Source organism: Rhopalosiphum padi, chromosome 2 (assembly GCF_020882245.1).
Source record: "Rhopalosiphum padi isolate XX-2018 chromosome 2, ASM2088224v1, whole genome shotgun sequence".
NCBI classification, from domain to species: Eukaryota; Metazoa; Arthropoda; class Insecta; order Hemiptera; family Aphididae; genus Rhopalosiphum; species Rhopalosiphum padi.
This window is the reverse complement of record NC_083598.1, coordinates 17,783,420-17,923,899: the sequence shown is the minus strand read 5'-3', so window position 1 is coordinate 17,923,899 and position 140,480 is coordinate 17,783,420. Positions and strand designations below refer to the sequence as shown.

Below are 140,480 nucleotides of genomic sequence, written 5' to 3'. Positions count from 1 at the left end.
TTTAATTACATTAAAAAGTGGCAAAAATCCATAAAATTCGTGAAAAATCATTAAAAATCGTCATTAACTACATTAAAAAGTGGCAAAAATCCATAAAATTCGTGAAAAAATCATTAAAAATCGTCATTAACTACATTAAAAAGTGGCAAAAATCCATAAAATTCGTGAAAAATCATTAAAAATCGTCATTAACTACATTAAAAAGTGGTAAAAATTCATAAAATTCGTGAAAAATCATTAAAAATCGTCATTAACTACATTAAAAAGAGGTAAAAATCCATAAAATTCTTGAAAAATCATTAAAAATCGTCATTAACTACATTAAAAAGTGGCAAAAATCCATAAAATTCGTGAAAAATCATTAAAAATCGTCATTAACTACATTAAAAAGTGGCAAAAATCCATAAAATTCGTGAAAAATCATTAAAAATCGTCATTAACTACATTAAAAAGTGGCAAAAATCCATAAAATTCGTGAAAAATCATTAAAAATCGTCATTAACTACATTAAAAAGAGGTAAAAATCCATAAAATTCTTGAAAAATCATTAAAAAATTGTCATTAACTACATTAAAAAGAGGTAAAAATCCATAAAATTCTTGAAAAATCATTAAAAATCGTCATTAACTACATTAAAAAGTGGCAAAAAATCCATAAAATTCTTAAAAAATCATTAAAAATCGTCATTAATTACATAAAAAAGTGGTAAAAATCCATAAAATTCGTGAAAAATCTTTAAAAATCGTTCTTAGCTACATTAATAATCGGTGAAAATTCATAAATTTCTTGAATAAATCCACAAAAAAGCGCTAAAAATCCATAAAATTCCTTAAAAAGTCCATAAATGACGTCACTACCTCCATAAAATACCCTCAAAAATCATTAAAAATACTCAATTAGTACATTAAAAAGTGTTAAAAATCCATAAAATTCGTGAAAAATCATTAAAAATCGTCATTAACTACATTAAAAAGAGGTAAAAATCCATAAAATTCTTGAAAAATCATTAAAAATCGTCATTAACTTCATTAAAAAGTGGCAAAAATCCATAAAATTCTTAAAAAATCATTAAAAATCGTCATTAACTACATAAAAAAGTGGTAAAAATCCATAAAATTCGTGAAAAATCTTAAAAATCGTCATTAGCTACATTAGTAATCGGTGAAAATTCATAAATTTCTTGAATAAATCCACAAAAAAGCGCTAAAAATCCATAAAATTCCTTAAAATGTCCATAAATGACGTCACTACCTCCATAAAATACCCTCAAAAATCATATAAAATACTCAATTAGTACATTAAAAAGTGTTAAAAATCCATAAAATTCGTGAAAAATCTTTAAAAATCGTCATTAACTACATTAAAAAGTGGTAAAAATCCATAAAATTCGTGAAAAATCATTAAAAATCGTCATTAACTACATTAAAAAGTGGTAAAAATCCATAAAATTCGTGAAAAATCTTTAAAAATCGTCATTAACTACATTAAAAACCGATGAAAATTCATAAATTTCTTGAATAAATCCACAAAAAAGCGCTAAAAATCCATAAAATTCCTTAAAAAGTCCATAAATGACGTCACTACCTCCATAAAATACCCTCAAAAATTATTAAAAATACTCAATTAGTACATTAAAAAGTGTTAAAAATCCATAAAATTCGTGAAAAATCTTTAAAAATCGTCATTAACTACATTAAAAAGTGGCAAAAATTCATAAATTTCTTCAATTAATCCACAAAAGAGCGCTAAAAATCCATAAAATTCCTTAAAAAAGTCCATAAATGACGTCACTACCTCCATAAAATACCCTCAAAAATTATTAAAAATACTCAATTAGTACATTAAAAAGTGTTAATAATCCATAAAATTCGTGAAAAATCATTAAAAATCGTCATTAACTACATTAAAAAGAGGTAAAAATCCATAAAATTCTTGAAAAATCATTAAAAATTGTCATTAACTACATTAAAAAGAGGTAAAAATCCATAAAATTCTTGAAAAATCATTAAAAATCGTCATTAACTACATTAAAAAGTGGCAAAAATCCATAAAATTCTTAAAAAATCATTAAAAATCGTCATTAACTACATAAAAAAGTGGTAAAAATCCATAAAATTCGTGAAAAAATCTTTAAAAATCGTCATTAGCTACATTAATAATCGGTGAAAATTTATAAATTTCTTGAATAAATCCACAAAAAAGCGCTAAAAATCCATAAAATTCCTTAAAAAGTCCATAAATGACGTCACTACCTCCATAAAATACCCTCAAAAATCATTAAAAATACTCAATTAGTACATTAAAAAGTGTTAAAAATCCATAAAATTCGTGAAAAATCTTTAAAAATCGTCATTAACTACATTAAAAAGTGGTAAAAATCCATAAAATTCGTGAAAAATCATTAAAAATCGTCATTAACTACATTAAAAAGTGGTAAAAATCCATAAAATTCGTGAAAAATCTTTAAAAATCGTCATTAACTACATTAAAAACCGATGAAAATTTATAAATTTCTTGAATAAATCCACAAAACAGCGCTAAAAATCCATAAAATTCCTTAAAAAGTCCATAAATGACGTCACTACCTCCATAAAATACCCTCAAAAATTATTAAAAAATACTCAATTAGTACATTAAAAAGTGTTAAAAATCCATAAAATTCGTGAAAAATCTTTAAAAATCGTCATTAAACTACATTAAAAAGTGGCAAAAATTCATAAATTTCTTCAATTAATCCACAAAAGAGCGCTAAAAATCCATAAAATTCCTTAAAAAGTCCATAAATGACGTCACTACCTCCATAAAATACCCTCAAAAATTATTAAAAATACTCAATTAGTACATTAAAAAAGTGTTAATAATCCATAAAATTCGTGAAAAATCATTAAAAATCGTCATTAACTACATTAAAAAGAGGTAAAAATCCATAAAATTCTTGAAAAATCATTAAAAATTGTCATTAACTACATTAAAAGAGGTAAAAATCCATAAAATTCTTGAAAAATCATTAAAAATCGTCATTAACTACATTAAAAAGTGGCAAAAATCCATAAAATTCTTAAAAAATCATTAAAAATCGTCATTAACTACATAAAAAAGTGGTAAAAATCCATAAAATTCGTGAAAAATCTTTAAAAATCGTCATTAGCTACATTAATTAATCGGTGAAAATTTATAATTTCTTGAATAAATCCACAAAAAAGCGCTAAAAATCCATAAAATTCCTTAAAAAGTCCATAAATGACGTCACTACCTCCATAAAATACCCTCAAAAATCATTAAAAATACTCAATTAGTACATTAAAAAGTGTTAAAAATCCATAAAATTCGTGAAAAATCTTTAAAAATCGTCATTAACTACATTAAAAAGTGGTAAAAATCCATAAAATTCGTGAAAAATCATTAAAAATCGTCATTAACTACATTAAAAAGTGGTAAAAATCCATAAAATTCGTGAAAAATCATTAAAAATCGTCATTAACTACATTAAAAAGAGGTAAAAATCCATAAAATTCTTGAAAAATCATTAAAAATCGTCATTAACTACATTAAAAAGTGGCAAAAATCCATAAAATTCGTGAAAAAATCATTAAAAATCGTCATTAACTACATTAAAAAGAGGTAAAAATCCATAAAATTCTTGAAAAATCATTAAAAATCGTCATTAACTACATTAAAAAGTGGCAAAAATCCATAAAATTCGTGAAAAATCATTAAAAATCGTCATTAACTACATTAAAAAGAGGTAAAAATCCATAAAAGTCTTGAAAAATCATTAAAAATTGTCATTAACTACATTAAAAAGAGGTAAAAATCCATAAAATTCTTGAAAAATCATTAAAAATCGTCATTAACTACATTAAAAAGTGGCAAAAATCCATAAAATTCTTAAAAAATCATTAAAAATCCGTCATTAATTACATAAAAAAGTGGTAAAAATCCATAAAATTCGTGAAAAATCTTTAAAAATCGTCATTAGCTTTATTAATAATCGGTGAAAATTCATAAATTTCTTGAATAAATCCACAAAAAAGCGCTAAAAATCCATAAAATTCCTTAAAAAGTCCATAAATGACGTCACTACCTCCATAAAATACCCTCAAAAATCATTAAAAATTACTCAATTAGTACATTAAAAAGTGTTAAAAATCCATAAAATTCGTGAAAAATCATTAAAAATCGTCATTAACTACATTAAAAAGAGGTAAAAATCCATAAAATTCTTGAAAAATCATTAAAAATCGTCATTAACTACATTAAAAAGAGGTAAAAATCCATAAAACTCTTGAAAAATCATTAAAAATTGTCATTAACTACATTAAAAAGAGGTAAAAATCCATAAAATTCTTGAAAAATCATTAAAAATCGTCATTAACTACATTAAAAAGTGGCAAAAATCCATAAAATTCTTAAAAAATCATTAAAAATCGTCATTAACTACATAAAAAAGTGGTAAAAATCCATAAAATTCGTGAAAAATCTTTAAAAATCGTCATTAGCTACATTAATAATCGGTGAAAATTTATAAATTTCTTGAATAAATCCACAAAAAAGCGCTAAAAATCCATAAAATTCCTTAAAAAGTCCATAAATGACGTCACTACCTCCATAAAATACCCTCAAAAATCATTAAAAAATACTCAAATTAGTACATTAAAAAGTGTTAAAAATCCATAAAATTCGTGAAAAATCTTTAAAAATCGTCATTAACTACATTAAAAAGTGGTAAAAATCCATAAAATTCGTGAAAAATCATTAAAAATCGTCATTAACTACATTAAAAAGTGGTAAAAATCCATAAAATTCGTGAAAAATCATTAAAAATCGTCATTAACTACATTAAAAAGAGGTAAAAATCCATAAAATTCTTGAAAAAATCATTAAAAATCGTCATTAACTACATTAAAAAGTGGCAAAAATCCATAAAATTCGTGAAAAATCATTAAAAATCGTCATTAACTACATTAAAAAGAGGTAAAAATCCATAAAATTCTTGAAAAAATCATTAAAAATCGTCATTAACTACATTAAAAAGTGGCAAAAATCCATAAAATCGTGAAAAATCATTAAAAATCGTCCATTAACTACATTAAAAAGAGGTAAAAATCCATAAAAGTCTTGAAAAATCATTAAAAATTGTCATTAACTACATTAAAAAGAGGTAAAAATCCATAAAATTCTTGAAAAATCATTAAAAATCGTCATTAACTACATTAAAAAGTGGCAAAAATCCATAAAATTCTTAAAAAATCATTAAAAATCGTCATTAATTACATAAAAAAGTGGTAAAAATCCATAAAATTCGTGAAAAATCTTTAAAAATCGTCATTAGCTTTATTAATAATCGGTGAAAATTCATAAATTTCTTGAATAAATCCACAAAAAAGCGCTAAAAAATCCATAAAATTCCTTAAAAAGTCCATAAATGACGTCACTACCTCCATAAAATACCCTCAAAAATCATTAAAAATACTCAATTAGTACATTAAAAAGTGTTAAAAATCCATAAAATTCGTGAAAAATCATTAAAAATCGTCATTAACTACATTAAAAAGAGGTAAAAATCCATAAAATTCTTGAAAAATCATTAAAAATCGTCATTAACTACATTAAAAAGAGGTAAAAATCCATAAAACTCTTGAAAAATCATTAAAAATTGTCATTAACTACATTAAAAAGAGGTAAAAATCCATAAAATTCTTGAAAAATCATTAAAAATCGTCATTAACTACATTAAAAAGTGGCAAAAATCCATAAAATTCTTAAAAAATCATTAAAAATCGTCATTAACTACATAAAAAAGTGGTAAAAATCCATAAAATTCGTGAAAAATCTTTAAAAATCGTCATTAGCTACATTAATAATCGGTGAAAATTCATAAATTTCTTGACTAAATCCACAAAAAAGCGCTAAAAATCCATAAAATTCCTTAAAATGTCCATAAATGACGTCACTACCTCATAAAATACCCTCAAAAATCATTTAAAATACTCAATTAGTACATTAAAAAGTGTTAAAAATCCATAAAATTCGTGAAAAATCTTTAAAAATCGTCATTAACTACATTAAAAAGTGTTAAAAATCCATAAAATTCGTGAAAAATCTTTAAAAATCGTCATTAACTACATTAAAAAGTGGTAAAAATCCATAAAATTCGTGAAAAATCATTAAAAATCGTCATTAACTACATTAAAAAGTGGTAAAAATCCATAAAATTCGTGAAAAATCTTTAAAAATCGTCATTAACTACATTAAAAACCGATGAAAATTCATAAATTTCTTGAATAAATCCACAAAAAAGCGCTAAAAATCCATAAAATTCCTTAAAAAGTCCATAAATGACGTCACTACCTCCATAAAATACCCTCAAAAATTATTAAAAATACTCAATTAGTACATTAAAAAGTGTTAAAAATCCATAAAATTCGTGAAAAATCTTTAAAAAATCGTCATTAACTACATTAAAAAGTGGCAAAAATTCATAAATTTCTTCAATTAATCCACAAAAGAGCGCTAAAAATCCATAAAATTCCTTAAAAAGTCCATAAATGACGTCACTACCTCCATAAAATACCCTCAAAAATTATTAAAAATACTCAATTAGTACATTAAAAAGTGTTAATAATCCATAAAATTCGTGAAAAATCATTAAAAATCGTCATTAACTACATTAAAAAGAGGTAAAAATCCATAAAATTCTTGAAAAATCATTAAAAATTGTCATTAACTACATTAAAAAGAGGTAAAAATCCATAAAATTCTTGAAAAATCATTAAAAATCGTCATTAACTACATTAAAAAGTGGCAAAATCCATAAAATTCTTAAAAAATCATTAAAAATCGTCATTAACTACATAAAAAAGTGGTAAAAATCCATAAAATTCGTGAAAAATCTTTAAAAATCGTCATTAGCTACATTAATAATCGGTGAAAATTTATAAATTTCTTGAATAAATCCACAAAAAAAGCGCTAAAAATCCATAAAATTCCTTAAAAAGTCCATAAATGACGTCACTACCTCCATAAAATACCCTCAAAAATCATTAAAAATACTCAATTAGTACATTAAAAAGTGTTAAAAATCCATAAAATTCGTGAAAAATCTTTAAAAATCGTCATTAACTACATTAAAAAGTGGTAAAAATCCATAAAATTCGTGAAAAAATCATTAAAAATCGTCATTAACTACATTAAAAAGTGGTAAAAATCCATAAAATTCGTGAAAAATCTTTAAAAATCGTCATTAACTACATTAAAAAACCGATGAAAATTCATAAATTTCTTGAATAAATCCACAAAAAAGCGCTAAAAATCCATAAAATTCCTTAAAAAGTCCATAAATGACGTCACTACCTCCATAAAATACCCTCAAAAATTATTAAAATACTCAATTAGTACATTAAAAAGTGTTAAAAATCCATAAAATTCGTGAAAAATCTTTAAAAATCGTCATTAACTACATTAAAAAGTGGCAAAAATTCATAAATTTCTTCAATTAATCCACAAAAGAGCGCTAAAAATCCATAAAATTCCTTAAAAAGTCCATAAATGACGTCACTACCTCCATAAAATACCCTCAAAAATTATTAAAAATACTCAATTAGTACATTAAAAAGTGTTAATAATCCATAAAATTCGTGAAAAATCATTAAAAAATCGTCATTAACTACATTAAAAAGAGGTAAAAATCCATAAAATTCTTGAAAAATCATTAAAAATTGTCATTAACTACATTAAAAAGAGGTAAAATCCATAAAATTCTTGAAAAATCATTAAAAATCGTCATTAACTACATTAAAAAGTGGCAAAAATCCATAAAATTCTTAAAAATCATTAAAAATCGTCATTAACTACATAAAAAGTGGTAAAAATCCATAAAATTCGTGAAAAATCTTTAAAAAATCGTCATTAGCTACATTAATAATCGGTGAAAATTTATAAATTTCTTGAATAAATCCACAAAAAAGCGCTAAAAATCCATAAAATTCCTTAAAAAGTCCATAAATGACGTCACTACCTCCATAAAATACCTCAAAAATCATTAAAAATACTCAATTAGTACATTAAAAAGTGTTAAAATCCATAAAATTCGTGAAAAATCTTTAAAAATCGTCATTAACTACATTAAAAAGTGGTAAAAATCCATAAAATTCGTGAAAAATCATTAAAAATCGTCATTAACTACATTAAAAAGTGGTAAAAATCCATAAAATTCGTGAAAAATCATTAAAAATCGTCATTAACTACATTAAAAAGAGGTAAAAATCCATAAAATTCTTGAAAAATCATTAAAAATCGTCATTAACTACATTAAAAAGTGGCAAAAAATCCATAAAATTCGTGAAAAATCATTAAAAAATCGTCATTAACTACATTAAAAAGAGGTAAAAATCCATAAAATTCTTGAAAAATCATTAAAAATCGTCATTAACTACATTAAAAAGTGGCAAAAATCCATAAAATTCGTGAAAAATCATTAAAAATCGTCATTAACTACATTAAAAAGAGGTAAAAAATCCATAAAATTCTTGAAAAATCATTAAAAATCGTCATTAACTACATTAAAAAGTGGCAAAAATCCATAAAATTCTTAAAAAATCATTAAAAATCGTCATTAACTACATAAAAAAGTGGTAAAAATCCATAAAATTCGTGAAAAATCTTTAAAATCGTCATTAGCTACATTAATAATCGGTGAAAATTTATAAATTTCTTGAATAAATCCACAAAAAAAGCGCTAAAAATCCATAAAATTCCTTAAAAAGTCCATAAATGACGTCACTACCTCCATAAAATACCCTCAAAAATCATTAAAAATACTCAATTAGTACATTAAAAAAAGTTAAAAATCCATAAAATTCGTGAAAAATCTTTAAAAATCGTCATTAACTACATTAAAAAGTGGTAAAAATCCATAAAATTCGTGAAAAATCATTAAAAATCGTCATTAACTACATTAAAAAGTGGTAAAAATCCATAAAATTCGTGAAAAATCTTTAAAAATCGTCATTAACTACATTAAAAAACCGATGAAAATTCATAAATTTCTTGAATAAATCCACAAAAAAGCGCTAAAAATCCATAAAATTCCTTAAAAAGTCCATAAATGACGTCACTACCTCCATAAAATACCCTCACAAATTATTAAAAATACTCAATTAGTACATTAAAAAGTGTTAAAAATCCATAAAATTCGTGAAAAATCTTTAAAAATCGTCATTAACTACATTAAAAAGTGGCAAAAATTCATAAATTTCTTCAATTAATCCACAAAAGAGCGCTAAAAATCCATAAAATTCCTTAAAAAGTCCATAAATGACGTCACTACCTCCATAAAATACCCTCAAAAATTATTAAAAATACTCAATTAGTACATTAAAAAGTGTTAATAATCCATAAAATTCGTGAAAAATCATTAAAAATCGTCATTAACTACATTAAAAAGAGGTAAAAATCCATAAAATTCTTGAAAAATCATTAAAAATTGTCATTAACTACATTAAAAAGAGGTAAAAATCCATAAAATTCTTGAAAAATCATTAAAAATCGTCATTAACTACATTAAAAAGTGGCAAAAATCCATAAAATTCTTAAAAAATCATTAAAAATCGTCATTAACTACATAAAAAAGTGGTAAAAATCCATAAAATTCGTGAAAAATCTTTAAAAATCGTCATTAGCTACATTAATAATCGGTGAAAATTTATAAATTTCTTGAATAAATCCACAAAAAAGCGCTAAAAATCCATAAAATTCCTTAAAAAGTCCATAAATGACGTCACTACCTCCATAAAATACCCTCAAAAATCATTAAAAATACTCAATTAGTACATTAAAAAGTGTTAAAAAATCCATAAAATTCGTGAAAAATCTTTAAAAATCGTCATTAACTACATTAAAAAGTGGTAAAAATCCATAAAATTCGTGAAAAATCATTAAAAATCGTCATTAACTACATTAAAAAGTGGTAAAAATCCATAAAATTCGTGAAAAATCATTAAAAATCGTCATTAACTACATTAAAAAGAGGTAAAAATCCATAAAATTCTTGAAAAATCATTAAAAATCGTCATTAACTACATTAAAAAGTGGCAAAAATCCATAAAATTCGTGAAAAATCATTAAAAATCGTCATTAACTACATTAAAAAGAGGTAAAAATCCATAAAATTCTTGAAAAATCATTAAAAATCGTCATTAACTACATTAAAAAGTGGCAAAAATCCATAAAATTCGTGAAAAATCATTAAAAATCGTCATTAACTACATTAAAAAGAGGTAAAAATCCATAAAAGTCTTGAAAAATCATTAAAAATTGTCATTAACTACATTAAAAAGAGGTAAAAATCCATAAAATTCTTGAAAAATCATTAAAATCGTCATTAACTACATTAAAAAGTGGCAAAAATCCATAAATTCTTAAAAAAATCATTAAAAATCGTCATTAATTACATAAAAAAGTGGTAAAAATCCATAAAATTCGTGAAAAATCTTTAAAAATCGTCATTAGCTTTATTAATAATCGGTGAAAATTCATAAATTTCTTGAATAAATCCACAAAAAAGCGCTAAAAATCCATAAAATTCCTTAAAAAGTCCATAAATGACGTCACTACCTCCATAAAATACCCTCAAAAATCATTAAAAATACTCAATTAGTACATTAAAAAGTGTTAAAAATCCATAAAATTAGTGAAAAATCATTAAAAATCGTCATTAACTACATTAAAAAGAGGTAAAAATCCATAAAATTCTTGAAAAATCATTAAAAATCGTCATTAACTACATTAAAAAGAGGTAAAAATCCATAAAACTCTTGAAAAATCATTAAAAATTGTCATTAACTACATTAAAAAGAGGTAAAAATCCATAAAATTCTTGAAAAATCATTAAAAATCGTCATTAACTACATTAAAAAGTGGCAAAAATCCATAAAATTCTTAAAAAATCATTAAAAAATCGTCATTAACTACATAAAAAAGTGGTAAAAATCCATAAAATTCGTGAAAAATCTTTAAAAAATCGTCATTAGCTACATTAATAATCGGTGAAAATTCATAAATTTCTTGACTAAATCCACAAAAAAGCGCTAAAAATCCATAAAATTCCTTAAAATGTCCATAAATGACGTCACTACCTCCATAAAATACCCTCAAAAATCATTTAAAATACTCAATTAGTACATTAAAAAGTGTTAAAAATCCATAAAATTCGTGAAAAATCTTTAAAAATCGTCATTAACTACATTAAAAAGTGTTAAAAATCCATAAAATTCGTGAAAAATCTTTAAAAATCGTCATTAACTACATTAAAAAGTGGTAAAAATCCATAAAAATTCGTGAAAAAATCATTAAAAATCGTCATTAACTACATTAAAAAGTGGTAAAAATCCATAAAATTCGTGAAAAATCTTTAAAAATCGTCATTAACTACATTAAAAACCGATGAAAATTCATAAATTTCTTGAATAAATCCACAAAAAAGCGCTAAAAATCCATAAAATTCCTTAAAAAGTCCATAAATGACGTCACTACCTCCATAAAATACCCTCAAAAATTATTAAAAATACTCAATTAGTACATTAAAAAGTGTTAAAAATCCATAAAATTCGTGAAAAATCTTTAAAAATCGTCATTAACTACATTAAAAAGTGGCAAAAATTCATAAATTTCTTCAATTAATCCACAAAAGAGCGCTAAAAATCCATAAAATTCCTTAAAAAGTCCATAAATGACGTCACTACCTCCATAAAATACCCTCAAAAATTATTAAAAATACTCAATTAGTACATTAAAAAGTGTTAATAATCCATAAAATTCGTGAAAAATCATTAAAAATCGTCATTAACTACATTAAAAAGAGGTAAAAATCCATAAAATTCTTGAAAAATCATTAAAAATTGTCATTAACTACATTAAAAAGAGGTAAAAATCCATAAAATTCTTGAAAAATCATTAAAAAATCGTCATTAACTACATTAAAAAGTGGCAAAAAATCCATAAAATTCTTAAAAAATCATTAAAAATCGTCATTAACTACATAAAAAAGTGGTAAAAATCCATAAAATTCGTGAAAAATCTTTAAAAAATCGTCATTAGCTACATTAATAATCGGTGAAAATTTATAAATTTCTTGAATAAATCCACAAAAAAGCGCTAAAAATCCATAAAATTCCTTAAAAAGTCCATAAATGACGTCACTACCTCCATAAAATACCCTCAAAAATCATTAAAAATACTCAATTAGTACATTAAAAAGTGTTAAAAATCCATAAAATTCGTGAAAAATCTTTAAAAATCGTCATTAACTACATTAAAAAGTGGTAAAAATCCATAAAATTCGTGAAAAATCATTAAAAATCGTCATTAACTACATTAAAAAGTGGTAAAAATCCATAAAATTCGTGAAAAATCATTAAAAATCGTCATTAACTACATTAAAAAGAGGTAAAAATCCATAAAATTCTTGAAAAATCATTAAAAATCGTCATTAACTACATTAAAAAGTGGCAAAAATCCATAAAATTCGTGAAAAATCATTAAAAATCGTCATTAACTACATTAAAAAAGAGGTAAAAATCCATAAAATTCTTGAAAAATCATTAAAAATCGTCATTAACTACATTAAAAAGTGGCAAAAATCCATAAAATTCGTGAAAAATCATTAAAAATCGTCATTAACTACATTAAAAAGAGGTAAAAATCCATAATAGTCTTGAAAAATCATTAAAAATTGTCATTAACTACATTAAAAAGAGGTAAAAATCCATAAAATTCTTGAAAAATCATTAAAAATCGTCATTAACTACATTAAAAAGTGGCAAAAATCCATAAAATTCTTAAAAAATCATTAAAAATCGTCATTAATTACATAAAAAAGTGGTAAAAATCCATAAAATTCGTGAAAAATCTTTAAAAAATCGTCATTAGCTTTATTAATAATCGGTGAAAATTCATAAATTTCTTGAATAAATCCACAAAAAAGCGCTAAAAATCCATAAAATTCCTTAAAAAGTCCATAAATGACGTCACTACCTCCATAAAATACCCTCAAAAATCATTAAAAATACTCAATTAGTACATTAAAAAGTGTTAAAAATCCATAAAATTCGTGAAAAATCATTAAAAATCGTCATTAACTACATTAAAAAGAGGTAAAAATCCATAAAATTCTTGAAAAATCATTAAAAATCGTCATTAACTACATTAAAAAGAGGTAAAAATCCATAAAATTCTTGAAAAATCATTAAAAATTGTCATTAACTACATTAAAAAGAGGTAAAAATCCATAAAATTCTTGAAAAATCATTAAGAATCGTCATTAACTACATTAAAAAGTGGCAAAAATCCATAAAATTCTTAAAAAATCATTAAAAATCGTCATTAACTACATAAAAAAGTGGTAAAAATCCATAAAATTCGTGAAAAATCTTTAAAAATCGTCATTAGCTACATTAATAATCGGTGAAAATTCATAAATTTCTTGACTAAATCCACAAAAAAGCGCTAAAAATCCATAAAATTCCTTAAAATGTCCATAAATGACGTCACTACCTCCATAAAATACCTTCAAAAATCATTAAAAATACTCAATTAGTACATTAAAAAGTGTTAAAAATCCATAAAATTCGTGAAAAATCATTAAAAATCAGTAAAAATCGTCATTAACTACATTAAAAAGTGGCAAAAATCCATAAAATTCTTGAAAAATCATTAAAAATCGTCATTAACTACATTAAAAAGAGGTAAAAATCCATAAAATTCTTGAAAAAATCATTAAAAATCGTCATTAACTACATAAAAAAGTGGTAAAATCCATAAAATTCGTGAAAAATCTTTAAAAATCCTCATTAACTACATTAAAAAAGTGGCAAAAATCCATAAAATTCTTGAAAAATCATTAAAAATGGTCATTAACTACATTAACAAGTGGTAAAAATCCATAAAATTCGTGAAAAATAATTAAAAATCGTCATTAACTACATTAAAAAGAGGTAAAAATCCATAAAATTCTTGAAAAATCATTAATAATCGTCATTAACGACATTAAAAAGGTGGCAAAAATCCATAAAATTCTTGAAAAATCATTAAAAATCGTCATTAACTACATTAAAAATCGGTGAAAATTCATAAATTTCTTGAATAAATCCACAAAAAAGCGCTAAAAATCCATAAAATTCCTTAAAAAGTCCATAAATGACGTCACTACCTCCATAAAATACCCTCAAAAATCATTAAAAATACTCAATTAGTACATTAAAAAGTGTTAAAAATCCATAAAATTCGTGAAAAATCATTAAAAATCGTCATTAACTACATTAAAAAGTGGCAAAAATCCATAAAATTCTTAAAAAATCATTAAAAATCGTCATAAACTACATTAAAAAGTGGCAAAAATCCATAAAATTCTTGAAAAATCATTAAAAAATCGTCATTAACTACATTAAAAAGTGGTAAAAATCCATAAAATTCGTGAAAAATCATTAAAAATCGTCATTAACTACATTAAAAAGAGGTAAAAATCCATAAAATTCTTGAAAAATCATTTAAAATCGTCATTAACTACATAAAAAAGTGGTAAAAATCCATAAAATTCGTGAAAAATCTTTAAAAATCGTCATTAACTACATTAATAATCGGTGAAAAATTCATAAATTTTCTTGAATAAATCCACAAAAAAGCGCTAAAAATCCATAAAATTCCTTAAAAAGTCCATAAATGACGTCACTACCTCCATAAAATACCCTCAAAAATCATTAAAAATACTCAATTAGTACATTAAAAAGTGTTAAAAATCCATAAAATTCGTGAAAAGTCTTTAAAAATCGTCATTAACTACATTAAAAATCGGTGAAAATTCATAAATTTCTTGAATAAATCCACAAAAAAGCGCTAAAAATCCATAAAATTCCTTAAAAAGTCCATAAATGACGTCACTACCTCCATAAAATACCCTCAAAAATCATTAAAAATACTCAATTAGTACATTAAAAAGTGTTAAAAATCCATAAAATTCGTGAAAAATCATTAAAAATCGTCATTAACTACATTAAAAAGAGGTAAAAATCCATAAAATTCTTGAAAAATCATTAAAAATCGTCATTAACTACATAAAAAAGTGGTAAAAATCCAGAAAATTCGTGAAAAATCTTTAAAAATCGTCATTAACTACATTAATAATCGGTGAAAATTCATAAATTTCTTGAATAAATCCACAAAAAAGCGCTAAAAATCCATAAAATTCCTTAAAAAGTCCATAAATGACGTCACTACCTCCATAAAAATACCCTCAAAAATCATTAAAAATACTCAATTAGTACATTAAAAAGTGTTAAAAATCCATAAAATTCGTGAAAAATCATTAAAAATCGTCATTAACTACATTAAAAAGTGGCAAAAATCCATAAAATTCTTGAAAAATCATTAAAAATCGTCATTAACTACATTAAAAAGAGGTAAAAATCCATAAAATTCTTGAAAAATCATTTAAAATCGTCATTAACTACATTAAAAAGTGGTAAAAATCCATAAAATTCTTGAAAAATCATTAAAAATCGTCATTAACTACATTAAAAACTGGTAAAAATCCATAAAATTCGTGAAAAATCATTAAAAATCGTCATTAACTACAATAAAAAGAGGTAAAAATCCATAAAATTCTTGAAAAAATCATTAAAAATCGTCATTAACGACATTAAAAAGTGGCAAAAATCCATAAAATTCTTGAAAAAATCATTAAAAATCGTCATTAACTACATTAAAAATCGGTGAAAATTCATAAATTTCTTGAATAAATCCACAAAAAAGCGCTAAAAATCCATAAAATTCCTTAAAAAGTCCATAAATGACGTCACTACCTCCATAAAATACCCTCAAAAATCATTAAAAATACTCAATTAGTACATTAAAAAGTGGTCAAAATCCATAAAATTCGTGAAAAATCATTAAAAATCGTCATTAACTACATTAAAAAGTGGCAAAAATCCATAAAATTCTTAAAAAATCATTAAAAATCGTCATTAACTACATTAAAAAGTGGCAAAAATCCATATAATTCGTGAAAAATCTTTAAAAATCGTCATTAACTACATTAAAAAGTGGTAAAAATCCATAAAATTCTTGAAAAATCATTAAAAATCGTCATTAACTACATTAAAAAGTGGTAAAAATCCATAAAATTCGTGAAAAATCATTAAAAATCGTCATTAACTACATTAAAAAGAGGTAAAAATCCATAAAATTCTTGAAAAATCATTAAAAATCGTCATTAACGACATTAAAAAGTGGCAAAAATCCATAAAATTCTTGAAAAATCATTAAAAATCGTCATTAACTACATTAAAAATCGGTGAAAATTCATAAATTTCTTGAATAAATCCACAAAAAAGCGCTAAAAATCCATAAAATTCCTTAAAAGTCCATAAATGACGTCACTACCTCCATAAAATACCCTCAAAAATCATTAAAAATACTCAATTAGTACATTAAAAAGTGGTCAAAATCCATAAAATTCGTGAAAAATCATTAAAAATCGTCATTAACTACATTAAAAAGTGGCAAAAATCCATAAAATTCTTAAAAAATCATTAAAAATCGTCATTAACTACATTAAAAAGAGGTAAAAATCCATAAAATTCTTGAAAAATCATTTAAAATCGTCATTAACTACATTAAAAAGTGGTAAAAATCCATAAAATTCTTGAAAAATCATTAAAAATCGTCATTAACTACATTAAAAAGTGGTAAAAATCCATAAAATTCGTGAAAAATCATTAAAAATCGTCATTAACTACATTAAAAAGAGGTAAAAATCCATAAAATTCTTGAAAAATCATTAAAAATCGTCATTAACGACATTAAAAAGTGGCAAAAATCCATAAAATTCTTGAAAAATCATTAAAAATCGTCATTAACTACATTAAAAATCGGTGAAAATTCATAAATTTCTTGAATAAATCCACAAAAAAGCGCTAAAAATCCATAAAATTCCTTAAAAAGTCCATAAATGACGTCACTACCTCCATAAAATACCCTCAAAAATCATTAAAAATACTCAATTAGTACATTAAAAAGTGGTCAAAATCCATAAAATTCGTGAAAAATCATTAAAAATCGTCATTAACTACATTAAAAAGTGGCAAAAATCCATAAAATTCTTAAAAAATCATTAAAAATCGTCATTAACTACATTAAAAAGTGGCAAAAATCCATAAAATTCTTGAAAAATCATTAAAAATCGTCATTAACTACATTAAAAAGTGGTAAAAATCCATAAAATTCGTGAAAAATCATTAAAAATCGTCATTAACTACATTAAAAATCGGTGAAAATTCATAAATTTCTTGAATAAATCCACAAAAAAGCGCTAAAAATCCATAAAATTCCTTAAAAAGTCCAAAAATGACGTCACTACCTCCATAAAATACCCTCAAAAATCATTAAAAATACTCAATTAGTACATTAAAAAGTGTTAAAAATCCATAAAATTCGTGAAAAATCATTAAAAATCGTCATTAACTACATTAAAAAGTGGCAAAAATCCATAAAATTCTTAAAAAATCATTAAAAATCGTCATTAACTACATTAAAAAGTGGCAAAAATCCCTAAAATTCTTGAAAAATCATTAAAAATCGTCATTAACTACATTAAAAAGTGGTAAAAATCCATAAAATTCGTGAAAAATCATTAAAAATCGTCATTAACTACATTAAAAAGAGGTAAAAATCCATAAAATTCTTGAAAAATCATTTAAAATCGTCATTAACTACATAAAAAAGTGGTAAAAATCCATAAAATTCTTGAAAAATCATTAAAAATCGTCATTAACTACATTAAAAAGTGGTAATAATCCATAAAATTCTTGAAAAATCATTAAAAATCTTCATTAACTACATTAAAAAGTGGCAAAAATCCATAAAATTCTTAAAAAAATCATTAAAAATCGTCATTAACTACATTAAAAAGTGGCAAAAATCCATAAAATTCTTAAAAAATCTCAAATTAGTACATTAAAAAGTGTTAAAAATCCATAAAAATCGTGAAAAATCATTAAAAATCATCATTAACTACATTAAAAAGAGGTAAAAATCCATAAAATTCGTGAAAAATCTTTAAAAATCCTCATTAACTACATTAATAATCGGTGAAAATTCATAAATTTCTTGAATAAATCCACAAAAAAGCGCTAAAAATCCATAAAATTCCTTAAAAAGTCCATAAATGACGTCATTACCTCCATAAAATACCCTCAATAATCATTAAAAATACTCAATTAGTACATTAAAAATTGTTAAAAATCCATAAAATTCTTAAAAAATCATTAAAAATCGTCATTAACTACATTAAAAAGTGGCAAAAATCCATAAAATTCTTGAAAAATCATTAAAAATCGTCATTAACTACATTAAAAAGTGGCAAAAATCCATAAAAATCGTGAAAAATCTTTAAAAATCGTCATTAACTACATTAAAAATCGGTGAAAATTCATAAATTTCTTGAATAAATCCATAAAATACACTCAAAAATCATTAAAAACACTCAATTAGTACATTAAAAAGTGGTAAAAATCCAAAAAATTCGTGAAAAATCTTTAAAAATCGTCATTAACTACATTAAAAAGTGGCAAAAATCCATAAAATTCTTAAAAAATCATTAAAAATCGTCATTAACTACATTAAAAAGTGGCAAAAATCCCTAAAATTCTTGAAAAATCATTAAAAATCGTCATTAACTACATTAAAAAGTGGTAAAAATCCATAAAATTCGTGAAAAATCATTAAAAATCGTCATTATCTACATTAAAAAGAGGTAAAAATCCATAAAATTCTTGAAAAATCATTTAAAATCGTCATTAACTACATAAAAAAGTGGTAAAAATCCATAAAATTCTTGAAAAATCATTAAAAATCGTCATTAACTACATTAAAAAGTGGTAATAATCCATAAAATTCTTGAAAAATCATTAAAAATCTTCATTAACTACATTAAAAAGTGGCAAAAATCCATAAAATTCTTAAAAAATCATTAAAAATCGTCATTAACTACATTAAAAAGTGGCAAAAATCCATAAAATTCTTAAAAAATCTCAAATTAGTACATTAAAAAGTGTTAAAAATCCATAAAAATCGTGAAAAATCATTAAAAATCGTCATTAACTACATTAAAAAGAGGTAAAAATCCATAAAATTCGTGAAAAATCTTTAAAAATCCTCATTAACTACATTAATAATCGGTGAAAATTCATAAATTTCTTGAATAAATCCACAAAAAAGCGCTAAAAATCCATAAAATTCCTTAAAAAGTCCATAAATGACGACATTACCTCCATAAAATACCCTCAATAATCATTAAAAATACTCAATTAGTACATTAAAAATTGTTAAAAATCCATAAAATTCTTAAAAAATCATTAAAAATCGTCATTAACTACATTAAAAAGTGGCAAAAATCCATAAAATTCTTGAAAAATCATTAAAAATCGTCATTAACTACATTAAAAAGTGGCAAAAATCCATAAAATTCTTGAAAAATCATTAAAAATCGTCATTAACTACATTAAAAAGAGGTAAAAATCCATAAAATTCTTGAAAAATCATTTAAAATCGTCATTAACTACATTAAAAAGTGGTAAAAATCCATAAAATTCTTGAAAAATCATTAAAAATCGTCATTAACTACATTAAAAAGTGGTAAAAATCCATAAAATTCGTGAAAAATCATTAAAAATCGTCATTAACTACATTAAAAAGAGGTAAAAATCCATAAAATTCTTGAAAAATCATTAAAAATCGTCATTAACGACATTAAAAAGTGGCAAAAATCCATAAAATTCTTGAAAAATCATTAAAAATCGTCATTAACTACATTAAAAATCGGTGAAAATTCATAAATTTCTTGAATAAATCCACAAAAAAGCGCTAAAAACCATAAAATTCCTTAAAAAGTCCATAAATGACGTCACTACCTCCATAAAATACCCTCAAAAATCATTAAAAATACTCAATTAGTACATTAAAAAGTGGTCAAAATCCATAAAATTCGTGAAAAATCATTAAAAATCGTCATTAACTACATTAAAAAGTGGCAAAAATCCATAAAATTCTTAAAAAATCATTAAAAATCGTCATTAACTACATTAAAAAGTGGCAAAAATCCATAAAATTCTTGAAAAATCATTAAAAATCGTCATTAACTACATTAAAAAGTGGTAAAAATCCATAAAATTCGTGAAAAATCATTAAAAATCGTCATTAACTACATTAAAAAGAGGTAAAAATCCATAAAATTCTTGAAAAATCATTTAAAATCGTCATTAACTACATAAAAAAGTGGTAAAAATCCATAAAATTCTTGAAAAATCATTAAAAATCGTCATTAACTACATTAAAAAGTGGTAATAATCCATAAAATTCTTGAAAAATCATTAAAAATCGTCATTAACTACATTAAAAAGTGGTAATAATCCATAAAATTCTTGAAAAATCATTAAAAATCGTCATTAACTACATTAAAAAGAGGTAAAAATCCATAAAATTCTTGAAAAATCATTAAAAATCGTCATTAACGACATTAAAAAGTGGCAAAAATCCATAAAATTCGTGAAAAATCTTTAAAAATCCTCATTAACTACATTAATAATCGGTGAAAATTCATAAATTTCTTGAATAAATCCACAAAAAAGCGCTAAAAATCCATAAAATTCCTTAAAAAGTCCATAAATGACGTCATTACCTCCATAAAATACCCTCAATAATCATTAAAAATACTCAATTAGTACATTAAAAATTGTTAAAAATCCATAAAATTCTTAAAAAATCATTAAAAATCGTCATTAACTACATTAAAAAGTGGCAAAAATCCATAAAATTCTTGAAAAATCATTAAAAATCGTCATTAACTACATTAAAAAGTGGCAAAAATCCATAAAAATCGTGAAAAATCTTTAAAAATCGTCATTAACTACATTAAAAATCGGTGAAAATTCATAAATTTCTTGAATAAATCCATAAAATACACTCAAAAATCATTAAAAACACTCAATTAGTACATTAAAAAGTGGTAAAAATCCAAAAAATTCGTGAAAAATCTTTAAAAATCGTCATTAACTACATTAAAAAGTAGTAAAAATCCATAAAATTCGTGAAAAATTATTAAAAATCGTCATTAACTACATTAAAAATCGATGAAAATTCATAAATTTCTTGAATAAATCCACAAAAAAGCGCTAAAAATCCATAAAATTCCTTAAAAAGTCCATAAATGACGTCACTACCTCCATAAAATACCCTCAAAAATCATTAAAAATACTCAATTAGTACATTAAAAAGTGTTAAAAATCCATAAAATACACTCAAAAATCATTAAAAACACTCAATTAGTACATTAAAAAGTGGTAAAAATCCAAAAAATTCTTGAAAAATCTTTAAAAATCGTCATTAACTATATTAAAAATCGGTGAAAATTCATAAATTTCTTCAATTAATCCACAAAAGAGCGCTAAAAATCCATAAAATTCCTTAAAAAGTCCATAAAAGATGTCACTACCTCCATAAAGTACCCTCAAAAATCATTAAAAATACTCAATTAGTACATTAAAAAGTGGTAAAAATCCATAAAATTCTTGAAAAATCATTAAAAATCGTCATTAACTACATTAAAAAGTGGCAAAAATCCATAAAATTCTTGAAAAATCATTAAAAATCGTCATTAACTACATTAAAAAGTGCTAAAAATCCATAAAATTCTTGAAAAATCATTAAAAATCGTCATTAACTACATTAAAAAGTGGCAAAAATCCATAAAATTCTTGAAAAATCATTAAAAATCGTCATTAACTACATTAAAAAGTGGTAAAAATCCATAAAATTCGTGAAAAATTATTAAAAATCGTCATTAACTACATTAAAAATCGGTGAAAATTCATTAAAAATACTCAATTAGTACATTAAAAAGTGGTAAAAATCCATAAAATACCCTCAAAAATCATTAAAAATACTCAATTAGTACATTAAAAAGTGGTAAAAATCCATAAAATTCGTGAAAAATCATTAAAAATCGTCATTAACTACATTAAAAAGTGCTAAAAATCCATAAAATTCTTGAAAAATCATTAAAAATCGCCATAAACTACATTAAAAATCAGTGAAAATTCATAAATTTCTTCAATTAATCCACAAAAGAGCGCTAAAAATCCATAAAATTCCTTAAAAAGTCCATAAATGACGTCACTACCTCCATAAAATACCCTCAAAAATCATTAAAAATACTCAATTAGTACATTAAAAAGTGGTAAAAATCCATTAAATTCCTTAAAAAGTCCATAAATGACGTCACTACCTCCATAAAATACCCTCAAAAATCATTAAAAATACTCAATTAGTACATTAAAAAGTGGTAAAAATCCATAAAAATCGTCATTAACTACATTAAAAAGTGGTAAAAATCCATAAAATTCGTGAAAAATCATTAAAAATCGTCATTAACTACATAAAAAAGTGGTAAAAATCCATAAAATTCGTGAAAAATCTTTAAAAATCGTCATTAACTACATTAAAAATCGGTGAAAATTCATAAATTTCTTGAATAAATCCACAAAAAAGCGCTAAAAATCCATAAAATTCTTAAAAAGTCCATAAATGACGTCACTACCTCCATAAAATACCCTCAAAAATCATTAAAAATACTCAATTAGTACATTAAAAAGTGTTAAAAATCCATAAAATTCGTGAAAAATCATTAAAAATCGTCAATAACTACATTAAAAAGAGGTAAAAATCCATAAAATTCTTGAAAAATCATTAAAAATCGTCATTAACTACATTAAAAAGTGGCAAAAATCCATAAACTTCCTTGGAAAATCCATAAACTACCTCTCTACCTCCATAAAATACCCTCAAAATCATTAAAAATACTCAATTAGTACATTAAAAAGTGGCAAAAATCCATAAAATTCGTGAAAAATCATTAAAAATCGTCATTAACTACATTAGTTCCAGAAATTCGTATTTTGGATAATGGGCGGGTGGCAGTATGATAAAAGCGATAACGGATTACACACACTAATGTTCATTTACTACTCACACATAGCCAAAGCCAAAATGTTCATGTCATACAAATTGCCTAAATATTACTCCTTAAAACATGATACGCTGGAGCCCCCTTAACTACTTTCAAAATCGGTGAAAATTCATAAATTAAATCTGAAATCTGAATATGCTCAAATATAATAATTTTCATCTGTTGTAAATATAAAATTTAAAATTTGTAGTGGCCCTAAAAAGGGCCTTTTTAAAAAGTGCAGAAGCAACAACAAGTAGAATTATTTAGAGCTGGTGTACTTATTAATATTTATTACTATAATAGTTTATTAACATTCAGACAATCATATATATATTTTTGTAATTAAATAATAATACTTGGATTTTTTTATTATTTAAAATACAAAATATTTATTTAATTAAAATCGTATTATTTATAAATAAATATAAATTTAATTAAAAAACGCATTGAACAAATTTAATTATTAATTGTTTTTATCATCCCAATAATTAATAAAATCTGAAAATTAAACACTATAAGGTTTTGTGGTATTGTGGACTGTATGATAAAATATGTAAAAAAGGTGTATCAATGGTCTTAAGAAAAACAAAACGGTGTCAAATCCAAATGCTGGCTGGCTAGCTACGGTATACCATAGATTAAAATATATACTATATAATATAGACCTAGTATAGCATATTGTTTAATCCATTGCTCTAAAGAAAGCTATTCGGTGTCGTCCTACAAGTAATCACGCACGTACTCCGAACACGGCTGTATACGCAACACGCGCGAGACGCTCATCCCCATGGCGTGTTTAAAAATGCGTTTTGGACGACTGCGGTATGACGGTTAGCAGTACAGGCAGTGGACAGTATCGATAAAACGATAAAAGTGATGGTGATTTAATTGTGTTAGAGATCGTACAAAGTGAATTGCATAAAAAAAAAATATGTCATGAAAACTTTTTTCTTTTTTTTTTCAGAACCGTCTAGTATTTTCCATCAAAGTTTTCTAGTTTTTTTTATTATGAGTCATGATTTATGACCATTCGGGCACCTTAGCTCAATTTTTTTTTCGAATTACCTTAGAAGTTATAACATAATTATTTGTGGTAAATATTTTGGTTATGGTCGATTTCGGTTCAACTGCACTTGGAAAATGCAGGTCTTCGCGACGAAATGATTTACAAAAAAATAAAACACAATACTAATAATATACACATATACACAAAATTACCACAATTTTTACATTTATTTTAAGTTTTGAGTGTCCTGCAAATCTAAATTTCTTGGTACTATTCCATTCAAATGTTTACCTACAATAATAGTATACCTATTCTATCTTTTGACAAAATAAAATACGTACTACTAGTATAAAATGTATCATGAATTTCATGATACAGGATACAAAATACAATATGTTATCGAATAATTTACACACGTTTTGTTTTATTATACAACTACATGCACGTGTGATGTACAATTAATGTAATATTGCATTAAAAAAACATTTAATTAATATTACAATAATATAGGTACCTGAGTACCAATGTTAATTGTTAATAACCCTGGGATGACTGAGCTTGTACTTACCTATTTTCAGTTATATCTAAAAACGCAGGTACTTACAGTGAAACATGAAATTAATTATAATATATTTCTTATTATAATGTATTTCACATGAGAAATTACTAACTAAAGGTTGGCTTTAAAAAAAATAAACACATGCAAATGCAACAAGTTCCGAGCACTAGTAATGACCTTGTAATTTGTATATTAAAATAAATGATATTATGTGATACACTACTACTTATTAACGTACTAGGCTTGGTATTAAATATAATCGGCGTAGACGATTTTATACTGCGCGGCGGCAACTATTGTTGGTACAAAATATGGTAGGGCCAACAAAATGATTCGCTGTAGATCAGTCACCAGTAAGATAGTACTGACTACTGACTTGTGTAAGTAAATATTACATTAAGTATTTTAAATTATGAATAATGAATTCAAATTGAGACTTGTGATTCTAAAGGATATAACTTCTAATCACCAAGTAAAAAGTAATTATTTAGGTGCATAAGAAAATTGGTGGTCCTGAAAAGGACCGTTTTAAGGGACGAGAGAAGTAGTGATCGTTCAGTTTACTTCTTCTTGGGAGCTGCTGTTTTCTTGGTTGGAGTCTTCTTCGCTTTGGGTTTGACAGCGCCAGTAGGTTTTTTCGCCTTGACCGGAGATTTCTTCGGTTTGGTAGCCTTCTTAGGTTTAGCAGCGACGGCCGCTTTCTTGGATTTTTTAGCCGCCGGTTCGCCAGAAGTTGGTTTCACTTTCATGGCAGACGTCGATTTCCTCTTCACGGCACCAGGGGCTTTGACTTTTTTGGCCACCGGTTTCTTCTTCTTGACTACGGCCGCCTTTTTTGGTTTAACCTCGGCAACCGGCAGTTTGAAATGTCCAGAAGCGCCGGTGCCCTTGGTCTGAACAACGGTACCGTTCGCTACGGCGGCTTTCAAAAACTTCCTGATGAACGGCGCCAGCTTGGCGGGATCGACTTTGTAGTTGGCAGCCAAGTATTTCTTGATAGCCGGCAAAGAAGATCCTTTCTTCTCCTTGAGTTCTTTGATGGCAGACTTCACCATCACGGAGGTGGTCGGGTGAGACGCAGCGGGCTTCTTTGCCATTGAAGCAGCAGCAGCAGTCTTCTTCTTGGCCGGAGACTTTTTCGCGGCTGGCGACGCAGTGACTGGTGCCTGAGAGGCGGGAACGACCGTTTCTGTCATGGTAGAGTTGATTTTGAACGTAGAAAACCGACTCGAAATTTACTGTTGAATGTAACGCTGAGCAACGAAACGGTTTGTAAATATATATACTGTACCGTACCGACTAGTAAACCGTCGTGATTCGCGTCATTGACACGGCTGCGGTTGTGCAAACGTTTTTCGCGATTTCTCGGCGAGAAATAGTTGTAAAAATCTGACTTTGATCTTTTCTAAAAGCCAGCTAAATTCCAAAAGATCTCATATAGTTATCCCGACGCTATCTAGTAACACAAAACCACCACGGATCGTTATTCTCACGGTTCCAACCGTGTTTTCGTAGTCCATGTTTAATGGTATACCGTATGACCGAAACCAATTTAAAATTTACAAAAACTTTTTAGACACATTCTATACGAGTTTCCCAAGCCTCGAGTGCTTGCAGTTTTCAAATCGACCGATATGTCGATGAACAGTGGCTTTTCAAAATTGACGGTTTTAGGTTACTGTTACGGCACGGCGTCATTAACGTTTATACCATTGACATGTTTACATCACGGACTTTACCAATAAATATAATCTTAATGGTACCTATTCACGTTAAATATTTTTTTTAAATAATCATAGTATTTCACTGTTAAGGGATTTTGGTCGAAACTCGATTTTAAATAAACAAAATTTGACTTATTTATACGTCATCATCGGTGATCTCGTGTCTGATACATTGTCGAGTTTGTACGCGTAATAAACCGACGCTGCAGATTACACTACTATACACCATTACCTATATTATTTGTCCGTGATTTTTTAGCATCTAACGTCTTGTTGCCCCGAACCTTGACGATGTCATACTGTTTTTCTATAAATAGAGTATTTTGTTATTTATTATTTAAGAAGACAAGAATTGATAGTACAAAACGTCGTCGAAACCCGCGGGGAACCTAAGGCACCTTCTAAAGTGGGCAAATGTCCTAATATAACGTAACATTTCAATAGTTGTACTATTAATAGTATAAGAACCGAAGAATTTCCTACAATGATAGATTTTAGTCTTTTGTTGATCCACCGCCAAAAATCTGTACCGTGTATTCGTCTAGCCGTGAGATTCGGTATATCATTATTTTAATATTATGTAATAAGTATAATATGGGTATGAATATGTTGTTTATTTTTAATTAAACGTAGCTATCGGACCTATCGAAATATTTTTATTATACATTTGCATTTTTTCTATCATATTAATGTGATTATTGAAGTAGGTCTGTAGATAATTACGTAATCTTTTGTATAACGTAGGAACAAAGTGAGTATTTTACAGGTTAAAACTTTTAAAAATAGGCACTTTTTAAAAGTTATATTTTTAACAGTGATAAAAAAATAACAAAAGCACTATCTCTAAATACTTATGTAAATTATAATGTATTTATAATTAAATATTATTAATTAACGGCACTGCACGCATTTTAAGTAGTGCTTAATTACTTGAAGATGAGAAAGGGTCGACTTAAGGTCTTAAATTTAATGTCACGAGTAGCGATGAGAATAATCGAGATATCTCAATTATTAAAACAATAATCGATCTTGTAAACGAGTGATTTTTATTCGAATTATAGTAACTCGGAACTCGACCACCTACTGGGGTTCACATCACTCGATTTATTTTAGAATCCTGTCCCACAAAACTCCTAACAACGTATAAAATATTGAATGAATAATAGTTATTAGTAAATTTATAAATGGCTATTATTATTTAAATGTATAAAATAATTTGCTAAGTAAAAGTTAGAATGAAATGTATAATATTATATTCATTGCGATCGAATAAAAATTATTTCAAAGATGTCCATGAAACGAGACGTGTTAGGAACTTAGGAGGGGGTTTAACAATTATGAAAATGTTTCGATTACTAATTCAATCGATGCCCATCACACTACTCCCGACACTAGGTATTTGATTGTAAAATAGTATTAAGTTACGTTAGACGAGTATTAGAGAATTAACATGTAACGACGGTTTGGTGGCCCTGAAAAGGGCCGTTTTAAGTGGTATATGAGCATCAAAAGACGATTAAGCGCGTTCACCGCGGATACGACGAGCCAGTTGGATATCCTTAGGCATGATCGTGACACGCTTGGCGTGGATGGCGCACAAGTTGGTGTCTTCGAACAAACCGACCAGATAGGCTTCGCTGGCTTCCTGCAATGCCATGACGGCGGAACTCTGGAAACGCAAGTCGGTCTTGAAATCCTGAGCGATCTCACGCACCAGCCGTTGGAACGGCAATTTGCGGATCAACAGCTCCGTGCTCTTTTGGTAACGACGGATTTCACGGAGAGCCACGGTTCCCGGACGATAACGATGCGGTTTCTTCACTCCTCCGGTGGCGGGTGCGCTCTTACGGGCGGCTTTGGTTGCCAGCTGCTTTCTGGGAGCCTTTCCTCCGGTAGATTTACGTGCGGTCTGCTTGGTACGGGCCATTGTTGATTTTGGTTATTACCAGTGATGTTAATGTACGAACAAATGTAAAACAGTGATAACCGTCGAATCGAATTTCACCAGTATTTATATACAAAACGGATTCGTATCTGCCGTTCTCATTGGTCGACGAGTTGTCGATAATCGGGGAGTGGGAGAAAACAAATGGAGCATTTCGATTGGCCGTGCGTGCTCCGTGAAACGCATAAATACATTGACGTTTGTTAACCGGGCATCAGTCAACGTTCAGCGTTCATCGCAGCAGCTCTTTAATCAATCAGCTAGAAACTACATAAAATCAACATGACCGGACGCGGTAAAGGAGGAAAAGGTCTTGGAAAAGGAGGCGCCAAACGTCATCGTAAAGTACTCCGTGATAACATCCAAGGAATAACCAAGCCTGCCATTCGTCGATTAGCTCGCCGTGGCGGAGTAAAACGTATCTCCGGTTTGATCTACGAAGAAACCCGCGGAGTGTTGAAAGTGTTCCTGGAAAACGTGATTCGTGATGCCGTAACATACACCGAACACGCCAAGAGGAAGACAGTGACCGCCATGGACGTTGTCTACGCTCTTAAACGCCAAGGACGTACCTTGTACGGTTTCGGAGGTTAAAATGTTTCGTCCGCGATTTGCTATGTAAAAATATAAGACACATATTAAAAAGGCCCTTTTCAGGGCCACCACTTATAATATAAACGTCTCTTAGACTATATGCTCAATTAGATTTGTTTACTTCAATGTATCAAATTGTTTTTGTATTGGTGTATTTTATGGGCACTTTAATATTCATCATTATACCTATTTAAAACAAAATTAAGTAACACATCGTTCTTTTCATAAGTGTAAATTAACTCGAATAGGTGTATGTTAAACAATACGAGATTGATTTCTGTGTAAAAACCAAATTGGTGTAAATACACCACGAATGTGTAATTGAAAATTTGAAAAAGAATTGCGCGGGTAGGTAAGTGTTAATATAAATATCACTGAAATATTTATCACATATTATGGATTGAGACTAAAAAAACAATATACGGAAGGCATTTTTTCTGTCTAATTGATGATGGTAATTTTATAATTTTGATGTATACACTACTTTGTTACAGCTAATAGGTAGATCACTTTGTTGATGTATAAGAATATAATAATACGTTATGTATGGATCTACCTTTTACTAAGTAAGCTTTTATTATATCGGGATTCCCGATGGAGAAAATATACCTTTCTTCATTTGCAGTCTTCTTTATCAATGTTTTTTTTTTCGTGTTACGTTATAATTTTTTATTTAAATTCTAAATCATTTGATAAATTTTTTTGACACATGGATATTTATACTCACAATATTAGAACATATTATGAAATATCAATTCAATCGTAATATTTATTTATTTTTGTAGATTGTAATGTTCAATTAATGGGTACGCAACACATAGATATGTATGTGCGTCATAATACTTATTAATCTGGACTTTATAATAGGTATGATTACTAAGCGCATGATAAACCTGACGACACAATATTACAAAAGTCATATATTATACAGTATACCACTGTACCACCTATTAGTATTTTATACAACTTGTCACGATGATGAACGTTCGAAACATTGTTCTGTACCAAAATAAAATTTAGCTCAACAACAATTTGAATACAATTACCACGTTTACACGCAGTAGTTAATGCGTGTATTGAGTTATTCTGATAGTTGGGAGCATATTATAAAGGCATTTATTATTTAATGCAAATCGAACAGCTCCTTATTCTGGGATTAAGCAATGCATGTAAATGCGAATTAATATTTTAACGGGAATTTTAAAATGTAAAATTTAAACTAATATAATTATTTTGGTCACAAATCACATCCAAAGTATACGTATTTAGCAGGACTAATAAAACCTATGGTATTAAATATCTAATTTTGGTATTTTAGGAACCATCTTTGTCGTCATGTCATAAAGTATAATGGAATTGAAAAGGGGATAAGAGGGTGGGTGATGTTTACAATAAATTGGTATTGGTGGCCCTGATAAGGGCCGTTTTATAAGTTGACTAGGTGGTTCTAGGGGATTAGACTTTTTTCTCGGTCTTTTTGGGCAAAAGAACGGCTTGGATGTTAGGCAACACACCGCCTTGAGCGATTGTAACACCGGACAACAGTTTGTTCAATTCTTCGTCGTTCCTGATTGCCAATTGCAAATGTCTGGGAATGATACGAGATTTCTTGTTGTCACGGGCAGCGTTACCGGCCAATTCCAACACTTCAGCTGCCAAATATTCCATGACGGCGGCCAAGTATACCGGTGCTCCGGCTCCGACACGTTCGGCGTAGTTTCCTTTTCTCAACAGACGATGGATACGACCGACTGGGAACTGGAGTCCGGCACGGGACGACCTGGTCTTGGATTTACCTCCCTTCGATTTTCCTGCTTTACCTCTTCCGCTCATGATTGTATTTGAATGCTTGACTGCTTTGTAACTGATTCGAACTCTGAATGGTGATAAATTCCACCGGGAGGGAAGCTTATATAGCCAAAATTTAGAAAACAGTACTGCGATTGGACAGTTTGAATTGTAATGACGATATTACTTGACTCCGTTTGATATGCAACTACTACTAAACGATGTTGTTTTTCATCATCATTCTGATAATGGTTTTTCGCGGAGAAGCTTCTATTTTAATGAACACTTAACCACTGTGGATCCTATTTGTTCTGTTATACCTATTAGAATTTGGCCAATGGCTGTTTGACGTGTCTCCTTGGGTTATTCATATATACAGTCGCTTTGTGTATTTCAACAACATTCGTATTTGAAGTGTTTCATCGTCAACAACCACAGTTTACAAAAAATTATCAGCCATGGCTCCAGGAGGTAAATCCGCAGGAAAGGCAATGAAGAAATCGTCCGGCAAGGCCCAAAAAAACATCGCCAAGTCCGACAAGAAACGCAAGCCAAAGAGGAAAGAATCCTATGCCATCTACATCTACAAAGTGCTGAAGCAAGTACATCCCGACACCGGAGTCTCCTCTAAGGCAATGAGCATCATGAACAGTTTCGTCAACGATTTGTTCGAACGTATCGCCGCCGAGTCCAGTCGTTTGGCCCACTACAACAAGCGGTCAACCATCACCAGTCGGGAGATCCAAACCGCCGTCCGATTGTTGTTGCCCGGTGAATTGGCCAAGCACGCCGTCAGTGAAGGAACAAAAGCTGTAACCAAGTACACAAGTTCCAAATAATTCAACTTATATTATAACACTCTTTAAAAAGGCCCTTTTTAGGGCCACCAATTTTTTCTATTGATCGATAATTATTTAAATTCATATATTTATCTCCCTACAGTCTATACTTAAACTCTATCAGTGGGTATCTTGCTATTTTAAAAGTGGCAATACTTACTCTACACACTTTTCTCGATTTTTTTTTATCATACACCAGTCAATATCTTGGTAAGTATAAGTCATTTTCAAATAACTTTTTTAAACTTTCTAGGTTTTACTGTGTTATAATTTTGATAATTTTAACTGCCCCTCTTATTAGATAAAACACTATCAACTTTTGATTTTCAAATGACGATACCTCTTTTCGATCATATTGAAAAAAATTATTTTAAGGTTTACAACACTTCGAGTAATCCGGTTGCGACTTACGAGCGTCATCCTCACGAATTATTTTATACTGTTTATATAAAAACAATAGACAATAATATAACTAAACAATTAAGGTATAATGTTCTTACCGATGCGAATAATATCAAGCTTCCAGGTACAATTTAGAAATATGTATATATTATTTCATATTAATCTATAGTTAGCAGATGTACTATGTGACTGTGTATGACCAATAATAACAATTTTCATTTGTTCAATGTATTTGAATTATAAGTTCATATTACTAACAGCAATTTCTACAAATATAAATTAATTGAAGAACAAAAAAAGATAATCTTTTAAGATGGAGGTGTACCAATAATAAATATTTAGCAATAATTTTCTCAGGTTTAGATTAACTTAAAGTGATTGAAACTTCTGGAAAACATAATCACGATCAAAATTCAATTGAGAAAATAGAAACACAAATGTTGAAAGAAAATTGCAAAAGAAAAGCTGATGAATCAATTTCATCACGACCAATTAAAATTATTCGTACCGAACTTTTAAATTCATCTTCAATATGATTCGCCGACAATTTTGCTAAATCGTGTCGCAAAAAAGGTATTTTATACGTTCACCTCCGCACGTATAATCCTAGTCTACCGCCACACGCCGCGTAACTGTTTGCAACATATTACGTGTGCCGATCCGTAATCGACGGCGGCCATTGTCTATAATCTACATCATTGAAGGCAATAGTCGGCGCCAATCACAGATCGTCGTATATTCTGAAATTTAGTTTCATACTAAAATGACATTTTTTTAATTTTGATTCATATGAAAAACGTTATTAATATTTATTGTTTTATAAAATAAATACATAATGATTCCTTATCAAACATGTAAAATATTTTTATAAAATAAACAAAAATAACTTTGTAACTTGTACATAAAAAAACAATAAAAATTTTAATAAACAATTTTTTTGCTTCATTAAATCGGCCTCACGTGCTAATCTTTTCTTGAGGTATTGTGAACCCGACAACCGCTCTAATAACCTTATAACTCTTGTAATTATAAAAACAAAAAAATAACAAATCTTCAGAACAGAAAATTAGTTCCCGTAACATAAGTTTTTTTTTGTAATAATTTTCGAGAAAGCTGAACACTTATAAAAATTGTCCATATATAATGAACGACCTTTGTGATATAACCCACTCATAAGATTATCGACAACAAATTCGGTTTGAGTCATACTCTCGGATATATCATTCCCTTGTCTAATTCGTGAGGATGACGCTCGTAAGTCGCAACCGGATTACTCGAAGTAAGTGTTGTAAACCTTAAAATAATTTTTTTCAATATGATCGAAAAGAGGTATCGTCATTTGAAAATCAAAAGTTGATAGTGTTTTATCTAATAAGAGGGGCAGTTAAAATTATCAAAATTATAACACAGTAAAACCTAGAAAGTTTAAAAAAGTTATTTGAAAATGACTTATACTTACCAAGATATTGACTGGTGTATGATAAAAAAAAATCGAGAAAAGTGTGTAGAGTAAGTATTGCCACTTTTAAAATAGCAAGATACCCACTGATAGAGTTTAAGTATAGACTGTAGGGAGATAAATATATGAATTTAAATAATTATCGATCAATAGAAAAAATTGGTGGCCCTAAAAAGGGCCTTTTTAAAGAGTGTTATAATATAAGTTGAATTATTTGGAACTTGTGTACTTGGTTACAGCTTTTGTTCCTTCACTGACGGCGTGCTTGGCCAATTCACCGGGCAACAACAATCGGACGGCGGTTTGGATCTCCCGACTGGTGATGGTTGACCGCTTGTTGTAGTGGGCCAAACGACTGGACTCGGCGGCGATACGTTCGAACAAATCGTTGACGAAACTGTTCATGATGCTCATTGCCTTAGAGGAGACTCCGGTGTCGGGATGTACTTGCTTCAGCACTTTGTAGATGTAGATGGCATAGGATTCTTTCCTCTTTGGCTTGCGTTTCTTGTCGGACTTGGCGATGTTTTTTTGGGCCTTGCCGGACGATTTCTTCATCGCCTTTCCTGCAGATTTACCTCCTGGAGCCATGGTAGATATTTGTTAAAACGATAGCTGTTTACGTCTAAATACTTCAAACACGAATGATGTTCAACGACATAAAACGACCGTATATATTACTAACTCAAGGATAACACGTCATACGGTTATTTGCTAAATTCTATTAGGTATGACGGAACAAAAAGGATTTACCAGCGGTACATGTCTGATAAAAATAATAGTTTCTTCATGAATAAAAATTGCTATTATGCTTATTGAAAACAACATCGTTTGGTTGCAGTTACATTGCCAACGGTGTGATTTAATATCGTCATAACGTTTCAATCTGTTCAATCACAGGATTGTCTCTCTGTTTTTGACTATAAAGGTGCATATTTCACAGACCTCAGACCATTCAGTGTTTGATATAGTTTAAAGCAGTCTACTAAAATCACAATCATGAGCGGAAGAGGCAAAGCAGGAAAATCGAAGGGAGGCAAATCCAAGACCAGGTCGTCCCGTGCCGGACTTCAGTTCCCGGTCGGTCGTATCCATCGTCTGTTGAGAAAAGGAAATTACGCCGAGCGTGTCGGAGCCGGAGCACCCGTATACCTGGCCGCCGTCATGGAATACTTGGCAGCAGAAGTTTTGGAGTTGGCCGGTAACGCTGCCCGTGATAACAAGAAATCCCGTATCATTCCTAGACATTTGCAATTGGCAATCAGGAACGACGAAGAATTGAACAAACTGTTGTCCGGTGTTACAATCGCTCAAGGCGGTGTGTTGCCTAACATCCAAGCCGTTCTTTTGCCCAAAAAGACCGAAAAAAAAGTCTAATTCAACTACTGAACATAATGTTCTACTAAAAAGGCCCTTTTCAGGGCCACTATCATTCATTCATATACGGGTCCCTTATTAGTAGTAACGTGCGCTCTGTAACATGTACATTGTGGTTTTATCATTTTTAAAGCTGACACCGATGATTTGACTATAAATCATGTGATTTTCAAAATTTATAACAGAATGAAATTTAGTTTTTAATGATCTTCCTAACACATTGTATTAATTCACAGTAAACGTCCATTGTTCATTTAACGGATTGTACATCGTACATAGTATGACTTGTAAAATTATATATGAATAGGTAGTACTGCTAGTTATACAGTGTTATAATATTTTGTTTCATATTGTAATAATCAATAATCATATATGAGCAAACCGGATTGGGCCGGTTTTGAGTGTTTGGTTGTAATTTTTTCCTATTATAAAATTTATAATAGAATATATATTATTATACAATAGAATACAATATATTATTTATATCAGTAATATTAAATATTAGTACAAACATTAGTAGCGAATTACTAGAGATTACAGCTACGGCAACTGTACTGTTTTATAATTCAACACAATTATATTGTCTGCTAATATTTGTACTAACTTATCATTACTATATAAAAAACAAAATTAATAAATAATTAAATCATAATGATATTATTAATATCTAATAAACCAAACAGTTGATGTAGCTGTATTCAAATGTTAGATGTTCTAAAACTCAGTAACATAGTGACAATCCGACGCTGTTAACGAGTTGTATAACAACGAAATTTTTCGTACACGAACAGTACAGAAGTACACAAATTGTTTGCTAATTAATTTAAAATCGATATTTTACACAAAATATCGATTTGAGTTATTAGTATAAAATATGTCCACATTATATTATTTGTTGAAATAAAATTCGATTTTATCAAACATTATTTATCGTATCTTCCTTTGACTGAGGGTCAAATACACCTTTTCGTAAATAATTTTCTGTGGAAAAAAAAGGTCCAATCCGATGGTTTACGCAAACAATGATGATGATATTCATATTTATTAGTAATAATAAACAATTAATTATAAAATACAACATACCTACTATACCACACACAGCACAATTAATTGGCGGCCCTGAAAAGGGCCTTTTTAAAAGATGTATGTATGTGGGTATGCACGCATGTACATTAACCTCCGAAACCGTACAAGGTGCGTCCTTGACGTTTCAGGGCATAGACGACGTCCATGGCGGTAACGGTTTTCCTCTTGGCGTGCTCGGTGTAGGTGACTGCATCACGGATTACGTTCTCCAAGAATACTTTCAACACACCGCGGGTCTCTTCGTAGATCAAACCGGAGATACGTTTCACTCCACCACGGCGAGCTAACCGACGAATGGCAGGCTTGGTGATTCCCTGGATGTTATCACGGAGTACCTTACGATGACGTTTGGCTCCTCCTTTTCCAAGACCTTTTCCTCCTTTACCGCGTCCGGTCATGTTGATTTTATGTAGTTTCTAGCTGAAAACTTTGAACAGTTTGAACGTTGAACGTCAACTGATGCCGGGTTACAGATGTCAATGTATTTATGTGTTTCACGGAGCACGCACGGCCAATCGAAATGCTCAATTTGATTTCTCCCACTCACCGATTATCAACAACGCCATCGACCAATGGGGACGACAGATACGAATCCGTTTTGTGTATAAATACTAGTGTGTTTCGTAACGGGGGACCATCATTCATTCAACGTCCAGCGTTTCAAGCAGACAGTCGTTCAACATCGTCATCCACAACGAAAGTCAAGCGCAAAGTAGAAGTCATCATGGGCGGCCGCAGAGCCGGTTCGAAAAGGAATCGGACCCCGCCACTCACGGAATCCAAAAAGCTCCGCAACCAGACCTCCTCTCCTCCACCCAAACAGCGACCAGAACCGCCATCGCCGGAACCATCCGACTCAGAATCGTTGTCAGGCGATTCTTACATCTCATCGGACAACTCCCATCCAGCCAGCGACATCTCGGACCTAGTTCCGCCACTCTCCACATCCGTACCAGGTAGGTCAAATACTGCTACTAATAATATAAACGAAGAAAATGCCGATAACTCTCCGAGTTCTGGCGTAAAACCTGCTTTCCGTATCCCCCCCATAATTGTGAAAAAATCGTCTGATTGGCGCAGAGCTGCTCCAATCATATTCGGCGAACTCTCACCTGAAGTTGTCTCCGCTCAAGCAACTTCCGACGGCTCAATTATTATTAAAACCCGAGAAATTAGCCACTACAGACTAATCCAGAAAATTTTATTAGAACAGAACATCCAATTCGTGACTTCAAAACTTCCGGATGAACGTACATTAAAAGTTGTACTAAAAGGTATTCCCACTGACATCTCTACAGACGAAATTCAATGTGAATTAGAGTCGTTAAATTTCGACGTTAAACTTGTTAAACGCTTTGGCCCAGTGAACAAACCAATGCCAATTTGCTTAGTTATCATTGGTAGTAGCCTTACATCCAAGCATATCTATGAAATTACTGATCTATTTTATGTCAAAGTTTCTGTCGAGACCTATAAGAAATCAGGGCCCTCACAGTGTTTCGCTTGTCAACGCATAGGCCACGGATCCTCCAATTGCACCCACCCGCTTAGATGTGTTAAATGCTCAGGCGAACACAAAGCTAGCCAATGTCCCAAAACTATCGAACAAGACCCAAAATGTTGCAATTGTGGTGGTAAACACACGGCAAATTACCGCGGTTGTTCATATCTCGCCCAAGCCGCTAATGCAAAGCTAGCCAAAAATCCACAACCAAACCCCTCACACCCTACAGATCAACCTATTCAATCCCAAAGTGCCGATACCACTAAAGTGGACTACGCCTCTGCAACTAAGTCCAAGAAGACTCTAAACAGCGAGCAGGTAATAGAACTTTTAACTGATCTCCTTTCAGTTCTGTCCACATCGGATGATCCCAAATCCATGCTTATATCCACTATAAAATCCTTTATTACCCTATTCGCAAACCAACAATGATATCTAGCTTAAAAATTGTACATTGGAACGCTAACGGCATTACTAATAGAATTAATGAACTCGGTGCATTCACTTTCACTAACAAACCTGATATTATACTACTAAACGAAACTCATCTCAAATCAAATCTAAGCATCAAGATCCCAAATTATATCACATACAGGAATGACCTTCCGCCAATCCGTGGTTCTCCAGCCCATGGAGGCACAGCTATCTTAGTTCATCGTAAAATAGTCCATCAACAAATCGACACAAATACAAAACTTCAATCTACATCTATATTAATAAAAATCAGTAATAAAACCACTCTCATCTCTTCGGTTTACAAACCCCCGTCGTCACCCTTACTTACATCTGACCTCGACCTTCTCATCAATAGTGCAGATAATTTCATTATTGCTGGTGACCTAAACTCCAAACATCCTCTCTGGAACAGCCGCAAGACAAATGCTGCTGGATCAATACTCTATAGCCACCTCCTACAAAATGACTACGCAATCTTCGCCCCTGACACCCCTACACACTTTCCAAGCTCCAATAAATGCAGACCTGACGTATTAGACATTGCTTTAATCCGCACTCATCTCCTAGTACACGTCACAAACCTAAATGAGTTATCATCCGATCACAATCCAATTCTACTTGAATTAACTGACTCACCTATCACAACCTCTCCCCCACTTCCAAACCTTCAAATCAATTGGGAAAAGTTTTATCACACACTCAATGCAGAAAAACCTAACACGGCTCTTCTTGCCAACTCCAAGCAAAACATTGACATCAGCATCCAAACATTCACAAATTCCATCCACTCAGCTCTTGACAACTGCTCATACACTCGCGGTAGGGGCAGCCGTCGCCTAGCTATTCCCGCGGAAATTCAACAAGAAATAAATGAAAAAAACCGAATCCGCCGAGAATGGCAGCTAAATCGTGACCCCCAAATTAAAAGATCGCTAAACTCCAAAATCAAAACCATTAGACTGATGCTAAAAACGCATAGGAAGGACGAATGGGACAAGTACATTGATTCCATGAACCAAAACGAAAACTCTATATACAAGCTAAACAGGAGTCTGCTAAAGAAAAAGCCAGCCGCACACCCAATACTAGGTCCAAACGGTTTGTCCTACTCTGCAAAAGAGAAATCTGAGATCATCGCGGATTCCCTTGAACATCAGTTTTCTACCTTTAAGGGCCATGACTTACCTGAAGTAAAGGAAAGCATCGCGACCCTCAGAGGCTCAGTGCTTACTGGTCCCAATATTTTCACCACTCCAGGGTCAATCCAAAAACTTATATCCAAGCTAGCAAAGAACAAAGCCCCTGGCAGAGACCAAATCACAAATACTGCCCTAAAGTTTCTTCCCAAAAATAAAATACTAGACTTAACTAAAATAATCAACGGGTGCTTCAACCTATGTTACTTTCCAAGCGTATGGAAACTCTCGTCCATAATTTCCATTCCGAAACCTGGCAAAAACCATCAACTACCAGAAAGTTACAGACCCATTGCTCTTCTTTCTTCACTCTCAAAAGTATACGAACGTTTAATCCTCCAATCTCTCCAAAAATCTTTAGCTGGAAAAATAAGAGATGAGCAATTCGCCTTCCGTCAAAACCACTCAACTGTCCTCCAACTGACCAAACTTATGGACCAACTAAGCGAAAATCTCAACCAAAACATTCAAACTGCTGCTATCTTCCTCGATGTTGAGAAAGCGTTTGATAGCGTGTGGCACGACGGGCTTCTCCACAAAATGATGTCCATGAATATCCCTTTACAACTTATCAAAATCACAGAATCTTTCCTTTCAGAACGAACCTTCTCTGTAAAAATTGAAAATCAAAATTCGTCACTGAGAAAGGCAAATGCGGGCGTGCCACAAGGTTCCTGTCTTTCCCCTACGCTATTTAATATTTATACGAATGACCTACCTACACTTCCTAAATCTCGTGTCTCCTTATTTGCGGACGACACAATGTTCTATTGTTCAAACCACAACGCGCGTTTTGCATCCTTGCAACTTCAAAATCAAACAAACTTGGCATTAGACTGGTTCAAAAAATGGCGACTTAAAATAAACGAATCCAAAACCACTGCAATCCTGTTTGGCCGTACAGGAACTGCAAAAATCAAAAATATCAATATAAATAACGTTCAAATCCCTTGGTCTAAGAGCGTCAAATATCTTGGAGTAACAATTGACCGCAACCTCAGTTTTTCCACCCACGCATCCAACATTATCAAAAAAGCTACTCAAATTCGAGGCTTACTATATCCAATTCTAAATAAAAAAAGCCCAATCCCCACTAGAACCAAATTAAACCTGTTCAAAATGTACATTATCCCTATTTTAACTTACGCAGGAGAAGCATGGGCACCCTTTATTAGCTCATCCACTTGGAAGAAATTTGAGGCGGTTCAGACTACAGGCATCAGGATAATTTTAGGCCAACCGACCTTTGTAAGGAACTCGGTGCTTCTGCACACAGTCGGATTCATTCCTATCCAACAAACCATTAAGAAAAATGCCTCAGCCACTTTTCATCGTATCGCTACTTCATGGTACAACCATATAAGAACTATTGGTAATTGTTCCCCCTCTCTATATACCTCGAGACATAGACAACGTCCGAGAACAAAACCTTGGGCAACCAGTTAAATTAAAATTATAAAAAAAAAAAAAAAAAAAAAAAAAAAAAAAAAAAAAAAAAAAAAAAAATAAAAAATAGCAAATCCATCTCCAACTACAGCTACTAGCAAAGGCAATAGCCTGGAATAGTATATAGGCGAAAGCCGTGCTACCAAGTAAGTAAGTAAGTAAGTAAAACGGGGGACCATCAGTATTTTACAGTTCGTCTAACACACAACCAAATTCAAAATGGCTCGTACCAAGCAAACGGCACGTAAATCTACCGGTGGAAAGGCTCCCAGGAAGCAGCTGGCAACCAAAGCCGCCCGCAAGAGCGCACCAGCCACCGGTGGAGTGAAAAAACCTCATCGTTACCGTCCGGGAACCGTCGCTCTTCGTGAGATCCGTCGTTACCAAAAGAGTACGGAACTATTGATCCGCAAATTGCCGTTCCAACGTCTTGTACGTGAAATCGCTCAAGACTTCAAAACCGACTTGCGGTTCCAGAGCTCTGCTGTTATGGCATTGCAAGAAGCTAGCGAGGCGTATTTAGTCGGTTTGTTTGAAGACACCAACTTGTGCGCCATCCACGCCAAGCGTGTCACAATCATGCCCAAGGACATCCAACTGGCTCGTCGTATCCGTGGAGAACGTGCATAATCAGTTTTGTTTATATCACCCTAAAACGGCCCTTTTCAGGGCCACCACATACATAAATCAACGATGAATATAATATCTCCTTATTATAAAAATAGAATATTTTTAAATCAAAATAGGCCCATGGAAATGAATTTAAATTAAATTAACTATTAACTACGTTTACGTTTACACGAACAATAATGTGTTGAAACAATTTTTAAAAATTGCGAGTGGCGAATGATTTTAAAACATTGTAATGTGTTTATGCGACCTTTTTTTAATATACTTAAATTGACTAAAAATATGGTTTTCAATTGAAATGCATCTTTTGTTTTGTATTAAAAGTATCATTAAATAATCAATTTTAATTTTTAAGATCCATATTTGACATAAACTCACTAACACTATAATACAACTTCCCGTTTTCAATGTTCAGGCAAACTGATATTTATTTTGAACTTATGATAAACTCTAGTTGCCCGACCTACATATAAGACTGTGCCATATTTTTAGATTGACCGAAATTCCCTATAGATTTTATATAATAATTTTTATCTTTTATATTGTCTCGCTCAAACACATAAGAAACTCGCCCAAAGACATTACTTCTATTATGCGGGTAAAAACGTCAGACCACCCCGTTTACATATCATTAATGCTATGTGTTTTTATCAAGTAAATAAGGACCTTTGTCGTTTTAATATTATCAATTTAAAGTTGTTTATAATCTTATTAGTCAGTAGACATAAGTATTCAAAAGTTAACTTTTCTGGTGGTTACATCCATAGGGGCGTAGATCCAAAATATTATGGCCTGTTTGGTCGGTATGAAAATGCGTATAACATACACTCCACTCAACAATTAATTAGATATTTAAATTTTCGATAATAGTGATTAATAATGAGATTAGCAACAATATCATCCCCCATCTGTCATCAGGTTTTTACCTCACATATAGGTAAAAATAATTTTATTCGCTTACATCAATCGCCCGCCAGACCTCAATTTCTATTTTTTTTTTTTTTTTTTTTTTTTTTTAATAGGTAGGCGTACTAACTTAAATTGAATTAAATTTAAAAATCTTGTATTTTATAATTATATATGTATTAACAAAAATTAAATAATTTCAAAAATTATTATTTACTATTTAAAAAATCGTCAACATTATTTTAAACAATAAATTCTAATAAATAAATAATTTACATCTTTTTTTTTTTTTAATAAGAATGTTCATGGCGATGATAATAATAATAATAATAAAAAAAAAACATTAATGTAGGTATGTAACTTATTGATGAATTTTGGAAAAAAACCACAGTATACAATATCTATCCCTTCATTACCCACAGTGAAATAACTTGGTCTAACGCTTGATAAACGTTTAACTTGGGCTCAACACATACGTGAAAAAAGACTATCCCTAAATAATAGGCTACGTATGCTTAAACATTTAATTGGTAATGAGGTCACTCCTGTCAATATTAAACTACTAATCTACAAATCCTTAATAAAACCCATAATGGACATACGGGCTCCAGCTATGGGGAAATGCTAAAAAGTCCAATCTAAATAAGATACAAGCTTTTCAAAACATGACATTAACAAAAATAGTAAATGCTCCTCCATATATATCAAACCTTACTCTACACAAAGACTGTAACCTAATAACCATTCATGACGAAGCCAAACGTTTCTATAGAAAATTTCATCACCGTCTTTCTACTCATTCAAATCCTCTCATCAAGAATTTATCATCCCTCACAATCACAGGTAGCTCTCCAAGGCGACTTAAACGTAATTGGTGCAGAGATTTATTACAATAAAAAATAAAATTAAAAAAAAAATAAAAATAAAACAATTATTAAACTAAATAAATCCCTTAGGATTTAATTCAAACTGAAAGTGTCATCAATGGGTGGCTTCTTTCCCCAAATTATGTAGGTACTTCATGCTCTATTATTTTTTTTTCTCTTTCTATCTTATAGCACATATACTTATTATGTCCACGTCATGATATAGATTGTATATTTTCTTGTAAAAAAAAAAAAAAAAGAATACAATATTACACTTGTACACAACCATATTGTGAAAATGTATTTAAATAAAAATGCTTACAGTACCGTTAACAATATTTAATTACAAATGCATTATAATTTATAAGTATAAAGGTAGTCTTTTTGTTATTTTTTATCGACTGTTAAAAATATAATTATTAAAATGTACCTATTTGTAAAAGTTTTACCCTGTAGAGTATTTACTTTGTTCCTACGTTATACAAAAGATTAATTACCTACCTACTTCATCGATTAGTTAGAAAAAATGCAAATATATAGTATAATATTTCAATTGGTCGATATAAAATTTAAAACCGTTCACATCAATAACATTTGTAGTTCTTAAATTACCTATCGTCAAAATATTAAGAACACGTATTATTTTATTTCGGTGATTATTTTCTTACAGGTTTTTATTCCGTTTACAATGTTTGGTATACATAAGTTATTCTCCGCGAAAATGTCCCGTTTGAAAAAAAATGCTCTATGTGGCATTGCAGTGTATCAAAAAATATTTGTATATTTACCTATTTCATTGTGATATTATAATAAATATAATATCAAAAGTATTAGAATACAATTTTATGAGTTGAATTGTCTTTAGAATTTACATAATACTTACGTTTGTTATTAAACATTGTCAACGCTGATTGTACAAAAACGAAGCTACACTTCAACCAAGAAGTCATCAAAACGATCCAGAAAGCAAGGCGCATCAGACCCCTAACCCCATACCTAATAATCATTATTCGTGTCCAATCCCACAACAATGAAGTATGAACACTTCCAAAATGTGTTTAAAATCATTAAATTAGGACAGTCACGAATTACATTGCCAAATAGTGGACTAAAATTAATATAACATTTTAATTAATACTGTTTATTAACGTAATAGTATAGGCTTTAGCTGAATTTCATCAAGCTATAATTAATTTGTCTACAACAGAAAGAAATATATTTTATAAATTAATTACGTACAAGTGTACAACCATTATAATGTATCAGCTACAAGACGATTGATGATGTAATTTGGGATATTAGCCTAATATTCTGCTCGTACAGCATATCTAGACCTATATTATAAATACATACAGAGTCTCGGCTGGACTGATACACGGTAGAGATTTTATGCGGTGCATCAAGAGAATACGAAAATCTGTCGTTGTAGAAAACCCTTTAGTTCTTATATTATTATTAATGGTACAACTATTCAAATGTTACGTTATTTGATATTTGCCCGCTTTAGATGGTGACTTAGGTTTTTTTATTAATGAGATTTTATCTCGACAATTATGTACATGAATCTGAAATAAATATAAGTTAGTAAAGCTCACACTCTTAAATTCGGAGGCCTGATTGTAGAATAAAATTTAGCGTATGATTGATTATATTAGCATTAAAATATTAAAATAAAATCCGGTTCCCCGATGGTTTCGGCAACGTTCTGTGCTGTCAATTCGTGTCTTAGATAATGAAGAATAAAATACTCTATTTATATAAAAACAGTATGACATCATCAAGGTACCTGCAACAACACGTTAAATGCTAAAAAATCGTAGAAATAAATAATAGTGTACAGTGTAAACTGCGACGTCGGTTTACTACGCGTACAAACTTTATGATATATATCCGATACGAGACAACCGATGATGTAAAACAAAGTTAAATTTTGTTTATTTAAACTTGAATTATGACCAAAATCCCTTAATGATGTAATAATGTGATTATTTTTAAAAAATATTTAAGGTGAATACGATTAAGATTAGATTTAGAGGTAAAGTCCGTCGTGTAAACATTTCAATGGTAAAAACGTTAATGACGCCGTGCCATAACAGTAACCTAAAATCGTCAATTTTGAAAAGCCACTGTTGGTCGCCATATCGTTCGATTTGCAATCTGCAAACATTCAGGTCTTGGGAAACTCGTATAGAATGTTTTTGAGAAGTTTTTGTAACTTTAAAATTATTTTCCATCATACGGTAGACCATTAAACGTGGTCTACGAAAACCAGGTTGGAAGCGTGGGAATAACGATCCGTGGTGGTTTTATCTTACCAGACAACGTCAGCAAAGCTATATGGGATCATTTGAAATTTAGTTGGCTTTCTGTTAAATTTAAAACCAGGCTCTTAAGATTATTTATTGTCGAGAAATCGCGGAAAATGTTTGCACAACCGCAGCCGTGTCGATGACGCGAATTACGACGGTTTACTAGTCGGTACGGTATGGTGTATATATTTACCAACCGTTTCGTTGCTCAGCATTACATTCGACTGCATTACTTCGAGTTAGTCTACTACAATCGACATCAACTCTACCATGACAGAAACCGTCGTTCTCGCCGCTCCGGCACCAGTAGCCGCATCGCCGGCCGCGAAAAAGTCTCCTGCCAAGAAGAAGGCTGCTGCTGCTGCTAAAGCAAAGAAGCCCGCTGCGTCCCATCCGACTACCTCCGTAATGGTCACGTCTGCCATCAAAGAACTGAAGGAGAAAAAAGGTTCGTCTTTGCCGGCTATCAAGAAATACTTGGCTGCCAACTACAAAGTCGATCCCGCCAAGCTGGCGCCGTTCATCAGGAAATTTTTGAAAGCCGCCGTCGCCAACGGAACAGTGGTTCAAACCAAAGGCACTGGAGCTTCTGGTCACTTCAAACTACCGGTTGCCGAAGTTAAACCGAAAAAGGCAGCTGTAGTCAAGAAGAAGAAACCAGTCGTCAAAAAAGTCAAAGCCCCTGGTGCCGTAAAGAGGAAGTCGACGTCTGCTAAGAAAGTGAAACCCACGTCCGGCGAACCGACAGCTAAGAAAGTCAAAAAGACTGTCACCGCTAAGCCTAAGGCTGCCAAACCAAAAAAATCCCCGGCCAAGGCAAAAAAACCTGCTGTCGCTGTCAAACCCAAAGCTAAGAAGACTCCAACCAAGAAAACAGCAGCTCCCAAAAAAAAGTAAATTGATCGATTGAATCATCCTCAACCCTTAAAACGGTCCTTTTCAGGACCACCAATTTTTTCTAAACTCACTTTGAAATTTTGAATCCAATATTTATTTATTTATGATTCTAGTCAATACGATACAATATAATAATATTCAACAACAATGTGGTTGGTAATGTTTTACTTTAAACGTATTATTAATAATTACTTACAGGTCAATACAAGGATAGTATTTGTGAATAATAACATCAATTTAAACCTTTCTTAGTAGCCCTATCATATTTTTTATCGACAGTAGTTGCCGACTTGCCGTGCAATATAAAATCAGGTCCCAATTATATTTTGTACCAAACTTAGTATGCTAAGTGTATAAAAATGTAATTTATTTTAACCTACATTCTTATATATCAACTAGTGCTCAGAAGTTGTTGCTTTTGCATGTTTATTTTTTTAAAGCCAAATTTAGCGTGATTTCTCTTGAAATTACTATAAAATACATTAAAATAAGGAATATATTAAGATAATACTATAATATAATATATTATATTATTATAATTCACCTATTGTAATTTGAATCAATCTGTTGAAAGGAAATTTGCTATGCCTTACGTTCGTAAGACAAATACAACACATGCGGGTATGTCGTCCTCTTAAGTCTAACTTATTCATATTTAAAATGTATATTGTTATGTAAATTATAGCTAGAACTTTGCTCCCAAAATGGTTTTACGATGAGGCAATCATTCAAATCCTTTTTTTTTTTTTATAATATAATGCACTATAATAAATGTTTAATTATTACATTTTAATTCCTAATTAAGAAATATTTTGAAAACCTCGCTATCAGTATTTTTAAAATTTGAATTTCAAATTTTGTGTAAATGTAAAATGTGTATATTTTATAAAATGTAATTTATTTTAACATACATTCTTATATATCATTACTAGTGCTCAGAAGTTGTTGCTTTTGCATATATTGTATATATCACCATAAATAGTATACATTTTCTAAGTGGTTTCAAATGGTTAATAATTTATAATTTTTTTAAAGAAATACCTAAGAAAAATGTCAATTCTAATGATTTAAATATTTATTTTTTAATAATATACCTACTGGTTTTGTAATAGTAATATAATGTTTATGTGTAATAATAATTAAATCCCATTCCTACGTCTGGTGTGCTTACCTAAGTACTTACCATGTCGTATGAAGGTGGACAGTATACTTGGAAAATCGTCACTATTCCGTGTTTTTCTAAGACTGTTTATTAACCTAACTGTTTTTGCCTAATCAAAAGAATCAAAAGTATTCTTGGAAAACTAAAAAAAATTTACTATTCTACAATTTATTTAGTATACAAATAGGTACGACTACTATACTAATAGAATTAGTATAATATTTAATTATCAAATTTATATTTATATATTATTTTTAACATTAATAATGTACAATTTTTATGACATGTTAGGATATCTTTGATATGGAAAGTGTTTGAGACCGAGTACCTACTTTATTGATAATATTTCAAAAAATGATGGTAAAAATATTTTATTTCAAAAATCATATTAGTTATTGCATAAAGTAGTGCATTGTTTTGGGTAAATGTTGGATAATTAATTGTTGCTTTTTATTCTTTTGTATAAATAAGTTAATTTTTTATAATGATTATGCTATGTTATGATTCATATTATTATTAATATAAATGATATGACACATTCATAAATTTGTATATTAACAGGAAGTAATAAATGTATTCTATTTAAACCTATTATAGTTTATTTGTTACATACTTACATAATATTATGACTGACCCCCTGCCAACAAGATAAACACTTATGGGTATGCTTCAATGCTTGTTTATAATATATACACAAATAAATAAATAAATAAATATTAAAAATTATTTTGTACTTTGTAGCTTAATCGCATTTTTGATTAAAAAATACAAAAATATATAAACTTTAAACATTTGAACTTCCTTGCATTTAGGTAGGATGTGTATTAATAATATATTCTATCTGGCAGAATTAACATGCGTTCGCCAACCATTAACTAAAATTAATTCTACAAACATATTAAACGGGTAATAATAAGTACTTGGTGGCCCTGAGAAGGGCCTTTTTAAACAGAGTGTACAAAACTTATAAGATAAGTTAAATTATTTGGAACTGGTGTATTTGGTCACGGCTTTTGTACCTTCACTGACAGCGTGCTTGGCCAATTCACCGGGCAACAAAAGTCGAACGGCGGTTTGGATCTCCCGACTGGTGATGGTCGATCGCTTGTTGTAGTGGGCCAGCCGACTGGACTCGGCGGCGATACGGTCGAATAAATCGTTGACGAAACTGTTCATGATGCTCATAGCCTTCGAGGACACGCCGGTGTCCGGATGTACTTGTTTCAGTACTTTGTAGATGTAGATGGCGTACGATTCTTTCCTCTTTGGCTTGCGCTTCTTGTCAGACTTAGTTATGTTCTTTTGAGCCTTGCCAGACGATTTCTTCATCGCCTTTCCTGCGGATTTTCCTCCTGGTGCCATTTCTAATGAATGCTAATTGTTGTCAATTTAAACTGTGTACTTGTGTGGTCTGAATACACACCGGACTTACTTACTTGGTAGCACGGCTTTCGCCTATATACTATTCCAGGCTATTGCCTTTGCTAGTAGCTGTAGTTAGAGATGGTTTTGCTATTTTTTTTTTTTTTTTTTATAATTTTAATTTAACTGGTTGCCCAAGGTTTTGTTCTCGGACGTTTCTCGGAAATTTTCGCTATCTAGTTTCACCAGCCATGGGAGGCCACAGAGGTGGTCGCTCCAAAACCAAAAGAGCAAGCACATCCCCTGCTAGGGTTGATCGCAATAAGCAAACCAAAAGGCTCTGCAATTCTCCGCCATCCATTGAACCAAACGTCAAAAAAGGACGCCAGCGTTCAGCAACTGCCTCTCCTGTTCTAGATGAAGAGTCCTTATCAGGTGAGTCATATTTTTCTGACAGTACATGATGATGATGTCGAAATTTACACACCGGACTTACTTACTTACTTACTTACTTGGTAGCACGGCTTTCGCCTATATACTATTCCAGGCTATTGCCTTTGCTAGTAGCTGTAGTTAGAGATGGATTTGCTATTTTTTTTTTTTTTTTTTTTTATAATTTTAATTTAACTGGTTGCCCAAGGTTTTGTTCTCGGACGTTGTCTATGTCTCGAGGTATATAGAGAGGGGGAACAATTACCAATAGTTCTTATATGGTTGTACCATGAAGTAGCGATACGATGAAAAGTGGCTGAGGCATTTTTCTTAATGGTTTGTTGGATAGGAATGAATCCGACTGTGTGCAGAAGCACCGAGTTCCTTACAACGGTCGGTTGGCCTAAAATTATCCTGATGCCTGTAGTCTGAACCGCCTCAATTTTCTTCCAAGTGGATGAGCTAATAAAGGGTGCCCATGCTTCTCCTGCGTAAGTTAAAATAGGGATAATGTACATTTTGAACAGGTTTAATTTGGTTCTAGTGGGGATTGGGCTTTTTTTGTTTAGAATTGGATATAGTAAGCCTCGAATTTGAGTAGCTTTTTTGATAATGTTGGATGCGTGGGTGGAAAAACTGAGGTTGCGGTCAATTGTTACTCCAAGATATTTGACGCTCTTAGACCAAGGGATTTGACCGTTATTTATATTGATATTTTTGATTTTTGCAGTTCCTGTACGGCCAAACAGGATTGCAGTGGTTTTGGATTCGTTTATTTTAAGTCGCCATTTTTTGAACCAGTCTAATGCCAAGTTTGTTTGATTTTGAAGTTGCAAGGATGCAAAACGCGCGTTGTGGTTTGAACAATAGAACATTGTGTCGTCCGCAAATAAGGAGACACGAGATTTAGGAAGTGTAGGTAGGTCATTCGTATAAATATTAAATAGCGTAGGGGAATGACAGGAACCTTGTGGCACGCCCGCATTTGCCTTTCTCAGTGACGAATTTTGATTTTCAATTTTTCAGAGAAGGTTCGTTCTGAAAGGAAAGATTCTGTGATTTTGATAAGTTGTAAAGGGATATTCATGGACATCATTTTGTGGATACACACCGGACATGGTTACCATTTTTATATATAATAATATCAAAACTACAAGTCGTCGACTTATTGGTAAATATACTATAACTATAATAGTTTACACTATCTCATCAATAGGTCCATTATAGCATAAAATAATTGCTTTTCTACCAACATATTTCACGAGAATACCGATTGAAAACAGCATATTTAATTTGTAATTGTTTTATAAACGATGTCGTTTATAATCGTCATACTATTTTTTTTATCCAATTAAACTTCACCTTTTTAGATTTATGAATAATGTATATTTTTTATATGTTGCTCATCGGAGATGTTATACTACCTAATTAGATTACCTTGAGTTACAATCAATCATAAACTCAGTTTCTCCATCCAAGCATTAGACGTAATCATAATTCACAAACGCAACCAATTTTCGATGCTTACTCTACACAGTGCTGTACAACAAATGCCAAATCCCAGCTGGAACAACACTAAACCTTTTTAAAATGCACTGCTTAGGGAACCTTACACCTGTAAATCCATCTGGATAAAATAGATAGAGGCAGTGTCAGAACCATCTTGGGTAAGCCATCAGTCGTGAAGAACTCAATGCTTCTTGACACTGTACACCAATTTACCTAGCCGCCATTTTTGTATACTTGGCACTTGGCAGTATCCTACACACCTTACGTCCTTACCTACGGCTTACAATTTTACATCAGAAACTATATACAAAGAGTTGAAAAATACTGTTCGGTGTGATAATCGCAGTGTATTGATCATAAATAGTAAATACTATTGCTTAGGGAATGGGACTTTTCGGCGCTACCGTTTCGACACTGCCGTATCGGCGATAGATATTTTCGACGCTGCCGTTTCGGCGATAATGACAAAATACATGTTATAATGAAAATAAAGTATAAGAATAAAAAAATAAAAAAATGCACTATAAAATTGCATTTAAATTATATTTATTATAATAACTAAAAAATTGGAAAAAAAATTGTATATTTTATTTTTATAGTATTGTTACTTTTGTATTTATTAGTTGTTTAGTTATGGACGTACTAATTGGCTACTATTACTACTAGCTATGATAAAATTGTTATCGAAATAACTGACTATAAGTTATATGTGTATTATTTTGTACTAAAATCCCAATTCTAATTATTACTATACACTATTTTTATAGTCATGAATGTCGTTGAACTTGAATTTTATAAATTTAGTACTTAATAAAAGTACTTATTAAAATAACTTAATATTTTTTTTAATTACACATAATATTGTACTAAAAGAAATTTTCACTATAACATGTGTTTTGTCATTTTCGCCGAAACGGTAGCGCCGAAAATATCTATTGCCGATACGGCAGCGTCAAAACGGCAGCGCCGAAATGGCAGCGCCGAAAAGTCCTAGACCCTATTGCTTATACTTATGATTTTTAGTAAACAATATTTATTTTATCTTTTCTTATTTCTCCTCTAATAAAATGTTATTCCAAGCTGTAATTTAAACCCAATTCACCTTAGTTAATAACCCATCTCTTGTAAAAATCTTTCGAGCCATTGATGTTTATAATTCTAAAAATTATCGAACATACTAAGTCAATCGTCATCATCTTCGCAACACTAACCTCAATACCTCATAGTAGCAACTTTTCGTTGTACTAATTCTTTATTGTTGTGCATGGATGACAAAAACTCAATAACTTTCCATTTGAGTAATTCTAATACCTAACTCTTTATTTGTAACTACTATCTATAGATGCAGTACTAGTGTACTACAGTAGACGGTCTACTACAAGTACTCATTTAGTTGCTAAATAGTATAGAAAAATAAATGCATTACCGCCATTACCCATTACTCATTAGTAGTATAATATATAATATCCCTAGTTCAATGATTTACATTTTTCTTGATTAAAAATCAATATACAGAAATTAAAATCTATATCCACGTCGACCTCTATAACCAAGCTGAAATATCGTGGAAGTATTGACTATTGTCTTATCTTAAATAGATTGTGAAACAATTTATCATTGTAACAAATATTACTTAAAATACCGAATAAGTAAAATGTTGCCATGTTGGAATAAGACGAATAAGTGTATATTCTAGACACAAATATATTATGTACAGAACACAGAAGACAATATTTGAACAAATTTACTTTGGAACAAAAGGTTATGATAACGATTCATTGCTATCTTTTATTATATTATTTACTATTATTGTTATCACTCTGTGGTCTGTGCAACTCCATAATCAAGGTAGATACTATAATATTATATATATATACACCTAGTCCATAATGTTATGTTTATCAGTCCCACGTGCTGTTTATAAACTATAAATTTACTTATGATAATAATATGAACTAAGCAGTTGCACGTGTTAAACGCAATACCTATCAATTTTTGGCAAATTAAATAATAATGACTAAAATACCTATGTTTATATTTTCATGGTTTTCCCGCCGTATTTATCGATGATAGTATGATACTATGATGGACATTATAGTCGGATAACGAATACTTATTAGTTATTACTTATTACTTAATAATAGGTACATACTACTATGTCCAATAAAAGTTATTTTGATTTTTCCTTGTCATTTGTTCGGTTATTATTACTTCTTCTTGTTATAAATATTATAATTAATTATTTTTAATTTTTTACATTCGTTATTCCGATTAGTTATTCTCACTGTCGAATTTAATATGGCGAATCACATTAACTTTAAAAAATATACTGAGTAAGTACATTGTATAAGATTATACCATTTAATTAATAATTATATTAATTATATCGTGGGGGATGAAAATATTTGCTGTATTTTCATTTCCTGTGCTTAACTATGACTTCTTAGCATGTAATTAGTCACAAAATTACTGGTCGCATACCTAACTGGGTGTCCTAATAAACTATACAACTTATGTCTTACATCAAGAATTTTTTCTGCTTTAATTAAACTGATTTAATCTATATTTATTATAATACTTATATAATTATTTTAGTTTGCTATATAATTATGATGGATCAAAAAATAATGCAACTTCAACACCAGTTTATGGACCTTATGAAAAATTACACCTCAGTGATTGGGGTCAATCCGATATACATCACGATATTGTGCAGGTATAAATTCATGTTTTTAAATTTTTTGTTATACTTAATTAGACATTATTTTTATTTTATTTCTTAGTTAGATATTTTCAATATAATACATTTACTACAATGCAATTCCTTGTTTTAAGCCAATTTAAAAGTTTATTTATGTTGGGTACATGGCTTATTTTTTCTGTAAATAATTCATTTTTAGATTAGTCTAATTAGTTCAACTTTAATAGTCATCTGATATCTACTTAACTTCATAGATATTGTATATTAATGAATCTATTATATCAAATGTTTTGCATACTAATTGGTGGGTATGTATATATTGTATACTTTATTTATTTACAGGCCTTTGATGAAATTAATATTAAACAAATGAAACCAATACAACAGAATTCATTTTTATACTTGATGAAACATTATAATACGGCAATGATTGGTTTTTCAAAAGGAAAATCAGTTTCTTACTTAGCAAGTATTTACTCTTCAATTATGAAAAACAGTGAAGATAAAGTGGTATGTTATAAAATGTATAATTGATTTATGTAAGGAGAACATATTAATATTTTTAACTACTTAAAATTTGTGTTATTATTTAGTTTTGTTTTGTTTTGTTTTTTAATTTATCTAAAATAAAAATAATTGAAACAATACTATTTTCAGAAAAATACTGTCATTGGGCCCAAAGCTATTATACTTAGTAGTTCTTTAGGATCATGCTCTGTATTAGAAGATTTATCAAAAAGACTTTTTTCTTCGACTAATAAAAAGATTAATATTGTTGTAGCATATGAGTCTATTTCAGTACAACACACAATAGTAAGTGAAACACTTCAGAAGATGTCACACTTTTTCTTAAAAGCTTCAAGGTTGATACAGTCAATTCTAAAGACATTTAAAAAAACACTATTGTCAGTAACATAAATGTTTATCGCATGATCATTTATGATTCTAAGATTATACAGAAAATCAGTTATTTGCAAAAATAACTACTCAGGCTACAATGCTACTTTCATAGTAAGAAACCAAATATAAGACGATACCGATTTTAATATTTTCTGTGATATTGCGTTTTACTTTTTTTGATATCAGTAATTCAAAATATTATTAAAATTATACCTTATAGTTTATTTATCTAAACAACAAATATTTCTTTCTGTATCAATTATATATGTAATTTCTAAATTATAATTGTAGCTAAATTTTGTATTAAAAGAGAATAATCAGTTGGTTAACTGATTTTTGTTGATTCCTACAAATCTTCCACCAACAAATAAATTATTATTATAAAATTATTACTACAGTGAAACCTGTATATAACAGACAGTCACGGGACCAAAATAATTGTCCTTTATAGACAAGTGTCTGTTTTAGATAGGTTTCAGTGTTTTATAAGTAAAATTAGAAACATCTGTTTAAGGGAAAATGAAAATTTTGTACGTATATTATAATAATATTGTACATATTATTATAATCTTTATCATTATTATTATATTATTATATTTTAAATTTAACTATAATATACCCGCAATTAACGTTATCGAAATCGGAGATAATGCAATCGGTTGTAATCTGTGTTTTCACGTGTACTTAATTGCGCTCTGTATTGAAACTGTTTCATAGTTTATAATTTGATATTTAGATTTGAACTAGGATTTTTGTCCGTTATGAAATCACAGGGGTAAAATATTAGTGTCTGTGTCTGTAATACAAAGAGTCCGTTATAGACAGGTCTAAATACATTGGAATGCCTATCTTTTTGCTGGATCGGGTCATTTTGTCCATTAAGTCAGGTTTCGCTATAATTGGGAATATTGTTGTAAATGTTTGTGTGTTTTCTTTAAGAGGACTCAGTACCTGCATGTGTTGTCTCCGTCTTACACACGTGATTTTCGTTCACCAGTTTCAATATTGTGCTGTTAGTTTTGATATTAGAGTGAATTGACCTATTATATAATTTAAAGGTAAAATTATTATCCAGAGCCCCACGTAGCCTTTTTTTATTATTATTTTTAAGTAAGTTATGACCTTTTTGAAACTACATTTTAAAATGATCATAACATATAGGCCCTGGATAATAATCTTACCTTTATATTTTATAATAGGTCAGTTCACTCTTATGTCAAAACTAACTGCACAATATTGAAACTTGTGAACAAAAATTTGCCATGTCGCACATGTGTAAGACGGAAACAACAAATGCAGGTTATATATCCTCTTGAAACATCGGTTAGCAAGGTAGGGGAAAAATCAGTATGCCAAAAAAGTGATTATTCTCTTTTGAGATAGAGTAAAGTGGCTCTTTTTTGTATAGAACTGTTTTACAAATATCATTTACAAGCAATTTATGTGTATGGCAACCTCTTAAGATGTTTAAAATGATAAAAAAAATAAAATAAAACTTTATACCAAGTTAAAGTTGTTAATTTAATTTATATTTATTATTTTTTAGGCAGCTTTGTGTAATGGATGTGATATTTTAATTGCTACTCCAACTGGCCTCCAAAATTTACTTACTCAAACAAAAATATTTAGTTATTCAAATTTAAGACATTTTGTTTTTGATAATATAGATCTACTGCTGGATAACTATAAAACTATAGTAACTACATTATTATATTACATTTTAAATAAGAAAATATTTAATTAAAAAAAAAATTTTAGATGGGTTATCTTTTTAAAATTTTAATTAAACTTAAAGAAAAAGAAAAATATAATATACAATTAATATCTGCATCAGTCAGATGGAATGAAGAAGTTGATACATTTTTAAACCAGTTGTTCCTGAAATGGCAATATATTTTTGGATCTCCCCTAGAAGCTGCTCGTTATATGAAAATAGGATTTAATGTTGTACACGTTAAGGATGATAAACTCGAAAAAATATTACGTAAACAATATTTTTAAAGATAAATTTTACATATGTGTTAATTATTATTTAATTCTAAAATTCCAGAGTTCTTAAAAAATAATATAAAGTGCAGTCAAAGTGTTTTGGTTACATCTAATGTTGATGAACTCTGCATAATATCTAGTTATATTCAACAACATAGTTCTAGTATAGAGGTATTGGTGCCATGTAAAATGAGAATTTCTAATGGTAAATTAATTAATGGTTACTCCAAATGACTTACTTTTATATACAAGCTTTATTTTTGTTTAGTTTATACATTGCAAGAATGGAATAAGCCATTAGAAAAAAAACAACGTTTATTAATTTGTAGTGACGATATGTTAATTGATTTTTATATTGTTGATGCTGATTGTTTAATACATTATGATATTCCTGCTGATAAACACAAATTTTCAATAAGATTCAGTTTTCTACAAAATTCTAACAATGTTCTTAAAGTGAGTCTTTTAAACTATATTGTTTTTAATTTAATTAAAAAAAAATTATATACATATTAAGCAATACTAAATTACTGCATATTAAAATAAATAATAGCAATAATTTTGTATAGCTTAAATTAAATATAATATATGTAAGTAATCTTAATGATTTATAAAATGTATGGACATCGTCTCATCCATTCCTAAGTTGATGTGCTAATCACAATTAAATTGCCTTACCAAAACTAAATTTTCATTTTTATTTTTTTGTTTATAGAATAAAGACCAGAGTACTTATATATTTTTAAGTAACAATATTAAAGACATGTTGCAGTTGCCAAAAATAGTAGAAATCATGAAAGTTTTTGGTAAAGGTGAAGTGGATCCTATTTTACTGAAACATGCCAAGGTTTTAAAAACTTAAAATGCAACTAAATAATTATACACATTGATATAAGCAATTAAGGGTACTGGTCTAGTTGACCCTCGTCAAAGTATTCTTACGCTACTCAGATTTAGATGACCTCCGTTACTTACATTTATTGTGTTTTATAATTTATAAGAAACATGGCACAAAAATTATTTAAAGCATTTATCATACTGCAGTATTTCCAGTATATTATATATATTTCAGTGATAATAACAACTGAATTACTGAAGTAGATACTCCATAATATTATCATTGATTAAATACTTAATAATTTAATCGATGATATTATATACTGTACCTGCTGTTATACCTATTTTATATCATTAATTTTATTACACTGATTTTACCAAACATTATTCTTAAAATATCTAATAAGTGTATTTCATACAAATACCTAACATTTATAATTGTCATACTGTTTTTATCTGCAGTATATAAATTTTATATCAAATAATTAGAATTTCAAAAACACGAGATTTAAATAATGGGTGTTTACTGTCTAGACCTGAGTTGCGAAACCAACTAGACTAGTACTCAATTAAGAGGATATTACATAAAAATGAGTTATTGAGTGTATAGAACACAAACAAGAATGAAGAAGTTAACAAATATTTGTCATATATTATTGGAAAATCTATATTTTTTTTAGTTAAAGTATATATTATTATCTATAATAAATATTAAAACAAATCATTTTTCTGTTTTCTAATAATATTTATACATAATAGCTTTAAAATAATTTATGGCGGTATTTGTTAATTAGCTTTTTGTATATTCCAGGTGTATGAGATGAACAAATCTTGATGTGTTGTACTTTTGATATGAATAGTCTAATAAAATTAATTAAATTTTAAATGTTTTTTAGAATATCATTGACTCTCTAGAAAAAGAAAAGATAAATTGTGTTTTCTGCAGCGAAATACAACAATTTGGTTATTGTTCTAAACCTATGACATGCCAGAGTCGTCATATTTTATTCAAGGAACATGATGAACCTGGTGTTAACATTCCTAGGTTAATTTGTATTACTCAAATAGTCTTGTATTAATTAGTTTATAACTAACTATAATTAAACATTGAAATATTTATAATTAAATTAAATAATATATTATAAATTATGGTTTATAATTTATAACCATAGTATTTAATAGTTACATATGAATGCTTAAACTTTTTTTTTTAGATCTGGATTAGCTATTGTAAAAATTTTAAAAGTTTATGATGCATCTCACATTTCTGCTAAACTTTTAAAAGTGAATAATACAAATAATCTCAATGATGAACAACATTGGTCAAATGTAGTGGACCATTCTGATGTCATTAATTCTAAGCTCAGTTCTTACTTTTCAAATAGGAATTCTGAGTAAATTTTAAATTAAATAAATCTAAATAAAATTACATTTTAATATATTTTTAAATATTTTAGAGTTCTTCATGAAAACCCTAACCCTGGAGATATAGTTGCTGTAAAGATTAATAATTCTGGAAATATAATCAATACTGAATATTTCAGGGCACTTGTTATCAATGTAGTTGACAAAAATACAAAAAACCCTAAAGTGAGGGTTAAGCTAATTGATGAAGGATATGTTGAAACTATATCGGTAATTAGCATTTATTAATTTAAATCATTTCTAATATTAAAACCATTGATATATGTTTAGAAATGGAATGTATTTTTGTTACCTGATATGTTAAGAAGTATACATACTACTACTGTCGATATGTTTTTGGCATCCGTTAAACCAATTGGCTTTGATAAAACATGGTGCACCCATGCTAACAATCATGTTGTAAAACATTTGAAGGATGCTAATATTTGCAATAATCCAATTATTGTTAAGGTATGATATTTAGTAACTATGTTTCATATGGTTTTTATGTGTTCAAATTATAATTTTTTTTCCAGATTAAAATGGCCTTAGGAACTACTATATGGATAAAAAAACTATATGAAAAATATTGGGATTCAGATTTAAAGAAATATGGCTTTGGAGAAATTTTGCCTGAGGTTTTATTTAATATTGGCTACGCTGATATAAATTTTGAACATATCGAAAATTTAATAGAATTCAGTATTTCAGCTGGTATTGCCACGCCACTCCAATTAAAAATGAATGTTGAGGATAATAGTAAGTTAAATTAACGATTTTACTATTCATAATTTTTTATTCAATTTTCATGTTATTTTAGAAGAACTCAGCATAGACGAATATATGTCAATTTATAAATTGCCTCAACCCCAATGGGCACATTTGGAGCAAAGTATCACTTTAGTAACTGTAAAATGTTTTATCAGTCCTAAACTGTTTTTTGTTGATAATGTCAAGTACTATGATAGGTAAAATATTCTATTTGTTTGTGTATATAAAAAAACCTTTAAAAGATTCCATTACTATAAAAACTTTATTGTTATAGAATAATTTTATTTTTATTTTTTTTGGAAAATATTTTAAGAACTTGTCATAAATGTTTTCTTCAATATTGATATTCAGCCTTTTTAAAGGTGTTAATCCTCAAATTAGACATTCAATTTTAGATTTTGAGTAATAAATGTATTGATTTTACTGTAATTTTTCAACTTTGAGTGTGATTAATGGTAGCATATTGAATCCAATTGGCTGTATGAGATATCTTAAGTAATTTCCAGTATGTTTTCTTCTATTCGGGGGAGAAGAAATATAGATAATAAAAAAATACATTAAAAAAATTTTTAGTACATTTTAAAACATATGAAGTCACTAACTGCTTGTAATATTAATGGAGTAGTGTGAAATTATATAAAAATTATTCTAGTAAAGTTAGTGATTTATAAATTAATATACAATATTAAAATATGATAATATTTTAGACTTGGCGATCTTCAACTAATGATTGATAAATATGTAGAAGAAAAACAGCCAGCAAAGTTAAAACATGTTATTAGTGGAGCAATTTGTTTAGCTAAACATCCTCAAACTAATTTGTAAGAATTTTAGTATGGCATTATATGTATTCCATAGCTATTTTAACAATTTTTTGGCTTAGGTATAACCGCATTAAAATTATTGAAAAATGTGGTAATGGAATTGTTGAAGTTTTTTTTGTGGACACTGGAGATTTTTTTAATATTAAATTACACTTATTGCTTATAATACATCCAGACTTAATTACTTACTTACCATTCCAAGTAAATATCAATATTGTAGTTAAATTTAAATAATAATAGATTCTTGTATTTATTATTATTATTTTATTTTTAGGCGATTGAATGTAGTTTAAGTGGCATTAAAGATATATTACCTACAGGCAATGAGCTAAATGAACTAATTGATTATTTATTTGATATGACTGAAAATCAATTATATTTAAAAGTTAGTAAATACTATTTTTTTTTATATATATATTTTTTATATTGTATCAATTTTTAATTTTAGGTAACTGACACTATTTCATCAACAACGTTTACTGGCGGCAGTCTCTATGAAGTGATTTTATATGATGAAGATATTAATATTAATTTAAAGTTTCAGACTAAATTCAGTCAATATTGTGATCACGCTAAAATGTCTACATTTTTAAATTTAATAAACAATGAATATAATGAAGATATTATTGTAGATAACGATAAAGATATTCCATATTTTATTGATGAAACTAAATTCGAAATTGAAGATATGAATTCTAATGAATTAAAAATACAACAAGAATTTTTTAAAGAATTTGGAACTGCTGTTTTTGGAGAAGTAATCAATAATTTATAGAATTAATCATTATCAATTCTTAAAAAAACACTTTACACACATTTTTTCCATCTTAAAAGTGTGTATTATAGCAAAATATTTATATTCAGCAGTTCATGTTTAACTTAGTTAGTTTTAATATTAAGAGGACGTCTCACCCGCATGTGTTATCTCCGTCTTACACATGTATGACAGTAAATTTTTGTTCACCAGTTTTAATAGTGTGCTTTTAGTTTTAATATTAGAGTGAATTGGCCTATTATCAAACCCTAAGGTAAAAAAAAATGTAGAAGTGTTTTTTTTTTTAAATTTTAATTTTAATAAAAAATATAGCTTGCTTTAAATTTAAAGTCCCTCACGAACTACAGACATTGTTGTTACCTTTAAAATAGATTATAGGTAAATACTGAATTCAGTGGATTCATATATTAAACATACCAAAATTAAACAGAGACTAGATATGCCATATTGTGCACTTGTAAAATAGAGATATCCAATGTGGTAACTTCCTCAAAATAAGATGAAATTTAGAGATTAAAATATCCAACATTGCAAAAGTATTTTATATTATACAATAAGAAAACTTTTTTTGGTGGGAGGAGTGTTTTTGAAAAGTAGAACTTTTTTTTAATAAATATACAAAAACAAAAATGAAAATTAGGTATACTTATAATACTTTTTTGAAATACAAACATTGATATAGCAAAAATAACGTTAAAATTGAATAAGTAAATAACCATACAAAAACCCAAGTATGTCGGGGGGGGGGGGGTGTTTGAACACCCAAAACACTGCCCTGTGCACGTACCTGATATATTATACAATGTGTCAACATATACTTTTATTGATAAGATTACCAAATTTGAAGGTTTTTCAATACTAAAACTATTATAAATCCTTAAAAAAAAAACAATGATTAATAATTTACAAAACAGAAATTAATGTATATATAGTAAGTTATTCTATTGTCAATATTTAAAATTAAAAAGGTATTTTATTTTTAGGCTTATGCAAAAATGTTTGAAAGTACAGATCAAAATATTCAAGATGTCAAAAAAGAAGATTCTTTAACAATCACAGATATAACACCATTAAATGAAAGTGAACTTCTAAAAGATTACACTAATGTTGAACCATTTAAACCTAATGAAATTATACCCACTGGTAATATAACAATGATAAAGGATAATGTATCTATGCTAAATAATTGCAAACAGGAACGTAGGGAAAAACGACGAAAAATTTGTTTGACATGCAATACTAATATACATTCAATCGTTCCTATATGCACTTGGCATCAAGATAGAAATTTTATTTATTTAAAACTCAATATTCTTGAAATAGATGATTTTAATTTGGATAGTACAATGGAAAGTATTAAGTTTAAGTAAGATTGTATCAGATATATCATGCAAAAAGATGTAGAAAATGTTAAACTTAACCAAATGTTTTATTTGCAGATCTCAATTCAAAAATTTTACATATATGTTTTGTGTTAGGCTTTATGGATTTATTATGAATAAAAATATAATACATAGACATAATTATGAAGGTTTCTATATCAAAGCTGAAAAGTTGTTCAAAACAGGTATGCATTTTATTATGAATAGATTAGTAGTGGGTTGAACTATAAATTATTAAATCATGCTGTAAAATCAAATTTTGTGACAAATCAAACATTTAGAAAATACTTTTTATATAGCTGAATAAAACTGCTTAATAATTTAATCTAATCCAATATACTTCATCCCTACGAGTATGTCATAACTTATAACTACTAGAAGTCTAGATCTACATTATAGTTATTTTTACAGATTACAAATGGCCACAGTTGTTTTTATGTAGTAAACATCATAAATATGTGAAATATGATACAGAACACATTGAAATTAAAGACTTTTCCATCTGGATAAAAGGTATTTTAATTAATAATAATTTATATAAATATAATTTTATAATTGTGCTATAAGGATTGTAGAGCTTTATTCACCAAACATGCTCACTCTTATTTTCCTTTAATAATATATTTTGTTTTTGAGATGAAAACAATTTTTTTTCTTGATGTGATTTTTGTTTGAAAGTTTGTCATAGCAAAATTGCAAATATGTTACCATAGCAACCTCTTGGATTTTTTTTATATTATCATATTAAAAATATATAATGATTTAATACTTTTCAATGCAGTGAAAAAAGTATCAAGTAACATAATATATTAATTGTATACATTAATTTTTTTTTTCAAATGAAAATCATAATTTGTCTTGTAGATTATTAAGTATTGAATTTTTGAAAATATTGATGTATCCAAACTAAAATTTTAACAATTTATTTTAACTTCATGTTCTACGGAATAAATAATAATAATAATAATAATAAGTTTAAATGAGATGAGCTATAATGATTATAATATTATAGTGGGTATTATTCTTAGATTCTTAGCAAATAATATATTTTATAAAGATATATCAACAATTTAAAAAAAAAAATTGCTTTATAAATTACAATAAAGGTTGATCCTCATTTGAATATATGGTTCTTAAGTGTACTTAAAAACCCCAAAAATCAAATTTTATTTTGTGTTATTAAAGAAATAGGAGGTGAGAATAATATATGGTAATTCACTTTATTTAGGTTTATCATTTTTGTTTTCTTACAGCCATGAATGGATTTAAATTAAAAGCCAAAGGTGTTCCTCTAAACTTATTGGATAATGAAAGTTCTAATAGTGATTGTTGTAGTGACAGTGAAGACAACTTTGATTTTGACGATGAAAATAATTTAATATAATTTAAGTTTTAATGTTATATATTATCTTTTTTGTTATTGTTAACAAGTTTTTAAGTTATTTTATTTTAATTCTAAGATGACCAGTATAATGTATACCTATATTTACGAATAAATAAATAAAATTATAACTATTTATCAATCATTTTTGTTTTTGTCAAGAATTTATAACTAATATTTTTATTACAAATTTGGTAATTCTCTCGCCTAAAGCTTAATTCAAATTATAATTGATTATAAGGTTTCAATATGTTAAAATGTATAGATGCAAGTCTGAGATAGAAACTTTTAACTTCTAGGGTCCTACAAGGTGAACCAATCTCTTATTCATCAACAGAATTCAAAAGGTTATTCTGAATTTTCATCTCCACAACTTAGCTGATGAGCTGAAAATGTTCTGCCAATAAAGTATATAGACTTCAGAATGAGAGCGATAATCTAGTATTGGTTAACTCAATCAGGCTTCACTTAAATGTTGAAAAACGCTAGTCAATGTCCTTCACTTGGAGAAGAACTCATAACACTCATATCTATATCATAAATAATCTTATTTGAACTTCTGTTTTAAATAAATGAAACCTAGATGTATTCACTAACCAGTAATCTAAATCACCATACTCATAATCAATTAATTTATTGCTAAGCATACAAAACGTTAGGATTCTTAATCTGTGTTTCATCTGTATTCAAGCTTCTATCCTCACTGATAGTTCTTTTATGATCTTTAATTTGTCCTCTATTTGAGTACAGTTCCGTCCTGTGAGACACCTTTAAACTAAACACAACTCGAGTGCATACAAACACCACTTCCCCATTATACCTATTACATGATTACACCCCTGTCATTCGTGCATTATAATTAAAAATAAACTATAGAGACCTAGAAGACAGAAGAATTGGTACCAATCTAAATTTTTCTCAGAGAATTATTGATGGTACATACATTTTTTCAGTTTCTCGACACTCCGTCCACTTCGTTGTTCCATTTGTTTATTGTCTCCTTAAGTGTTTCCAATTATACTTGTAATCAACCCATCAACCAGTTAATATAGCTGACAAACAAGTTGGGAACATATTCTTAAACTAATGGTCATCTTTTTTCTATGTCATCAATCCTACAATGACTTATTCATTGCTATTTGCAGTTATTATTTAGTCTATTAATATAGGTATATAAGTACTTTTCTTTATTGTATATTTTAAATTATTAATTTATTACTGTTAACATTTCCCAACATAGTTAATCAATTAATAAATAATACAATAGTTTACTGTTATAGTAGTTTTCAATAACTACATGAAGTCAGAGCCATAAGTTATTTTGTACCTAGGGGCAAACATTTTCATATGGGCGGGAAATTTACAAAATTATAAAATGATTGTATTTAGTTTATTCCATAAAAAAATAATATAATTATTCACCTTAAACTTTTGTTTTTTAACCATGCAAAAACTCCTTTTATTTTCTTCTATAAATCCTTAGATTATAATATTCTTTTATAATACTTAATAAACTTACACAGGTATATGAACTATTATCATTAACATTGGTTATAAAATATAGGTAAGTGGCAATAAGAAATAAAACTAATTATTTAACTTAGATGAACATAGTGTCGCTATCTGAGATAGAATTCTTAATTGAAGCCATTTTAAGTGTATCGGTTAGTTTAACTGATGATTCAGGGTCAATGGATCCAATAGAATCTATATTAGCCACAAAATTTTGGTTATCCAGATTTCCTTCCAAAATATTTCTTAGTGCAAATAAGCTCCATTCACGCATCACTGGAACAAAATTTAAATGATTAGCTACTGTTCTATTGGTAATGCATAATTTTTATTAACAAATGTATTAAATAAATCTAAAGAATTTTTTTTGTTTAATAAATTTAATCTTGATCAAAAATAGTATGTATAAAATAAATTTAAATTTCCTAACATTGAATATATTAATAAACGAAACTTACAGGGATTTTTGGCATCAAATGCACAACACTCCAACAGTATAGGAATAATATTATCAGAACGCATCTGTAAAGAAAATGTTAAAACTATATATATGTTTATGCATTATTAAAGTTATTGTGACTTAAACTACAATATGGTGTACTTACTAGGTTTTGATGTTTTTGGTTGTTAAAACACATATTTGCAATCAATCGTATTAGATCTGATTTGAACCAAAATCTATTGTGAGTTTGTACATCTGAATTAAATAGAGCTGAGAGATCCTTCACACGACTAAAGTCATTTGAATCATCATTATCCTTGACACACTTATGTATGGATACCAACAAATCTAAGATAGGTATATTGGTTATTATTTAACAATCATACAACCCATATTTTATCATAATAAACTAATCTTATACCCATAATTTTTTTTAATAGAGCAGTGTGACTTTTTATTTCAGAATTGAATTTTTCTATATTTGAAGCCTTAGCAAGAACATTCACCACATGTCTTGTTATTTTTTCTATGGCACAATCGATAAAAAAATTATTTCTTATTACAACAATGACATCTAAAGATACTTCTTTGTTATAATTGTCAAGCCAAATGGAGATAATGTTCATTAATTCATCTTTAGAACAGTCAGGAAGATTTGTAAAGACCAATAAGAAATCTTTTGAATTTGAAAAGATTGAATCTAGAAATATTTTACTAAAAATATGTTTAATTTAATTACTATTATAATCAATACATAATATTATATAGTAGAAAAGTAGTAAAAAGTACCATTGAAAAATTGCAAATTAATGTTATATTCTATGAAATTAATGGATATGACTATGACTACTATTTACAAAATATTCCTTATGTATTATGTATAACACAATACATACCTATATTCCAATTCTTTTAGGGTCCAATGTGTCATAATCTGTTGAACTATATTTGCATCTTTTAAGATCTCTTCTCTGAAGTTTACATCACACAAACACAGATTATACAGCAGCATCATTGAATTATTTAATAGCTTGGAATCCTGAGAAGATACAATAAAATGTCTAAAAAAAATAATAAAAATATTTAAATATTCAATATGAATAAATAATGCACCAATATTTTGACTAATGTGTTAGAACAATTTTGTAGAGATGAGTGTACATTACATAATATATTGATTATTTTTTATGGTAAGGAGTCTTAGATAAAACAATTTACCTCAACGTACTACAGAAACCATCAAATATCTGCCGTTGAGAATTCTCATGGCCCACAGAGAAGTTGGCCAAAAACTGTAGCAATATACTACAGCTTAGGGACTCGTTGGCAAAATAAGTGTTGCAGTACCATAAACAGATTTCAATCAGTCCGGAATCCAACAATCGGCATTTATCAGTATCATCAAGAAAGGGTGAGTTGTTCCGAAGCCAACGAAAAGTGTCTGTAGTGTTTTTCATATCATCAGAGTCAGACTGGCCGGACAATCTTCTGGTGTTCAGGTCCTTTATACGGCACATAAACTCTTGCACGTCTTTATTCTGCTGTCCTCCAGTCGACATCATTTCGTTTGCTTTAGAGGTCGAAAATTTAAATTATTATATGTAATATTATGCGGGTTGTGACGATTAATATAACACTGTTCAACAAAAACACGGCACTGGCTAGCCACCAAAACTAAAGATAAATTAAATTACTTAAATCGCGGTATCGACTGCTGAATGAAAAATACAAAATCACTAGATTCTAGTGATTCTATTAAAATAAATCATTGAACTGAACATTGGAGTTTGAAACTTTGAAAGTGTGCAATGTGCTATTATGTGCATTTACTAATTACCTGCCGCCAATTTAAAACAGTTACCTATTTAACATTAAACGTACGGCGCATAACACGTCTGAACTGGTCGCTACAAGTTAGGACTTAGGTTAGTTTTATACATTCTGTGATAATATGATATCATAGACCCACAGATATATATATATCTGTGCATAAACCTGATAAAAAAAATGTATTATCAAGTCTACGGATTATGCAAACATTGCAAACACGATCTTCTAGGACCATCTTCAAAGACCGTCATACACAGATACATATACATATGGATATTATTATATTAATAAATAACTATATTTAAGTACTTGGACAGGCAATATAGACACATTATGATCTGAGATAGTCTGTGCCTGAGGTACTCATAGACTTGTTGCACTATCATAGATTAATTATTATTTATATTATGTTTATATTATCTATGAATAGTATGCCCTAGAGAGCCTAGATAATAAATATTATTAATTATATAGGCTCTCTAGTATGCCCTTTAGTACTTCTATCCTTTTTCTATGATATTATTGTTCAATGATATTATTAATTCGTGATTATAGACTATAGTGATTATACCGATTATCAATGTGGTAGTCACTAGTCGTTACTAATATTGTACACTGCAATAGTCGTTCGGTCGCTGGTCTTCTCACCTTCACTCATAACTTTTCACTAATCACTTTTCAGTGATTACTGATTATCACACACATAACATTACTACACATCGTTTAAATAACAAATATTAATATTTAGTGTTTACTAGTTAACTACTTATTTATGTATTACTATTTACTTGTTAATGTACTGGAACTGGATGACACGAATGTCAAATTATCAAATTTGAGAGAACTCTCAAAAGTGAGCAGACGAATTTACTTGCCCAACCAAAAGTAATCGCCATTCATTTTGTCCCAAAAATGTCACGACACATATTAGATGGAACAGATTCGCCTTTAGATATTATGGATCCATATCATGTTCACTCATTCTCATCCTACACTAACCAATTGGGGACTGACAAAAAATACTTGTACATGCGCTTCATCGAAACTATTAATTTAATCGAAATGGGTGACTTTGTCGATACAGATTTTTTAATCAATAGGGTAATACTGATTCTTATGAAACAGATTTCCATTGGTAGTCCTCCCCTTTCTATAATGTTTTGTGTTCTGTCCCATTTAGACTTACACCAGTGACTGTGATCAGAAGTTTACGCTACTAATGGAGGCTAGCTTGAATGGCCAAATAAAAATTGTGAGGGAATTGTTCAACAGATTTAATGTTGCAGTGGACAACATAGGAGACGTGGTGCATTTTGGTTCACTTGTCAAAGGGGCTACAGCACTTTGGTGTGCGGCTGGTCAGTATATTGTTTTATTCATAAACATAGACGTTATATTATTAAATAGAAATTGAACAATATTAGATTGGTAATCAAGACCTCAATTTCTTTCTTGCCACTATAAACGTATCTAATGTAAAGTGTAGTCTTCACTACTGTTTAGACTTTTATATTATGTATGCTTTACTAGTTATAACTAACTGATTTCTTTTGAAAAATTGAAATTTTATTAAGGGAATTTGTAATAAAATGTCCAAAAATTTATTGTGTTCTATGTAATGTTCAGTTATATTTCTGTTAATGAACACAAATATATTTTTCAATTAGTTAAAGTAGAAAATTATATTAACCATTACAAATATAAATTGCTTACATTAAATAACATTGTAATGATATAACTAATTGAAATTTTTGATTTTTTAGGAACCGGATCCATAGAAGTGGTAAAAATTCTTGTTGAGAATGGTGCAGACGTTAATTTTCTTACTGAAACTAAGTCATCTCCATTACGAGCGGCTTGTTATTTAGGACATCTAAATATTGTTGAATATTTGGTTGAACATGGGGCAAATGTTAATATAACCAATATATATAATAGCACATGTCTTATGATTGCTTCTCATAATAGTAAGTACATATTTATAATTGTATTGTTACATTTCAGCTCACAAATATAAGAAACCATTTTCAGAAAACTCACAAGAGTACAGAAAAAAGCTATTAGTGTCTAATAGTAATAACTCTATTATTATTATTTATTTATTTGACTCATAAAAGATATATAGTACATTTTTAGCTGTATGATTAATTTACATTTTTAAATTTTATATTACAATAACTTATGATTTATGAATAACTATTTTTTATTTAACAATACACAACATTATTGAATGATTAAAATATTATTTTTATCCTAGATCATAAAGAAGTTGTTGAATATTTGTTGATAAAAGGAGCTGATATTAATAAACAAACTAATTGCGGATCTACAGCCATGCACTTTGCTGCACAAGCTGATAATTTGGAAATTGCTAAGCTACTCATAGCATTTAATGCCCAACAACTAAAAAATGAACAATGTATGTACATATTTTGATTTTTTTAAATTAATGATTTGAATTAAGTGTCATTTTTTTTCTAGCTTTAACTCCAATTTTAGTGGCAGCCGAAAGAACACATCATAATTTTGTATATTTCCTCATTGATGAGAGTCAATTAAATTTGACCCGAGAAGAGAAGATAAAAGCTGAAGAGTTACTAGGCGCTTCTTTTTTGAATGACAAAGATCATTATGACTTACACCGTGGATATAGTATTCTACTTCGAGCGATGAAAAGGAGGTATGGAATTTAGCTTGTAAATCATACTGTAATTTAATAACATTAACAATATCTACAATCAATGGTTCAACAGTGATGTATCTAACACTAATTACACTTAATAGTATAATTTTAAGTAGGATTAGAGTATTCGAACAAATGTAAAATGTTGCAATGTGTCTGCAAAAAATACTAATAACATTTCTAAAACTTAATATTTTCGATATTTATTTTTAATTTTTGATTGTACACATTTAGTGCTATCTAATAAAGGTAGAAATTGTTTATAATTACATTGGTTTTGAATACGTAGGTACTGGTTTTAACTTTTGTAAAGTATGTATATTTGGCTAAACTCTTCCCAGTTTTTAAGGAGCCTTGAATATCATATTATAAAAAATTATATTGTACATTTTTTGAAAGTTAAACAACATATTAAAAAATTTATATAATTTTAGGTACGAAGAGGATCCAGTCATAAATAAAAAAGTTAACAAAACAGTTGAATGTTACAATAATAAAGTTGAATGTCAAACTGTACAAGAATTATTAGATATAAAAGACAATCCTGAAGCTATACATTTTGAATCACTAATAATTAGGTACGTTTTATTTATTATCAATACAATTTGATAATTATTATTCACATTCCATTCTTTTATTTTATACATAATCCATAATCTTCATAACAAATCACATAAGAGATAGGTAAAAACTGCTGTGGGGAATCAACAAGTCGACAGCAATGTTTGAGAAAGGAGGAAGGTTGACATAAGTGAACACCTATACAAGGAATATTAAAATTAGGGAGAACTATATATTGACATTGCTGTGGTAGTTGTTGCCAACATCCGATGCAGGATAGTGATAATTGGGGCCACCGCCTAAATTGAGAATAGTATCAATTATTTAGTTGTAAGATATTATCTAGAAGTTTAATTATGGGTTGATAAAGTAGAGTTGTATTCAGACAAAATTTTGAGCAAATCAATATTGTTGTTAATGAATGCTTCTATGATTAAGTAGATTGAGGGTTGTAATTTATAAGAGGATCATTGATAATGAGACTTATTTAAATAGATGGGTAGGCTATAATAACAATGTCACCATAGCTGTCAATCTAATTAAAATTTATGAGGTGGAAATTTGGCAAGGAAGAAATTAACTAGGCAAAAGCCAATAAGGCACAAGATCGGCTTTACCCATAAAAATAAATATTAGATCTGCCGTAATCAGCTGTATGTTTTTTATATTATACTAAAGTATGATAAAACTAGAAGAGTTAACTGAATGAAAAGATTATTTAAACCACTATTTTATTAAGATTAAGGTTCTTTTTGTCTTAATAATCAAATTATTAATAATTTTTCATGTTAGATAATTACATTGTCTTCCATAAAACATAAAATTTAGCATGTACATTAATTATTAATTTGTATGTCTGATAAAAAGTATAAGACGAAATAAAATTTCTTGCAGTACTCCATGGTTAACGTTTAAAGGTTTTCCCGGTTAAAATTATTTCTTATAGCTCTTATATCAGCATAATTTATTAATTATTAGTTAATTCATAATTGACACTGTAAAATGCCTTTTTTATTAGATAGTAAATTTATTTAGTTATAGAACATACAAAAAAACAGCAATGTATCTTTCAAGTGAAAAAAATTAATTAGTATTTAATATACATTTTTTTTAATGTTTATTATTTTAGAGAACGGATTTTAGGAGAAAATAATCCAGATTTATTGCAATCAATTATATACCGTGGTGCTGTTTATGCGGATGCACAACATTTTACACCATGTATTCTTCTCTGGAATCATGCCTTAAAAATAGCTCATCATAATAAACATAGCATCCAAAGAGATCTTTTACGATTCACACAGGTAACGTTTTATGTTTCAAATAAAAATGTTTAAATAATTTTATTTTGCATAATTTATTACATATTATATTATGTAGTTTCACAAATAATAGTATCATTAATAAACTTCTAAACTTCTTAATATTACTTTTGATCAGACTTTCATTTAAATGTAATGGTATTTTATTTTTATTTTTATAACTTCAAATTTTAACTACATTTAAAAAACATTATTTTTGACACTAATTATATTTTTAAATATAACAATTTTGCTAACCAAAGTTTGTACTTAGATTTATTAATTTGAATTTAAAATGTATCATGATTATTAAAAAAAATTGCTTATAAAAAATTAAAAAGTTATAGTAGTCAACAACCTACAGCCTGCCAAGCTTTCATATGCAGCAACACTCACAATGTCACAAATATTAAATAACATATATTTAAAAATGAATAACATTTAATTTTCATAAAATGTTGTATAATTATTTTTCTGGATCATTTCCTTCATACTAGGCTTCTTAACTAGCATGTTTTAGTCCAAGTAATGTAATACGATTCCTAATCCATATGTTTTTTCAGGTATTTTGTCAAATGATAAAAAATAATATTATCATCAAATTATTAGACTTAAAGAATATTTTACAATCTGCATGTAATGAATTAATTACTATTAAAAAAAGATTATCCGAGGCTGATAGTTCATCTGAAAAGGAATTATCAAAGGTATAATATTATTAAACTATAATTACATATACATTATGCTACTTATGTATTATCCGAACTACTAGATCGTATATGAATTAACTGGACTACAGACTACAGTATACACGTACATACATTTTATTTGGATAGACACTATTTTCACACATTTTTTACATATTTATATTAATTTACTAATATACACTATAAATATTAAGTACTTTTGTTGACATATTAACAATTATCATTAACTCCATTATGCATATATTATTAGATAATTTGTGATAAATTATATCTTGGTATCTAAATTACCCATAATAATGTTATAATGTTATTATAGACATTTGTTACCTAATTTAAAATTTGGTAACCTTGTGCACTTTAATATCTATGTACTCTATTCAGTTTAAAATTGAACCACTTGGCCCACCAAAGCTCGTTGAGTTGGCACATCCTTACCACTTGATGGTCGTAACTGCAACTTATGGTTCTCTGTATACATGGCAACAGCATCAACATTAATGATCATTAACTGCCATCAATAATTGTCAACCCATTATAAAACACATAGTGATAGCTTAGGCAGCTTAGGGGATCAGACTATGAACCATGCCACAGTCTAAGTGCTCAAAAACAGTCCTATCCTAACCTGAATAGAGTATAGTAAATTAATGTATAAAAATATACGAAAACAGTAGTCGTTCAAAATTTATATATATACCTAGTTGTAAACAGTAGTTTGATAAATTTTTGATTAACCCAAGTAATCCGGATAATATGTAAGTGCCCGTTTATTTTTCTAATCAAAAAAATAGTGAATACTTGTGGCTACTCTACTGAGTTATATATCCTTAAATAATAAATTAATAAAATCAAAATTAAAAATATAAAATGATTTATTTCTATAGAATGAATACTACTCGAATATAAAATCAACACTTGGTTTAATTATTATAACCAGTATTGCATTATTACAAAATGGTAATAAAGATGATCCATTGGTAGGCGATTTGATGAAAGTTATAGTGGAAATAAATAAACTTGAACTCAAAACAAATAAAGGCCAAACATTACTTCACTTGTGTCTTAATTATGATACAAATGTTGACAATATTTTTACAACAGGAATTTGCTGGTAAGATAATTACATTTAAGTACATACAAGAAATGAAAAATAGCAGTTTGGATTTACCTGATAATATTGTATTTGTTTGTTACATTTAAGTGCTCTTATGATCTTAAATTCTTTAATAGCGTTTAATTCGCATACATTTTTTTTATGAATTATTATTTTCTATTTTGAATATATTAGTAGAACAACTAATTTTTTGTATTTTTTATTGTAGCTTTCCAAATTTTCTTGCAATGAAACTATTAGTTCATTGTGGAGCAAATGTAGATGCAGTTGACAATGATAAAAATACACCCCTTCATTACATCGGTAAATTCATAACTGATTTGTAAGTGTTTGTATTATTGTCTTGGGAACATTTTTTTTTTTTTCTAATTAATAGTCATGTTTTTCATTTTAAGTCCTCACATACCACACAACAGTGATTACTTAGACACAAGAAAAATGGTCATGGAGTTGTTGAATGCTGGTGCTCACACAGATTTTGTAAACAAATTTGGGGTTTGTCCTCATACAGGATATTTGTCGAGTAATTATTTTATCCTAATTAACTTAACTCTATTTTATTGTTTATATATAATTATTATTTCAGATTTATTTCATTTAACAAACAATGTACCAAGGAGTTTGAAATGTTTATCTGCCAGTGTGCTCAGGTATCGATGTCCAAAGAAATACTATCGCGATCAATTGCCAACAATATTAGTACAATTCACTAATTTACATTAAGTGATTAATAGTTAGTAAAATATTTAGATAAAAAAAAATAGTATCTTCTGTATGAAATAATACATAAATGTAAATAATTAAGTCATAATTGTATGCAGGTCAGCTGTAGGCAGATCAATAAATGCTTACAGCAGAATATTAAAGAGACTTAAACATAATGCATTTTTGTTATGATTTATCTATCCTATGTGTATATATTTTTATTTTTTATAAGCTTATTTTCTTAAAATTTTTATGAAAACAATAATGTACAACCAGTTTTTTACTTTAAATGTTATTAATTATTAATTGATTTCTTAAGATTATTAAAAACTGTATAACATAATTTACTGATTTCTATAAAAAAAAAAAATAATAAACTTGTATAATATATAGCTATTTAATCTTGTAACTATATGTTATGTGTTAATAATAGAAACTTTAGATAAACGTTGTCAGAAAAAAATCTTTATTAAGCTATAAAATTGTTTAAATTTATATTCTATAATTGTTAACATTTTATAAAGGAAAGTTTGTCCTAATCTTTCCATTAAATTTATACTGCCAACTACAAGAATACAATTTTATTTTTATTTTAAATATCTATGTTATGATTTTATTTATTTGAAGTGAATTTTTATTGTATTATGAAATGAACAAATTATTGATAACTGATTACTTGTATACCTGAATTAATAATAATTGATTATTTATTAATTTTAATAAATTCCTTAAATCTGTCAAATAAACCTTTATGGTTTGATATAATACAATACCACGATACAAAATACAAATATATTTCATAGTTAATACAGTCATAAGCAAAACAAAATTAATCATGAAGTATGGTTAATGTATGGCCCTAAACTGAACTAGAGTCGTAATCGTGGAAATTTAAGTCCTTAAGGACCCGCAAAGCCGCTACACCAATATTTGTTTTTTCTGTCTAGTGTCTATCTCCCACATAGTATAGTAACAAAGATATTCCATATTTCCATGATTACAACTCTCTGAATCAGTTTAAGGTACCTATTATAAAGAAGAATATTTTCTGTGCATTGGCCGGATAGATTTTTAATATGTATTTACGTTTTTATAATTATAAACGTGTTTTAATTTAAAATAATTAATTATTTTTAACCATTAATAACTTATTAAAAAATGTGTCAAGTCAATGCACAGAAAATATTCTTCCTTATAAAATATATAGTACCCAGGTGCCTTCAGGACCTAAAATACTGTGTCCCCTCAAAATCAAAACGTGTCCTCTGAATGACAAAATATGTGTGTCCCAAGTTTTATAACGTGTTTTTAGTTTTGATTGCTGAAATAAGAATAACAAACATTTAGGAATTTCAACACAATTTAAAATATTTTGAACTTATACTTGTATTTATTTTATGTATTTATAATTTTTAGTACCAGCATCTTATAAATAATGTTATGTGTATGGTAAATGATTCATAAAAAAAGGGGGATTTTGGGAGTTACAACCTCCACCAATTTTTTTTTTTGCTATAGAAATCTATCAAAGCCCAAAGGTATAACAATTAATTAATAATAAGTGTGTCCCTTGAAATCAGATGTATTTTAGGCGCTGGTTTTAATGTATTTTAAGGCAACCAGTCTTTGCCCTAAACTGAACTAGAGTCGTAATCGTGGAAATTCGGAATAATCTTTATTCCTATATTATGTATTAGGTAAATATAGAGAAAAGAAATGTTGATATAGCGACCCCTTAAGTCAAAGTCACTAATTCATAGGAAACTAAAACGCGTCTTATGTCTGTATTGACTATTTTAACTTTTTTTATTATTGTATTCGAAAGTATCTAATTTTGTAAAATCAAAGAATTTGATCTTGAAAAACACGTGGAACATTTTTTTCTATAATAGGTATATTAGGTATAATGTAATACCTAATCGATTTATAATTAAGAGGCCGTTCTGGTAGCGAAAAATCGACCGTAAAAACATGCTTTCGTACTTCCCATTTTCCTCAGCTCTCAGTAGTCGTAGAAACATGATTTATACACCAAAATAAACTTGAGAAGTTCCTCTAGATGATCTCGTTCCAGATTTTTGAATTTTTTTTTCAAACCGGAGATATTTGCATTTGAAATTTTCAAAATTTTTAACATTTTTAAAAAATCATATAAAATAGAAAAAAAATGATATCAAAAATCTGGAACGAGATCATCTAGAGGAACTTCTCAAGTTTATTTTGGTGTATAAATCATGTTTCTACGACTACTGAGAGCTGAGGAAAATGGGAAGTACGAAAACATGTTTTTGGTTAAAAAATCATAAATTTACAGTCGTCATGTGCTGCTCTGCTAAGTATAGCGGCAGCGTTCGAGAACAGTGTTCTTATTTCTTACCTTTCTATTTTACAAACAAGGTTTTTATTAATTTATTGTACCTATATACTAAATAGTCAATTTGTATGTTTTTTATCGTTAATTATACATCGCTTTAATGTTGAATGCTTTAATGAAATTTATCAATCTTAAATCGGCGATGTAATCTTTAAATATTTTTTATTTTAGTAGATACCCATACCTACTTTACTGTCTTGAGTCTTTACTATATTTTTTCCTACAATTGCAGAGCACTGATTGAAATCTATATAATAATATTTTAACATCACGTCAGCGCTCAATTTTAAAGTTGACAACAAAATATAATAGGAGCTTACCAATAATAATTATTACAGTAAAACCTCGATAAGACGGAACTTCGGTAAAACGGATACCTTGGTAGGTAATACGGAAAATATCTTTGGTACTTTTTTTCAAATTTCATCTTTTTGAACCCCGTCAAAACGAAAACCCTATTAACACGGAAAAATCGCAGGGTCCCAAGCGATTCCGTCTTATCGAGGTTTTACTGTAGTTAATAATAAAACATGATACATATTGACAAGATCTTGTAGTTAACAACCATAGTATGTATACTAGAAATCATGCGTAAGTACCTAATATTATAATCACGGCTATAGACAATAATTATTAATTATAACCGTAATTTTAACCTAATATAAGATATAACCTATACAATATTACAGTATAAATATAATGCTCAATGGGCCTAATGAAAATAAAAGTCACAATAACGGTTATAAATCTACAGTACTAAGTGACTAAGACTCAGAGGTTCCCAACCTTTTTTGACTCGCGGCACCCTTGGACATTTTCTAAAAATCCGGAGGCACCCTATGCTCTATGGCCTATATTCTAATATTCTATAGACTACTTCGGTTCTATTTATTAATGCATAAGTATAATCAAAAGTAGTAAGGTGTAGGTGCATACTATATACATATTACATTTAATAAATAAATTATTACATTGTATTTATTTTTATTTTTAATTATTATTTATCTTTATTTATTATTTAATTTACAATATTAATTTAAAATTAGGGAACTTATTTATTTATATATTATTAGAACTAAAGTGACACTTGGGCTTGTTTTTTTTACATAAATCTTTTATTTGTGGTCGAATAGTTGAAAGACATACTCTCATTTCTTCTTCAATGAACTCCATTTTCATTCGTTTATTTGATTTTATGTTAACAAGAGTGGAAAATCCTTGTTCACATAAATATGATGTAGAAAACTGCAGTAATATTTTTAGAGCTTTTTTGCCAATTTCAGCGTGAATTTTTTCAACCTGAATCCAAAATTCATTTAATGAAACATTTTTGTATTTTAATAAAAGAGTTCGATTGTTTCGTATTTCAGCGAGCTCTTCTTCTTCTTCAAGGCTAAATTCAGTTAAACATATATTTTTATCAAATGGATCATTTATCCAATCACACTCGGAAATATCTAAATTAGGAAAATACTTGTCTATACTTTCTTCTAAGGCAGTCAAATGCTCCATTATAAATGTCATAACTTCGGAACTTTCTTCTGTTACAGATAATGAAGGAAACATATCAAATTGATTTTTTTGCACACGTTTTTTCCAGATTTTTAATTTATCTTTAAGAGTAAATAACTTACTACACGATGTTAATATATTTTCATTTGGTCCTTGCATACTTGAATTTATTTGATTTAAGTGTGAAAATATGTCTGCCAAGTATGATAGTTTTTCCAACCATTTTTCGTTCGTTAATAATTCACAAAATTCGGGTACATTTTCAAGAGTAAAAAACACGATAAGTTCATTTTTTAACTCATGTACTCTGGACAAAACTTTACCACGAGATAGCCATCGTACTTCTGTATGTAAAATAAGTTTAGTATATTGTGATTCCATTGCTTCACATAATAAAGAAAAAAGTCGTGTTTTTAATGGTCTCATTTTAATAAAATTTACCATTTTTACCACTTCATCAAATAATTTCGCGGCACCCTAAAAAGATTTCGCGGCACCCTAGGGTGCCGCGGCACCCTGGTTGGGAATCTCTGGACTAAGTCCTATATTGAGTCCGCATATTCGATATAAGACATAAAATTAAATTTTTATTTTAAACAACTAAATTATACGTTTATTAGTTAGGTATTTAATAAACACAATGTAACACAATTTTTCAAAATTATATTTAAAAACAATTTATTGATGATTGATACCTGTAGAATTGTTGTTATAGATAGTTCAAAGTTCATGCAAATATTGTAAATAGAAAGGAAGAAGTGTTATTTAAAAGTTACTATACGTTACCGACATTACCGTTACAAAATAATAATAATAATAATAATAATTAATAAACAATTCATATGTGTTTAACACATATTGAATTAATATATTTGGTGATAGTGTAATACTCGTATATGTTGATAGACTATTTCCGATCAGAATCGTTTTTCGTATAAACATTGATATATCATTGTGATCATTGAATACAAACATATCCATCACAGTGACTGTCTCAGTCACTAGACACTGACCGTACAGCAGAGCGATACTCATTAGTCATTTGTCTGCCTTTTCTTATTTCGTTTAGCAATTATCATTCAACAAGCTACGCAAGTAGAAATCTATAGAGGTACCTATAACAGTGAAACCTCTAAATGCCTGGCATTTTCGGTTAATAAAATTTTGTCCACTATTTAGAGGGGAAAAGGTAATTGAAAAAATACTTATGTATTATTATTTAAAACAAAATCACTTAGTTACCGAATGAGATCGTGGCAATTTTATTCGACGGATAAGATTAGTATAATGGCTGTAGTAAATTATTAGCACCAAAATTGACCCAAAATATATACACGTGGAATTTGAACCATATTTTTAAAATGCGTTTGTAATTTGCACCATCCTCAAGTAGTCAGAAATAGGAATTGTAATTTGCACCAAAATTTAATTCGATTATTTTTTCAATAGTATCTCGATTCTCGATAGTACCAACTTACAAGTTTCTATATCCTAATATAAATTTAGCTTAGTTTTTAATTTTTAATTTATAAAATAGCTGAGCTTATACACATATTGTTGTGAGTTTATATAAAATCGTATAATTATACATATAAAAAAAAGTTTATTGTTTTGATAGCATTTTATGTTTCGCGGTTAATTGAAGGTGTAATAATCTGGAAATAATAATTTATTATTGAAAAAAGTAAACTTAGGAAGGTACATATTAATTGCTATTATAGGTACTTCACGCTGTTTTAATACTTATATGTTTTTTGGATTTGTATGAAACTATAATTCAATGAAAGAAACGTGTAAAATGCACATTGTAATAGAAAATACTTAAATTATCATTACGATAAAAATTATTAAAATCTAGCCATAAAAATGTTCGCTATCTAGAGATGACTGTTAAGGAATGTTTCACTGGAATTTGAAAAACCATTTCAAAATAATAGGTACAGTTAAAATTATAGTATATAACAATCATAAAATTATTTAAAACTTAAAATGTATTTGTGTTAATACTTATAAAACAACATAAAACATGCAATCTATTCATAAAAAACGTTTTGTTTATTTTGAGAAAAGTTTATCAAAATAAATTTATTTAATTGCCTTATTTTGCAATTTATGGTACAGGTAATTTAGTGTAAACCATGGCCAAATAACAATAGCAATTATTCAATAGAAATTATCCCATCAATAAAAGAGAAACCGACTTTTTACTGCGCTCCGTTTGGCTAATATTATTAATATAACACAATTTACACAGCATAACATAATCACTACCATAATATTATTACGCGCTTCCAAAAAAATGATTCATCCTCAATATTTTCAAGTGCAAATATACTTACACAAAACAACTAATATGACGACATCATATTATTAGTATTTATCATTTATTAAGGTTCATTTGGTGGTATGTGTTTGGTTCCACAAAATGTATAAAATTAAGTTGATTAATATTATTATATATGACTATATTATATTAATATTATTCCGACACTTTAAAATAAAATATGCTTTTGATTAATGAATTTAAATTAAAAAAGTTTTAAATTTTATTTACTAATAAGTTTATATTACTCAGACAAAATTATATTCAGAGGTGTTAACTTTCCGTCATCTTCTTACAGACTTTCAATTTTGACTATTGCATATATGTCACCCCTCTACACCTTTCATAATATTCTGTATACATAAAGTTTATCTGACATCTATACATATTACAATCAGAATTTCAAAACGTTTTGTATAACGCTGACAGGTTGTAACAGAAAAATATTAAAAAAATTTAACGAAAAATCAAAAAACTTGAATACCATTTAACTACATAATATATCAATTATAATTATAAACATAGTTTAAAATTAACAAACACTATGTATGTAAATTAAAAAAATAAATAGTTATAAATAATGTTTCTTTTTACGTTATAGGTACCAATGACATATTATATATCATCATTCCAATGAAAGTGTGTCAAATTGTATTAATTTTCTTTTTTTTCTTTTCTACCATGATTAATTCAAAGTTGATTAACTTTTGTTAACAATAGTTAATATTTTCCGAAATATTTTATTGTTTTTTTTTTTATTATTATTTAATATTAAATATATTTATTAGTATATTATAAATAATATCATTTTATAACTTTGAATACTCGAAGATGTAAAAACGACATATATTTTTACGTTTTAAGTCCTTGTTATAGTGATTCTCTTAATTTTTTAATAAATACTGAAAAATATTTTGATATAATATTTCTTGACAATTGGAGAATATTTTACAACAACCAGATAATTTTTTTTTGACAAATAATTACTTATCAAAACAGCTTTGAAAATAATATGCACTAGCTAACAATAAGTAAAACAGCTTTAAATTATTATGGAACTTAATACAATATAGTATAATATATAATATAATATTATAGATCATAAGTATATTAAGAAGTTGATCAATGATCATATTATTATAAACATAAGTACCTACGCGTATACAATTGATTTAATATATATATATATATATATATATATTTATTTAATCTAGTTTCGTATGTATGTATTTGTTCTTGTTAAAAAATATAAGATTTTCTTAGTTACGAGTAGTAAAGAGAGAACGATTGTATAGTTGGGACGATAACTATTGTATACAAAACGTCGAGCATTTAACTATTTAATATATTATACACATTACACACTCTTCTCAAATCCTTATATTCACTATTCACGTCTACAGTAAACCGTTCTACGAGCAGTGGCACAATTAGGGGGTTGCAAAATGGTCTTTAGCACCCCTTGTTTCTTATACTTAAGTATTATTATTTTAGTGAAATACCATCAATTGGTAAGCTGTCAACAGTCTTAGCACCCAACGTTTTAAAGGTCTAGTTGCACCTATATGGTCTACGAGTCAATTTGTTGGGTTAAGGTTGATATTTAAAACTTAAGAGGATATTTTGCACTTTGCACTTTATAATATGCAGTAAGAAACTATATGTCGTTATAAACATGGGGCGCCAGCTGTATAGCATCAGTGCAATCCGTTTCGACTCGATGCGCGTAATAAAATCCTTAACGCTGTTTGACGGTACATTTCTGCCCCACGACCGTCACAACCACGAGAATATAATAGACGTCGCTTACACATTTTTCTGATTCGTCATCCTTGAAATAGATGCAAGTCGCCTAGCCAGCATAATAAATTAATCGAACCACAGTAAAATGTTCTGAAAAATCACGTGCACGCCGTGTGCCATATTATTATCATTATAGTACAGTATAATAGATGATTATAGTGCATTAGTTAATTGCATTTAATTAATATAATAATATAATATACGCATAATAATACGTAAGTACATGAATATATTACAAGCACCGAGTCACTGACCTACGATATATGTTATACAATTATGGTATTTTATTTCGTTATTTACTTTGCTGCAGCGTACAAACAAACACCGCGAAAAACAACTATATATATGTACAGAAATCGATTTAAAACGTATGAGACACGACCTTATTTATTTACGCGTGACTACCGAATAGCTACTTCATACGCGGTATGTTTTTTTATATGCGTATTGCGTATATCACTGTATACATATTATATATATATATATTTATATACATCGTTTTCAATCGTATCGCAGTGTGTGCGTGCGTGTAATTTTCGACTCGTCTCTCTCTCTCTCTCACACGCACACACTCACTTTCGGAGATGTGTAGGACGTATACTCTTAGTGTGCGTTTCCGTGTATTTGTGTAAGGCGACTTGACAAGCTGTGATTTATTGTACAAACTCTCTGGAGAGTTCTCTCTCTCTCTCTCTCGGTTCTTATAATGTATACGTGTACACGTGTGTTTGTATCTTTTATGTGTGTGTGTGTGTGTGTGTGTGTGGGTATTCGAAAATCTTTGAGGAGGGGTGAGAATGAGGGAAGGAAATAAATAAAAAATTACCACTACGTATTTTCACACTAATGGCTATCTGCCGCTGCGTATATATATATATATATATATATATATGTATATACACATGAAAGTATGATATTCTAATAACCGTCCGACCGCGTATTACACTGCAACGGCAAACATGATATTTTCTGAGAGTGAAATGCGCAACTATCAACGTGCAATATAATAGCTATTCGAAACTAATTGGATCGTTACTTTAAATTACGGAACTATAGTTCAGTTACGGCGTTATTATAACACATACTCCTCAGGTATATAATAAATATTTAATATTATAGTCGTGAGTGTAGTAATATCGTACACGACTTTATCGGTGCGTACGATTTTTTTTTTCAAGAATATTAATATGTTTGCGATATGCGCGCATTGTGTAAGACAAACAAAACCAATAATAAATAATGGTGATACATTTGTTTACATAATATTTATTTACACCACGTACGTTTATCGCAATACAATATGTAGGTAGACGTCATTATTGTATTTATTTTTATTGAAAAATCGAATCAAATCTATTTAAAATATATTATTGTTCGTGAATTAAAGAGTATTACAACATTAAACCAATTTGATCCCTGCTTTTTTTTCTACCATATTACCAATAGACTTATATTATGTCAATTGTTATAGATCTGTACAATTTTTTTTACTATGTGTACCGAGTACCGTAAGATAATCATTTTTGTTAGCTTTTTTAAGTTTTATTTTCATTTACTGTACTGTATTACTGATATTAGTATTATATCACTGTTACTTTTTATTCTATATACAAATTCGTCTCTGTAATTCGATTAATTATATTATATTTATTATTTATAGAAAATAAAATACAACACAGATTCATCTTTTCCATTTTCTTGTACCAGTATATGGTAGCATTTATACCACTATTATTGGATCCTTCATTCCAGTATTAGCATTATTGACGGATGTTCTATAATGGTAAATTTATGATAACACGGCGTCTTGAATATGCAATTTAGCTACATCTTTTTATGCTTATTTTAACAATACCCCACAAAGTAAATGCTACTATGTTACTTGACATAAATTTCGCAAATGGACAGTTTTAATCCAAAGAACCCTAGATGTCCATGCATATCCGAACTGAGGCACACCAAAACCAAAGGACAGCGGACCTAGTAAATGCATATTATAATTATTTGTTCATATTATTTACTATACTTAAAACGTGTTAATGTTACGCCGAATTCATGAAATTGCCGATTTCGTGAATTAGGCAGACTTTTTTCTGCCGATTACATGAATTTGGTAACATATTATTATGACATAATTACAAATAGTGGATTATAAATAAACAATAATTGCACGCGTGCTGATCGGCATTACCACGCCGTAATCTTTATTACCTATGATGATAGATGCTATGATACGTACAAGCATTTTATCTTGGTCATTGAGGTCTTTTTATTGCACGTACATGTCCTAAATCATGGAAAAAATAAAAAACTTAGGGTGGGGCTGGAGACACATTTCCCCAGCCCCACCAATATCATTGAAATCATATTTTCAAATTTTTCTTGAACCATCATTTAGCAGCCAATTAGCAACATTTGTTAGGTGGTAACTGGTATCAATATTTTTTGGTTAAAATAGGATATTATTTATGGAAATTAGTATTTTCTATTTATTTGGAATTTTTTAATCAATAAAGAATATTATTTTTTATGAATATAATCTAATAATATTACATTTAACATTCAATAACTTAACAAGATTTGTTAACTTTACTTTTTTAACTTTTTTTTAACTTTTAAACTATTTTTTATATACATATAATATTTATTATTACAATTTGATTTTATTATATTTCTGGCGTTTTAAACATTTATTTAAATTAAATTATGTTTTATAATTTTTTAAGAAGGGTCTTGCCGATTTCACACAATCGGCAGTATTATGCTTTTTAAGTTGCCGATTTCACGTATTCGGTGACAACGTTGCTGATTTCATGAAATTGGCAATTTCATAAATTCGGCGTAACATTAACATGTTAAAGCGTGGTACTAAAAGTTTGATAATTTTAATTTATACAAATATAATATGATATAATACCTATAATGTAAATACAATATAAAAAATTATGTAGGTAGGGGAGGACTTCATACTTTATTTGATATGCCGGATGCTGTGTTAAAATTTAACACATTTAATGTTCTTTGTTATAACTTTTGTTTCCATTACGAAAAAATCATTATTAGTTAATATTTTTATTTTATAAATATAATATTCTAGATTAAATAAAATATTCTCGGTACATTTTTTTAAATTATTGGAGTCGTGGGGACTCCGAATGTAATAAAATTTAAATATTTGAGGTTCTGTACGTTTTATTGTTACTATTGTTGATATAATTATTTTAAATTTACACATTTTTATAAATTAAAAAAATTAATAATAACTAATAAAGTAATAAGGAATACGTGATAATTTGAAATACTTGAATAGTTAATTATATTTATTAAAAATTACGTATATGCACTATACTCTATACTATCATTTTTGGTCTTTCTGTGATAAAAAAAACGTTTATAGCCATAATATATGTATAATAGTAATAAATTATTAGCTTTTGTGTAAACTATATCATTGTATTATTACCTTATTCTGTGTAATATTAAACTATTTTTAACTTTTAATATTTAGTTAGTTATATTCTTAATATGCTAACAAACGATTGAAGTTTAACAATAAAAATGTATGAAACAATATTTTTCATCGTAAATTTATACATAATTTAAATTTTAAATCGAATATAAGTTTACAAAATTGGATTAACTCTTAAGATTCAATTTTTTTAGAAACTTATATATTGCAGGGCACTAAAGAACAACAAGAATATTATATTTCAATATTTGCGTAAAGTATAATATAACTTTCAGAAATTATTATTATAGACTTACATTAAAGCAAAATAAAAAAACATAATATTCTATAATATTTATATCGAGTTTTTAAAGATAATACTAAATTTTATAATATGGATAATATAAATACGATCTGAATATATTTTTTAACGAATTGTTTTTTTTTTCAACCGTAATTAGTAATTAAATTTAAATACAAAGCGAAACGATGAGTATACTTTTTGTCAAACACTTATCAACTATATATTATTTTATTTAGTGGTGTAAAAGGCTTACTAACGTAGTGATGTTGAACAACACAATTATTTATTTCTGAATAGTAGGTAGCATATTATAATGTACTTCTAAGTAATGCTATTATATAAATTGTATATTAAGAAAAAAATTCTTTATTTGATTATTTCATAAAATATATCTTAATAGAAAACATATTTTTATACATAAAATATGTTTAAAATTTTATAACTTATAATCATGTTTTTAAAATAATTTTTCTTGTTAATTTCAAATTTGAGGCAGTAATTAAATTTTTATTGAAATCATTACTAATGGAATAATGGCTGGATTGTGCTAATAAATTAAACACGAAAAAAATGCGTTTTATGTTGTCAGCGTTAGAGAGAGTGTTATTCAGAGCTCTGAAGTAACCAGCCGTTTAAATAATTTTATGTAATTGAAGAGTATGTAATATGTACTCGTATAATTGTAGAGCACTCATATAAATATGAATATCGATATTCTAATATAACTATATTATAAAAATCAAATAGATTATATTGAAATTTATTAATATCTACTACCTGCTCTACAAATATGTATAATATTTTTTTTATTTCTAAATTTAAATTGATATAAACAAATAGGTAATAATATTCGTTAAAATATTCAATATTAATAAAGGAAAATCATTATCCACATCGAAGTTATATCTAAACTTTTTACAAGTTTTTTTTAACAATATTGTATACAATTGCAACTAAATAAATCCGCAATATTGTGTTTTTATTGATTTATAACCATTAAAAACATTATTATAAACTATAGACCACAGTCAATAACTGCTTGTAGTGTGTGAATTTATTATGTTTTTGTAATTCACATTGTTAATATTATTCATGAATATTATAATGTTGGCTCAAATTTGGTCATACAAATTCAAAAATATAATTTGAACTTATGCAATTTACTATTTTCAACAATTCTGGTGAATATAATATAGTGTTGTACACTTGTACTGAAGCATTGTACAATGCAAATGATTGCAATAGTAGCGTATTGTGTAACAACCGGACACGTTTTGAATAAACTTCACATAAGGGGGTTGGGAAGTTGCCAAAGTCATAAGGGGATGATGTCGCGGTAGCGGAAACAGTGGTTCGATCGAATGCACAAAATAAACCGAAATGATTTTTGCAATGAAAATAGAGACCCAAATCGTGCCCAATTATTCCATTTTACACTAAAATATAGACATTATCATACAAATATCCCATACAAGCAATCACTATATGCCGACATTGGGTATATTATAGCATCTCTAGTATGAATTTTAAATATTAACACGTATTAAATATTTTTTTATGATCCCCTTGCGATTTTTGAATATAAATAGTTTGATACACATGGACTATGCAATACTATAAACGTTGCGAGTACAAATATTTTAAGAAAACATTTGTTATTCATCGTTAGGTTGAATAAAAACAGGAATTAATTTAATGTTCATATTATTATAAAGTTTATCACTAATTAATACTAATTATTAATTATTAATTTTTATCTTATACTTAAGCTACTTCCCATTATCTACATTTAATTATTGATGAACAAAACAGTTTGAAGGAATTTAGACTTCAAGTTTTTTAAAAATAATTAAAAGTTTGAAAATATAAATTACAAATATAAAACTAATAAAGAAAATTAGATTACTTTTATTAGTTGTAAAATGTGCTCCAATAGATACATGAATAATTTGATGTCTACAATTAATTACCCTACAAAAGTACAAACAACATAACGTGTTGCTATTTTACTTTAGTGTAGCCTGCAATACGCCAATACAAATTATTCGATACATTTTTATTTTGTAGTTAATTATATATTTATATCAACAAACTATTAAAAAATATTATTTAACAATAAACTATATTTTAAATGTGTTCATTTAATAAATAATTTCCTAATATTTGTGATTAAGTAGCAATTATATGAATGGTTAAGCTTAAAACTGTAAGAAAGTTTTTGAATTAGTGTTAAATGGTAATTATCTAAATAAATAAAACCATTTAACAATTTTAAGTCACAATTTGTCGCATTTATGTTCATCGTACGTTTTTATTAATAAACATTATTGTCATTTGTCAGAATAATAAAGTATAATATTATTATATTATACAACTTAGATTCACAATATGCGTAATGTACTGTTAATTACAGTATTTCAGAAACTTGCATATATCTTATTACACCCTAGTGACTTTGACGTGCCTATTAACAGTATTAACAGACGACTATAAAAGTTAGCGCATTTTTAAAATATAATATTATGATACAACAACGCTTTTTCACTTAAAAAATAACTATCTATAGTTAGATTTAAAAAAAATAATACCTTATAGTAAATTTGAATTCGATTAAGTAAATTGCAGAACGCAGTATTAACTTTTGCATACGATGAACTATGAATTTTATTGTAATTACTAATTTGTAACAGGTATGGTGTTTGTTAAGTGCTATGCATTTCTTTTTTATATTTGTTTACTTATCAAAAAATAAACAAATAATGAAAATAATGTTAATTATTTATCTTTCTCGTTAATAGAAAAATAAAATAAATAATAAACAAAACTAAATTCCACTCACTAAAAAAAGTAAGAGAAGTTTAATTTATTTATTTTGAAATAAAAAAAGTTTTTGAGTTTTTTAATTCATAATTAAAATTGACAAGTCTTAAAATTATATTTTAAATATTACATATTATTAAAATTATGAACAAAGATTTTATAAGTATAAAATAAAATAGAAATTATAACAACAAATAACTGCGATAGAAAATAAAATTAGACGAATATATAGTAAAAAAAGTCTTCATTCTTCAGCTTTAGTGTTGCGATTATCGGTACATACGATACTACTATACTATAGATACATCCTAAAATATACGAATTCCTTTCCATGATTATATCGCAATTCGTAATACTTAATAATACTAGTTGCTTCCGATTATCAGAAAGTTTATAACTATTTATGAGTTTCCTCTCAAATATGCTTACACTAGTTACTCCTCCCCTCCATAAATAACTAAGTACTGGTTTATAAATTTCTCTAAAATAAACTAGATAAATAGATGAATTTATGTATGAGTTTATATAATAATATATTATGTTCGAGTAAAATAAAATAAAATTTACAGTAACATATATTATTTAATATAATATTATAGATGGTAATTATTATTAGTCGAATACAGTATAGTTATCAATCGGGGTGATATGTACCCAGCTTAATGGTGACACGAAATCATACCTGGTTCGAATTTCCCAATAAATGTATACAAATCATTATTATTTGTTTTTATTTGGCAATTTAAAGTTTAAAGTGTCAACGTTTATTGAAAACCCTGCAACTCAAATAAAGTGTATACTTGTTATTTTTTCTGCATACTGTATTTTTTTTAAATATAATATAATGTATAAAACAATAATTTTAAAATATACCTACAGTTGAAATTGTTTATTATATCGATGTTAGGGTGACACAGTGTTTGATTCTAGTGGCTTAAGGTGACATAAATGAAAAAAGGTTATAAAAAAGAATCACTAGTCTATAATAGATGGAAAGATATTATATTATTCTATTTTATTATAATAAACATCGTGGTATTGTTCTAAAAACTTCATAAAGTTATTGATGCGATGTTAATTTTAAAATTTAAATTAGTTTTAATATTAAGTACTATATTTAACCTAACTTATCCTTGTGGAGTGATAAAATAAATAGGTATTATAACTTTTTATGAAAAAATTCATACCTATAATATGAATCATATGTTTAGGTTGTACGCTGGAACTCTTTTCTACTCATAAATTAGGAATACAAATTGAATCACTTGATAAATATTTAGTATCTACTATTCTACCAAATAAATCTATTTTAATACATTATACATAATGTTTGAATATTTTTGAATTGTTTTTGAACCACATGTATAAAACCTACCAATAAATTGAAATTTTTTTATTTACGACCAAATTTAGGAAATTTTGACTTCGGGGAACAAATAATACATACTTATCTATGTAATTATAAATAAATATATACAAGAAGAAAATGTTCTACTTAGAAACAATAAAATATAATTTTTAATATTTATATTATATTTGATTTAAAATAAACATAATATTTGATTTAGGATTAAGTACTTGAATAAGTAATTGAAATTGTAAAAAGGTTCAATTGATAAATTAAGATTTAGACGATAATTTGGAATGGTTAATTTCAAAACATTTTCATAATATTTATCGAAAATAGTGATTAACTTTCAATTTATGTATCCACTAATTACCTTCAGACAAATTTAACTTATCAATTTGGATTGAAATAAAGATAAACTATACATATTTATAATAATTATAAACATAGTTATTTAATTTTAATTTTGTTGTAAGTATATATATCTAATACTAGTAATACTACTATAGGTATTATAATTATTTATAAAATGCATACGAAACATATAAATAGAATTATAGAACTATAATCAGTAATCACCCATAGATAAACATTATGATTTACCTTGAAAAGCACCTACCTGCTAATGGAAATATATCCACAAAATGAACGATAATATTTAAAAATAACATACGAAAAAAGTTAAAAATTACAATCGGATGAAAAATGCAATTTTAATAGTTAATACATTACAATTTATAAATTAAACACACTTACTGTATTAGTGTATTAGTAATAAACTCATAAGTATAATTCCTTGCACTACTTCATGTCAAACACATTACACTGTTCTATTGACTCCTAATTTATTTGGTTGTAAATAACAACTGATAGTTCTTCTTATGATTTTTTTAATTTCATATTATTTCGGTTTTATAATATAAGACTAGCTGAGATACTGAATTTCGCTCAATTTAAATTTTTATTTTGTAGTCTAATCTATACAATTCAAAAAAATATATAAATGGGTGTTTAAAAAATACTTTAACTATTGTACAGATTGCGCCACGGGTATGTATTCTTATTTTATCGCTCAATTTCACAGGAACAAAAGGATAGGAATTAGATACAACTGAATTGAAATCACGTCGTCGACAACTACTTCAGCACTTCATCTGTCGTATGGTTTGCCTTTTATCGTATTCTGTTGTATGTTGTAATCATAGAATCATTCGTTAACCATGATCTTCCGGGAAATTGGGAAATTCTAAAGTTGGACCGAGCTCAACTTTTGGACACAACACGACAGTCGACGTAGCTCCGAACTCGGCTTTAATTAATTATCTTTTATTTCGCTTTTAAATTATACTTAAAATCTGCTCCCTGGTGTGCTCTATGAATTAAAAAACGTCATGACTATTTGATTAGTAGTTCCAAAACTAAATCGAAACCAAAAAGGCCTATTTCAGACATAGATTATATTATATTATATATTATCGTTTACACATATAGTTTGAAAGAAAACTATACTGTTTTAAATTGTGCCTAATTTTGCATTCATAATATAATTATTTTTAATTTTTGCATACATCATATTTACGATTGTGAATAGTTTAGTTTTATATTTCTCAGTTTTATAATATTTATAATTACAACATAGTTTAGTGGTTATTTCATGGTTTCACATGTTGTTATGTCAATATGTTCGTGAAATTTCTGTAACTTAAAAGAAAATATCGGAAATAGTTAAAATAAAAATATGTACCTATCTACCTACTATATTTATGACTTATTATATATCATTTCCAATTTTAAAATATTATTCTATTATAGGCTATAACAAATTCTGTGTAATAAATATTTTTTCAAAAAGTAGGTATATAAATATGAACTATTTTATTGCAAATATTATTTCAAACAACATTTTTATGTTTCAATCAAAATGAAGATACGCCACGCAGAATATAAAAAACTATAAAAATATAAATCATGAATTCATAAATAATTCCATTTTTTTATCAAGTTGTTGGGTAAAAATATACTGTTGGCCAAAACGGTTAAAATCCGCCGATATATTTGACATTTATATTTATGCAAACCTACAATAGCCTAAAATCGACTAGTTTTTATTAGAAAATATATTAATTTCTATAATTTGTGAGTAAGTTACCCTATTTCACAGTGCTGCACATGACACATAATTGCACGTCATTGAATCGTACATGAATGTAGACTACATTGAGTTTTATTTATCCTTTGTTCAAAATATACTCCGTGATTGTGACACAGTTATAAATGTAAAAATCTTACTAATATGCTATTCTATAGCCGAAACGAAGGTATTGATAAAAATTGCATCGAATGTTTTATGAGGTGTACTTACCTATTTTGATTTTGATATTTATAAAAAAAGCCAAAATAAACTATATAGTATTACTTATGTAATAGTAACTATAATTACTATTTAATGTAATATATGAGATGCCTATTATAATGCTGCAGTTTTATGTTTTTGGAAAATTTTGGTTTGATCGTTTGCTTATGCTTAGAGAAAAAAAGTAAATTATACTTTTAAATTTTAATATTTAATAGTACCTAATAGTTTTCCTGTAAACGCGACGTTTATATATTGACTTACTGTTTCAATGTTTTTGTTTAATACTATATATTATGTTTAACTGATATAGTAGGTATATAACCAATCAAGAACGACTGTGTTTATTGAAATTTTGAGAAGTCTTGCACCCGTCGACCAGAGTTACAATTATTTATTATTATACTGTTGTCGACAATAAGTGGTAGATATACATGTCAAACACTTAAAAAAAAAACAAGTATGACCGCAGACTCAACCCTTATTTTGCAATACTTGCAGTCGTCCACCTTTGTTGTTACCGTCTAATGTCTATACCAAAAACTGGCAAATAGAAAAATCCATTTATTCTCTTTCTCTCTTTCTCCGTACCCGTCACCACCGTACCTACCATACACCGGCAGCGAATTATCAAACTTTCCACTTATCTTCAGTCCTCCTCTCACCCATCGCGGATTTGACAAACAATCGATATCCATTCAACCAGTCCGGCCCCGCCCCTCCTGCCACTCGCCACCCACAGTAGTCTTCCGCCACCACACCGGAAACATAATCCACGTGCTTCATTGCTCCTTTGATAGGCCCACCCTTCCGTCCGTCGTTCATCCACCCGCAGCACTAACCCCTTCGACCCTCACCGAGTAACTAGACTCCACGGACACAATAATTTATATCATTTCGCTCGGGACAACCTCCACCCCTGCAGCATGCACACATCGACCTGCCCGAAATAATGTCACGTACGGGTCGTGGGATATAAATAAAGATGAAAATTGTATGTTTTTTTTTTTTTTGTATACTTATTCTTAGTTCACCCGAACGTTTTTTGTTTTTATTTATAAGAGAGGGTTGACAATATATTCGGTAGCGTGTGTACACTGTTATATATATGCGTTGCCGTCCGCTCCGTAACGATAATGTACATAGCGTGCGAAGTTTTAATAAATGTAATTGAATTGGTAAACAATCGAACTTTTCAAAACAATATCGTCAGAACTGCAGTGTTTTTGATTTAATTTTAAAGTATTATATCAGTCCATTATAACGATATACATGCTATAAAATAGTCCAGGCCAACATGATTTCATACACCGTAATGTCGTAATATTTAAATTATTTTTTCGTGTTTATAACATTGGTAGTAGGCAGACTACAGTCGCGTGTTTGAATTATCATGAGGTATTTTCTAAAGAACTTTACGGTTTCAATAATTTGAAATATAAAAAAAAATCAAGTACAAATTTATATCTTTATATGAAGACTATAATTTAGACCTAAATAATATATAAAAATCAATGTTCAATTCAATTTAGCAAACTTAACGACCAAAAACAAACATAGTATTATATTATAATTCCAACTGGTAACCCAATTATACGACGTACCTAAAATATACGTGTGGTAGGATTACTCGGTAGTATTGTTTACTATGTAATTTGTATTGTTTACCGATATCGTACATCTATGTACCATATTATTTCATATTTGTAGACTGACTGTATATGTGTATATAGCTAAACAAAAATGTAATTCAAAACCGATGATATGGAGGTAAAGATATAAAAATCGAGCACACTACGAGAACACGCACATGCGTAGGCATTCGACTGCAGCTGATTTAATTAGTTCATCAATGACCTCGATATAATTCTACAGAGGCTCGTTAAAAAGTCGTTCTTATACAAACTTTTTTGGAAAGAGAATAATAATTAATTTAATTAATAATTACTATTATTTAAAATCTTATAAAATTTGAATTGCATTACCTTATATTTCAGTTTAAACAAATTGCATTTATATACAGTGATGAAAGACATATTGAAATTGACACCTAAACACCTAAATGTTCATTAGACCTAAAATGTTTTGTGAAAAGTTTTTTACAATTAATTTATTATACTCTTTTTTTTTTAAAACCGTTAATGGTGAAAGCTGGTTTTTTTAAAATTTTAATGGTTTATATGGCTCAAACATTTAATATAATTTAATAACGCATAAGAATTAGTAAGCTCCTGCAAATATTTACCACTTGCGTATAATATTATACACTCATATAGGTACTTACAGATTAAATATTTTACCTACCGTACGATTGTGGGTTAGACGTAGTTAAATATTCAACCTATATGGTATAATATTATGACCATTGACCACAACCAACCGTGGTTTAGAATTATTTTAAATGCCTTGCTGTGTTTTACATAGAGCGCGAGAAGATTCGTATAATATAGTTAGAATTCTGGGTCTCGATGGTCAGTGATTAGATATATTATATTATCGGATTATCATATTATATGTAATATGTGATGATTAAAGGTAATCAAACACGGCGTAGTCTCGAAGGAGCGCCGCTATGATTTATAACATTATACATTTATACATTACACGTGGTATTATAGTTATTATAATAAAGTAGTTTTACTAGGTAGAATAATATTGTACATCATATAACATTATGCTGTTATAATTATTGACTATAGTTTTAACTGTTATAAGCATAGTTAGATTACTACGGGATTACATTTTTTTTATCAAACGGTTTTCACGTTTTAAACGCGACGTGGAATTAATTATATTATTTGTGCGTATACCAAGAATTAGAGATGGGTGATACTTTCATTCACATCTCCAGTAATAAGAGCCATCCGCGGAAATAACAAGTACTGGAATCGAGATTTATAGTGTTTGTGTACCGATTTCGATATTTTACGAGACATAATATGACTATTAATATTATATCAGGTATTAGGTTTATGATCGCGGTTTATAAACTGCGTTTAACTGTCTCTGAGTATAATTATGAGTTATTTATACTAATTTATTCCATATTACATATTGTAAACTATTAACTTACTTATTTATTTACTTAGTCCTATATATCGGCTATATCTCTATTTTGTGATTATGATGATTTTAAAATTGCCTATTTTAGAAAAAGTATTAAGATTCTCAATCGCAAAACATATTCCAAGATTAATACGGTGGAAATAATTCAGATTTCACGTTTAAACGTATATGTTCCCGCAACAATACGTTACCGCATATCCCTGTACAATTGTCGTTTATTTTTGGTTTTATGAGACTATAGACAACAACAACCTTCGGAGCTAATACGTTACACATGAGTAGAGGGATCAATTTCAAACTCAGAGAGCATAAAAATTGGCTTTAAAGCTTGGCAACAGAAATAAATAAATAAATAAAAAAAGGACACGTTTATAGTCGACCTACCGATGTAGGTCAAAATGAACATGACATGCCAATGTTATAGAAAACTTTATTTTTATGTTCCCATAAAATACTGGAACAATTAGGTTTACTCGTATTGGCATTAAAACTTGCGTCTTATTAGCAATATAATTTAATGAATATAAAGTGACGTAGGTATAGATATTTTTTTAGATTCGTATAACTATTGTTTGCATGATTGTGTGTTTTAGTGTTTTTTTGGTAGGATAAAAAGGTTTTTGAATAATAAAAATGTCATGTACGGGAACTTATTGTTAATATCAGTATATGAGTATGTACGCACTGGCGCACTGCGCATTATTTTAAAAAGGTAATATTTTAATTCCCTCAATACATTTTCTAGCTAAACATAAAAAAAATCTACTCAAAACCCGTCGATATTTTGAAGAAATATAATAGCACATTTAACTCAAAATCGTATTTTATAATACGATACAAATTATTGCTTAGGAATACTTTTATGGGTATACAAAATATATATTTGAAATCACAACACGCCTGCACTAAAGTGATCTCAGCAGTCTGTCCTACTTATTTTTTTAATCTCATATCAACGATTTACGGTCACCTAGTGTTACCAAATAGCACCTATATAAACACATTGCATTTATTTTGCCATTAGTGTAGAAACACGTGGTACATGGATCATTTCATCACTGGGATACGTGTTCAATCATACGGATTTCCGGTCAACTGCGTGCTTTGTCCCGGAAAACATTTTTACCAATCATACTGAAGATGCTTTAATACAGGTCTTCAGTAAATACCACGCACACGTGTAAGTGTAAGTACGTGCAAATCCTAAAATGATAATACATAATATTGTATGAAATAAACAATAAAAGAATCAATAATAAAGAAAAATAATATGTCATCATCGTCTAACAAAGAGTACCGGATTAGCATATCGTGATTATTATAATCTTTATAAATTTATAATATTATCTCATAATCGCGTTATTTATATTTTCTACTGTATAAAAAATTATAGTACTAAATATTAATGAGTTATACAAGTCATGACAAATATAACGGTAATTTTGTCATTGTGCGTAAAATGTGTTTTGACAAAATTTAGTTTAAATAATCATAATCTCTTAAAAATAATTTAAGATATTTAAATGTGAATTTTATAGATTATACTTATTGTTGTGACAAATAAGTGTGCGATTTGCCATTACTAACAGTAAAACAATAACATCATTAAATAATTTCAATTGTAATTCTTAATTTATTTGTATAGTAAGTATATAATTCTAATGAAAAGTCAAAAAGTTTATTTATTTAAAACGATTCATCAATTATACGTTATCAAACAATAACTGCAACAGTTTATAATATAAACTAATATAAACTTGATATGCGGACCGTATAATAAAAAAGATAGTATAGTATAACATTAGGTAATTTGATTAAAAACATTGTTTAATTATTTGTAAAAATAATGTGTGTTGGAAAAATGTCTATTAAAACCTATATCTAAATCTATCGTATTTAATAATCGTTCTAGTTTGCATCAACTCAAGTAACCGGTAGGGATAATATTTATTGTGTAATTGGTAATCATCACTAAAATACGTGAAGAAGTCCGTAATTTTGCACGATGCCGTCACGCAATAATACGTGATCTTCTCTGTGCAGATAGTTTTATAGCAAATCAGATAATTTTCGTATTTTGGATAGAATTTAGTGACCTTCAGTTAAAAGCTTTTCCATTTTGAACTCCGAATAAGAACGAACTAAAAATCATTTATATATATATACTATTTTCAGCTAATTATCGTGAATTTCGCAAGTATACAAAGGCATGGAGGTGGTTAAATGTTTTATATGGGTACCTACTGTGGTTTGCCTGTTTGTTATTATTATACGAAAAGGTATTTCGGGTATTCGGCTTAAATTATAATAAAGTTACCGTATAGTTAGTTCAAACCAAGTTTGTTGATTTATTATATTATATTTGATATATTTTGTAATATTAGGTTAATTATACTATTAACACCTATACTATAACGGGGTTGAACAATTTTAATACCGAACATAATAAACAATAATGTTTCGCTTTTATTATACATATTATTGTAATTTATGATGTTTTAATTAAATTTAAAAAAAATTCGATACTACAGATGAGGTTAATAACTACTGTGGTTAAATTGTAAAATAAGTATTTGAACAAACTGTTATTCAATTATTATCATATTGCAAATATTGCAATATGTGTGAAGAAAATAACATGCATCTATATACATGATAATACGGCATCAGCTGTTTATGTTGCAAAAATATAGTAAAATATGAAATGGTTATTTCAAGGCGTGTGGAGACTGTGGAGTATCTCGTACTACCTATTTTTATTCATATCTAGGCTTCATGTGGAACCCGAGATCCAGCTCTGGTTATTTCCAACAGCTGATTAAGTCAAACCTTTTGGGCGCGACGCAGCCATGTACGTATATATATATTTATATGTATATAAATATAATACCGTTTACCGCCCGAGTCACGTAATCGTTTCCGCCGTTGACTGCAATTATTTCCGCAGCACTTTATACCTGTATATTATACCCCCTGCACAATTGCAGTGCTATAGTGCTATATATTACATAATATAATACAATTATATAATAATATAGCGAAGATGAGGACGATGAAATAAAAAACAATAATAAATTCGCCAAACTAGTTTTGACTTGACACGCCGTAGCGCGGGCTCGCATACGCGTATGATATAAATACATAAATATATACATAAGCGTATACGTGGGAACGGAAATAAAAAAAAATATATAAAAAATCTAAAGAATAAAAACCGTTCTAACGCGCACGCACATGCAGTTGTTATACGTCCAAATAATATGCATTTTATGGTATGCATATTGTATATTATACAGGGTGATTCACTATATGCAGGCTCACTCTCCTTTTTATCATTTAATAATGAATTTATACGAATATTAATGAATTATGGATAGTTGTATTTATTTTTTTGCCATTCAAAGAGTTTCCTGTGTGTATTAATTTCATGTAATCTTAAATCGCGATAAAAATCGTTCCTACATCTACCCCATTATATTTTCTATATGGTAAACATATAGTACAATATACATAATTTATCATCCATTATACGTATCCGTATATAATATGTGCAAGCCGTATTATACACTTAAACTATATTAATATGAATATTTATAATATATAAAATATACTTATTATAAAGAAAACCCCAGTTAAGTGAACAGTGAGTTTCTGTGTTTATAAAAACCAGTTCGGATGAAATTATACACAGTTATTATAATTCATAACTAAGCTCTTTTTCTGATAATCCTCTAACAAGACTTAAACTTAAATGACCGAGAGAATCAATTTATTAATTTTAAGAAAAACTATTTATAAAGTATATAAACAAAACACAATCCCAATGCTCTCAGCAAGTGACTTACTTTACCAATCAATTCATGGCAATAAAAAAATAAATAAATCTTTGTAATCGCTTATAGTTATTTCATTAAGTAGTAAGTAATAATATTATACTATGTAATAAAGATAAATTAATTTTATGAATGAAAAAAAAAATTGTACTAAATCAAAAGCTATAAGAGATATAAAATAACCCCAAAATATATAACAAATTATCAATTTAAAGAGAAACAGAGAGAGTGAGAGACAGAGAAAACAAACAGAATTCTATATAATATAAACTTATATTGTAGTCATATAGGTTAATTTGAAAGTGAAACCATAAATATTTGTTAATTAATCGTATATATAATATTTTAAAAGGTCTACTACAATCTAACGACTTCATTTCATAGTAGTTTATTCTTAAATATCGTAGTGTTAAACGATTTCAAATATTTATTTTTTATTATAAACTATTTACTATATACATAATATAGAGTGACTTCTTATTCTCTTTTATCTTTTAATAGTACCTACATTTATTTAAATTCTGATTTTTGGAATTTTTAATAATTAAATGATAATAATTAATGAGTAAATACTATAGTTAATGACTATCTATTTTCCAGATATGTACTTAAATTGTGTATTCCATTTAAGAAGTATTCTGTGATTATGCTTATTATTATTTTTATTTAATGAACACCATCTCTTTTTTGCAGATTGTCAATCAAGCGCAAGATTTTTTTTAACATGTTGTTGCATCTGAATCAACATTTTATCAAGTAGTTTCTAAGTTAGTAAACTTTAAATACCTACTTTTTATATTGTGTAATAATCTTTAGTAATGGTTTTACATAAAATATAAAAATAAAACAGATGTTACACGATGCGTAGACAATTTTCACAAATATAAATACAAATAGGTGTATATCATTAAGAATTACCCACTATAATTATTAAATCATCAAAGCAATAACGTCTTCTTATTATCACCTTTTCATACTTATTATTATGAATTTATGAACCACATTCTTACTACATAATGTTAAATAATTCACTAACTACTATAAAAGGTTTGTATTAGACCAGTATACAATTTTATTTAAAGTTTAACTAATATGTATTTAAAATACTATAAACTATAACAATATCTTGAATCTTCATACATGTATACCTAAGTAAAATAATAATATTTTCGGTGAAATATACTTCAATTTTCTTTATTATAATTTATAATTATATGTAAGAAATACGGGCTTGAAAATTATATAGAAAATAATCTTCAAAGAGCCTTGTAAACGGCTGTTAAATAGAACTTTGAAAACTTTCTGGAAAAATTTCCTGTTGGGTTTGTATTTTATAACTCGAAATGTTTTTCACGTTAATCCTCTTCTTTGACGTGACTCTTTGTTAAACATGAATAACTTTGATTTGCTTCTTAGGCGCAGCTTCGAATCTATCCGTTATTATTTAATTACCTGTTAAAATCTAGATATTCTACCTCTTTAGTGTATTGTGGCCTATTTGTATGGTTTGGTAAAATATTTGGTTAAGCTCTATACAAACTATACTGTTTAAAAATCGACCAATATAATATAGCCTATAAAATAATGTTTTTTATTGATGGAATTGGATAATTTAAATATGAATTATTATACTTGAAAGTATTTGGATTAATAATAATGACGTATTGTATAGAAGAATAGAATTAGTATATATGGCGATCAAAGTAAAAATCTGTTTAAAGAGTATACTTGAATCCGTCGTGTTGAATATTTGTAAGCAAATATAGTTTAGTACGCTAATCGAATTGTATAAATTATATATATATATATTTACAATATTGATCCGGTGTCATTTGTAAAGTAATTCAATAAGTTATTAAATTTAATAATAATAAAAAAAACTTTCAAGGGAATAAATGTTTCAGTGAGAACTATATTATAATATTATAATTGAACAGTGTACAGTAATTTAAAAAAAACGTACCTATATATTTTATTTGTGCGTATTTTTATAATATGTTGTTGGGACAGTGAAATACTGAAAAGTGTACGATGTAAATTCAATCACGATTGAATCACTTTATACAGTAATACTATTCGTTTTTGGCGTCAAGCGAAAAAGTCAAATCGAAAATTGTAAAATAAAAAAAAAGTATCAATAATAATATAATAACTTTTCGATTATTGGAAAACTCGTCGCGAGGGGCTTTTCGTCGTTGGCCGTAGTTAAGTTTCGTTTTCCGGACACACGGACACGCATTGAATGTATATACGTATGTATAAAGTGTTGGTGTCATAATCTATAGTCGATAAGTGTATAGCTGGGCGATGATCGTCGTCGGAGGGGTGAGGTCCACACATATTCGTCGCGTGACCCTCGGGCTGACGACGACGACACCATAACGTAGTATGTACATATATATATATATATGTATAGTTCCGTTGTTCCGACAAAATCCCTTATTTTTACCGTTTGCCCTTTTTTTGTCTCCCCCAGCGTCCCCTTCTAGCACATTATATACACTATATATATACGATGTATAATATAATATATAATATGGTGCGTATATAGTTGTGCGGGGGGGGGGGGAGAGTTGCGCACGGAGGGCTGTGTTGTACGCGCGTGGTCGTTCTTGTGATGTTCCGACCGGCTTAAATGGGCTTTTTCTCTTTCTCGCGTACTACTACGGAAGCCTTTCGCCGCCCCGACAACAATGGGTGTAATATATATATATATATGTTTACGGCTGCGAAGGGACTGCGGAGAGTAGTTTCTTGTTGAAACTCATATGTACGTGCGCTCGCAAACGCCAAACGTATATACGTATATACATACAAATGTTCTTCATTAACTTTTCCCTATAAAGTATAAACCCTCTTTTGTGTGATTTGTGTGTGTGTGTGCGTGTGAGTGCCCGCGCCCAACTATTGCTGCATAATTATTATTGTGTGCTGTGCTCCTCACCACCGACGAAAGGGTTATTGCTTATATATAATAATAAATACGTACGACGACCACGGAAAAAGAGTTATATGCGTCGAGATCGAGAGGGATTAAGGTGATGGTGTATATGCTACAGGAGGGGGTGAATTAATGAAAACAATTTTATTCGTGCTTGACCCGATGCTTATGCGGTAGCCGTTTGTCGTTTTACTATATTATAAGTGTTGAGATTACTGCTGCGCAGGTTTTTGTATACATTTTAACATGATTATATTATGTATAATGTTTACCCGCCGCTATACTCATCGCCACCCTTATTCGAAACGACAAAAAGTAAAACCAATCTGTTTAAAGTCTCTGCTTTGCGATTACTTATGAAAATAATATTCGATTGATTTTTTGAACGGCTTCCTACTTACAGGTTACGGACAATAATCGAAAAGATTTATTGGCGCATTTTTATTTTATTCGTATCTATATCTGCTGTAATAAAATATGTGCAAGAATGACCCTATAATACTAATTGTATAGAATCGAAACAAATTTGCAGATGGTTTACTTTAATATCGTTGTCGAGACAATATAGTTTTATAGTATAACATTATGAAGATTTTTAATCATTTGATATTGAATAATTTATTGAATTATTATTTTTATCTTGATCGCCACATTTTTATGTTTTACACTCTATATTAAAATATAAATAGTATTAACTGCTATTATAGTCAATAAAGTGAACGGGTTAATAAAACAGTATTAAATACATTGAAAAATAAATTACTGATATCGTAAAATTACTTATAGGATGAACATATAAATAAAAAAACTGTTAGATATTTAGTTTAGGAAGTTCAATATGTTCAGACGAATTATTGACAAAAACAAAATAGCCGTAAAATGAACCAAATTCAATGAAAGTCAAAACATATTATTTTTTCTCAAAAAAGCAGTTGTAGTTTTATAGATCCTTTGGCGGAAAATATCGACTTGTGGATTACAATATATATGGTAGAAGTAAAATATTAGTAAAGAAGTTATGAACAATTTGAACATTTTCAAAAGTATTTTAACTTTGAAGTAAGATATATTATCTATGTAATCCATAGTTTGTTTATATATAATTATTTTTCTGAAAATGGACTTTACTGTAAACTCGGTAATTTTTTTTTTTGTTTATTTTGGACGAAAATATTGACGAATGCAATGCATTATATCTGTGTGATAATGTGATAATATGATTGCAAGGTTTTTATATATTTAATTTATTTATTCTATATTATAAAAATATTATCACACATAATATTCTTTTCTATATAATTATAGAAGTAATATAGTTAACGCAGTAAATATTAATTCAATTAACGAAGCGGGATCATTGAATACTGTATTTTAGGTTAAAAAATCTATTAACGTAAACATTGGCACACATATTCTATAAAAAATGTAGTTTTAATTTTTAAACGAGTTTTATTATTACTAATTTTTAATAACTTAGACTAAGCTAATATTTATATACTACGTACAACAGATATTAAAATCAACAAAGGTTATAATATTATAATTTATAATATATATAAACTTTATAATACAACTTCATTATCTATAGCAAAAAATGTATCACAAACACAGAATTATGTCAAATTCATTGAATTTTGTTGTACATATAGTGTTTTCTAATCTAAAACCTAATTAAATATTTGTATGTTTATCTTTTAAAATTTAAATGGATACATAAATTGAACATACAGATCCAGTAAGAGTATCAAGCTAAGTAAAATAGTATCTAATACATCAAACAGTTCACGAAAGAAACTACTGGTTTGTGACACTTCCTATTTATTTATTAATTAGTTCTTAGTTTTAATTGATATTAATTATTAGCATAAGAAGTTTCTACACAATTTACGATTTTGACATCTTTAATTGAGGATTACCATAAATTCCATTAGTTGAATAAAGTATACAAATTAAAAACATCAGTATTATGTTCACCCAAACCCATTCTTATAGTCATAGCTTTTCATTGTTCAATAATGATCTAAAATCGAAATGTCTAACTTATAGAACCTAGTTCGATTGTAATTAATAAATACTACTGTATTATATACAAATAAGATACAAAATAGTGCCTGTGTGGCTGTGTTCTTACAACAAAACTATCTAATTACGAAATTCAGTTTATTATTTTTCTCTGCCTATGAAAAAAAAAAATATAGATATAGACATATTATGAGCTACGCACTTTGTTTTTCACATGGGAGATTTATTATAAATTAATTTTAATGAAATTTTTTTTAAAATTTTATTTATCTTATTATGTTGTGACTTGTGAGTTGTGAGTATGTAACCATATTGAACAAATACTCAGTTGATAAATGGTAATGAGAACTTTAGGTACATATAGATTAGCATATTAGTTTAAAACGTGACTATAATGATTAGTTTAATACAATTATGTGTATAATATAAATTAAAACTATTTATTCGTCTATTTTTGGTTTGCAAAATATATTAAAGTTAAATGATCCCATTGATTGAGTTATAATAATTTTAAGTTTGAAGTTTGAACAATTAAACTAAAAATTTTAATATTTGCAAGTATTACGATATACATATTGTGATTGATTTTGTAGTTTTTTCGTTTTCGTTTAAGATGACTAACGATGATGATGTTGACACATTTCCATAACTTAGGTTCGGTGCAAAAAAATGTAAATCAGTAAGATACACACAAAACCATAATATTGAAATAAGCTCCGTAGTTTACTGCGCTTAATCGTATTATCACTATATGTGACATATTTGATCGCAGTTTTTGTAGGAACCGTCTGTCATTGTGTAAACAACGGATGAATGGAAAATCCAATCAGCTAGCAATGATTTCGGTTTAAAGAGATACTATTATATTTTTTCGATTTTCCAGACTTCGGCCAACGGTTTTTTTTTTGTTTCTTTCTAATAACATCTGCGTGTTACAATTTATAAGGTATTTTTTCCCTGCCATAAACTACTACGTGTTTGGAATGCGAAACGTACGCGAAGTTTGTAGCGATCGTTTCGGTTTTCAAGAATTCGATCAAAGCTAAGCGCTTATTATTTATATATTATATGTTGTATTTATATATATATATATATATATTGTACATATATACACAGCCAATGTTATATTACATTGTTTTTAAAGATAAAGCGATGATCCATTTGCGAATATGGGTGAAAGTGTTTATAATTCTTTTGTTGCGTGTGATTCGTTTTACAGTTGTTATTTAGAACCCGTTAGTCTCAATAATAACCTATAAATAGAAGGTATATAATATATATATATTATATTCTTAAGCCCTGTTCGGGTGGTGAACGTAATACTACTTTATAGAAATATATATATTATATATAGGTATCTCTTTGTCGTAGATATCATCAAAGCTTAAATAATGACGTGCGTTTTTCGTATTATGATTTATAGTTAATGAATAATAATTATAAAAATATGTAATTTATATTAAACATTTTCCTATATAAATCTTAATATATTTTATGTAATATATTCATAAATGTAATAAAAATAATTCTTTTGCACATTATATTGTATATAATTATGGTATTATATTATAGGTGTTATAGTATTATTTAGGCATATTAAAATATAACGTTTATCCGACAAAGTTAATACTATTATTATTACATTTATAGAGTACTATTATTACTATTTATACCTATGCATTTCGTATTATTTGTATAAAAATGCAATCATAAATTAAAATTTAGCCAAAAACATGTAGCAAAAAGAAAAAATACACTGATACCTACCTTATCTGTAGTTAAACAAATTGCTGTATGCAAGATTTTATTTCTACTTTTACAAAGTGACATAATGTGAAAACAAATGTATTCTAATAAATTTAATATTTATAATACAATTCTTTGAACGGTTTAAATACAGCATGACATACACACATTCGTAGGCGTGAACACACAATAGTTTGATTAAATAAATAATGGATATATTCTGTAAAATTCTAATTATTATTGATCGTTTTAAATCTACACTAGTATTTACCCATGATAACCAATATTTAACCAATTACTATAATAATTTTTAAACTATTATTCTATTAATTCAATTATTTTTAAGGTAGAGTAGACTTAAAATAAAACGTAAAAAGCATTGTTTTGTACTAGGTCATAAAGAATAAAGTAAAAAAATTATGAAATCAAATTTTAAAATATAATATTTAATATAGAATATAGAGACGACCACAAGCAGTTTTTAAGTACATTTCGTTTGACAACATGAATAAAAATACGAGTAGTTGGAATTTTTATGACACCCATAAAACACAAGTATAAAATTATATTTTTGAAGAAAAAACACATAAACCAGCGAAAACAAAATAAGATTTTGTACAATATGTTAATATCCCAAATGTCGTTGGGTAAATTATCAAGAAGTTGTTAAGTTGTATTAAACTATGAATCAATTATTAAATCAGTTAGAACTAATAATATTAGTCCCGAGTATCATTTTGGGTAAGTACATAATAATACGTATATTAATTGAGTCCATTTTTTATACCAAGTCTAGTCAACATTTTTAAGAAAAAAGTAGGTTTAGTTAAAAATGTGTTTTTACTTTATTTTTTATTTATTTTGAAAAATTTGATAAACTGATAAATATATCATAAACGTAATTAATGTTATAAAAATAAAGTTAATGCACATGTACATACTATATTAGTATTATATAATATAATATAAATAAAAATAAATGTTTAAATTATAATATCGTATTCATTATTGTTTATCGTATTTTTTGGTAAATAAAATTTATTTATTAAAATGTTTTCTAATGATTTACAAACATTATAATAACCGTTATTATTATTTAAGCGTGGCAAATTAAATGATATTGTGTTTTACATTTAATTTTAGTGTAAAAAGTGTACAATAAATAAATAAATAAATAATTAGAGAGAATGAGAGGAGAATCAAATATGTGAAAAAGCTTCACACAATGGACCCTTTCCCTTGGTATTTTACTCTACCACGGGAATCCGGTATTGTGTCAGGACGTTAAATTTTGAGATTTCGAAACACACTTATTCTACATGTTTAAGCTTTAACCCTATAAGTTTCTATCCTTTGTTCGAGTTAATTTCCCAGAAATTTAACTGAAACAATTTACAAACCAAAGTAATTAAATTGGATAAGCGATCAATCAATGGTGACCGTAAAATTATATCAAAAGTTCACACTGAACAATGAAAAACTACTAACTATGTTTCGTGTAAAATGCGTGTATTATCGATTTATATGTTATACCTTATAACTTATAAGGTATTATTATGGAGTTTTCTGTTTTACAAAAAAAATTGAAAAGTTGCAATTGCAATATGAACAATGCAATTTATTCATATAGTTATATTTTAAGTATGTTTAATGTATTTAACGTTTTATTTATGAGTAGATATTTGATATAACTAATGATAATGACGATTTAAAATAATCATATTATCTAAAGCTCTTATCCGATTTACTATAGTTTGTTATAGTTACTATTTGTATATTAAACTATAAAATTGCTGTTTACAAAAAGTCCAGACTTTTTACTGTTTAAAAACCTTTTAAAAAACGCCATTAACGTTTCACATATTATGAGAATGAAGCAGGAAATCAAAAATATCGATTGTTATTGAAAAGTTTAAAGCCGATAGCGGTTTCTCCGGCAAAATAATAGATCACTTCAATATCTTACTTTCTAATTGCACAAAGTATACATTCTTAATTAGTTCGAAACGACAATTTTCGAAATATCCAATGTTCATCTTATGACATCGTTCTTTACTTTTTTGAAAATTATAGTATGTTATTTGTATTATAGGTGAATAATTTTCCACCGGACGATCGGAACAACAATATTATCGTAGCTATAATATTATTAAAATATTATAATACGATGTCAATATGTGTAATATTATTTGTGGTTTGCACGGTCTTGCTAGCTAATATTATTACCAATGACCATATTTTGCGTGCGTCGTTGCACCGATATGCAGATACAAGAGTCGTAAAGATGGGCTTCGTGCGGTCGTGGCGAGTGGACGGTGCGCCGGGTGGGCTCGTTTGTGGGGTGAGCCAATGGATATAAAAACATTGCATTATACATAATAATTATAAAATATTATTATTATTTATTTTTCAATAAGTCAGTTGATGTTACGCAGAAGCGCGTCGTCGTATGATGGTGCCCTGGTGCCGAGTGACTGCTCATCGCGTTAAAACCGCATCGAAATGAATACGGTACCGTTTTTCGATTGTTTTCGCGTGGTATAGACTGCACGAATACGTTGCGTCGTACATTAACTTAACATTACAATGAAAATATTTTACATTGACAAATAACAGGTCATCAAATATTCAAAATATGTATTTAAAATATTATGCGTTTTGAAAATACGATCATATTATTATTATTGTTTGCGTCGTTTCCGTCACATGAATATTATTCGGCTATAATAATGTTATGAATTATCTTATATTTTAAAACGATAAAACTCGACTATGACATTATTATTATTATAAAATATTATGGCGACGACGTCAATGTATTCTAAAATCTCAGCCATTCCGGGTAATTTTTCCTCGGCTTTTCGGCTTATCGTTCGGATCACTCTCTCTCACTACCTCTCACTCTCTCTCTCAGCCGTTGGCCGTGCACCGAGCAATATGCGATCCTGGTATCAGACTATCGGCAAGTATTGCATTCGACCTCGGACGCGATAACTACTGCGACAATCGATTGATCATAACGATGACGTCACGTGCAACAATCGCGCGATGTTGGTTTTTTTTTCTTTAGTGTTTCAGTTCATCGCCGTGTGCCGCCGCACAATAAAATACAATCGCGATTTGAGAATGAAAAGGTTGTACTTCTTTGCGACACTTTGAAAAACCACTGTTTATATAATAATATTACAATGCATTAACGTTTTCCAATTTGCATATAATTTTATTTCAAACACCCCATTGCGCGATACCCAGTTTGAAAATGTTCTATCTAGCTCAATTATCATATAGTTTTGTATTATAAAATAACATTATTAAATTTAATAACAATTTTTATGTTTCAGTGAATATAATTGGCGATTGTCACGAATTTATGACTTATGAGTGACCTAACAATAACCTATCATGTTATATTCGTAGATATCAAACGGACAATGGTAGTAAGAAATTGTTCATTTATATAATTAAGTGATATTCCCATGTACGAAAAATACCCCCTAATTATGGTTTTTTTTACGAATTATGATTTATGAATACAGTTGGAAAACTTGGTGTTATTTGTTCACTTAAAAAAGGTTTTATATTAAATCATTCAATTTGAAAACTTTTTAAACCTTTATAAAGTTTCATCTCAATTTGTCCACTAAAAAATAGTCCATACGCAGAACCTTTAAAAAGTAAAAATAAATAATTTTTAAAAGTTAACTTGTAAATAGTTATTGATTTCTTAGAACCATTTTATTCTCAGGTCACCTAATAATATGTCATATAGTTTACATCTTCTTCCCCTTTCATACACAATATGATATGGTGGTAAAATTGAATCGCTCTTTGTTTAATTCGAAATTCTTACAGTCGTAAAATGTAAATACGGTAACAGCCGCAGTATCCAAAATATTATATTATGTGATTTTCTAAATCATGTAAATCAAGCCTTTAACCTCTATACGTCTGATCTATATTTTGGTACTTATTATTTATAAAAATTTGTTTAAAAAAATGAACTATTTAATATATTTAACTGTACTTCTGTAATTTATTAATTAGTTAAAAGTTAATTCCACTTTTGCCTATATAACGTATACCCACAAGAGTAAATAACACAGTGTGTATTGGTGCCGTTACGGTATTACCGATTGGCTTTGTCTAGTTATTATAAGTATGCACGTTTCAAACATATGCTATTATACAATATTAATATTCTGTTTCCGGTTTTCGTACGTTTCCGGTTCATATCGTTTTAGTGGTCACTTTATTAACCACGCGTCTACCATTAAATACCTACTCACCAACAGAACAATATATTATTATATTAACAAATTGTATAAGGGCAGCTATATACCAATAATAAAACGAAACAATGCAAGCAGCGTATAATACGGTTAACCTTTTAAAATCTTTTTCGATTCTATTCAAAAAATGTCATCGACCGTCCTTTATTTATATTATTTGGTCTGAGAATTGGGATTCGCCGCTAATGTACCGAGATATTTAGCTGGTATGATTAATAATTAATATGGGTGTATGGTCAATGAAACACCAAGTTAACTGAAAATATTATTTAAATTATTTTTTTTTACTATTCAATTTAATCAGTAACCACGGACGTAACCGTTTATTGATCTTGCTGAAATTCTAACTCCATTTACGTCTGTTTTATGTTTAATCCACTTGCCAAAGTTTAATTATTTCGTTAATCTAACGTAATTATGTATATTATCATCATTTCTTGTATAATTTTTTCTTTCTATTTTGCTAATGTTGTACTTTAACTTTGATAAATAACTGAGGCATTTCTATAATTTTATTTCATTTTGTTTATTTTGTTTAACGAATTTGAAACCATTAAGTCATTTTTTTTAAACGATACCCAAAATTGATAATTTTTTTAACTATCTATTATGTATTAATATTTACATTGTATGATAATTTACAGAATTAAAATACAGTATTTCTATAAGTATGATAAATACATATATTTTTATACTTTTTGTAAACAGTGGCGTATATAGAAATTAATTTCAGGGGGGGGGAGTTAAAAACAATTTCCATTCTTAAAAATAAAATAAAAATCAATGCCCATACCAAACATACATTTCAAGTGGGTTTGAACTCCTAACTCCCCTATATACGCCATTGTTTGTAAATAAAATGAATGATTAAAAATCTGGTTATAACTTTCAAAAATGTATAGTATTAAATAGAAATCTTGTCCAAATATTGTTATTAATGTTTATTATTTGTAAATATTGTTTAATAAAGTGACTTTATAAAATATATTTTTCAAATTGTTATTGTAATAATATGTATAACTAAATAAACATCTTTTAGTATTAATTACAAAAATAATAATCAAATCAGAGGTATAGAAATAAATATAATTATCGTTATTAATTTTTATAAACAATAAAATAATCCGCAATTCGGATTAAGCTTCAAATAGTATTGTAATTTTATTTTTTGAATTTTGATTCTAACTTAAAAAACACCTTTGTTAAATTTTTATACAACGACGATTTGACAAAATGATAATATAGGAACAAACAATTAACATATACATTAACCTAGATTTCTAAATAAAATAAAAATACTTTCATTAAAAAAAAAAAATAATAATAATCAATAATTATATACGTTATTTGTGTCTGAAAGAAGGTTATTTTTTTCAACGTATATTTATGTACTGTATAATGTATGTATTTATGCATTATTTATTTAGTGTTATATCATTTAAACATTTTTCAAGCGCACAAGTAATAAATATTTTCAACATACCGTATACATTTTGACTGCAAAATCATATGTTCATTTTATAATGTATTCATTGTTATAAACTTATAACAATTACAATACCATAAAATGCTTTTCATTTCATCGATAAACTATTTGTCAAGAAAACAGACAAAACTTTGTCTTCATTGAATCTTAACGAATAAATTCTCTTTACTATAAAATGTATTATTTATAAGTAAAAATGATTGCATGAAGAAGTTTTAAAATTACACCTAAATTTACTTATGTTCTTATAGACTATAAGTTATGAAAATATAAACATACTAACATAACCAATATCATAATATTAATCGTGCAATTATGTAAATCATAAGGGAAAATATTTATATTCCAATCTAAAATGTAGAATCTTAATCTTAATATAATATAATCATAATAATTTCTAATTAATTAATATAATAATATATTAATATGTAGTATGTACTATACGTATATAGTCATTTGTGGTTATATATCACTATATTGGGTAAGCATGTTCACCCTGGTACCTCTCATATTTTCGTTAAATATTAAATTTATTCAAATTCTCAAATTTCAAGTATACTTAAAGTCAACATTTTAAAATACTTTGAATTTCTATTTTCTATACCATTTAAAGAGTCTCTTGTTACGATATAAACATCTAATTTTAAAATAAATCATTCAGCTCTTGAAAAAATTTCTATGTACCTTAACTGCAATTCGAATGAGTAGTTTAATGAGTATCTAATTAAATGTTTGTACCAAGAATAATACTAATAATAGTTTAACATAAAATATAAGTTGGATGTAATAGGTGCATTTGCTTAGTTAACATTATACACAAAAAATATTTACAAATTATATAATACATAATTATATATTATAATATATTATAATATTGTTTAAATAGTTTTTATTTTAAAATTATCATAGATTTATAGCCATTATTAAATAGTAAAATTCCAATATATTTTAAGCCTATTATCATGAACAATTGTATAATATTGAAAAATGTATATAAAATAATATTTTTAACTTTTATCAATTCATTAAAAAAGGTATTTTTTTTTAAAATAATTCTATATCGTCTAAAGAAATTAAATTATTATATTGTAGAAAATATAGTCTTAAGTATACTTAAAATTTAAAAGTTAAAAAAATGAGATTTTGAATACTACATTAAAGGAAAATGTATATGGTTTTGGTGAATTAACCTGTTTATAGTTATTATTTATATTGGTTTACATATTATATTTATAAGCCGTTAAAAACCAACACAGCATTAGTGCAGCTTAAAAATTATACCGTGTATAATAATATAGTATATGTATAGATAATGATTATAATATAGCGTCCGTTAAAAATGTATATAAATACATACATTTTGACATTTTGTGATTAACCTTTTTGTTTGTTAAACATATAGGCAATTTTATTGAAGTCAACGTCACATATATACGCATAAAGTAGAACGTCGAATACGTAAGATGAATATAGCAGTTCTATCATGATTGATTGCAAAATACTCATTCTAAGTTTTTCGTGTAGCGTCCGGTCAACTAGCCGACTATTCAAGGACTATCGATCTGCGTTGGTCTAAAAACGGTAGTAATATTGTTTTCCCAAACCGAGCTACTACCAAAAAAAAAAAAATAAATACTTTTTATGTATATAAAACGTGATAGAGAAAATCGTATGAAATATCTTACCCATTTTGAAGCATGATATAATACGTGCATTATAGTTGTATAATATAATGTACATAATGATAAATAATCATAATGTCTGTAAGACTGAACATAAAAAAAGAACTTTAAAGAAACTTTTGATTCTGCTCTGTAACGCATTATTTTAAATATAGTTTTTGTTTGTAAATATAAGAAAATTCTATATACCTAGTTTTCAACGTAACAACGTTTAACATTGGTAGGTATAGGTATATCATAAATGATAGGTAAATAATCGGTATTACATCAAACATTGCAGAAAATTATTACATTGTGTTTATGTACATAATTATTTTCGTACCATTATCATTGTTAAAATTAATTAATTAATTAATTATTTAAAGTAGAATATTACAAGCTTTTCCCTATATATTCCTAAATATCTATGTTATTAAATCTAAAATTGAATACAAGTGAATTATTTGTTTAAAAAAAGCAATAATGATTTTTGGAATAAAACTTTTCAAATCTCTACGCTTTCCATTCGCTAAAACATTAAAATCGATTTAATACCACTCAGCAGTCGGGCTTCAAAAACCGTGCGTTCTGTTTTTATGATATAAGTTTTGTAAGCCAGAAGCCAAAAAGTTCTTCAATTTTTTTTTCAAATACAAATAATCTGTTTAAATTAAAAGACATCCCGTTAGCCATCATCAATTTTATACAATAATATAATATTCTAATACGCACACACACATTTATAATAATATGTAAAAAAAATCTCTATCAATAAAATAGGTATTTTGTTTTGGCAGCGTTTGGTCATAATCGACTTGTAGTGTTACAAGTTTTTAAATGTGCACGCCGCGTTATTTGCTATTATTGTTTTACATATTAACACTTTATAATAGCACAACCTGACGACCTACGCCTAGCGTTTCAACCTAATAGTCGCTTACATTTTATTCCTACGCAATGTAAAAAGTTTATAAATATCCTTCCACACGCTAATTTCAATTTTATCCATTAAACATATTAACCCATAGGGCGCGTCGCTCGTTTATACAAATGTACATATTATACTATATATATGATTCTCTGCAACTTTTGTGTACTTCAAAGTATAATTTAATGTTATGCATACACGAGGTAACGTTAAATTTATGATGGGTATCCAAAAACTATGGTAGAGACGTACTACAGCAGTGTTGTAGGTATAGTATGTGTGTTCAAATTAAAAACGATTTTTTTTTCAAAAAAACTTTTACGTGATTTATCATCATATGAGGATTATCATAATATTGTTTACGGTTCTTTGTATAACTAAAATTAAATATCTTGTTTATAAATAAAACACGATCATTTTTATTATTGATTTCAGGAAACCACTATTTTATGAATTGTCATTATAACTAATATTATATTTAAATAGTTAAATAATACTTAATCGTGCATAGCATATTTTTATAATTATTTATTATTTTTATAAGTTTTAAATTTTATACCAGAAGATGTTTATGAAGGTCTAAGTCCTTAAAAAACAATCAATATTTAATGCATTATACTTTTATGTAGTAACATAAATTGTAATATGGACCCATCAACACCTCATGGCCAAAAAAGAACCCACCCAATGTATAGTCTGTGGGGTTACACTAACAGTGAAGCATATAATAACAGAGTGTTACCAATACGCCGAACATCTTAAAAAATACAACATCCCACCCAACCTGTATGAAGCTCTAGGACCAGATAGTGAAAACACATCGAACATGTTAACCTTCCTCAAAAAATCGGATTTATACGACAAAATTTGAACCTACCGTTAAAGAAAATTGTAATATAAATGTAAATTGTAATCATATAAAAAGAACACCATATATATACTGTAATTTTTAATAACGACTATGTAATTTTACACAAAACTAATAACCTTTGCTGTTGATGTTTTTTAAGTTCAATAAAAAAAAAAAAAAATTGTAATATCCATTAGTATTTTACTATACCTATTATTATTTAAATTAACATTTCTTCAAAATTAATTTATATAAAATTGTGCTCGAACTTTGAAAATTAAAATTAGAATTTAATAACCAAACGATTGAATAAATGATATTAATCATTTTATTTTACGTATATTATATGTTTTGTTATTTAATACATTTGTTTTGATTAATTAGTATTTTTGTCCAACTTAAGCACATCAGTATAAATTTAAATAAAAAGGACTGCGCAAGATTTTAAGTTCTCGTTACCTTCATAAATTTAGTCATAATATAATGTCAAAAGATAAAATAATGGACTCAACCGGAAGCAATGATAAATGTCTATAGACTGGAAGGGGAGTGTTGTATAACTTTAGATGGATATTCTTTAAAACGAAAAAAACATTATTCATGTAATTGTGTAGATTTCTAATTATTTATCTTTTATTTTATATCGTCAATCTCACGTAAGTTTATTAAAAAAATAATCCAAGAAGTAAGAACTCGCTATTGGAGAAACTTATAAAATGATTTTAATGGTCATAATAATATGATAAACGGATATATTATTATAATGTATGACGTATGTAAAATATGATATATTTAAAGAACACAATATAAATGTAATATTTTTATGAGTAAAATGTAAAATAAGTAATAATAACAACATGTAACTACTGTTTAAATTTATATGTGCCATTAAACGAGTGCACTCTTAAGCTTTGTTGCTTATATTATTTCTTTACAGTTTGTTTTGTTGTTTCTAAAATGTCCACGGAAAATAGTAGGCAGTTTGTCAAAGAAACTTCTACGTAAAATTTGTATTCAATTTTCAATCTGCAGAGTTGTTGCGGTGAACTTATTAAACTTTTTTGATAAAACGTATTTTTTTGTTGTCTTTTATATTATTATTTACGTTTTAAATTTTCACGAAGATCTGGTATTTAAATTAGTTATTTCAGATTTTTAAAAACATGAAAATTAATTTTGAAAAAGTCAAATTCTAGAAAATGTCTAGAATTATTAGAAAAACTGTTTCATTATTTACCATTATCGTGGATATAATTACGTTTCAATAATATCTCATTAATATGTCATCGTCACAGTTGTTATAAGGCTAAATCGTAACATAATATACGAGTGACACAAACTTATTGAAGTGGAATATATTTTTATTTGTAACAAATAATTTATCATTTACTGTATCTTAATAAGCACTAAACTATTACTGAATAATTAATATTATTGAAATAATTTGAATAAGCTTGTTATCGGTCGTATAGGTACAATAAAAATAATATTATTATAATAACGTGTAACGTATAACCATTGGTCATCGGATCGCAGAACAAAAAACCCGTACACACACAAAGGCCAACCATGACGGCAGCTGTTCAACATCGGTCACGATTATGACGTGTAATAATGTATAGGTTCCTATATGTATCGAGTTACTAAACCGTGACCGTGTGGGATGCCGTTACACCAGGCTTTAGGGTGAAATAAATTATTAGCTGCAAGTATATCATACAAACGGCAATAATCAGGTACCAAAACATTACAGATAGTGCAGACAAACAGGTTGAAGAGAAATAATGATATAATATTACCATCAGGACACACAGCAAGTATACAAATAATATGGTTTATAAAAGTGATCATAAAGTCATACAGCTTTTAATAATTATTGAGGATATAAAACATCGATAGTTTTAGGCTTAATAGCTATAATTGTAATAGATTTGCGGTTAATTAATGTTCTAATTCGTTGAAATCAAATAATTGCGTTACAGTGTTACACTCGACAAATTTAAACAAAACATTAATCATAATTCGTGACATAATAGAGTAGTTTTATTTAAACGATTTTTTCAGGTACCGCTTTATAATATTGTTAAATTTATGAAAACATTTTTTCGATAAATATGTTTAGTAGGTAAGCGTAATTAGCGAGAATTATCGTGACTCGTTTTATAATTTGCTTGGCATACGAATACGTCTGAAGTTAAAAATAACATAGTATATGATACAGCATCATTCCTACTCGTCAAAATCATGAATTTTCAGGGGGTTTTTTATTTTAAAAATCAACGTTGAATTATCATGCACTGTCGTGATCTATTTTTCAAAATTCCCAAAAGTCCTAGTTACGTGCTAAATCTTTAGTATGAAAAAAAAAACCAAATTCTTACTAGGTGTAGATAGGTGTGATTCAAACATACAATCGCCAAATCCTCCGGATATCGCATATCCTGTTTAGCCTGTCATATAGTATAAGTGTACTAGTATAAACTACCTTTTTTTTTCTTGTCGTAAGCTCGTTTAAAATAATATTTCTCATCGATTCGATAATGATCTGCACACGCAGAATCGTTGGAAAATGGCAGACGCGCGTGGTGTTTTTTTTTTTTTAACACACATTATTATTATTACGAAATGTGGGGTGGCTCGTCATAATCCCTCGGCGAGAGAGGGTCGTTGCGCTGCAGCTATAGTCAAAAGGGAATTCGATGTGTTTAAACAGAAGTTTATCGATGTTCATTTTGGCCACGTATGATAAAAATACATATTGGCGACTCGTATAGTCGTATTATATTGCGCGCGCGTGTGTGTGTGTGTGTGTTTAAAGCGTACATAGAATATTATATATAAGCGTCGTTCTCCTGTCAACTTCGTCAATGCACCTCGAGCTTTGATAAATCGTAATTTTAAACACGAAGAAAAAATATTCTCCGCTCTGCCCAGAATCTATAAAATCTAATTACTACACCTCTGCACAAAAGTTATACTTAATTATTATTGGACACTAATTTATCGGTTCGGCCGCTATATTATGTCGTTAAGTTAAATCTGAGCATTATTATTATTGCGTTAAATTCTGTTATTATTTCTTTTCTTTTTTTTTAAATAATATTATAAGCATGAATCAAAACTTAAATATTATACTTAAATTTATCGATGTTCTTTATTATTCTGTTAAATTCCAAGTTGACGCAAATGGTCTACAAAATTATCCATTTTGATTTTTATGTTTTTTGTATTCAAACAGTAATGATAAATCATAAGCAATATACCTATCGGTTTATGGCTTAATAATAAATTCAATTAAAGTTTCTTGAATGAAATAAAATCTTCATTATAAAACTACGAAGGATAGATTAACGATATAATGTTATAATAAGTACAATGGTATACAATAACTGACTACATAATTTATAGCTATTAGTTGTATGCATTATTCATATTATATTTTATAACAGTACAAAATACGCTAGTTAGAAACTTTACTTACATATTTAATATGCATACGTATGTACAACTTAAAGTTTGTAAGTCTAATAATGTGTCTGGGGATACATATAATTAATAATAAATTATTTTGTCTTTAAATATCTATAAATTATAATATATCATTTATGCTATGCATTTTTTAGACATAATTAATATTTGTCTTAATATACTTTATTTATGTATTTACTTTATGTAAATTAATACTTGTACTAATTTGTATCGTGTATAAATAACTATTAAATTTTTTATATAATATGTAGGTTTACATAAAACAAGCTAATTTGGTGAAACAGTTCAGATAACAATATAATAATATTTAACCCTTTCAAGCCCAACAGTAGAATTTTAAAACAAACAATTTTTTTTTGCTTAGTTTATTTAATTACATTTAAATTAAGAGAAAAAATATGTTTTTAAAATTGTTGATGAATTTTCCTAGCCAGGAAAAACATGATGCCTAAAGTTATCATTGGGAATTTAAGGTTACAATAATGATTTTTGAAAATTTATTTAAAATGTCAATAATAAAAATCAAAAAGAAGTATAGGTATAAATTATAGGTACTCGTATATTAAATATAAAATATAAATAAATATTCTACAAAGTAACTTATTATGTAATATAATGCATACAAACAATTATTATTTTTGTTGAAATTTGATGGGAAAACTTCGATTTCTTTTCTAACAAAGCAAACAGGGTCATGTTCAAATCGCTTGACCTTGATCTAGTTATAAAATGCATCACTACTGTGTACTTACATAAAATATTTTTACAAATTTATTATTTCATTATTCATAATTTTCGCACTTTCATAGTGATTTGATATTTAGAAACAATAAATATTTTTTTTATGGGTGTTTATGAATTTTTAATTTTCATAATATTAGTTATACTCGTAATTCAAAAATAAAAGTAATAACTACACAAGGTCAAAGAAAAAATAGTATGCAGCTGCATATTATATTTTATATTGTACAATAATATTATAAAAACGATTATTTATTTTTTTAAACTTTAAAGTTTGTCCGGATTAGGTATAAAACAATTATATTTTAATTTTTAGCAATATTGAGCCGTTGGCATGGTATTATAGAAGTAATGAGAACGAAAATCGATATATTATAACGTATAGGTATTTATAACTATATAGGTAGGTACTTCATTAAATGTATACATAGCTGCAGGTAATGGTTGTGCGTAGATTTAATAACTCTAATGTAACAGCTATATGATATAGGCACATTTTAAATGATAGTATATAATGCATAGCGATGTACTATAGTACTATAATAGTAAATTACGCAAAGCGTAGGATAAAAGGTGAGTAATTCTTTGAAACCGAATATTGTACCCAACAAAAAAATAAATACTAATTAAAAAATTCAAAAACGTCCATTTGTAATGAACTTACCAGCCGATATCACACGAGTGCTATACTTTATAATTTAATTATCGTATAATATACTAAAATAAATGCATCTTGTATTATTGATCTACGTAGGATATTAAGTGTAAACGCAGTTCATCGCAATAATAATATAATATTGTCCGAGAAGTGTAGAACAACGCACATTGTTATTAATTATTATTATTATATTCACCCGCATTAAATGACCCATTTTGCTATAAGTATTATACCGCTTACTGGTTGGGTCTATATAACAATTTGGCACGGTTATTTGGAACTAAATAACTAATAAGTTATTAAGGTTTAATTGATAAGCTTGAAAAAATACAGCGTAGGTTTCTTATTTATATATGTACAAATTATTGACTACCTCTCTCCAGTAATAATAAAAAGGAAGTAGGCATAGATATATCTACTATCTGAAAACCCCGGTCACCTCTATCACGTTCGGGAAATGATATTCAAAATGTTGATCATATAATATGTGTAAAGTTTACACACAATTAAAAAAAAATTGAACTGTAATATGTATATACAAAACATATTAACTAAGGTATTATATTTAATGTGCATGACGTATCACGTATATTATTATGTTAATACTTAATTGTATACTCTTAATATACCCCTTAGGGTGTAATTTCATAAGATAAATAAATGAAAAAAAAAATCATATTTTATTAATACACTCTTCGGGCGAAATAAAATATTAATAATATTATTTTTATAAGTACAGCTGTTGCTGCTGCCAAACCGCACATTATTATACATTTAATAATAATATGATGCACTCGCGTGCATTTATTGTGTATAATATAATATTATAATACATAGGTAGGTCCGACCCGACCCGAGCGTGTAAATGGACTTGTGCACGGCACCGAGGATGCACCCAGAGCGCGGTCTTTGCTCTCTGTAGTCACATCCGGTTCGGACCAAACGTCAACGGTGACGCGGTGTGGTGCGGTGTGGACGCGGTGGTGTTGAACGGGTAAGAGGAGTGCTCCGCTTTGCGGGCGGCGGGCGAGAGTCATAGCCGTATAAAATCGGTCGATTGCGGTGGACGAGCGGGATAGATTTGCATCCGCCGTTATTTGATGTCGTATAATATTTTTTTCCCCGCTTCTTTGATACGCGTGTTTCCTCCCCCGCCTGCAACCCCGAAAAATAAACATATGTATACGCGTGAGATGGCGGTTGTGGCTGTACGATGCCTTTTATACTTTATATAATATATATATTATCCTCGGGTTTTTTTCAAACTCTTTCACTCTCATTCTCTGTCTCTCTTTCTCTCTCTTCATGTTTTCCACCGTATTTCTCTTCCAACACTTAAAAGTAAAGTAAACAACAACGAACGACTGGGAACACTGAGGTGTGTGTGTGTGTGTGTACGTATGAGAAAGACGACCAGATAGAGAGAGAGACAGCGTATGTGCGTATATGTGAAAGAGAGAGAAAAAACACGCAGAGCGACAGAGAGAGGAACACAGAGAAAATATGACTCTTTGTATATCTTTCCACGAACCCTACGACCACTCGAATGCAAAACGAGTTTTTCTCTTACATTCGTTACAAGCTTAAACGCTGTTGCAGCCTGGTTCGCCGCTGAGATGTAAGATTTGTTTAAGTTTTTTTTTCTGTTTATTTGTCGGGATGGATTTAATGAAAGCAACAACAAAAAGAGATAATAAAAAAAAAAATACATGCCTAAGTGACTGCGTTACAAAATTATTATCGTTATTAAGCAAACATTTTTTTTAACCGGATATCTTATATATATATATATACATTTTATATATAGATACGTTTTTGTTATTATCGCGTTAAAACTTTAATCATCTTTACACGAAAAAGAAAAGTATAGGTAAAATACTATATTAATTTCAGAATTTCTGAGTAGAAAAACTGATTAATTTTAAAACTATATTAATATATAGGTATATATTATATATAATATTTACTTAGCTATCTAACGTTTTTCCAATAAGAGATAAACACAGAATAAGTTTATACTTTTAAATTAAATAAGATAGTAAATTTAAAAAAAATATGTCATGGATTTTTTTTTTATCAACATAATATTATTAATTGATTAATTGATATAATAATTTTTAGTAACGATCGGACAGTCGAACTTATCATACGTCTAAATGTCTAATACTAATATTTTGATCCAATGTATATAACCCGTGGACAATATAAATTATATAATATTATAATGAACTAAAATTAAAAATATACGTGTATCAGTAGGTATATGACATGTGCAATGTGCATATTGTGTAATATATTTATAATTCAAGTATAGTCATATGACATGACCTGCTTTTATATTATTAGTTATTTTGGAGATATCCAACATATTTATAAAATTTATTAAATAGAAAGTATATTAATAACATATTAACACAACACAATTTTAAACGTTTTCATATTTAACTCTATTAAAAAATAATAAATATTATTTAAGACAAAATTAATTAGTATATATAATTCCTATTAATACATTTTTGAATCTGAAGATGTATCTGAATAATTATTATTTTTATATACCTATGTATTATAATAAATAATAATACTATTTAGGATTATAGTGTGATAACTGAAACTTTGATCATTGATTATAGGAGACAATGTGTCATATTATTCAAACAGACGCAATATAAAAAACATTTGTTTCCATTAATTGTTATATATTAATACACTGACAAAATATGTCATGTTCAGGTAATCAATAATCAAGTGTTTTTTATATATTTATGTAATTACCATGACCAATGAGTATTTCACTGTTAAATAATTAACAACTGTCTAAATATTTTGAATTACCAAAACGAAAAATGTGATTTTGTGTATAGTACAAGTATAATATAACCAATGATATGCTGATGTCCAATAAAAGAGGATCAACCTGAAAAGAAAAATAATAGTATTTGACAATAAACTAGTTATTGTAAGTTCAGTTCCGTAAGACGTGTTAATCTGCTTGTAAGTATATTATATTGTATAATATTAAGCTCGTATTAAATATTCAAATATCATGTTATAACAGTTAAATACTTTTAAGTATACCAATTGAACAGTAAAATAATAAAATATGCAAGTCACGAAAGTAATTTGTTAGTATATAATAATAATAAATATTATTATGAAAATTAATTCGTAATAATAATAAATTTAAATGCATATTTTAGCGCTACACAGCGAGGACATAATATTCTTATTTACTATAGCAGTTAGTTTAAATATGATGTCTGAAAACTAAAAGAACTTTTTAATATTTAATCGAAGGACTTGAGCCGTAATTCTTATTTGTCATTAGTTATTACGAAGGTTATTTATTTATTTATTTTTATTATATTAACTGATTCATTTGACGATAATAAATAATCATATAAATACCTAGCTATATACTACCAATGAAGAATAATATTTTTGTCCGTGTATTGCTCATATATTTTCTTTTTCTTTGAAAGAATTAAAATTAAAAAGTTTTCATTAAACAATCCACCAATAGTTGATTCCTTCGCGAATCCGTTTTTTTTGTGACGTTAAAAAATCGAAATATATGACGCTGCAGTATTATATTATAATATCATTATAACCCTGTTTGTTCGGGGTTACAAGGGCGTACGTATACATTATATAATATTATTGTACTTATTTTGCCCACAACAATATAATAATGATATTTTATACCTTTCTTAGATTGTGTCCGATACACATTTATGTTACTCAGTACGGCGATGCTCTGTAACTACGTTATTTTCTTTATAATATACATATATAATGTGTATATAATGTATAATAAAACATGTGGATTTTGTCGGATGAATGAACAATGAAAACTATGGACGAGTCGTCGTCGTCGTCGTCGCCGTAAAGATAGGTTCGTTGCCCTCTCCGCTCGTTGTCCCGGTATTATATTCACCGCACAGTGTAGTGTTTTTAATGCACAGTATATACTCTCTCTCTGTCTCTTTCTCTTTCTCTGTTCGCTCTGATCATCGATTTGTGGGTAATCCGATTCGACGGTGTAAGAACAACGTATAGTCAATAATCTGATTTTTAAATACATTACAATACCCGCGTTAAGGAGCGCGTGTAACCCGCAAAACTGTTTATTAATTATTATGATGATAATAATAATAATTATTACGATCGTCTCTGTAAATGCCGAACTCGTTATCCGTATCAATTGAATTATTATTATTTAATCAATTCGTGTTTATATATAAAAAAAACTTGTTGAACGTTGGTGCGTTAATAAGATCATATCTTTGTGGAAGGAGGTGCCGTGAAATATTGTATATTAATAGGTTATTAAATTGCTTATATACCTATTATTGTATAATATTATTAACACGTAATAAATCTTTGAATATTGATCATACGGCGTTTTACGGCGGTTGTAAAACGCGGTTTATAGTAACGAGGACATAATATAATATGGTAAAAATAGTAAATAAATAAAAAATCCGCTGGTAAGGTTAAGTTTGAATTAATTACATCAATTTGAACTTTCAGTGCTAACAGTTATTAATTGTAGGTATATTCATTTTCATTTTAATTTATTAAATTATTATTATTTTTAAATTCATTTTTTAAAAACTCCGACTATTTTCCTTTGTGTTTTTTCGTAGGGTATTGACAGTATTATTTGATATAAAATATTTATTGAAATTTTATATATTAATTATCTATAAAATTGTGACAAATAAAAGAAAAAGCACTCGCTTGTTTCAGTTATACAGCGTGATTTACCAAGCATTACTTTTAATACAGTTATTAAAAATCTGATTTTTGGATTTTTCAAATATACTTAAAGATCTTATTTTCAAATTCTTGGGATTTTTTTATAGTACTTAAGAAATATTCTGAGGAGATACAAACGCCTATTTTTCAAATGATAACTCCCGTTTTTGACCGTAATTTTTTTTTGAAAATGTTGACGTATTAAAATCGAAATTCGTATACGAAAAGTTTTTGAGTTATTTAATTTCTAATCGGATAATATTAAATAATGTGTACTTATATACTTTCACGATAATGTATGTGAACGCTATAGTCTTATGAAAATTTTAGTTATAACTAATAATGTATCAACATTTAATATTTATAATTTGTAAAAACTAAAAATGACCCAAATATAATAAATACTTTATTCAATATTACATAATATTATATTTGATATTCCTATAAAACCATTTTTGAAGGATATTTTATACTTAATATAAACTATATTTTAATAACTATGAAACTGCATATTTACATTTTGATATTACATCAACACATTTGAAAATTATCTGTAAAACATTACTCTTTTAAAAACCAAAACACTTAAATATAGTAAAAAAAATTCAAGAATTTGAAAATGGGGTCTGAATATATTTAAAAATTCCAAAAATCGGAATTTCAATAAATTAATTATTAAAAGAAACATGGGGATAAGCATGCTAAGTAAATCACCTTGTATATTAATCTCTTAAAACGTATATCATCTTTAATGGCATAATATAAAATCACAAGATTTGAACTTGAAAGTTGTAATATACTTCTGCAGAAATCGATAACACCTATACTATCGATACTAAGTATTATATATTATACTACCGTTACCGATTGTTGGGTGTATACAACTAAACAGCACTAAAAATAGGCGTGTACGCATATTAGCCTATAATTTGTTGTAGTCTCAAAAATTGTGTACGATATAATATTATGTAGAATAGGTACCTACCATTATTCTGTATGAAAACGACGTTTCTTACTGCCACAAATACCTACGTAAAACACTGTCATTCCCGTTTTCCGTTGAATTCATTCGTAATGACGGCCCTTTAACATTTATTTTGTTCAAAAGCTCATACTATTACAACACAGCTGTTGTGTTCGCGTTTACAGTTACATATTATTTTTATTATTACTACTGCTGCTTCTCTGCTAGTGACATCATAAGCTTTAAAATGGTTATAAAAATATATACATATATCCAACACGTGTATAGAAGTAGTCGTACAGTACTTACATATAATATAATATATAAATCATACATCATATTATAATTTAAATTTTGTATTATCTTAAATGTATGTTATAACGATTTTAATAAAATATACGAGAGTACGAAACGACGAATTATAATATAGTTGTATACTAGTTATATATAAGTATAATACGCAACAACGATGGTAATGATATGTGTATTTATTAATTTTAATCGAAATATTATTTATATAATAACTAATAAATAAAAAATATAATTATTGCGTAATATTATTCCTGTAAATGTAATGCAATTATTCCCTGTAATGTATATTATAGACACCAAGCCTTTGTAAAACGATCTGTATTTTAAATTGATGAAATATACGTACCTGTACGTACCTGCACGGGCTGCACGTAACTAATATGAAATGTACTTAGCGTTGGTATATTTCAACGCTAAATACATTCTTTTAGCTACATTAAAATAGCTAAAATTATCATAGTTTTTTTTTTTTAATGATTTTTCTGAGAAAATATTATCTAAAATAAAATTGTTCATAATATATATGAGTATGAATATAATTTTAATATGGGTAGTGAAGAGTACTTTATTTAATAATACTTATTTTACTACATTCATATAATATATATATACATAATACATTATATATATTATATATATATATATATAACACGTGACATACACGTATTTCAGTTATTGATATTAATTACATACATTTGGGAAAAATGTACAACACGTTTTTATAAACTAATTAATTGTGTGTTTCTTTCAACTTCAATACTGATAATTTTTGTTTAGTCACATTACAAAAAGTCACGTCTATACAACGAAACTTACTTATATAGTGGCTGATAAAAGCAATATTGATCTTAATCCGGATAATACTGATATAAACTTTTAGATTTGTTATGAATTTATGATAATTAAATTCCAATCGTTACTCTTTTATCGGATTTTACCCAGACAAAATAAACAATATTGAGTATACCATTCCTTTTTATATGTGTTTATAGTGGAATCAAAACCTATACCTAGGTCGGGTCACGCCTCACATCATTATTGAGGTTGGTAGATGGGCAGCTAGATTATTATAAATAAATTAACTTCCATTTAGAGTTCAGGTAAAATAACGATTGAAGTACTTTTATATATATTATAATATATACAACGTACAACATATCAAAAACATTATTATTAGGCCGGTATTACTTTTTAAAAGTTTTGAAATAACTTAATATTATTTAACTAAAATTAAATTACTATAGTGCTATATAAAAAAAAAAAATCTAATGAAAATATTATTCTACATAGTATTATATTTCTGTCATTATACATATTTCTTATTACTTGGACGATGTTCATCTGCAAGTTGATTCATTTGCAACTGTCGTACATCAATGGTGGTAAAATCGTTTTAAACACTGAAAAAAATATTTGACGATCAGAAACAAAAATTGTGTTTTAATGCGTGCACTGCGTGTGCGTGCACTATGCAGTGTGAACTATGATCTATTAACTATGACGGTTAATTCACACGTTAGCTATTACGTAAACAGTAATTAAGAACAATAAGCAGAACTTTTAAAATTACCAATAATCAGTGGCGCATTTAGGATTTTGTCTATTGGGGGGGATATACGTTAGAAAACATATAATTTCCTCTACTGGGGGGTACACTTACCATTACTACAGTTTCTCAAAAATGTTGAAAATTTATATACTTATTATCAATAAGTACCTACACATAAATATATAAGATTAAATTTTTTTTTTTTGAAGATTTATTATTCATTGTCATTTTTTAATAAAATGGAGAAAATCATAAGAATACAATAGTATTATCTAGTGCTTATTGATAAATATACAAATATACATATATGTATATGTATAGGACGAAAAATCAAAACAATAAAAAATAATGCACCAGCCAGTGCTCTGAACTTAAGGGTCTCAGGGTCTCAATACAGCTACTAAGAAAGGGCCCTTTTTTTGGTACTTGGCCGGGGGCCTGGACCCTGGGAAGGTAAAGACTAAAGACCGCTAGGTAGTTGCTTAATTTACCTAGGTAGAAGTTCAGTACTGGCACTAACGCGAGTGTTCGATTATAATGAATAGTGAATTATTATTCTGGATTAAAAATGAACTAATGCAATAATAAATATTATAAAAATAAGTATTAACTCGTATTTAGTGTTTAAGTTTATTAATTATTTGTATATATCATTTAATTATTTGAACTTATTGTTTAGAATGTCTATTTATATATATATATATACCTTCGCCTTGCAATATGTTTTGAAATAGCAACCAAACGCTTAAAAGCATAATAATAGCCGGATCGTTATTGACAATAATGACGATTGACGAAATTTTACAATTTACAATACGAATTGTTTTCAATCATATACATATTTTGCAGTAAGTCGTGTATTGAGTATTGACTACGGCCATCAAGTATCAATCATAATATTTCCAAATTCTTAAAATTTCAATATTATAATAAAATGTAGCTTTCAAGAATTTTATTCTGTATTTCTGTAATATATGTACGATATTATTAAACCTATCAAGTAAAAAAAAGAAAAATGGGGGGAATTACCCTCCAAATCCCCCCTCCCCGTAAATACGCCACTGCCAATAATATAATTATTCAGTTTTATGTAGAAACATTTAAATACAATGTTGTTAAGCAGGTAGGTAATTCATAAAAAATGTCATAAATATTATTATAAAAGTGATAGCAGACGGGTGTAATGGGTATATGGTATATTATAGGCATAAACATGAAAAACAAATAAAAACACTTGCAGCGGGTAATAATAACCTCATTAGTACAAACTACAAATACGAAGCGGCCATAGGGACTAAACTCGTCGATAAAACTATCAAATTAATTAGAAAGTCAATCGGGGAAATTTCGGGACGTAACTTAAGATCTGATCAAAATAACCTACCTCGCCGCCTAACACCACCTCCCCCCCCGATGGCGCGGTAGTTTGATGGTGACTTAATCGCTTTTGCCGTAGGTCGGGTATTCGCGATGCACGCGTACATTATTATTGTACAGCTTGTGTGCGTACAACTACCCGCAGCGTACAAAACATTGTACTTACGGCATAATATTATTGTTATTGTTCTTTTTTTTCGTAGTCGGGTAGGAAGGGGTGGGTACGACGTGTTAAAACAATACAATAACGTCGTCCTATATATTGCACGCGTTTATATATATATATATATATAATCCGGACAAAACGGTCTACGTATATATATATATAGTCTGTCGTCGTACCGGTGGAAATGGGTTTTTTTTCTTTCAGCCTATTCCTGCTGCAAGTGGTGCGCACCACAGCCCGGCCTTTTACGCGTTATTGTATCGATCCTCTGCCGCGTGTGCCGCTTGGCGACTGTATATATATATATACATGTATAGGAATCTCTTCGCGTCTCCGTAGTCTCTTTCCGTATCTCCGCCCTCGCCGCTATACCCAACCGCGTAGTCCCTTTCTCGCTAACTCGCTTTTTCCTGCCACCGCCGCCACCTCGTATATATATATATATTATGTTATTATCTCTCTCCGTCCCCCCGCTCGCACGCGGTGACTATATATATATTATACCTATAGGTACGAATACATCACCTGCAGCTTGTGATCAAGAAGCGTTCCTCGGTAAAAATAGAAAGATATAGTATATTATATGCATATAAATCTCTCGGACGATAAGAAAAAGTCACATTAACCGACTTAACCGGATAACCATCATATTATTATTAGGTATCTTTAAATATTATATGTATGTATATTATGCGCCGCTGCAGTGTTAATCGCCGTGACACGCGTTTTAAACGGTAAAAGTCCTGGGTAATTGTTTTAAGAATTGGTATACTAGAAAAACATATTATACGTTTTAAGAAAAACATGTTATAATATTTACAGGTTTTTTTTTTTTAATATTTATCTTAGGTCTTACTGTTTTGAACAAACAATGTACATTTTTGATTTCATATTTTGAACACACAATATTTTACAGTCTTACAGATCAACAATAATTTCGAATTTGAACTGATTAGTTAATTAGTGATAACGTGCATTTAAAGTTTCGATGAGCGGAAGTAAAATTCAACCTTATAAATATGCGTGCGCCTAACGACTTTGTATTTTTGTTTACCTCGTTCGATAAAAATTATGCCTTTTAACCGTTTCTAACGCTGTTGCTACATTATAAACGAAACGTTCGAATAACAACCCTCGCGTTGCGGGTTTATGCGCGTTAAAATACGTTTTATATATAGTAGGTAACGACTTATAGGATTCGTTTAAACAAACACTGCAAAAGTGCGTGTTATAATACCATATTATAAACCTGCTATAATATTATATTGTGGCTAGTATTATTATTACACTTTATTTTTTTATTTATTATATATTATTATATTATAAAAGCAAAAAGAATATTTGTATGAATTATCGGAGAAATATCCAGGATTTAAGATAACTTGTTCGACAGTATAACGAAATAAAATGGAATGACAATCATTGTCACTCGTAAGAGGATATAAAAGATAAAATTGTAACAATTTAAAATTACTGTATAATATATTATAAAGAAACAGTGGTACTTATTATAGATAGAAGAGACGCCTTTATTCCTCATAATATACTTTTTCAATTTATTAGTTTATTGTTTTTTTTATTGAATTTATCTTGATATTTTACTAAGAACTTAAAAATATCTAAATTGTCTTAAAATTTTTACTGAGTCAACCAATTTATAATTACAATATTTCCCATTGTGCAATCACTTAAAAAAAAATAATATTTCTTATTTAAATAAAACAATTAAATTTAATAAAATATACATAAAGTGATACCTATTGCATATGCGATACTTTGTCAGTGATTGTCATTTTTTGCTATGATTAGACTTAGACGTATACATAGTGGCATTTAAGAAACGAAATAAAATAGTTAATAAATAACTTAAGTTCATATTTGATAAAATATACACCGTGCCATTAGTTTAGATATTTAATCCAATTTTTATTAGAATCTGGTATTGTGTACAGAATAAAGCTGTTATTTGTTGATTATTATAGACATATAGTTTTATAACAATAATAAAGTTTCATTTTGTTTCTTTTATTCCATTACTATAATTAAACGGAGTTAGTAAGTTATTAAACGAGTAAGATAAATATACTGTGTTGTTTGACAATTAGTTAATTTGGTTTGGGTAAATTTGTTTTACATTCCATTTGACAAAAACGAAACGAAATGGATACTTAACACGCGTTTTGATTAAGAATCCCGTTGGTTGGAAGTTTTATTTAGAGGGAAATAAAATGGTAAAACGTGCCGCTCGACTGTATACCATACCCTTGCGAAAACCCGCTCTGAATCCCTTAACGACCCTATAATAAAAATTCAATAGGAATGATTACATCCTATGCATATTACCGGTCTTTTTTTTTATTCCTCCGATGAACTCGACATTGGTCTGAATACTCTGAATATAAATATAAATACAAAGTACACTGTGGCATTACTTTAAAAATTTAGTGAAGATAAATGTTTCCCTAAAAATGTTTGAACCATTTCCTAAAATTATTATTGGTGAGTTATTTTAAACGCCAACGTACCCCGAACAGGTATTTGTCTATTGTTTTATTAATCATCTACACAATTCACACCACAAAAGTGTTTAAGTAGTTTATCAACACGGCATTAATAATAAATAATTGAGCATAAATCATAATAAAATAAAATATTATAATTTTGAACGGTATTCAATTGGCGCGCGCGTGCTCAAAACAATCAATATATTATGTACAACATATTATATTATGGGGTTTTACGTTTAGATTTTCGTCAATTAATCTGATTTATCTGATTTTATATCAACGTTGTGACCTCTATCTGTGTATAATAATACATTCTCAGTTATAAAAATAATAATGCATTCTGTATTTACTTGAATTAGTTGAATTAATTAATTCTTAATATTAAATTATAAATTATAATAAAATATACAGGTGATTCACTAAACATTAAAACTGTTTTACTTCTGAAATTTTCACTTTAATACTGAATTTATTCGAATTTGGATTTTTGGAGTTTCTACATTATTACTTATATAAGAAATATATTATCAAGTATATTATGTATTTTTTTTTTAGAAAGAGATATTTTGAAGAAGTGTGATATATTATATGCTTTTTTTACTGCAAATTGTTAAGTAGATGATTTTTTTTCAAAATGTTTATATATCTTAATTTAAATTCAAATGATAGTTTCTGAGTTATTAAAATGTATATCCTAAAAATAAAAACTCTTAAAAATAATTTTACAAAAATATAAAAATACTAAATTTGAAAAGTATTATTGGATCAAAGTTTAATAATTAATTTTAAAAATTATTATACAATTTTTATAGATACACATTAATTACTAAAATTTCCAAATTCATTTTCGCGGATTTATTATATACTTACCTACAAAATTTGAATACTTCGTTAAAAATAATCGTTTAAACACTTGCAAAAAGATCTTCAAAGAAGTAATCTGATTAAAAATGAACAGGAGAAAATTTGGTTCTTATTTGAAAAAAGATATTTTCAGGACATTTCTTAAACGAATTAAAAACTATGTATCATATTATGTATAACTATACAGTAACAGTACGATTTTTAGTTTAAATTCTTACATCTGGGGATTAAATATTTTTAAATTTAAATATAGCTTATTTATTTTATTAATGATTGTCATACAGGTAACACTCTGTATTATTGTTATATTTGTATAGAGTTTAGTAATTTATCCAACAAGTAACAACAATGTTATTATACACCTTCTACGAATAATTTATTTCTATAAATATTTTTATCGACTTAAATCGTGTGATTAACGGAATATGATCTGATATATTATATTATCTTAATAAATATCAAATTTATTTTCACTTTAAGTAGTTGTATATTTTTTTTATAATTTGTAGAAGTAGCTGGTTGTAATCCACATCATTAAATAAACACTACTATGCGTAACATACTAACATCTCTACTGTGTAAGCACTAAAACAATTTTTTTCAATAAGAATAGTGTTCGCAAATTATGTGATATCTTACATTATTTAATTCATTTGATTTGTTAAGCTTTTAACAAATGTACATATTATATATATATATATATATATAGTGCGCATTAATTTATGCTAATATATTTTTTTTGTAAAGTACGACACTGTTATAAAAGTCATTTCAAGAAATGTAAACGAGTCATTATAATAACAACGTAGAACAATTAATAGAACTGCAGTGACTAAGTTGTCAAAGATTTTTCTTTTAAATCCACTAATAATTATTAACATATTTATTTTATAATAAAGATTTTTAACTTTTAGTTGCACATTTTTCTAATAGTAAATAAGTATACATAAATTCTAAATAATAAATGTTTGACTAACCTAAACTTATACTCAAAATATTGTCAATAATTTATTGGCATATTATTTAAAATGTTTCAATTATAATTGTAATACATATACAATGAAAAATGTAATCTCAACATTTTTTTGGGTATAAATAGATTTTATAAGTTTTATTCATTATTTTCTTTGTATTGTGACACACAATTTATAGGAGTTTACTTTGATTTACGTATGTAATGCGTTACTTATGATAATATAGATAAATAAAACTTATACATTACATAATACAATTTGTTTGTGAAGTCATAACTTTACTTAGTATCTATCTACTACCCTTACCTATATATAATCATGACATCAGACATAGATTAATTTAGAATCTTTTGTTTTAGGTTTCAAACCTGGTTGCAAGCACATGATATTATATATCAACTACAGTGTAACACGTAAAATCGCTGACCTAGAAAACATAGTTGCTGCTATATAATAATACGCATACAGCTCGAAAGATGATGTAAGTGTACAATATTTTTATGCGACGCACGTCGAAGTTTTTGTTTTAGTTGTTTTACATAAACTTGGAAAGTAAGCACGTCTGTCGGAAAAAAAACATTTCCCTTAAATTAAACGTAAAGAATTTAAAACTAGCTAGGATACGTGATTTTGGGGCATTGTAGAATTATACTGTACACGTATTATAATATACAAACGTATTTAGGTACTTGATTTGCGAAAAAACTGTTTTAATGCAGTCGAATGTGATTTAAATTTTTTTTTATTTAATTATTTTTTTTTTCGATGAATATAACTGTTATTGCATTAGTGTTTACGCATCGTCCAATGAGTGAATTACTCAACTATTCATCCTAGCTTATTGTTCGCTTTATTTTTCAATTTTAAATGTACCCATACGTTTGTTTTGTATTCATATATAGGTATAACACAGATACGTTGATTATGAAATCGTTATAAATTTTTTACAATTTACTATTGCAGATATTATTAATTATTTTTTTCGTTCGTTGTTTATTTATTTTTTATTATTATTTTATACTATTAAGTACTTATGATATTGTGATAATACAAACTTTTCTAATTAGTTTTACTTTTCGATTTTATATTAATTATAAAACAGAATTATTTTGTCTGGACGGTTTAATTAAATTCTTAAAATTTGATTTTCGTATAAATGATAGAACGTTTATATTATTATTACACATTTTAAATGATTCAGAATAACATATAGATATATTTTATATATTATGTATAGTATGATAAAATTGCAATTTTAACCACATATTACATATACATACCTAAATATATTACCCATTCAATTCTATTTATTATTTGAAATTATATTATCACTTTAAATTTTAATGTTGGACTCGTATAACATTATAACAATAATAAATTAGCCACCCTTATTTGTATTCAATGCGTTCGTGACAAATAATATTATTGACATATTTTTTTGGCGTGACTGCTATAGTTTCCTGAGGTTTCAAATTTCTTTACATATATTGCGACTTATCACTGTTTAAAATTCAATAAATATTTAACACTTGATACATATATATTTTTAAGTTTATATATCACACGTTATATCTATTCAAATATTTAACATAATTATTATATTGGGAACTAAAAAGGTGGGCAAGTGCGTACCGATCGGCTGTGTAGTAGGTGTCGAGTGGGTCACTATAATGGGTGATGGATGGATGTGTTAAATTTGAATTCAATAATATATCATTGTATACGAAAAACGATTTTGAACGGAGACGGTCTATCAACCCATATTACTAAGTATATTTCATGCTATGTATATATTAATATATATTTATGCATTTATATTGCTATTAGATAATGTTATAAATAATTTACTATTAGTATTTAGTAATACAGTTAGTTGAAACTATTTTTACCGAAAATAATGCATTTAAAAATATTATTGTGTATACAAGATATAACAATAAAGATAAAAATGTTATTCCCCGTGAATAATATTCTTGAACGTTAAAATAAATATCGTTATTTATAGTTTAAATATGTATTTCGTTTAAATCTGTACTAAAAATTCTATAACAAAAACTTTTGCTTATATATATTTTTTAAATTTTTTGGTTTCATGTAGTGTATGAACTACATTATAAGGAACTTTATATTAAATTTTCAAGTCTTAACTATGCAAATTCCACGTTTTTTTTAAATTTTCAAATAAAAAAGCATTTGTAAATTTTTGTGAATTTGAGGAATTTTATCAAAACTTGAACATTGAATACTTATAAAATTAAATTGGTGTTTATGTATTTTAAATATTTTTATATATTTGTAAGAACAATTGAATAATTTTTTTATTGACATTTATAAAAAAAAAAAACAAAAAAAATTAATTATTTCAAATGTCTATATTTTATAAATAATTAAAAGAGTAAAAATATTTTGAAAATTATATTATACCTATTTATATTTGAAATGATAATATAAACATTTAGTAAAATATTAAGCATTTACGAATATTTTTTTTTCGAGTTACATCAAAAAAACAAAATTTATTTTGTTGAAAACTAGATATTTTATGTAAATATCTTATTTATCCTCAATTTTTTATTTGTTTTTCCCGATTGTTTTGAAAAATACTCGTAATTTTTAATTTTGATAAACTAGATTTAATTTTACAACCAAAACCACTTTCAAAGTTAAAAATAAAAGCATTTTCTCAAATAACTTTCGTTATATATACTATATTATACACATAAAAAAAACATACTTATCTATTAATTTAAAATCAATATGTTTATAATCGAAATTTTTATAATTTAAAAATATAAAAATAGCTGGTACGGTGTTACCTAAATGTACGTTACAGTTAATTACGATAATCGTAAAAAATATCTAATGGGTATCGTAAATAAAATATTAATTTTCCCTGCAAAATCGTGAAATAAGTCATTCATTACGAAACCATTTATTTTTAAAAAAAATGATAATGAATTCTTATACCATAATAGTACACAAATTAATACGTTACCAGAAACAAGTGAGCTATGCATTATTTTGATGTATTGTAAACTGAAATACTGCACAATATAATACCTGCTATACATAGGATAATTAAATAGAAGCATACTTGCGACCCCCTTTGAAATTCCATTTATACTTAACTTATACTCGAATAAATTTCACAATTATAAAACTTTAGTAAATTTATATAAACATTTTTTTTCATTCAAAATTTGTACAATGTGCAAATATTTTTTTTTTTTTACAATAAGCACAAAATAAATGATGTTAATAAAATAAAATAAATTAAATACATTTAATATATTTTATATATTTTATATATTTTAGAGACTGACAATTTGAGAGTAAAAGCTATCCAGAGATGGAACTTTGTGATGAATATCAATATATAACTTTCAAATCATTATAATATATCTCCCCTCTACAGGTAAATCTTCTCAATCATTATCAGGGATTTTTAAATTTAAAGTTTAATAATTCAGCAACTACTCCCTAGAATTTTAGTTTAAGTGCATCAACATTTTCAATTATCTATTTAATAATATTTATTATTTACAATAGAAAAAGTTGGTACATAGTTCTCATTTGAAAAAAAAAAAGTATATACTACTAAACTAACCACAGGATACCCCTTATATGATAAAATAAATCAGAAATTATATAAATTTATTAAAACGGTCGTATGATGGACGAGCATGCTTTATGAACCTGTATTATGTATAGGTATAAATTATACACAGCAAAATGGCCAAAATGTATAAATGTATGGCTAAAATATGATGCTTAGCTTTAATTTCTCACAACTTTGGTATAGATATTTTTTTTTAATTTTAAATAACACTTTTCTAACGCTATGTCGTTATATATATTATTATACCTATACGCATATTATTATGCACGCGACAGGTTTAACTACATGATTCTGAAACGTATAGTTTTGTGCGTCGACGACCTCTATAGCTGCCACCACAGCCTGCAACGGTATATTATTTATTATTTACACATATTAATAATAATAATAATAATAACACGTTATATATTTGAAATAGTACAAGCAATATACTACTTTTTAACGATAGTGTTTTTACAATATGGTACTGAAAATTAATATTGTAATTTTGTATTTTTTAAAATGCAATTGTTCTCTTTGTGATGACGTTATTTACTTATTTATCGCCAACCATTTGGACGTACAAAGGCAGCAGTACACTACATTCTAGCCGAGTCTAGCTAGTTAGTTAGCTATATATACCTATCCACAACTGTTTTGTTTTACGCATAATAATATTAATTAATAATCATAATAATAATATTATACATTATCATACATCACGGATTGTATAGAGATTCTATGACATCGCAAGCTATCGTATGCTATACGGTCGGATAAACAGGATGCTTATTTAAACAGTTATCAGTTATCACCCATTTTTTTAAAAACATTTCGCAAGGTTTTAAAATATTTTTTCGGATAATTTGAAGTAATTATAAAGTAAATTTTTTTTAAAAAATGTATTAATTTTACTATTTTTTTTTATCACTATTTTGTATTTTATAGTTTTTTTTTTTTTAATAATGGCAAATAGCTTTAATTTCATATATTCTGAAGCAACATATTTCTTTAAGAATTAAAATACATAAAAGTCGAACATCAACTTAGCAGTTAATTAGGCATGGGCATTTAAATTTTGAATGAGCTAATAAGTACCGGACTAATATTTTGCTGAGTATTCTATAAATGTCATGAATACTTTGTATAGGTATTTATAATTTATAATAGTTATAATTAACTGATCGTTTAAAATTTGATTTTTATGTATTGAAATTTTCAGAAAAATATTTTCCTTAGGAACATTAAATTTAATAAGCCTAGCTATATTTATTCAAAAAAATAAAAACTTAAAAAATGATTATGTGATAAATGTATTTTTTTCTAAGATATTGCAATATTGAAATTGATTGCAAGTTCTTAAAAAAATATTGTATTTCAATATCACTATGTATATATTTATGTGTATATATATACTATACAGCTACGCGCATCGACTGTTCATATTATATTATTATCATTGTTTTAATGAAACACGTTCGAGTCGAAAACCGTGAAGTTTTTTTTGTGTGTATTGCGTTTATATTTATGTATATATATATATTTTTTTTTCTCAAAATCTTTCGTACTTCGTACACGACGATACAACTACGACGACGACTGCAACAGTAATAGTAACAATATTGGCGTGTCAATATTATAATATTATGGTAACTATACTATAGTCTATTGTGTGCCACCTATTCGTATATTATAATAACATGACGCGACCTCTAATAAATACACTCATGTTTGTGTGTGTGTGCGTGAATTAATATATTATGAAGTCCCACAAGAAAGACCGGAAGCGTAATCGAGTTGCGTTATGACCGGTAGCGGTTGTGCAGTGCGCGTGTTGGTATAATATATAATATTATATTATAACATAGAGGTACTAGGCCGCGTATGATTATACTTAATAATAATGTGCATAGGAAAAAAAGTACGACGGCGCTTTTCAAATTATTACACCGCAATATTGTCGGATGATTATTACTACTATTTATATACATATCGTATATTATACTGTATTGGGTTTTCGGACGATATGACGGGTCCCGCGTGACCTGCAGCTGCTGCAACTCGCGGTTGAGTATGGCGAATGTGTACGCGATTACCGATTATACGACGACGTGTATACGCAGTGTGCGATGTTTTCGCAATCGAACGACGGACATTATCGACAGAAATGTTTTCCTGTCGGTCTCGGTGGGGTATAAATGATGATGTATATTATACGCGCGTGGCGATTTTGTGCGGCCGTCATCGCGGGGAAATTTCCCTGCCGAGTGCGCTCGGGGATCGCGCTGGAGATCAGCAGCTATATATAACTATATTATATCGTGATATTACACCGCCAGTACGCGGAAGGCCGGGACATTGTTTTTTCTCTTTCCTTTCGCTCTATTGAATTTAATTTTAAATTTTAATATTCATTATAATATGATATATATAATTATTATATATATATATATATATATGGTTTTTATGCGTGGTTTCTGATGTGTTAACATAATATTATAATACATAGTATACGGGGTGTTTGCAAGTTTAACATTTTTAGAATGTTTTCCTTTGATAGGCGTGATAGTCATATATATATATACTGACCGAGTGAATTCGGAAACCTATTTTACATTATTTATCATATTTCTATTACCTAGTCGTATGATTCTAATAATTAATCAAAACACGTATTATTGTGTGTAAAAAATGTATAAAAAAATGTTTTGTGCTTTTAAAAACATTTAGAATTTTTTCTATAAATTCCAAAAAAGTAAATATTTCTAAAATATAAATTGGAAATACACATTTTAAGCTTTAAAGATTGCGTTATTTATGTTTTACAATAAAATACAAAAAAGTTCTGCATCAAATTATAGCAATATAGTTACTATAATACAAGTACTCAGATAATTTTTAACAGTTTTTAATAAGGTTTAATTGTTGTCTATTAGATAATTTTATAATAATTCAATTTTATTATAATACGAGTAACATAACTAACGTACTTATTAAATAAAAAATTCAAGGATACAAAAATATTGAAATTGAAAATTGTTCATATGTTTATTGCCTCCTGCATTGACAATATGAATTATAGTT

General features: G+C 27.8%; 15 protein-coding genes across 19 annotated transcripts; 7 read left to right on the top strand and 8 right to left on the bottom strand.

Moving 5' to 3' along the window:
• Positions 1-24,458: 24,458 nt before the first annotated feature.
• On the bottom strand, positions 24,459-25,878 carry LOC132919229 (histone H1A, sperm-like). Its single transcript, XM_060980628.1, has one exon. It carries the CDS (start codon positions 25,815-25,817, stop codon positions 25,182-25,184), a length of 636 nt encoding a protein of 211 aa, XP_060836611.1. The 5' UTR covers positions 25,818-25,878; the 3' UTR covers positions 24,459-25,181.
• Positions 25,879-27,815: 1,937 nt separating this feature from the next.
• Positions 27,816-28,344, bottom strand: LOC132919231 (histone H3). The gene has a single exon (XM_060980631.1). It carries the CDS (start codon positions 28,270-28,272, stop codon positions 27,862-27,864), a length of 411 nt encoding a protein of 136 aa, XP_060836614.1. The 5' UTR covers positions 28,273-28,344; the 3' UTR covers positions 27,816-27,861.
• Positions 28,345-28,495: 151 nt separating this feature from the next.
• Positions 28,496-28,955, top strand: LOC132919237 (histone H4). Its single transcript, XM_060980637.1, has one exon. The coding sequence runs from the start codon at positions 28,573-28,575 to the stop codon at positions 28,882-28,884; it is 312 nt and encodes a 103-aa protein (XP_060836620.1). The 5' UTR covers positions 28,496-28,572; the 3' UTR covers positions 28,885-28,955.
• A 1,339-nt stretch (positions 28,956-30,294) lies between these two features.
• LOC132919235 (histone H2A) lies at positions 30,295-30,772 on the bottom strand. Its single transcript, XM_060980635.1, has one exon. It carries the CDS (start codon positions 30,715-30,717, stop codon positions 30,340-30,342), a length of 378 nt encoding a protein of 125 aa, XP_060836618.1. The 5' UTR covers positions 30,718-30,772; the 3' UTR covers positions 30,295-30,339.
• A 308-nt stretch (positions 30,773-31,080) lies between these two features.
• On the top strand, positions 31,081-31,554 carry LOC132919233 (histone H2B-like). The gene has a single exon (XM_060980633.1). The coding sequence runs from the start codon at positions 31,131-31,133 to the stop codon at positions 31,509-31,511; it is 381 nt and encodes a 126-aa protein (XP_060836616.1). The 5' UTR covers positions 31,081-31,130; the 3' UTR covers positions 31,512-31,554.
• A 1,985-nt stretch (positions 31,555-33,539) lies between these two features.
• On the bottom strand, positions 33,540-34,029 carry LOC132919232 (histone H2B-like). Its single transcript, XM_060980632.1, has one exon. The coding sequence runs from the start codon at positions 33,961-33,963 to the stop codon at positions 33,583-33,585; it is 381 nt and encodes a 126-aa protein (XP_060836615.1). The 5' UTR covers positions 33,964-34,029; the 3' UTR covers positions 33,540-33,582.
• A 178-nt stretch (positions 34,030-34,207) lies between these two features.
• LOC132919236 (histone H2A) lies at positions 34,208-34,953 on the top strand. The gene has a single exon (XM_060980636.1). The coding sequence runs from the start codon at positions 34,372-34,374 to the stop codon at positions 34,747-34,749; it is 378 nt and encodes a 125-aa protein (XP_060836619.1). The 5' UTR covers positions 34,208-34,371; the 3' UTR covers positions 34,750-34,953.
• A 783-nt stretch (positions 34,954-35,736) lies between these two features.
• Positions 35,737-36,280, bottom strand: LOC132919239 (histone H4). Its single transcript, XM_060980638.1, has one exon. The coding sequence runs from the start codon at positions 36,231-36,233 to the stop codon at positions 35,922-35,924; it is 312 nt and encodes a 103-aa protein (XP_060836621.1). The 5' UTR covers positions 36,234-36,280; the 3' UTR covers positions 35,737-35,921.
• Positions 36,281-40,641: 4,361 nt separating this feature from the next.
• On the top strand, positions 40,642-41,092 carry LOC132919230 (histone H3). Its single transcript, XM_060980629.1, has one exon. The coding sequence runs from the start codon at positions 40,657-40,659 to the stop codon at positions 41,065-41,067; it is 411 nt and encodes a 136-aa protein (XP_060836612.1). The 5' UTR covers positions 40,642-40,656; the 3' UTR covers positions 41,068-41,092.
• Positions 41,093-45,378: 4,286 nt separating this feature from the next.
• LOC132920795 (histone H1A, sperm-like) lies at positions 45,379-46,090 on the top strand. The gene has a single exon (XM_060983469.1). The coding sequence runs from the start codon at positions 45,419-45,421 to the stop codon at positions 46,043-46,045; it is 627 nt and encodes a 208-aa protein (XP_060839452.1). The 5' UTR covers positions 45,379-45,418; the 3' UTR covers positions 46,046-46,090.
• A 2,080-nt stretch (positions 46,091-48,170) lies between these two features.
• On the bottom strand, positions 48,171-49,005 carry LOC132919234 (histone H2B). The gene has a single exon (XM_060980634.1). It carries the CDS (start codon positions 48,567-48,569, stop codon positions 48,189-48,191), a length of 381 nt encoding a protein of 126 aa, XP_060836617.1. The 5' UTR covers positions 48,570-49,005; the 3' UTR covers positions 48,171-48,188.
• Positions 49,006-52,455: 3,450 nt separating this feature from the next.
• LOC132919524 (putative ATP-dependent RNA helicase TDRD12) lies at positions 52,456-63,616 on the top strand. Of its 4 annotated transcripts, XM_060981193.1 has the most exons (24): positions 52,457-52,654; positions 52,786-52,843; positions 53,106-53,226; positions 53,554-53,721; positions 53,869-54,024; positions 55,658-55,807; positions 55,870-56,095; positions 56,162-56,305; positions 56,369-56,556; positions 56,816-56,947; positions 57,834-57,982; positions 58,152-58,331; positions 58,395-58,572; positions 58,633-58,812; positions 58,878-59,100; positions 59,162-59,309; positions 59,820-59,933; positions 59,996-60,137; positions 60,211-60,321; positions 60,385-60,693; positions 61,695-62,077; positions 62,151-62,278; positions 62,505-62,606; positions 63,347-63,616. In XM_060981193.1, the coding sequence occupies exons 2-24, from the start codon at positions 52,809-52,811 to the stop codon at positions 63,475-63,477; spliced, it is 3,798 nt and encodes a 1,265-aa protein (XP_060837176.1). In that variant the 5' UTR covers positions 52,457-52,654; positions 52,786-52,808; the 3' UTR covers positions 63,478-63,616. The 4 variants fall into 4 exon arrangements, with proteins under 4 accessions (XP_060837177.1, XP_060837176.1, XP_060837175.1 ...); XM_060981192.1 differs by having other exon boundaries at positions 52,457-52,843; XM_060981194.1 differs by lacking the exon at positions 53,869-54,024 and having other exon boundaries at positions 52,456-52,843.
• A 1,226-nt stretch (positions 63,617-64,842) lies between these two features.
• LOC132919527 (ataxin-10) lies at positions 64,843-67,369 on the bottom strand. 2 transcript variants are annotated; one of them, XM_060981197.1, is made up of 6 exons: positions 66,647-67,366; positions 66,325-66,489; positions 65,850-66,142; positions 65,592-65,776; positions 65,445-65,508; positions 64,843-65,262 (listed from the first exon to the last, which is right to left on the bottom strand). In XM_060981197.1, the coding sequence occupies exons 1-6, from the start codon at positions 66,988-66,990 to the stop codon at positions 65,075-65,077; spliced, it is 1,239 nt and encodes a 412-aa protein (XP_060837180.1). In that variant the 5' UTR covers positions 66,991-67,366; the 3' UTR covers positions 64,843-65,074. The 2 variants fall into 2 exon arrangements, 1 of the variants encoding a protein (XP_060837180.1); XR_009660648.1 differs by having other exon boundaries at positions 65,245-65,262; positions 65,445-65,528; positions 66,647-67,369.
• A 96-nt stretch (positions 67,370-67,465) lies between these two features.
• Positions 67,466-75,075, top strand: LOC132919525 (protein fem-1 homolog B-like). The gene is made up of 12 exons (XM_060981196.1): positions 67,466-68,359; positions 68,439-68,616; positions 69,022-69,225; positions 69,516-69,677; positions 69,740-69,938; positions 70,376-70,519; positions 71,632-71,806; positions 72,367-72,510; positions 73,395-73,621; positions 73,833-73,946; positions 74,020-74,147; positions 74,211-75,075. Exons 1-12 carry the CDS (start codon positions 68,171-68,173, stop codon positions 74,345-74,347), a joined length of 2,001 nt encoding a protein of 666 aa, XP_060837179.1. The 5' UTR covers positions 67,466-68,170; the 3' UTR covers positions 74,348-75,075.
• A 2,687-nt stretch (positions 75,076-77,762) lies between these two features.
• LOC132923275 (zinc finger BED domain-containing protein 5-like) lies at positions 77,763-78,596 on the bottom strand. Its single transcript, XM_060987150.1, has one exon. The coding sequence runs from the start codon at positions 78,594-78,596 to the stop codon at positions 77,763-77,765; it is 834 nt and encodes a 277-aa protein (XP_060843133.1).
• Between the last annotated feature and the right edge of the window lie 61,884 nt (positions 78,597-140,480).

Coding starts and splice junctions, on each gene's coding strand:
- LOC132923275 (XM_060987150.1), bottom strand. CDS start 78,596: ATGGAATCACAATATACTAAACTTATTTTACATACAGAAGTACGATGG.
- LOC132919234 (XM_060980634.1), bottom strand. CDS start 48,569: ATGGCACCAGGAGGAAAATCCGCAGGAAAGGCGATGAAGAAATCGTCT.
- LOC132919233 (XM_060980633.1), top strand. CDS start 31,131: ATGGCTCCAGGAGGTAAATCCGCAGGAAAGGCAATGAAGAAATCGTCC.
- LOC132919237 (XM_060980637.1), top strand. CDS start 28,573: ATGACCGGACGCGGTAAAGGAGGAAAAGGTCTTGGAAAAGGAGGCGCC.
- LOC132920795 (XM_060983469.1), top strand. CDS start 45,419: ATGACAGAAACCGTCGTTCTCGCCGCTCCGGCACCAGTAGCCGCATCG.
- LOC132919232 (XM_060980632.1), bottom strand. CDS start 33,963: ATGGCTCCAGGAGGTAAATCTGCAGGAAAGGCGATGAAGAAATCGTCC.
- LOC132919525 (XM_060981196.1), top strand. CDS start 68,171: ATGTCACGACACATATTAGATGGAACAGATTCGCCTTTAGATATTATG. Junction 69,226..69,515: donor TATGATTGCTTCTCATAATA/GTAAGTACATAT, acceptor TTTTTATCCTAG/ATCATAAAGAAGTTGTTGAA. Junction 72,511..73,394: donor CTGAAAAGGAATTATCAAAG/GTATAATATTAT, acceptor TTATTTCTATAG/AATGAATACTACTCGAATAT.
- LOC132919239 (XM_060980638.1), bottom strand. CDS start 36,233: ATGACCGGACGCGGTAAAGGAGGAAAAGGTCTTGGAAAAGGAGGAGCC.
- LOC132919229 (XM_060980628.1), bottom strand. CDS start 25,817: ATGACAGAAACGGTCGTTCCCGCCTCTCAGGCACCAGTCACTGCGTCG.
- LOC132919231 (XM_060980631.1), bottom strand. CDS start 28,272: ATGGCCCGTACCAAGCAGACCGCACGTAAATCTACCGGAGGAAAGGCT.
- LOC132919235 (XM_060980635.1), bottom strand. CDS start 30,717: ATGAGCGGAAGAGGTAAAGCAGGAAAATCGAAGGGAGGTAAATCCAAG.
- LOC132919524 (XM_060981193.1), top strand. CDS start 52,809: ATGGCGAATCACATTAACTTTAAAAAATATACTGA. Junction 53,227..53,553: donor TACATCACGATATTGTGCAG/GTATAAATTCAT, acceptor ATTTATTTACAG/GCCTTTGATGAAATTAATAT. Junction 59,934..59,995: donor AAACATCCTCAAACTAATTT/GTAAGAATTTTA, acceptor TTTTTGGCTTAG/GTATAACCGCATTAAAATTA.
- LOC132919527 (XM_060981197.1), bottom strand. CDS start 66,990: ATGATGTCGACTGGAGGACAGCAGAATAAAGACGTGCAAGAGTTTATG. Junction 65,777..65,849: donor TCTATTAAAAAAAATTATGG/GTATAAGATTAG, acceptor TACCTATCTTAG/ATTTGTTGGTATCCATACAT. Junction 65,263..65,444: donor ATTTGATGCCAAAAATCCCT/GTAAGTTTCGTT, acceptor ATTTTGTTCCAG/TGATGCGTGAATGGAGCTTA.
- LOC132919236 (XM_060980636.1), top strand. CDS start 34,372: ATGAGCGGAAGAGGCAAAGCAGGAAAATCGAAGGGAGGCAAATCCAAG.
- LOC132919230 (XM_060980629.1), top strand. CDS start 40,657: ATGGCTCGTACCAAGCAAACGGCACGTAAATCTACCGGTGGAAAGGCT.